At 43.9% G+C, this 122,809-nt stretch overlaps 2 protein-coding genes across 5 annotated transcripts; one reads left to right on the forward strand and one right to left on the reverse strand.

Moving 5' to 3' along the window:
- Positions 1–5,822: 5,822 nt before the first annotated feature.
- Positions 5,823–52,446, reverse strand: urod (uroporphyrinogen decarboxylase). Of its 2 annotated transcripts, none has more exons than XM_085983124.1 (10): positions 52,204–52,446; positions 47,567–47,679; positions 46,065–46,144; positions 42,084–42,146; positions 41,087–41,284; positions 40,353–40,514; positions 37,713–37,850; positions 17,395–17,495; positions 6,240–6,306; positions 5,823–6,148 (listed from the first exon to the last, which is right to left on the reverse strand). In XM_085983124.1, the coding sequence occupies exons 1-10, from the start codon at positions 52,224–52,226 to the stop codon at positions 5,984–5,986; spliced, it is 1,110 nt and encodes a 369-aa protein (XP_085839250.1). In that variant the 5' UTR covers positions 52,227–52,446; the 3' UTR covers positions 5,823–5,983. The 2 variants fall into 2 exon arrangements, with proteins under 2 accessions (XP_085839250.1, XP_085839249.1); XM_085983123.1 differs by lacking the exon at positions 52,204–52,446 and adding an exon at positions 51,962–52,088.
- Positions 52,447–52,526: 80 nt separating this feature from the next.
- On the forward strand, positions 52,527–110,163 carry hectd3 (HECT domain containing 3). Of its 3 annotated transcripts, none has more exons than XM_085983121.1 (22): positions 52,527–52,549; positions 55,123–55,446; positions 56,354–56,514; positions 58,919–59,011; positions 59,929–60,064; positions 60,956–61,071; positions 65,176–65,289; positions 66,369–66,451; positions 70,216–70,381; positions 72,859–72,940; positions 75,983–76,165; positions 77,751–77,803; positions 83,547–83,611; positions 84,649–84,752; positions 86,552–86,671; positions 90,524–90,613; positions 92,128–92,334; positions 92,803–92,932; positions 96,903–96,977; positions 100,278–100,359; positions 101,586–101,657; positions 107,808–110,163. In XM_085983121.1, the coding sequence occupies exons 2-22, from the start codon at positions 55,129–55,131 to the stop codon at positions 107,890–107,892; spliced, it is 2,535 nt and encodes an 844-aa protein (XP_085839247.1). In that variant the 5' UTR covers positions 52,527–52,549; positions 55,123–55,128; the 3' UTR covers positions 107,893–110,163. The 3 variants fall into 3 exon arrangements, 2 of the variants coding, with proteins under 2 accessions (XP_085839247.1, XP_085839246.1); XM_085983120.1 differs by having other exon boundaries at positions 52,543–52,657; XR_015077707.1 differs by lacking the exons at positions 101,586–101,657; positions 107,808–110,163 and adding an exon at positions 99,654–99,747 and having other exon boundaries at positions 52,543–52,657.
- Positions 110,164–122,809: the final 12,646 nt, after the last annotated feature.

Raw genomic sequence — 122,809 nt, forward strand, 5'->3', positions numbered from 1 at the left:
TGCTCTTACAAATCTTTCGAAAACACATCAGGTTCTACATGTACGCTGAAGACACCCAGCTCTACCTCATCATCGCCTTCCACAACCTGTACACTGCCTCTTGCTGCTTGTCCAACATCCTGTATTGAATGAGCAGAGATTTCCTCCAAATTACGTTAACTAGCTACCAATTCCATCCCTCTCCCTGGCCACTGTCGTAGGCTGAACCAGACTGTTCGTAACCTCGTCGTCCTATTAGGCAGAGCTTCCGACCCCATATTCTCTCCATCACTAAGACCACCTTTGTAATATCGCTCTTCCTCACCCCAGCTGCTGAAACCCTCATCCATGCTATTATTACCTCCAGACTCAACTATTCCAATGCTCTCCTGGTCGGCCTGCCATCTTCCACCCTAGATAAACTTGAGCTCATCCAAAACTCTGCTGTCATATACTAAATTGCACCAAGTCCCATTCAGCCATCACCGCTGTGCTCACTGACCTACATCGGCTCCTGATCCACCAACGCCTCAAATTTAAAATTCTCATCCTTGTTATCAAATCCCTCTATGGCTTCACCCCTCCCCTTACAACCTTCTGAGAATTTTGTGTTCCTCCAATTCTTGCCTCTTATGCATCCCCAACTTCAGCATGTAGATATTTGCACAGAGAACATTAGGGTCTAGAAATTCAGTTGGCTGCGCCAGCCGTTAGCGCCTTAGGAGGAGTAGATGTCGGGCGCTAGGCGGGTAGCGCCCAGGCGCAGCGCCTCGCCCCAACTTCACTAGAGATTTAGCGGCGGCGCAAAGTCTTTGCGCGCGCTCAGATCATGACGTCATTTCCTCGTGCAACGCCCTTTGTGCGCCCCCAACCGGAACTTCAGTGGCGACACCCCATTGTGCGCCTGGCGCCCCTAGTGACTGTTAAGTGGAACGGTGCTCAGCCGATGCGAGGCGCGGGGGGCGCAAATTAAAGGGCACTCATCCTGCAATATAAAAGGCTGCCATTTTGTAGCACACCTTCTTGCGAAACGGATCTTTGGAGAGAGACCAAGGTAGATAGCTTTCTGCTTTGGCCCAACACTCGGACAGGTACTTCTGGCTTCAGGCCACAGCTTTCCAATAGTTTTTGCCTTCATTGACATCTCATTGTTTGCCAGCATATAATGGGGGCTGCAATGGGTGTCAACGCTGGCTTTCTCAATTACATCCAAAGGGCTCACAGACGCCGTGAGAGAGTGGCAGCCCTGGCTAGACAGAGAGGGGGCAACAGGCGTCGGCAAAGGAGGCCTTACCCACCCAGGGTATACCGCCAGCAGTTCTCCTATTTCAACATGTCTGAGGAGCAGTGTGTTCGGAGGCTGCGATTCAGAAGGGACGTGGTCACAGAGATCTGCCAGCTGCTTGCCGGTGATCTGCAGCCACAGCTGAGGAGCAGGACGTCTCTGTCGGTGGCAGTGAAGGTGACAGTGGCTCTCAACTTTTATGCCACCGGCTCCTTCCAATCCGCTACTGGGGACATTGCCAACATCTCCCAGTTCGCCGTGCATTGCTGCATCCGCCAGGTGACCAATGCCCTTTTCAAAAGGAGACGTCAGTTCATCTCCTTCTCCATGGCCCTTGACAAGCAGCAACAGCGTGCAATGGGCTTTGCAGCATTCGCGGGCTTTCCCATGGTGCAGGGTGCCATTGACTGCACGCATGTGGCTTTGCGGGCACCTCTGGAGAATGCCGAGGATTACCGCAACCGGAAGGGCTACCATTCGCTGAACGTCCAGCTGGTGTGTGACCACAGGCAGCTCATCCTAGCTGTCAATGCCCGCTTTCCAGGCAGCAGCCACGATGCCTTCATCCTGCGACAGACTTCTGTGGCAGACATGTTCCAGGCACAGCCTCGCCCACGAGGTTGGCTTATCGGGGACAAAGGCTATCCTTTGTGTACCTGGCTGATGACCCCGCTCCGTGCGCCCAGCACCCCTGCTGAAGAGCGATACAACGAGAGCCATCAAGCGACCAGGAACATCATCGAACAAACAATCGGCGTCCTGAAGCAACGGTTCCGCTGTCTCGATCGTTCCGGTGGAGCCCTACAGTATTCGCCGGAGCGAGTCTCCCATTTCGTGGTCGTTTGCTGCATGCTGCACAACCTGGCTATCCGCAGGACTCAGCCACTGCCACCACAGATTGGAGGACCACCTGAGGAGGAGGAGCAGGAGGACCAGCACAGGAGGGAGGCAGAAAGTGCAAGGGCCGCCCGTCGCCGGCTTATTGAACGTCGGTTCTGGGCCCCCTCTCAGGGACTGGCTTGTGCCAATGTCAGCAAATGAATGTAACCGCTCCACAAGCCCTCAGCCGAGCAGGGCAACCAGGACTTAACCAAAAAACCATGCACACTGCAATTTAACAACAAAAATTTATTGAAAACCTCTGCCCTTCCCACATTACATGCTCATGTGGAGAAGCCCCCTCCAAAAACACAAAACTACCAGTCTCGGCCTTACAAAAAGAAAGACACCAGTCTCGGCCTTACACAAATAAAGAAAGACACCAGTCTCGGCCTTACACAAATAGAGACACCAGTCTCGGCCTTACACAAAAACTGCACCAGTGTCGGCCTTACAACAAGCACCAGGCATTTGTGCATACCTCTACTTTTTGCCCTGCGAGGGCGATGCCTTGCGCATCCTTGCCTGGCCCCTGCCCGCCCTGCTGCTCCTCCTCAATGGGAGCCCAGTGGCTGCAGCAAGGCTGGGGGGGAAGGCTGCTGAGGGGCAGATGGCGAGACGGCAGATGCCCTTGGGGGTCGGCCTGCACCAGCTCTGGCCTTGGAGGGGCCGGCTGCTGACTGCTCCAACTCTGGTTGGGCGGCAGCAGTCTGTCCAGCAGCTCGTGGCAGCTGCAATGGCGGAGTGGCAGTGTCGGCTGCAGGAATGGTGGCAACCTGGCAGATCGCAGGTGCTCGCTGGTCGCCTGACACATTGGCACTCGCACGGGCCAGCACTGCAGCATGCGCAGCAAACAGCTGAAGGACAGACTGCTGGGCGGCGAGTGCCCTGGCGATGCCTGGCTGATCCAGCGAGGGTGGCAGCAGTTAGTGCCCATGTGGCCCTGGTCCGTGTCCGCATGACACCAGCCAGTGAATGGACGGCACGACTGAGCACTTGGCTAGAAGCCGACTGTGCTGCCGCGAAGTCCTGCAGACTCCTGGCCTGTGCTGCCGCGATGTCCTGCAGACTCCTGGCCTGTGCTGCATTGAATTGTTCCAGACTCTTGGCCTGTGCTGCACTGAATTGTTGCAGACTCCTGGCCTGTGCTGCCCCGAATTCCTGCACACTCCTTGCCAGTGACTCTATGGAGTCAGGCATCCTTGCCACTGCAGCCATGAGCTCAGTGTGCCTGCGCTCAGCCTGGACGGCCATTTCCTCTAGGAGGCGCACCTCCTCTGCGCTCACTGTCGCAGGACTGGAGGCCGCACTCACCCTCTGGGGAGAAGTTCGCCGAGCTTCCCCACCCCTCCCGCGTTGCTGCAGGCCGCTGGGCCCCGGAGCTTCACTCTCCTCCGACCCTTCCCCCCGGCTCCCCTCCAGGGAAGACGTGTCCCCTACATCGCCATGGGCTGGCGCGGCTGAGGGTGGCACTGATGGGCCGGCTTCCTCTTCCTCCTCCTCGTCTTCCGAAGGGCTGACAGTGGCAGCTTGAGGGCCCGCCTCCTCACCTGGCGATTCACCATCTGAAAGCAGGAAGGCACAAGAGTAGCTTTAGAGTGAGGACAGGGCGGCAGCGAGGGAGGCATGAGTGGTGCCATTCACCGCATTGGTCGGACAGTGGCAAAGGATGCTGATCTGATGCGCAAGTGGAACGAGAGAGGTCCAAAAGGTGATGCCCTTACCATTGGTGCCCAGAACAGGGTTGGCATCTCCACTGGCGACGGGGCCAATCAGCCGGCCTCCCATAATGCGCTCCACACGCTGGTCGAGGTCGGAGAGCTCTTTGAGGTCAGGACGGCCTCCCCCGGTCTCAGTTCGGTTGCGCGCAACCTTGGCCTGCACAAGAAAGGACGGCCTCTAAGTACAGTGTGAAGCCCTGATCTTGTCTGCACTGCCTCCCATGGTCGAATAGCTTGGACAGTGTGTAGCCCTGATCTTGTCTGCACTGCCTCCCATGGTCGAATAGCTTGTACAGTGTGTAGCCCTGATCTTGTCTGCACTGCCTCCCATGGTCGAATAGCTTGGACAGTGTGTAGCCCTGATCTTGTCTGCACTGCCTCCCATGGTCGAATAGCTTGGACAGTGTGTAGCCCTGATCTTGTCTGCACTGCCTCCCATGGTCGAATAGCTTGGACAGTGTGTAACCCTGATCTTGTCTGCACTGCCTCCCATGGTCGAATAGCTTGGACAGTGTGTAAAGTGCTGAATGTGCAATTGATTTTCATGCCAGTCCCATAGCTGCTGGATGAGGGCTGGCCATTAGGGCTTTCTGGTCCCTTTGCCCATAATGTGAGGTGCATATGCAAGGATGAGGAGGACACTGGAAAGGGTACTCACCCTGACAACCCGAGTGAGGTCGTTGAACTTCTTCCAGCATTGCACAGGAGTCCTGGCAACCACGCTGTTGGAAGACACCCTGTTGGACACCTCCCTCCAGGCTTTCCGGTAGGTGCTGGGCAGCGGCCTCTTGCCACCACCTGGGAACAAAACATGGCGCCTCCGCTCCACTCCGCCAACCAGCACCCTAAGGTCACCGTCGCTGAAGCGCTGCGCTCTCTCCCTGGCCTTCTCCAGTCCTGGGCGTTGTACAGGTGAAGCTGAAGTGGTCAGGCCTAGGTTGAGGGCTTCAGTGTGCAGGGCGTGGCAGGCAAACAAATACACCCTCCCCCTTTAAGAGATGACCGGCGCCAGAGTGTCTGCCGTCAATCAAGAACTCGCCGCACCTGCGCTGTGCCCGGCCTCGGGGGTATCGCTCAGCACTGCCGGCTTAGCGCCTAAAGATAGTCGTGCATCGCCTGTTTTTGCACAGCAGCAACCTCTTGGGGCGATGCGACTGAATATCGGCGAAGGGGGGCACGACTTTGCGCCGGGCGCAAACTTTAGCAGCCGCCCGACTTTACCACCCCAAAAGTGGCTATACTGAATTTCTAGGCCTAGGTCTGTTCCTATACAGACGACTAATCCATTGTTAAAAGACTCACTAGGGGAAAGCTTATATATAAATATCAGTCGAGACAATGAGGATGTTGAGGGAACAGATGAGTTGGGATGGGATAACAAAACAGAAGCATGAGGGTGGAAGTTCCAAAATTGGTGGTTAAGATAGATCTTCTCATCTAGTGTGTCACAGCAGTAATTTTAGCATTGATTTGACGGCATCAGTCTGCACATTTTTTGGTAAGACTGAGATGAAGGACTGTGTAGAAAAAGGCACATTTGTCTCAAACTCTATCACCATGGTGAGAATGTAAGGATTAAGTCAGATGTTTACCCCTGCCACTGCTAGGTAGTTACAGAACAGCACTAATCGTAACTGTGAAAAAAAATCTTGTGGTACATATGTGATGGAAAGGGTGGAAGAGACAATAAATAAATCAAAAATAGAGTTACTGTGTCAACCTATCAATTCACTATGCAGGACCCTTCAGAATTTCCTATTTTAGGCTGTCTGGGAGAATACATGGAGAAGAGGGCGATGATAAATTTTCTTCTACAAAAAATTGATTTGTCACCTGTCCGTCACATAGCAACAGTGGTGTGACCTGCATGGAGGGTCTCCTCCGCGGTCTTGTCCATGGCCGGGTGGCCCTGGAGAGGAACTGCCTTCCTCCCTAACTAAGAAAGATGACACATTCAGTTGAAATAAAATGTTTATTTCATATGAAAGCTATTCCCTTCTGATGTGCCAGTGATTAATATTCTATTGATTATCAGTGCAACTCTTCCACTTCAACACATTATTCCTTTGGGATGTGTGCTTTTGTTGAATCCTTTCCACAGTATAGTATACTGAAAGTTTTATTCATTCTTGCGTATCTGTCGTGAGTGTGTATGTACGGATTCCACAAACGTGGCCACGTGTTCAGGATCCATATCGGGATACATGCCATGCCCCAGATTTGCGATGTAGCGCTGCGTACCAAAGTCTTCAATCATCTTCTTCACAGTTTCACATATTTTGTCCTAAATTTAAACATAAGGCACCGTAACTGGCGAGTTCAGAATTCATCCTCAATTGTAAATGCAGTAGTTTGCTTCTTCCACTGCTTCTTACCTTAGGTGCATAGAGTGCACAGGGATCCATGTTACCTTGAAGGGTTACTTTCTTTCCTGTTCTTTCACTGAAGGAGAAGCAACAAGTACAACCATTAGCAAACTTCCATCCATTTCTACTTCAGTCTACATATTTGGTGGAAGGCAGGCATCATTCCGAATGATTGGCTCAGTTAAAGTGCTATCTACAAGCATCAGTGATTTGGGGAGATGTTTCCTTCAGGAGAAATGGGATACAGCGAGGTGAAGTTGTGATTTGGGACTCTGGCTCTCAACAGGTAAAGAACCCTTAGGCTCTCAGCAACTCAGACACAATGGAAAATCATTTTTTCTAACTGGCTTTTGAAACCACTTCATAACATAATTCATTATAAAAACAAAGCAATGAAAATGGCTTCTTTTTTGGATTAACTCCTCAGATATGAAATGCAAATTAAGTTTCAATTTGTTTGCCTTTTGAATCGTCAATTGGCCACTTGGAGGTCGCTAGGATCTTGGCTGCAGGTTCAGACTAAATACGATGTTTGGCAAGTACTGACATGTAACCTTAGCTCTGAAAAACACAGTAATTACTTTTACATCCTGCATTTCATTACAGAATATTAGGGCCTGGCTTTTCAACTGCCATCTTATCCCAAATCGAGCAGGACAGCAGGAGAAACAATGATGAAAATCCCTACCTCTTTGCCTCAACTTTAACTATCCTCCCTTCAACCCCACTGGCAGCTGCTTCCCTGCCTGCTGTATGCAAATGACTGCAGGGAGGCAGGGATCAGATTTCCAGCCCATTTCCCTCCTGTCCACCCCGCTTACTGCCACTCCTTTGGAATGCCAGGTGAAGCCCAGTGGTAGTCCCTGAGGTAGCAGAGGTGAGGTCGCCGAAGTTGTGTGATGGAGGGAGAGGCTGTAGTAGCGGTCTCCTCTTCCTCCATTTCTGCCTAATCCCTTACCTCAATCTCAGCTGAGGCTATCAATAGAAGATTTACTACAATTTTTGGGGCTCTTGTGCCCCTTTAAGTGGTAGCCCACCTCTTCTGATGCTGCAGATTCTTCATATATGAACCTAAACAGTGAGTGCTGGCAGGCTATTAGACTGTGGGAGCATCACAACTCAGCTAAGCCTGATCCTGTCACCACATGCTTACTTTCCAGCAGGCTCAATGGATGCCAATTGTGAGCAGGAACTTTGGCCATTTTCTTCCCTTTCTTACTCTAGTGCCACTACTGCTGACCTGGTAGAGACCCGTTAACTTAGCACAGACAAGATTACATAGAATATACAGCACAGAAACAGGCCAATGATCTGCATTGTGTCGAATAGGACAGGTTGGATAGACCAGTCAGTCATGCCTCTTTTTTAATATGTTCTTAATGTAACTGTCCTGACTGTGGTTCTATGACCAACCTTTCACAACTTCTAGTGGAGTGGCTAATTTGTCAGTAACTGTTTCAAGTGACATTATGGAATCTTAATTTTCCATAGTTAAACTGAGTTGTTATATATTACCAGATTGATTAGACTGCCAATTAAAACAATTAAGCGAAAGATCTGATTAAATCTACTTGCAATTTTATGCACCAAATCTGTGTAATCAATTGCAATAGGTGTGATGAACACAGAATCTATCCTGCATCATGTTGTCACATACACCTATATTATACCTTTTCATCATATCAATAAAAGCATCAATGGAAGTGGTTTCTGAAGATTTATTGCTATGGTTGCTCAATCAGAAGCTGAAGACAGAGTTAGATCGCCTAGAGAGCAGATCATTTTGTGATCTCAAAGCATGGGAGGGGAGAAAGATATGACATAAATGAGAAGGAAGGTGGATGTCCCACACTAGAGGAGCATCAGGAAGACACATTAAATCACACACTCAGTATGTACTGTGAGAACCTGCATCAGTGCAACTAAGCAGATCAAAAGCAGTGAGACAAAGGAAATCACATTTTACAGATGCAATAAGGTGGACAAAGAACAATTGCTGGTCCAAGAGGGTCTCGGCCCAGGTGAAGAGACTGCAGTGAGGCATGAGATGGCTGGTCGGCTGGGAATTTGGCAACGTATTTATGCCCATTCATGGTGAACAAGTGACCAACAAAAGGTTTGTATAATAAAAGGTTAGTCTGATGGTGGTATACTACAGTCTTTTGTCCTGTATTAACAAAGTGTTTTCTACGTTATCTGTTTTTATATTTGACCATAGATATTGTAGGGGAAGTGCATTTTTGAAATAATTAGAGTTAAGATGGAAATTGTCCTTCCTTATTAAAATACAAGATGGAGACTGGAGCTCAGCTATCTGAGAACATAGGCAGGTCCTTTGATCTGTAGATGATGCAGAAGCTTTGGCCCATGTGCTAATCTAATTTTACTTGGTTAAAGTATTAATAGATAAGCGAAGCCTGGATGAGTTGTGAACAGCTACTTGTTAAGTAATTGCACAATTATGTATTTGAACTTGACTGACTGATCTCTCTATTCAGAGGCCTTTTAGGCTGGGTTATATAGTGCTGATTTTCTTCACTATCGCTAATTCAGTTTTCATCTAAGTTTCTGAAATTGGCACGGACTGTGTGTGGTAAGCAAGATTATCACCTCACCCACATACAAACATCATGTCGGGAAGTCAACAAAAACTGTTTCCTCAAAAAATCGCTCAGATTATTGGCCAGTATAAGAAATGTGTTATAGAATATATTTTAACTACTTGTAGTCTGAATTCAATCTTTGTTTTCTAAATATTTGTACCATCAGTTCTTGCTGTAGCTTTCTGCTTCTGAGTAATTATCTCAGTTGCAAACATATCTATTAGTTTCAGCTTGAATGTAATGGCCCAACAGTGTGGAATTTACCACACCACTCTCCTCCCTTCCCCCCCGCTCAAAAGTAGACAGGTGTACATGGTGGGTGTCCCATGTTGACTATTCCAATATTCTCCTGATCGGTCTCGCATCTTCCACCCTCTATAAACTGGAGCTCAACCAAAACTCTGCTGCCCGTGTCCTAACTCGCACCAAGTTCAGTTCACCCATCATTATTGTGCTCACTGACCTACATTGGCTCCCGATCCACCAACTCCTCAAATTTAAAATTCTCATCCTTTTGTTCAAATCCCTCCATGGCCTCAATCCTCCCTAGCTGTTTAACCTCCTCCAGCCCAACAACCCTTCAAGAAAACTCTGCATTCCTCCAATTTTGCACTCGTGTACCACCATTGGCAGCCAAGCTCTGGAATTCCCTCCCTGAACCTCAGCCTCTTTCCTCCTTTAAGACACTCTTTAAAAATCTACCTCTTTAATCAAGATTTTGGCTACTTGTCCTAATAACTCCATCTGTTACTCAATGTCAATTTTTATCTGATCCTTGGAACGTTTTAATATGTTACAGGCATTATATAAATGCAAGTTGTTGTTGATTATAGTGCTTTACGCTGTAATTAAAGGATAATAGTTAGTCTTGTGACACATCATCCAAAGTATGCACCAATGTGCAAGTTTCAATTCATAGGAGACTCCGTCTGCTTTTGAAAACTGTTACAAATTTTGGGTCTGCATTAGATATTCTCCTCAGGTTCAACACAAGTCTCTCCCATAAGCAGACCTTGTGTCCCTTATGATTAGAAGTTTACGGTTACTGCCCAATATCTAGCCTAATGATAGTGTAACCCATACCCTCAACACCCCCCCCCCTCCCTCGTCACTGTCTCAGTCTGAATCACGCGGTTCAAAACCCCGCAACCTGTGACCTCAAGCTAAGCTTCCACCTCCATAACATTCGCCCACCTCCATCCCTACATCAGCCCATCTGCTGCTGAATCCCTCATTCATACATCGATCATCTCCAGACTCAATTATTTCAATGACTGGTCTCCAATTACATAGGATATACGGCACAGAAACAGGCCATTCAGCCCAACCAGTCCATGCTGGCGTTTATGCTCCACTCGAGCCTCCTCCCGTCTCTCCTCATCTAAATCTATCAGCATAACGCTCTAATCCCTTCTCCCTCAGATGTTTGTCCAGACTCCCCTTAAATGCATCTATACTATTCGCTTCAACCACCCCCTGTGGTAGTGAGTTCCACATTCTCACCACTCTTTGGGTAAAGAGGTTTCTTCTGAATTTCCTATTGGATTTCTTGGTGACTATCTTGTATTGATGGCCTCTAGTTATGCTCTTCCCCACAAGTGGAAACTCTCTCTCTGTATCCACCCTGTTCCTGGGACTAGGGACAGGGTCACTGGCAAGGCTTGGAAGCTAAGCAGAGCCAGGCCTGGTTAGTACCTGGAGGGGTGACCATCAGGGTAAGACCAGGTACAGAAAGTCACGGAAGGAGCCCCGAGGAGGGGCGGTTGGTGAGAAGGTCACGGAAGGAGGAGCAGCTGGTGAGCAGGCCCGGGCGTTGGGCTGAAGGTCGGACAGGAGGAATGGTGGAAATGGAATGGCGGCGCGCACCGACGCAGCGGCTTTGCTTCTCCCAGTCATGGGAGCTTGAAAGATCACATTTCGTTGTTCATGTACTTGTGCAATGACAATAAAGTTGAATTATTATTATTAAAACCTTTCATAATTTTACAGACCTTTATTAGGTCACCCCTCGGCCTTCAAGAGAAAAGAGACCCAGCCTGCTCATCCTTTCCTGATATGTATGCCCTCGCATTTCTGGCATCATCCTTGTAAATCTTCTCTGCATCCTCTCCAGTGCCTCTAAATCCTTTTTATAATATGGCGACCAGAACTGCATACAGTACTCCAAGTGTGGCCTAACCAAGGTTGGATACAGGTTTAGCATAACTTCCCTACTTTTCAATTCTATCCCTCTAGAAATAAACCCTAGAGCTTGGTTTACATTTTTTATGGCCTTGTTAACCTATGGCGTAACTTTTAGAGAGTTGTGTATTTGTACTCCTAGACCCCTTTGTTCCTCTACCTCACCTAGACTCGCACCCTCCAAGTGATGTGACCTCCCTATTCTTCCTACCAAAATGTAATACCTCACATTTGTCTGTGTTGAATTTCATTTGCCAATTATTTGCCCATTCTGCAAGTTTATTAATGTCCTCCTGTAACTTGTTGCAGTCCTCCTCAGTATTGACTATCCCCACCAATTTGGTGTCATCCGCAAATTTAGAAATTGTGTTTTTGATTCCAAAGTCTAAATCGTTAATGTAAATTGTGAACAGCAGTGGTCCCAGCACTGATCCTTGTGGAACACCACTACCCACCTTCTGTCACTATGAATAGCTACCTTTTACTCCCACTCTCTGCTTTCTGTCTTGAAGCCAGTTAGCAATCCATTCTGCTACCTGTCCCCTGACCTTAATCATTAGTCTATTATGGGGTACGTTATCGAAGGCCTTTTGAAAATCTAGATAAATTACATCTACTACATTACCATTGTCTACTCTGTTACCTCTTCAAAAAATTCAGTAAGGTTGGTCAAGCAAAATTTTCCCTTTTGAAATCCATGCTGACTTCATTATTATACTTTTGGTTTCTAGATGTTCTTCTATTCTCTCCTTTAGTGGGGATTCTATTATTTTTCCTACCACCGATGTTAAGCTGACTGGTCTATAATTCCCTGGACATGTTCTATCCCCCTTCTTAAATATAGGTATTATGTTAGCTATCCGCCAGTCCTCTGGTATTACACCTTTTTCTAACGAATTATTAACTATGTGTAGTAATGCCTCTGCTATCTCTTCCCTAGATTTTTAAAATGCGTGAATGCAATCCATCCGGACCAGGGTTTTTATCCCGAGTTTGATTAGTTTATTTAATATATCCCTTTTTTTTTTATAAATGCACTTATCTCATTACTCATATCATCATCCAATGTCATGTCCACCTGCTCTATCTCCTAATTGTTTTTTGACTTCTCTCCTAATCCCTTCGTTTTCTCTTATCATGCACTCCTCTGCTGTCTATGTACTTAATGTATGCCTCTTTCCTTAATCTCAATTGTTTCCTTATGTCTTTATTAATCTCATTAGTGTTTAGTTTGTTCTTCCCTTTTAGCGGAATATATTTTTCCTGCACTCTGTTGAACACTGTTTTAAATGTTTCCCATTGTCGTTCTACATCGTTGTTTGTCAATATTGTTGCCCATTTTATCTTCCCAAGTTCTATTCTCAGCCCCTCAAAAATCAGTTTTTTTCCAATCTATTAACTTGCTTTTTGTCATTCTTATGTCCTTCTCTATTGTCATCTTAAAGTGTATTATATTATGGTCACTATTGCCTATATGTTCCCCTACTTTTACTTCTCTTATCTGCTCTGGCTCATTCCCCATAACTAGATCCAATAGCGAATCCTCCCTTGTTGGGCTTTTTACATATTGGGTGAGGAAAGAGTCCTGTAGACATTGTAGGAACTCCATTCCCTTATCCCCTACCTCTTCTGTCCAATTAATATCTGGGTAGTTGAAATCCTCCATGATTATTATTCTATGTTTTTGACTCATTTCTCTAATTTGTCTGCATAGTTCTTCCTCCACCTCCCTTCCACTATTAGGTGGTCTGTAGAATTCTCAACCATCCGTAAACTTCATCCTATCCAAACCTCTGCTGCCTATCCCATGCCAAGTCATTCTTGTCTATCACACCCATCCTTACTGATCTACACTGGCTCTTGGTTATCCAACAGCTCAAATTTAAAATTATCATCCACCTGTTAAAATACTTCCATGGTGTTGCACCACCCTGTATCTGTAACCTACTGCAGCTCTACAACCCCCCACAAACCTTCACCCCAACAGCTGCTTATGACAGACTCAAATTCTTTCCCTATTCTCCACCTTTCATTAAATCAATCTCTTTGACCAAACTTTTGATCACCCCTCCTAATCTCTTCTTCTCTGGCTTAGTAAGGTTTCATAAACAGCGATGAAATAAATGGCCAGATTATATGTTTTAGGTGCTGGCCAAGACACTGGGAGAACTCCTTGCTCTTCTTTGAATAGTGCCATGGGATTATTTACGTCCACCCGAGATGGTAGACAGAGCCTCGGTTTAACATTTCAGCCGAAAGATGGCCCCTCCGGCAGTGTAGAACTCCCTCAGTACTGCACGGGAATGTCAGCCTGGATATGTTCTCCAGTCTCTCGAATGAGGCTTGAACCCACAACCTTCTGACTTTGAGGTGAGGGTGTTAGCACTGAGCTAAGACTGACACCAATCATAAAGGGCCGTGATAAGGTAAATAGTGACAGATTGCTTCCTTTGATCAGTGAGATAGCAATGAATCCAAAAATTTAAAACAACAAAATTAGGTTAGGAAAAATGTCTTTGCACAAGGTAGAATGTCTACTGTCGAAGCAGAGTCCATAAATTAAAAATAGAATTAGTATGGGAGTGAGCAGGAATGTGAGATTAGATTGCATGGCTCATGTGGAGAAGAGCACTAGTGTAAACTTGATGGGCTGAATGGCCTGTTTCTGTGCTGTAATGTTCGAGGATTCCCAAACATTTCATCAAAACATCCTAATCTTCCAACCCACCCTGTAACGCTTCAGCTGAAGGAAAAGAAACACAGGAATTTAACATTCTAATGACCACCTGACTGATGTACTTGCTCAAGGATTAGTGAACAAAAACACAAGTATTTAAAGTAAATATTTTGGTCAGATTAACTGCTTTCCATGTATGCAGATGCATGTTAGCAAAGGCATGTCACAATCAGAAAGGTTGTAAGGGACCAACGTTCCCTTTAAGCTGCGCGGCCACTCTGCAGCTCCCGCGCAGCCGGCTCGCCGGCTTTTAAATAGGAAAAACCGCACACATGCGGTATTTTGAATGGGCCTTGCACCCAAAAAAACAAAAATTAACAGGAACATTGCATGGAACAAATCTCTTTTTACCCGTTCCCCCATCACCATAATGTCACAGTTCAGCGAGTAGGTGGGTAAACTACCCAATATGGAACTTAAAATGGCTGCTTAGTGCAAGCAGTGATTCATTTCTAAATTGGTTTCTTCTTTCAAATGCTTACAGTTAAAGATTAAACTTACTTTAAAAATCATACCAGGTAATAGAAGCTCACAGAGCAGCAAGCACAAGCTATTGATCACACACACGAACAGTGCTACAGGTCTTTCATAGTCTTGAAAGGTTCCCTACATTCACCTCTCCTTCCCGGCCCCATAAAGGAACTGAAACAGACTACAATGACTGCAGGAGCGATGGCATTAATAGCCGTACAGGATGGTCGTTGGACAGGTGCGTAGTTCCTTGGCAGCCACACCTTCACAATGCTGCACTTGGCTGCAGTTGTGTTTATTTACAAAACTTCTGAATTTGATTGGTAATGGCTCCCAAACGTGTTGAGAGGCCGTTAAGTTACCAAACAGTGACACATATTTACAGTTGTGCCTCACTGACTAATTATACAGCTGGGACCTGTCGATGATCACAATATAAATATGATCTTAAAAGGCAAGCCAGGAGGGCAGAGAACCACTCACGATTTTTAAAAAAGCAATCCGGGCGTGAAGTGAATCATGCAGGAGCTCGAACAATACAGATTGAGATAACTCCTTTAAATTCCCACTGCTCCTTACTTAGCAGGAATTTGTTGCTCTTTCTGAAGAGCAGTACTTTATTATAGCAACCTAATGAATTACAGAAGGAGGGGCCTAGTGGTATAGTTGGAACATTGCCCACTGCGGCTTGGATTCAAATCCAGCCCAGCATGAAAATGTCCTCTATCAGTTGTAAAATTCCAAAATGAAAGATTTGGGCAGGCTCAAGCCAGTTCCTGGTATGCACAAATCCACAACAACAAAAAACTATAATTCTGTATAAGCTGGCTTTTAGTCAGCTTGTCACAGACGGCCCACAAGAATGATTTGTTGGGAAATGGAAGTACAGTAGAGAGGGGTTCTTCGGAGGCTGTGGTTAAAGGGTAAAAGAAAGACAGACTTGCATTTTTATTGCCCGGTCAGGGCACCCCAAAATGCTTCACAGCCAATGAATTACTATTTGAGATGCAGTGCAAAAATCAACAACAGTAACAACTTGCACCTTTAACATAGAAAACTTGTCCCAAGGCACTGTTGTTTGGTAGGAAAACGTGTCAGTTTACATGCAACTAGGTCCCAGATAGCAATGAGAAGAATGACCAGTTAATCAGTTTAAGTGCTGTTGCATTAGGATGAATGTTGGCCAGGACACAGAACAGCTCCAACCAACCCCACCCCCTCTGTGAAATGCCTCAAGACTTCTACTTTAAAAGGTGTTAGACAAGTACAAGCTGCTGTTCTGTTACTACTGCTAATTGCTGCTATCATGACTGTTGAATTTCCTGTGGAGCTCTGCTTCATGTGTTAAGATGGGCGTTTTACAATTTCAGAGCACTAGACATGGGATATAATGGGATCAGCTAGCAGGAACTGCAGGGTTTAGCTTTGAAACAGGGGTAGGACAATCCTGCATGTATTCTAATGATTACTGGCAGTGATTAAATTATCTAATTGAGAGTTTCAGATAGCATTATATCCTGCTTGAACTAGCATTTGGCAATTTCATCCCTCTTCCCCAACCAAGATTAAATTAGGAATCTCACTCCATGGGTTTTCTTTTAAATAATATGTGGTTTCAATTTTACATTGAGGGAAAAGGTTATTTAGTTCTTGGTTAGCTTCTGTTTCATGGGGTGGTTGTCTTTGCACTGCCTTTCAGTGCACGCTTTGCTGCTGATGCTTGTACTAGTGGGTTCATGATTATTGCCAATAATGAAGGATTTAATCAAGTAATGAATCTGCAGTCGGTTAATGAGCATATTTTACCTCCCATGTTATTGTCGTCATGGTGGACGGCTGCTACCTGTTCTCAAAGTTCAGGTCCAGAACGGGTTAAATGTTGAATAAATATTTCTGTGTTTACTACACAGATGTCTTATCTCATCTTTGTTGTTTACTGAACACAAGCCACTTATCTAACAAAGCAGAAAGACTCTATTCTGCTGTAATTCAAGTTTTTTTTCCCCACAAAATATATACAAGGCCCATTACTCAAAGAATCCCTTGATGTTTAGTAGTCTGTATTCTTGTTGAACAGAGTAATTAAAATGTTTACAATGCTTCAACAACAGAGCTACTTCATTCCTCATTTTTGTTTTGTTTAATCTATTATTTTCTCCCCTACTTTTTTGGTTCCTCTTTACACATTTATTTTCCTGGCCCAGATTTGCATAGGATGTAGGATGGCGACCTGCACTCCAGGCCTCTGCCAATGCTAATCCGGCATGAAGTAGTTCAATGGAAATTCCCCCTCCCTCTTCCCTGATAAACAAATGAGATTGCAAACATACAAGGTAGAGAAAGTGCCCCAGTGTGGATGGGGGAGGAAAGGAGAGTTAGAAGCTTCCAAAATTAACTTTAGCCAAAAGGGGATTGATTAGGAGAACTTGGAATGGGATGGGGGATGTGGGTAGAGCAATGCAAGTGGTGAGGGAGACCATCTCTGACCATCTCCTCGAATCCCTATTCCACTACAACCCCACTTCATTCTGCGTCTGCCTCTGGAAAAGTTCTCCAAGTCATTTACAACTGCCCTTTCAAACTTCCAAATGCCTAGCCTTTGGCCTACCATTCACCACTATACTTCTGCAGCCGCTGATTTGCTCAACCACACCGTTGATGCCCGTGTTGCCAGCATAACCATTACTCTCCACCATCCTGGTCATTCACCCTCTTATGCCTCCAACATGGATTCCTCAAGTCCAAAGGGGCACAGATTTGAGCGTATCTGGTGCACAACTGGTTTACCCATCAGTCGCCACATCTGGCTGGGCAACATGAGGCTTATGAAGCTCCATCTTCTGGTAGAAGTGTGCCGCTACAGGTACGACTGTACGTCACAGAATGGTGATGCCCGAATAAGAAGTATGCAACATACATAGCAAATTTATATTATAGATTTCTGAAGATAAAATTTTTAATTTACATGGAGCTTTCCTCCTTGCATTTCCTTTTTATTTTTTTTTGGGGGGGGGGGGGGGGAGGAAAGAGAGAAAAAAAGTGCAAAAAAAATAGTATTGCTGTGCTCAACAGGTTGATTTTTAAATCTCCACTTTTTGAATGTTTTATGTTAAGTAGTTTTCCAGGCAAATTATATCTGTTTAAATGTTGGTTCAACTGCTGCTCTGCTTACCGTGCAACTTTAGGCTGAATAGTCCAGTCCAACCCCACCACCTCGTACCCAGACTCTGAAATATCTTCCAAGGCATAATGGGCATCCTTTGCAAACACAATCTGGAAAAAAAGCACACCGAGATGAGTTTTGTTAATTGCCAAATAACCTATGTTCCGACAACTATAAACATTGCCAACTTCTCTCAACCAAGTTGTACAGGAAGTAAACTAGTATAAGCCTCTGAGGTCCAGTGATGTAGAGCACAATTAGATTTCCATTTAAATCACAACAGGAATATCATCTCTGCCCATCCCTACCTGTGTTGCAGGCATCATGAATTCTACATGCCTATTTAGTCTCAGATTCAAGGCCCACCTCAGCATTTATATCGTATTGCTTACAAATTAGCCCCAATGTGAGCCCATGAGCTCAACAACTTGAGTTTTGTATGAAATGTTATTTTGGCGCAGTTACTGCAGTATTGGTTTCCAGTGGTATGTTTCTGTCCTGAGATTTGCTCCCAGCTGTCAGTTAAAAAAGATATCCTAGTTCTCCCCTGGGCTTCTGGGTCAAATGGTGAAGCATCTTGATTCGGGTGAGAACGGGGATGAATCAAACCAAGAAAAACTTGCACTTATCAGCTGTGTGGACTAATGGAATGTTGACCTTTATCATATAAGGGAGTTGGAATACAAGAATGAGGAACTGATGCTTCAGTTGTACATAGCCTTGTTCTGACCCCATCTGGAGTACTACATTCAATTTTAGGCACTGTACCTCAGGAAATATATATTGGCCTTGGAGAGGGTATAGCGTGATTCACCAGAATTAAACCGCAGTGTAAAATATTAAATTATGAGGACAGGTTGCCTAAACTTGATTTGTATTGCCGAGTGCAGAAGGTTGAGCAGTGATCTAATTGAGGTCTTTAAAATGATAAAAGGGATTTGATAAGGTAGATACAGAAAAACTATTCGCTCTGGTTGGGGAATCCACAAGGGTTAGGCCATTTAGGAGTGAATTTTTTCATGCAAAGCATAGTGGAAATCTGGAACTCTTCCCCCACAAAAAGCTATGGATACTGGCTGTGGTAAACCACTGTCGTTCACTCTTGTTTCACTGTTATACCCGACTATGCCTCAGCTGACTCCGCCCTTGGCTACCTGGTATAAGGACGGCTGCACGGCAGCTCTCTGCCATTCGGTCATCCACTAGAGGCATAGTCCTGATCTGTTTGTAGTTGCATTCAGTAGTTAATAAAAGCCTGTTGTTCTGAACTCTACTCAGCCTTTTATTAGAATCGATAGCGCATCACTGGCTTAATTGAAATTTTCAAGACAGATCAATAGATTTTTGTTAGGTAAGGATATTAAGCGATATGGAGCAAAGGCGGGTAAATGGAGTTGAGGTACAGGTTAGCCATGATCTAATAGAATGGCAGAACAAGTTCAAGGGGCCGATTGCCTTACTCCTGTTCTTTTCTTCCCCAGCTCATGGGTGAACATTCAACGGCAAGAAACTTCATGGGTGTTAATCTTATTTTATCCTTACAGCTAGCAGAGCAGTCTTTCAGCCCATCAGTCTGAGTTGAAGTTGAACCTTAGCCCCGGAGGGGAAAGCACAAAAAACAGTTCGAATATGACTTTCCCTCCCTGTATACTCTGATCAGTGCTTCCTTCTGACAGCAAGGCCAAGATTGGGATTCAGTGTGATAAAACTGATGTATACTTACCTTTTGAGAACACTCAATTTGTTAATTGTAAAAAGGGAACTAATGCAAAATCTCTGCAAAGCTTGCCTGGAGTTATATTGCTTTTATACATACTGAAAGAATGGTCCTTACAGTCTTCAGTGTACCAAGTATGAACAATCGGATAGCAGTTCCCAATTATGGTGGAACTTTGATTTTCTGCCATATTGTAGTGATACAATGGAAATTTGTGAATAATTGTGTTTCACTAGAACAAGGAGCACATTGAGCAGATCATCAGAGAGCAGAGGCGCAGGATACAAGATCCCAGTTAATCAGACATTTCACTGCCCCCCTCTCCTCCAATAAATTGGAGAATTCATTGGTCTCCCATCCCTCCAACAAAAAACAAACATTCCACCAAGTCTTGCCATAATAAACTGAATTCCCCTCTTCCGTCAAGTAAACCAAGTATTCACTGACCCCCACCCCAGCCCTCCCAATTGCATATATTCAGCTTCTACGGGAATTAGCAACAGCTGCGTTTCTATTCAGAATACAAATGAAAAAGACCATCATTTGACACTGTTCATTGTACAGTTTTAAACACACCCTTGGTACACACTCAAACCTTTAAATGCTATAAGCAGTATTTTATGTGCAATTAGCCATATTTAGCAGGATAGGGATTAAAGTATTATCAGTAACATTTGTTAGTTCATGAGTGGCATTGGCAGAGAGCAGGCAACAGATTGACTGCTTGCCACAGTATTGGCAAAACTTCAATAAGTAGAACTAATGCAGTGCCTTTAACATAGCTTTTCAAAAAGTGACCAGACACTGAACAGGAGTTTGGAAGAAATGCTAGGGGAAGTCATGGCTGCAAAGGTAGTGTTTGAAGGATGACATATTAGTAGCGGTGACCCAAAGACTGGTCAAAGAGATGGGTTTTAGGGAGATGAAGAGCCAGAGGGGTTGGGGGGGGGGGGGAAATTCCATAATGTGGAGCCTAGGCAACTGAAGACGTTGGTACCAATTGCGGGGCAAAGAGAGGCCAGAATCAGAGGAATGGGCTGGGGGGGGGGGGGGCGGAGGGGAAAGAGATAGACACCTTCCTTCTGACTTTATGGCACTGTTTTGCCATTTTCCAACATGTCAGACTACTTGCTTTGGTAATCATCGCTGATAACATGGCCTGTCCATCTCAGTAGTGCCTTGACCAGCACAAACTCAATACCATGAACCACTGCTCGAGTACCTCTATGTTTGGGAGTTTGTCCTGCCTTTTTATCTTCATGACGACAGTGTGTCATAGATGGAACTAATCCATTTCATGGATAAGATGCCTCAGCCAGTGAGCGGTACGGAGGGTCTGTACAGGCTGTATGCACAAGAGAGTAATTCTAACATTACAATTGAGGTACTGTACACACACGCGCACGCACCCCCCACACACACACAATGTGGGGGAGGTCAACATAGAGATCACAGAACAGATTACAGAGAACATGCAGATGTATTAAAATGTCTACTGGAATCAAAGCAGCCATACAGAATGTCTTGGAGAAGCATGTAAACTAATCCAGCATCAGGAATAGAAAAGCAATCCTCGCCACCCCCACCCCCGGACACATTCAATGAACTCAAAACTTGATAGAGATTTAAGGTCCTAAATAAGATTTAAAATTAAAAAAGGATTGATTTATTTGAATTTGTATAATTCAACATCTGCTGTGCAATTAAAAAAAATACTTTAAAAATAAAATCTGGGTTACACACTCACCTTTCACCTCTGGCTTGGGTTCAAATCCAGCCCAAACTGAAGGGATGAAATCTCTTCTGCCTGCTGGTGTAAGGGTCCCATGTGAAATGAGTTTGAACAGTTTCAATCCCGTTCTGGGTGAGCCCCTTAATTGGCAATCTCACTCAGAAGATGGTGTGGCAAATGGAAATATATCACAGTAGTTGGTGCTTTTCTGAGGTTCGAGCTGATGCACATTGTTGGGGCAAATCAAAGGGAACTTTATTCTGCATCTAACCATTCTATACTTGACCAGGGAGTGCTTGATCCTGACAAAGTGTGCCCAAATGGGAAAAAACTTATTTATTATCTCTTGGAATGTGGGTAACACTAGCAAGACAGTATTTATTGTCTGTCCCTAGTTGCACTGGGTTTCTTAAAAAGGAGATGGCAGCTTCTGTTGCTGGTGACTTTTTTCCAAAAAGTGTGAATTACATTTTCCTCCATGCATCATGCTGAGTAATCCATTTTTGAATGTATTTTTTTCTGCCAATTCTTTTTCATAATTCTTGGCTGCTGCTAGAATTCAAATTACACCAAAACAATGGGGAGTGGGTATTCCTCTGGGAGTTCTGAAGATGCTGCTTCTTTAAGATAAGGAGGAAGAGTTCACAAGGGTCCAACAACCAGAGACTGTTTGATACCCCAAGACCCATATTGATAGATCTTCACATGTACCTGGACTTCCTCCGCTTTGCAAGACCTACAGCACGATGACCTATGGAACAGGGGCAGCACTTTCCATAGAAGAGAAGTTTTACTACAGCATGAAGCTTTCATGCTATGAATCCATCCAAGTTACCCCAGAGGATATCTGATGCATCAGGAGGTCTGCAGTGCACACATGTATCAAGCAAATGACAAACTATGTTTGCAGGGGGCAACACCTTCATTACTTTGCATCCACTGGACAGCACACAGAGCTTTTACCAGCTGGCAGGGTTCTTGAGTGCAAGGTGTTGCAGATGCCACCCATGTGGACATCAGAGTTCCTCATATCAATCCCACAGCCTACATGTACATCAAGGGTTTGAATGGCAAGAGTTCACACTGTTAATATTCAAATGATGTCTGATCAATGAAACATGTTAGTGGCTGTTACCCAAGAACCATTCTCCACGTCTTCACTGTGCAACAGTCCACAGTGCCGGGATCAATTGAAGAAGATACACTGCGTGGATGGGCTGGTAGGAGAACAAGGCTCTCCTGTGCATCCATAGCTGCTAACCCCATTGAGAGAAACTCACCATGTCCGTGTAATGGAAGGAAACAAAAAAAAGTATCTTTTAAACAAAAAGTGGATGCACAGTATACAACTAAAGTTCTGATAACTGAGCAGCAGCAAGTTAGGAATTAATTATGGTCAGAGAAAGTGGGTAAAAGTTGTATTCCATTGTCCTTTATCTAAATCTCACCAAACCCCATGTTAAGGAAGTTTCACGAAGTCAGCAGTTGTGGTACAAGGAAATAATAGTTACCCCTTTATAAAATTTATAAACAAGTACAGAATTCTAATTAATGTTGACATCTTTGTTTGGTTCCATTCTTTTCAATGGATTTTATATCTTTCAGTCAAAGTTGCAACAGCGAGAGAGAACTGAATTAATATGAACAGAAATAGCCATCAACTAAAGTGCATCATCAACAGCATGTGTTACTTTAGCCCCCCTACAGTGCTAGATGCAGTAACCAACCCAGGCCAGTACCTCTGGTGATGACATCAACATGCACTAAGGAAACAAATATTAAATATTTGAATCAAACAACACAAAGGATGTTTGAGTTGAGCAGAATTATTTGTAACAATCTGATTCTTAACTGTCAGAATCCCTCATTAAGAAGCTGCCAAGGTGTGACCTGTTGTACAGTTCTGCATCCCCCCCCCCCCCACCCCAGAGATGCATTCTGCAAATAGGAAGTAGTGGACAAAAAAGAAACAGTTAATGGCTTCCTTTTGACAAAGTCCATTTGTTAAAAACATTATTGCATTGTTAATTATCTGGCTACTACAGTACAGGAGAAAAGACCTAGATTCTAATTAATCTGTCTTAAAGCTTCCTTTTAAAGCAAAAATAAAATCTATAAGCCTGGAGGCTTATTGGTTAACAAATTCAGTAGTAGCTCATTTGAAATAAGATTTCTGGGAGATCAGAGATGGCCAGGCTGCACGAAGGCATAAATCTGGCCATGAGCAGACTCTATAGATGTCTAGAAAGCCATTGTATATATGCAGATTATGGATTAGCCGTCTCTCTCTCTCTCGCCACATAGCTGGGGCGGTTTTGTGAATGTGAGTTACTGTCGAATCCAGTGAGGTTACAAACCTGCTTTTCCCCCTTTTAAGTACAGTTATTTTTGAAAAATAATAATAAAAAATTAAAAATGTGATAGTGAATATTTAAATATATTGTTAAGTATTACCTTTTTATTATTAAAATAATGAGAAGCCAAGATGAAGTGCCGAAGCCCATAAATGCAGGACACCAGCGAAGTTGTGAGATAAGGAAAATAATCAGCTGGAGAGTTAGGAGATTGAACTATTGACCCTTGCAGGGGAGGTGACGACACCAAGTGGTTATGTGAAGAAACACTCAAAATACAATCTGCATAAAACACCACAAGGCTCTTGGGGTGCTCAATTCTAACAGTACAAGAGAACAAACTCTGACATCCAAAATTGCCTGAAGTCATTCTAACACATTGTAATTTCTGTAACCCAAGGAGCAATAACTTACAAATCATAGGCCTCAATTGCTGAATAGAATGTTTTAAAAACTAAATATTTACTTGAGAAACAAGATTTTACGTCCGTGCTAAACTGCAGCAATGCTATCAGCACAGTTGAAAACTATTAATGAGCACTTTTGTTCAAATGGAACAAAATGTTTGTTTAATATAGCAACTGGACAAAGGGCTTGTGTTCACATTAAAAGGCCATTGTAACTGCGAGAAACATGTTTTGCAAGAAATTTTAAACCAGTTTTGTATACAGAATAGGTGGACGGGGGAAAAAAAACCCCTCCCCCCACAGCAGAAAACACATCAACCCAAGTACTTGCATGATTGAATTTTAAAAAAGCACATCCATGGGCGTCGCTGGCAAGGCCAGTACTTTTTTTTTCCCCCCCATCTCTAATTGCCCTTGAGAAGGTGGTGGTGAGCCGCCTCCTTGAACCGATGCAGTCCGTGTGGTGAAGGTACTCCCACAGTGCTGTTAGGGAGGGAGTTACAGGATTTTGACCCAACGACGATGAAGGAATGGTGATATATTTCCAAATCAGGATGGTGTGTGCCTTGGAGGGGAAGTTGGAGATGATGGTGTTCGCATGCGTCTGCTGCCCTCGTCTTTCTAGGCGGTAGAGGTTGCAGGTTTGGGAGGTGCTGTCACAGAAGCCTTGGTGAGTTGCTGCATTGTATCTTGCAGCCATGTTGTGCCGGTGGTAGAGGGAGTGAATGTTTTAAGGTGATTGATGGGGTGCCAATCAAGTGGGCTGTTTTGTCCTGGATGATGCCAAGCTCCTTGTGTTGTTAGAGCTGCACTTATCCAGGCAAGTGGAGAGTATTCCATTACACTCCTAACTTGTGCCTTGCAGATGATAGAAAGGCTTTGGGGAGTCAGGTGGTGAGTCACTCGCCACAGAACACCCAGTCTCTGATCTGCTCTTGTAGCCACAGTATTTATGTGGCTGGTCCAGTTAAGTTTCTGGTTAATGGTGACCCCAGGAAGTTGATGGTGGGGCATTTGGCGATGGTAATCCTGTTGAATGTCATGGGGAGGTAGTTTGACTTTCTCTTGTTGGAGATAGTCATTGCCTGGCACTTGTGTGGCATGAATGTTCCTTGCCACTTATCAGCCCAAACCTGAATGTTGTGCCCTTTAGGAGACTCTTTCTCCACTTATACTTCATGCTAGCAATAATCTCAGTAGTGAACAGGATCCAAAAGGAAATTACAGTACTGCTTTCTTCAGCTCCATCTAGTGGTACAAGCAGGCACAGCAATAATTCCAAGATGGAGCATTTGAGACTATTCTGCCTGTACCAGAAAATTAAGAATACTCATGGTTACTTATCTGCTAAAATTAGAAGACAGAGGAAAATATATCGCTACAATTATAAAGTTGCACTGACTGCAGGATTAACTATAAATATTGCCTTTAACACCTCCAAACTCAATGGGTGATTAAAGTCAGTGGATTAGAAGAAATAGTTTTGTAAGTAAATATGATTTAGTGGTTTGTACACTTGTCCAAGCCATCATTATTTTCTGGGGAAAGTGAAGGAGGAATCAGAAGGAAATGCCTCCCAGTCTAGTACTGGGTATGTGTCAGCGGCTCCAGCACTCTGGCAGTAATTAGCAGCCTGTACATTAGAATATGCTTGTACAGGTAGACTATCCTTTATCCGAACTTCTGAAAACCGAAAACCTCTACATAAAAAAAAACGAAAGTTTTTTTGTTCAGCGTAAGTCGTGCGCACGACTTACGCTGAGCAGGGCAGAGGGTCACAGAGTTCCCTCCTGGGTAGGAGATTGCAGGCCGAGTCGGGCAGTGTGAAGGAGGTACCGGGAGAGTGAACCCAACTATACAGCGGCCCGCCCGATATTGTTTTCTCCCCCCCCCCCCCACCCGACCTGTCCGATATTCTTTTCTCCCCCCCCACCCGACCCGATATTCTTTTCTCCACCCCCCCTCACCCGACCCCCGACCCGAACCGTCCGATATTCTTTTCTCTCCCCCCCCCCCACCTGACCCGACCCCCGACCTGATTTGTGGGCCAGCTTAGTAGGAGTCAGCCGATATCCGGCTTTCCAGAGAAGCAGGAAGGGGAATGAGACACGGAACAGTCGCAAGAGGTAGCCTGAACTTTTAAAATTTATATTAAATACAAATTTCCCAGTCTTATAATAATACCTTCTGAAATCCGAAAGATTCCGAAAACCGAAACTCAGCTGGTCCCAAGGCTTTCGGATAAGGGATAGTGTACCTGTATTAAAACTGCTTTTGGGGAAATAACAGTGGATCAATGTAAAGTGATTACAGGATAAAAATGGGAAGGAGGAACAACATTAGGCTATTCAGCCTATCTAACCCACACAATTCTTTCCTCCCTTGCCATCAAACATGAATTCTGATTCAACAGTGGGTAGAGGAAATCAGTGCATTTCCTTTTTGGATGCTTGAATCAAGCCTGCATTTGCTATGCTTGGCGACAGTCTAGCCCATAAGCTACCTACTCCAAGGGTGAAATAATTATTCAAGTTACATTTGGTTCCTAACCTTGTAATTACATCCCTGCCCCTAGTGATAAAAACTTCATGTCAAACCAACGGATTCTACCCCAACCCTCATCCCAATAAGCACCAATTAAGCTCCTTTGACCTCTGCTCACCATTACTGATAAGATCTGGCACCATTCTTCGAACCTTTTCCCAATGATATCTATGATTTTTCATGGAGTAAAGACCAGCATGTAAGCAAATATCTGCACAGTACCATAAAACACAAAGCAAAATAAAAAGTCAGGGAGCAAATAACTAAAAAAAGTCAACATTTTTGGCTACTGGATAAATTAGAAGCCATGAACAAGTCAAAAGTGGAAAAAATATAGACGCACAACAGGCAGGGAGAGGGAGATCGATCACCCGTGGAAATCTGTCTCCATTAGGCACAATGGGGGAAAAATTCGGTTGGTTGCGCCACCCATTAGCGCCTTAAGAGGGCGCTAAGTGGGGCGCAAGCCAACTAGCGCCCGGACGTGGCACTGCCCACGCCTCCCGCTAAATTCCACGGGACGTTAGTGGTGGCGCTAACCGCTAGCGCTGCCGAAGAAGTCATCGGTGTGCGCAGCGCCCCGTTGACACCCCGGCCGCGATATTCGGCAGCGCCCCCTGATTTACCGCCGGACGCCATGTCCGACGGGGTCAGGGGGGCCTACCTGCGGCTGGGGAGGCACAAATTAAAGGCGCGGTGCGGGGCGGCCATTTTTGTTGTTGGCCGCCTGCCAGCGGTCCTGTCCCCGGCCTCCTGAACACACCCCCCCCCGAGCGCTCCAAGAGCCCGGCACTTCTCTTCGGTGCTGGGCTCTTTTGCCTGCACTCCTGATCCTCGGGGGCCCAGCTGGGCCCCAGATCGCACTGCACAAGGCCCCTCCCCTTTAAGGAGGGAAGGAAGGCCTGCAATACCGCAGCGCGACGTGCCGCTCGCGCCACGATATTCACTCGCAGCGCCTCAAGAGGGATGCGGGGCGCCTCCAGTAGCACCGCGCTTCCCTTTGGGGCGCAAACGACCAATTTCCGGGGCGCTACTTTTAGCGCCCCAAACGGGGCTATACTCAATTTCTCCCCCAATGAGTCCGGTGCTGATCTTCGTTTCTCTGTCACATAGCCAGGAAGCACTGAAAGTGTGGTATGCACAGTTTTGTGCAGCAAGCACTGCTCAGTCCCTCAATCTCCTGTTTTTTTTCCCCCCACAACCTAAAATATGGGGGATGACTTTGCGCAGGGGCTGTCCTGCTCATTTGCTGTAACTATGGTGGAACAGCTGCAGAAACCCCAGAAAAATGGCATGTCATTTTCCCCTGGTTTCCACAATTCTGCTGAAGTTAAGGCAGACAGGCTGAAGAACCCCGTGGAAATTCACCTACATGGTATTTAGAAGGATAAAAGGGGAAGTTAATCCAAGCAAGGTTCAAACCCAATACCTTCTGGTCCCAAGTCCCTCAACTGACTGATCTACCCAACCTGACAGATGCTCTACACTAATCAACACCAAGTTTACGGAGTGTGATCATGCTCAGAACTTCCAAATTAGCAGCATATGCCCCTTCCCCATCCCTCAATCATTTTTTTCCCCAAAAAGTAAACTGTGGCAAATAAAACCAGATGGTGCAGTGCAATCTGGCTACCAGTGATTCTCATAGGTAGCAAGTGGCCACTCTTATTACCACATTTGAATCTTGCTTAAAAGAACAAGCTTCAACAGCTGCAAAAGTTTAAAAATATTACCTTTAACATCCTTCTTCCTCCATTCATTGAATTGTTTTTGAATATTTGCTACCTGTCCCACCCCCAACAGGATCCTATCATATATTAGAACACAAGGATGCTCGAGGAGGTTGAACAGAAAAGACAGAATCCATATATAGGTTTATAAGTAAGAAGGGAAATGGTATAATTGTTGGTATTAATTACAGGCCACCAGTGATGAGATAGAACAGGAAATGTGTAGACAGTTCAGAGCTGTGCAAGAATAATGGGGCAACAAGGTTGGGTGGTTTAGCAATCCCCAGACTAGAATAAACAATGTATTTTGTCGAAGTGGGGGACACTTTTTAGAATGCACCCAAGATTTATAAATGATGAAGTAAGAATGTAAGTGTACGAGAGAAGGAAATGGAAACATTGTTAGGAATAACTGTAGAAAAGGATTTAGAAACAGAGGCAGAGGTCATTGCATCTTTTAAGGGAAGGGTAGATATATATTTTAAGTGGAGTAAGATGCAGGATTATGGGGAGAGAGCAAGACAGTGGAATCAATTTTGGATTGCTCTAGCAAAAAGCCGTCAGACACGATGAGCCAAGTGCCCTGCTCCTGTTCTATACACTTCTATGCTTCCAACAGTTAAATGGCAACAACATTCTAGGTGGGGGAAAGCGAAGGATCTGGTAAGTGGTTTGGAGGAGTCACTGAGCCCACCAGTGTGAGGGAGGTGAATTAACATGCACAATTAAAATGAGAAATCATTAAAGCACTATGGGGTTTCAAACAGTGTCTCTGCACATTTTAATTTACCTGCTGCAAATATCACATTCAGTGACTGCTACAGATCAGGTGTCCTGATTATAGAAAATGGAAACTGAAGCAGGACCACTTTTAAACAGTAAAGTGATGCTGTATTAACATTCAGAGTGTATATTTTCAATATCATTCTACCTCCCAACACATTATTCTCTGACTGAAAATATGGGCAGTGATCTCTACCAATACCACTTTAAGCAAACACTGGGAGGTGTACAAGAACACTTGTTTGCCTCTCCCACAACCTGGATGTCCTTATAAGTCATTCATCTCTTTTCAACCCCTCCCAAAGAGAATGGGAATAACCTGCATGCTACCATCCTGCTATCCAACTCCACATGCTGTACCTCAATAACCAATCCCGCTCACTGGTTGTATCCTGCCTATAGCCACTTTATAGAACTTTTCCTGAAAGAATTGCAATGCTGAACAAGAAAGATTGGGACCAAATTTTACAAATCTTCAATTTTATTCACAGTATTAAAGTGAACTAAATACAGAATAGATACCTGGAAATGATTACAAGGCTGCAATCTAAATGGAGGGGGTTCAAATGACACTGCAAACTACAACATCAAAGCTCAATTGCTTTAAATTAACACCTGAACCCTGAAATTACATTACAGTTTTGAAATCACTCTGGGATATTACTTATAGATTAATGGTGTATACCATCGCAATGTTATGTGCATTTTTTTTTTACAAATTTGGTTTTAAATTTTGTGTGTGCTTGCAGCAGCTGTCAAGATGGATGCTGTCAATGCACTCTGTGTCCTTAACATGCAATGGCATTCATCCAAGAGGATTTAAAATGTCATTAGCGTTGGTTTAAAACTTAAGAAATAACCTTCAGTTGATTACTGAATATATACTAAGAGAATAACGAATATCTGAGAGTGAATTCAAGGCTATAATCTAATTAAGGGGTGCAGACAACGTCCAACTGCAAGAGGGAAGCTCGAGTGTTTAGAACTTTCTTTGAACCTCTGGCTATTAGCAGCATTTTTTTCCTTAATAATACTGTGAATGTATGAGGTGGTTTTATTCAGTTTTTGTGCTAATGGTCACTCTTCATCCCGATGCCAACAGCTAGTTTGCTGAGCTTCATTGATGCACAATCATACTGGAAGATTAACGATTTAGGAGGTCATTACAGGAAGTTGAAAACACTGAAAAGATTTTGTGGCTGGATTACTGGGAAATTCTACAGTGGGATATATCCTAAAGGTTTTTAAATCTTGTGCTTGGGTTTTATTTTTGGCTCAGATGTACAACAATGGTCCTCAGAGGAGTTTAAGTGAAAGGAGCAGCAAGACTAGTTGTTCTGCATGTATACTCGAAAAACATCACTGGGGAATGCCTGAAAAGCTCGCTCAGTAACTTTCTTCCACTTTAATTGATCTGCTCCTTTTGGCTGATTTTCCTTCTCTGGAGATGCCTGCTGTATTTACAGCTATATCTCGCAGGGATGGACCTGCTGTGCAAAGTATTTCTGTCAGCCACTTAAAGGTCAAGCAGGATGGCTAAGATTTCAGCAGGACAGAGAATAACAAAAATCAATTCATTATCTGGGGTCAAAAATTCCATCATTTCAAAAAAAGATCTGGACCTTTGTGGCGATTAAGGTTTATTCAGCTAATCAGGTACAAGATGAGCCAAATACAGTTTAAAGATCCCTTTATCCTGCCTAAACCCTAGAAGAGGTTCCCTACTGGCCCATCACATACCAGCCAACCATTCATATGCTGCTTTATGACAGAGACTGCAATTTACTGCTGGTAAAATAGCACTATTTTGGGAATGTACTAAGACTTGAGCCAAAACTGCTCCAAACTCATTCCACAACCATTTTACTAACAGCAAAAAAAGGAGACTTTTCACTTAGTTTGTGCTGAACTCAAGTTGTAGAGGTGACAGGACCAACTCACTGCACCAGCCACTCCCCGAATCTGAACCTAGTTAAATATCACATGCACTTGATAGGTAGATCAAATGGAGAGCAAGGGAAGGCAGCCAGAGTTTGATAGGGTGGGTAGATTGTCCTGAAAGGGAGAAAAACATGGACTCTAGAAATAAAACAGATAAAGCTGAAAATAAGTAACAGGTCCAACAGCATCTATAAAGAGAAACGACAGATTTGGGTATAATCTGGAAGATAAAATTAAGGATGAACAAAAGAGGGGAAGGAAACAACAGGTAAAGGTGAAGCATTAGGAAATAGAATCCCGTCACAAAGAGGAGTTAACATGTTAAATTACTAGCAAACCGGGTTGTTGGAAAGAGGTGAAAAATGGTGGATGATGTGCGATAATCATCTCAGGGAGGCAATGAAAAACCTTTAAAAGAATAGGGTGAAAAAGTAGTCAAATACAGCAGTGAAAACATATGGAAAGGACTAACATACAAAAAAAGTAACTGCAAGAAATTGAAATAAAACCAAAATGATGTACAAGGCCTATCAGCACCCTCAGAGAAACAATACCCTGCCCGCTTCAGACTGTGTCTGCCTCCCCTCCATGGTGTACTCTTCTCCGTGTACCAAACAGTGGCAGAGATGGGGCACGGTGCTTATCTGCCTGCTTAGCTGAGGATGGTGGAAGGGAAGTAGAGCGAGAAAGAATAAAAAACAAAAAGCAAGCATAAATAAACAGCTTTAAAATCTCACCGGCGCTTCATCCCCATATCTCTCAGCTGCTATTTGTTACCAGGTTCTATGCTTCTATTCACAGATATGAACAAAAAGAACTATTGGGCAAACTAAAATGGATCTAGATAGTTGTACATTGACAAAATAATGGCAAAGCTTTTTTTGCTTGCATTAGGAATCAGAGTTTAGTTTGAGAACAAATATAGACTGCAGGATGATTAGAGCAGAATTATAGATGCAGCAGTTTTAAAATTGAGGGTTCAACCTGCCCCTTGTCGTGAATAATAGTCAAATGAATTGCCTACACATCTCAAGATCTAAATTAAAGAGGCTCGTGGTAGAAAAAGCACCAAGACCAGATTTAATTTATGCTAGGGTACTGACAGAAATGGCTGAGGTGGTTGATGATGCCCTAGTAAATATTTTCAATAGTTCACTAAAAAGCAGGGAACTGATGGATGATTGGAGGAGGTCGAGTGTAGTTCCCTTATTTAAAATGCTAAACAGATTTGATAGCGTAGATATAGGGAAGCTATTTCCTCTGGTGGGGGAATCCAGAACAAGGAGTTACAATCTTAAAAATAGATCTAGGTTATTTAGGAGGACAAACAGGGGGCTAAAGGGGGGGGAGGAGCTAAACACGATCAAAATCACTAAGGAAGTGGTACTCGGTAAAATAATGGGACTCAAGGCGGATAAATCACCTGGACCTGATGGCTCACATCCTAGGGTCTTGAGGGAAGTGGCGGTAGGGATTGTGGATGCATTGGTAATAATTTTCCAAAACTCCCTGGACTCGGCAAAGGTCCCGGCAGACTGGAAAACTGCTAATGTAACACCCTTATTTAAAAAGGGCAGTAGACAGAAGGCTGGAAACTATAGACCGGTTAGCCTAACATCTGTGGTAGGTAAAATTTTGGAGTCCATTATTAAGGAGACAGTAACAGGACATTTGGATAATCATAATTTAATAGGACAAAGTCAGCATGGTTTTATGAAGGGGAAGTCATGTTTGACAAATTTGCTGGAGTTCTTTGAGGAAGTAACATATAGGGTGGATAAAGGGGAACCAGTGGACGTAGTGTATTTAGACTTCCAAAAGGCATTTGACAAGGTGCCACACAAAAGATTATTGCTTAAGATAAAAAATCACGGGATTGGGGGTAATATTCTGGCATGGATAGAGGATTGGCTATCTAACAGAAGGCAGAGAGTTGGGATAAATGGTTCATTCTCAGACTGGCAATCAGTAACTAGTGGTGTTCTGCAGGGGTCAGTGCTGGGTCCCCAACTCTTTACAATCTATATTAACGATTTGGAGGAGGGGACCGAGTGTAACATATCAAAGTTTGCAGATAATACTAAGATGGGAGGGAAAGTAGTGAGTGAGGAGGACATAAAAAACCTGCAAGGGGACATAGACAGGCTAAGTAAGTGGGCAGAGATTTGGCAGATGGAATACAATACTGGAAAGTGTGAGGTTATGCACTTTGGCAGGAAAAATCGTAGAGCAAGTTATTATCTTAATGGCAAGAAACTGGAAAGTACTGAAGTACAAAGGGATCTGGGGGTCCTGGTGCACGAAATTCAAAAGGTTAGTATGCAGGTGCAGCAAGTGATTAAGAAGGCCAATGGAATGTTGGCTTTCATTGCTAGGGGGATAGAATATAAAAATAGGGAGGTATTGCTTCAGTTGTACAAGGTATTGGTGAGACCGCACCTGGAATACTGCGTACAGTTTTGGTGTCCATACTTAAGAAAGGACATACTTGCTCTCAAGTCAGTACAAAGAAGGTTCACTCGGTTAATCCCGGGGATGAGGGGATGGACATATGAGGAGAGGTCGAGTAGATTGAGACTCTACTCATTGGAGTTCAGAAGAATGAGAGGCGATCTTATTGAAACATATAAGATTGTGAAGGGGTTGGATCAGGTGGATGCGGGGAGGATGTTCCCGATGATGGGTGAAACTAGAACTAGGGGGCATAGTCTTAGAATAAGGGGCTGCTCTTTCAAAACCGAGATGAGGAGGAACTACTTCACTCAGAGAGTGGTAGGTCCATGGAATATGCTGCCCCAAAAAGCTGTAGAAGCTACATCATTACATAAATTTAAAACAGAAATAGACAGTTTCCTAGAAGTAAAGGGAATTAAGGGTTACGGGGAGCGGGCAGGAATTTGGACATGAGTCTAGGTTCGGATCGGTCATGGCCCTGTGGGTAGCGGAGCGGGCCCAGGGGCCGTGTAGCCTGATCCTGCTCCTATTTCGTGTGTCTAATTCTGTTAGATTCAGGAGATGGTTCTGTGATAGTGGATTGGCGGTTAGGATCAGATCAGCCATGATCTTTTGAATGGCGGAGCAGGCTCGAGGGGCCGATTGGCCTACTCCTGCTCCATGTTCTTATGTTCTTATAATCAAGAAACATTTCCCCCCCCACCTCCCCAAAGTGTAGTGGAAATGTGGAATTCGCTCCGCCAAAAGGCTGTAGATACAGGGTCATTTGAAATTTTCAAGACAGAGATCGGCAGATTTTTTTTTATTAGGTAATGGTATCAAGGGATGTGGATCAAAGACGGGTAAAATGGAGTTGAGGTGCAGATCAGCCATGATCTAATGGAATGGCGGTTTAATAAAGAATTAAAATCATAACTTGGCAACTATACACTGGTGAGGAAATGAATGGAAAGCATTGTTAAGGATGCTATTCATGATTAGCATCTGATCTAGTTGTTTGACGTTACTAGAACGATAGATGTTATCTACTTGAGTTTCTAAAAGCTTTTGATAAAGTGCCACATTGGGGACTCGTGCTAAAATTAAGTCCCATGGTGTCAAGGGGGATATTGAGAGATAGATCACAAATTGGCTGAAGGACTGTAGGCGAATGGTGGTTTCAAATGGGGCTTCTTCCCAATGGGATCCAATCACTAGTGGGATGCCTCAGGGTTTGGTACGGAGTCTCTTCCTATTTATTTTGTTTATTAACTATTTGAAGCAGGGCAAAAATCAGTATAGTTATTAAATTCACGGATGATACTAAATTGTGCTGTAGAAAAAGGAAATCGATTACAACTGGATTTTGATAGAATGGAAGTAGACCTGAGATTGGCAAATGTCTTCAAGAGTGTAGTTACGCATGAAGGGGTTCAGAATTTAGGTATAGAGTACAACAGGAATCGGTATAGGAATCTAGGAACAGGAGCAGGCCACTCAGCCCCTTGACCCCTTGAGGCATCAGCTAAAGATGACAGGAAAAGGGAGAGACTTGGGAGTGGTCCCGTTCCTAAGTGCTCAGTATCAGGTGGTTGCAGCCAAAACAAACAGAGTATTCAGCATAACATCTGGGCTTTTATGCACCCTTGTTGGTCCCATCACCTCAAGCAGGATATGTTGGCTCTGGAGAAGGTAAAGAGGAGGGCAACAAAGATGATCTCTTTCCTAAGTGCGCGGAGCTACAGAAACAGACTGTGTGCCTTGGATTTGGATTCACTGGAGTGACAGTCTTGGAGGGAATCCGATTCATGTCTTTAAAATTATTAAGGGTTTCTTACACCATACAAGTGGATAGATTGTTTGAGGTGATGGGGCTGGGTACAAGTAGGGGCCATCCATTTAAATTGAGGAAGCAGGAAGTGAGGCTAGATGTGGATGAGACAGAATTCAGGAGTTGGTAATGAGGACAAACTCCTCGCCATTCTTCTAGGTGTTGACTGCATTTTTGGAAAACTACGACATCACAGCAGAAGGAAGGCAAGATTTCAGACCATAAGCAAGTTGTAGCCTCTTAGGGCTTATCTGATCTGATCACCTTTGAGCAATTGGAAAGCAATTTTTTTTGACAGGTTTCCCGAAATGGCTTTGGGTCTCTATTTTAGCCTTATCCAGGAGAATTCAGTAAGAAGTTGTCCCGAGTACATTTTGTGTAAGACTCCCCTTGCTGTGACATCGCAAATTTCCATTTCAATTACATCATGAACGAGGCCTGTGAATAATCCTTCCTCACTCAAGCCATCATAAAAGGAACCAGGTGCCATCAGTGGCAGCATTAAGCAAAATGATCTTTTATCCTCACTTGAATCACAACTCCAACCAATTGTTAAATGGAAGAATTTGACAGCAGTCTATGAACCAAAAGAACTCTGTGCTCTCCTCTAGTATGACCATGTTCTCTGCCAAAGTGTGACAATGAACACAATAGCAAAATACTGCAGATGCTGGAAATCTGAAATAACAGAAAATGCTGGAAACACTCAGCAGGTCAGGGATCTGATTCTCTCTCCACCGATGCTGCCTGACCTGCTGAGTGTTGCCAGCATTTTCTGTTGTGATTTGTGACAATGAACATCCTGTTAAACTTCCACGAACATGCTACCTAATGCTTTGGTAGGTTTCAACTTCACCCCTTCCGTGCAATTCCTCTCCCATCCCACACTAACACAAGATCCCAATCTCAACTGTGTCATTGGAGGTGATCGGCGCCACGGGCACGGAAGAGAAGATGCTTTCCCACAGATAGGAAGGAGAAATCAGAGTAAACTAACATTTTCAGCATTTAAAATTTTTTTTTTATAGCTTTAAGTATTGCACTAAAGAAATGGAAACAATGTGATAATGATAAGAAAAAGAAACCGGTGGACTCAGATTTCTTGCTGCTGTCTCAAGGCTGCATGTGATGCTGGTTTAAAAAAAAATCCTCTCCAGTCACGAAATCCTGCCGAGTCTGCAAGGCTTTCCTAGTGCTGCAGTAGCACGTCAATCCTGAGAATTTACAGCTCTGCAGATCTGTTCATTAAGTCTTTCAAATACAAGTCTAATGTTAAGATATGAATTTAATCCCATTTTCTATTACATGAGCGAGCTTATTCCCCTTACTCATTTAAAAAAACTTTTATTTTTAATTCCGTGAAGTGTTGTGTCAGCTGGTTTTCCTGTGACAGCACATCTGTGCAGATGAGATTTTGATATTGTTATCGGGTTTTATACTAGTGCTCACATTTAAATGAGGAGTTTCAAACTGGTTTAAGGGGTGCAGGGGTCACCTTATGTATATGTAAAGATCCGAGAGATGAAAAGGGAAAAAAAAGCCGATTGCTGAGGAATTTCAAATCAAGAAGATAGATTACTCGACATTGTCTCATGGGATTAAATAATAGTGTTTCATAAATTTAAATGAAATAGAAATCAGCTGTCTAGGCAAAAAGAGAACAGCAGACTCAAGCATTCAGAATTGGACTGTTCATTTTAATAGAGCACCCCTCTTAACTTGTTTAAAATTTAGGTTTCTCCATAGTGGCTGTTTCAGGCAAGACAGTGAGAAAGGGAAGATACTGCAAATGATAAACTCAGTTCCCCATCTTCATCCAACTGACCCTCATCTTTCATCCCAATAGACGTATTATATCAGATTTCATTCCCCACGACCAGTATTTGCATGTCCTCTTCTGATGGTCAATGCGTAAGTGTACCATTAAACGGCTGTTGAGATTAATAAGGTCCCAGATTTGATCCCTGGATGTGCTGAAACAGCTGACCGTAACCCGACAGAAGGTAGAGACACTGCAACCTAAGCACCTACAACCTCTGCATGTGTGTGGAATTTGACACTCTGCCTAGGTTAAAATGGGAGGAATGGCTGCTCGGGGAATTGCTGAAGTGCTACCAGTGTGCCTGTAGAAACATCGCCCAGTATCCCTTCAAGATAGGAAGGGAAAAAACAGAGGCTAAATAAAGACAACCCTATGAGTCCAGCAATTGAACAAGTGGGTAGGGCAAGATGCCTCAGTTCTTTATCTTTATTATGGAAGAGGGGGATGTCAAGCCCACTGGTGGGTCACACTTGAACGGATCGGAGTTGGTGTTGCTGTGGTGGGTTTGGTTGATTCAATGCCCATGATTTAGGTTGGCATAAAAACAGGTACATAGGGGATCAGGTTATGATCAAATTCTACATGGCAGTATAACCTTTGCATGTGGGACTCTGACGCTCAATCTACACTGTGCTAAAGATCAGATGCTAAAGCTAGGCTGAAAATGGCCAAACTATGGACAGTGAGCTTTCACCAACCCAGGTGCTATACCAGAATGACTAATAAGGGTCTTCCCAAGAAGTAAAGAGGCAGGGGAAGGAGACGTGACTGAGCAATGTTGGTTATGGATCCTCTGTGAAATCGTATTGAAGCTCTTAATAATTGGATTATTTTTGCCAAAGATATATATTTAAAATAGAATTTTTTTTTTATAAAGCAATGTACCAAGGAAGTTCAGTGACGTGTCAAAGACCAGAACGATCCTTTAATGGATGAGTCAGATAGAAATAAGAAAATGGGAGTTACTAAGGCAAAGGAGGAAATGCCAGACAAATGCCTCCCACAGATGGTACAAGAAAGATGAGAATCTTACCATTGGCACTTGATCCAGGCCCAAGGCCTTCAGTTTTTCCTTCACTCGGTGGGCGATCTCTCTGAGGTACAGCAGCGAAAACTCATTGAACTGCTCACTTCCCAGATGTCCAGCATGAGATTCAAACACCTGCAGTGCCTGTAAAAAGAGAGGTAAAGAGAACAAAAATTGATGTTTGTACATCAGAAACTCTCAGGACTATTCTGGTTACCTTTATTAAAGGTGTGGTAACACCAAGGTTTAGTCATTATCATGCAATATACAATCTCCCAACCTCCACTAAATGCATATTCAAATCTCATTTTAAATGCCACCCACAGATTTTGCATTTTGGTTTCACTGAGCAACAAATGGACAAAACTTTTGAATATGAAAGTTGTGCCACATCACATAAGGAAAGGACAGCGAGTGTCAGCAGGGTATTTGACTGTGGAAGACATCATAGTCAAGCCCGACCATGGTACTCTGACACACTATGCAGCAGTAGTCACTGGATATCAGTTGGATTGACTTTCTCTCCCTAGCCCAATCATAGCCACTTAACTGCTCTTCGTGAAATCAGCTAACTCAATAGAGACTAGGCCTTGAACCTTGGTCCTTTGCACCCTATGGCTCCAGTACCACACTAGGTAGTACGTGTTCATTCTTCATGCTCGAGGTTAGATGCTGTGTGTTGACAGGCTACTTACTTGTAGCATGCACCACAATCAAGCCCAATTTTGTTCTCGTCTGATCGTCACGTGCATGCACTTTCCTGCAGGGATCACTAGATGTGAATTAGGAGCACGAAACATGGCTAATTGTTTTCCCTTTTCTTAGTCTAGAGGCACAGGAGCAGCAATTGTAGCACCATTGCTTCTGCCCCATCTGACAGCACAGACCATGGTCCAAACCTAGAATTTTTTGGTCTATCAAGTCCAACGTTCTCTTTCATTTTTTTCCCCATGCACAGCCCCTTTAAATTTGCAGCCGCGCATGCACGGTGTACCTTCCAGCTCGTGAGCCGGCTGCGCAGGACCTCCCGATTGATGCGCGGCAGCACGCCCGTGCACCGGGGCGCATTGGTCAGGTCCTAAGCCAGCCAGTGCTACCCCTCTGCAGATCATCTCGGAATAGACATGCTTATGAACCGATTGCATTGGTTAGTGGGCTGGAGGCAGCTCGTTTGCTCATGTGCAGAACAACTACCTTGAGAGTAGATCAGTAATTTCTACTGTGCTTGTAAAGTATATATCTATGATTGCAGATCTCCAGATTGGATCAAGATATAGATAAATTCCTGGGTCTCCTCCGAATCGCAGCCTGGCTGTTCGGCTCACCAAGGAAATGGCAAGTCAATCCCTCATCCAGTCAATACTTCCCGAAGTTCTTCGGAAATAGCCCAATGCAAAAATATACAGTACTCGCTGACAATGAACCAGGAGAAATTCTCCTAAATTGGATTTCAATTTTGATCTATTGCCAGAAGCTAGCTAGTTGACTGACAATATCCCCATATAACTCAGGTAATACGAGAGACACATCCATCAATTCACCTGTCTTTGGAGACTCACGACACTGTAGCAATGCAGCTAAAAAGATCCATAAAACATCAAATCAGCCCCACAGATGGCCAAATAGTAAAAACCAATACCAGCTGATAAACCAACCCCCTTGGGCTGTCCATATGCAGCTATGCAAAGTTCACTTTCTTCCACATGGTATTTGTTTCATGTATTCAGCACAACATTTACTGTACAATACACTAGTGTATAAATCAACTACAAATCTAATACACCAACAATGTATAAATGCAAAGCACATTTTTAAAAATCTCCCGAGATTGTTGCTGACAGGATCACAGTATTAGTGATTCTACCACTTAACAACTATAGTTCCTTTAAGAGAACTTACAAAATGGGTGCCGCATTTTTCTCTATTAAGACTTCAATTCATGTACTAGTCTCACTTCAGAGCATAGTGCAAAAAAAAAATCAAACCCAGCATAGCAAGTGAGATCAAACATCTCAACCATCAGGTTTCTCAAGGAATATAGTTATTTGGACTAAGCATAATGTTCTTGCAAATGACCAGCATGTCAGTTTGTCATGTTTTTAAAACAAAAATGTATAATTATATTGTGTTAAATATTATATGCAATAAAAACATTTTTAAAAGCCATTTATTAAAGATTAGATACAGGAACTGCACTGCTATAGTTTGTGCTTCAACACAAACATACCTCCCAGGAACTAACATTGGGATTCTTAAGTAGAGTTTTCAGAGCTGACTGTTCTAGGAACCGAGGCTGTCTAAAATTTCTCAAAGTGCAGCAATGTTCCTTTAATTTAACTGTTAAAAGATTCCATGACCTTCATGAGCATGTGGAAGTGTTGCCATCCAGTGGTGCCTTTGTGGTATTGCTGGTCCTGCCCAGCTAAAGTTAAAAATGAGAAGCTAACTACAGTTAAGCATCATTGTTTCTGGCTTTTAGATTGGAGGCAAGAGAACATTGAATCTTTGATCAATTCCTGAACAAAAACAACAAATACTCCAGAGTCTCCTCATCCAGTATGAAGCAAGGATCATTGCGGGAGAAAATGTTGTAAAATGTCAACTGAGGTTTAGGGATTTTGTTAGAAAGTTAAAACCATTGGTTACCTGAGCACCTGCTGTCACTTGCTCCACCAGGTAGTCAATGATCACATTAGTTAGAATTTTCAGCAGCTTATGACTGGCCTCAGGATACTGGTACAGCCAGCGTTTTGCTTTAGCCATTGTATTCGAGCCGCATCCTTCGATCATGTAAGTCATCAAAGTCCACTGGGAGGAGGAAATAAACAGAGTCACCATCAATGAAAGGAAAATTTAAAACATTTAAATTACCCCCCCCCCCCTGCCGAGCTTAGAAAATGGTTACAGGGCTTCACAGACTAACGAACCGTAGTATGAACCTATTATACCAATCTGTGATTATTTATCATATATTTCAGTTGAGTTGAGTTTTCATAAGTAGCCAGTTGGACACCAACTCAGAAAAATCAAGATAAACTACTCAACGTTATTTTTAGCCTAAGTCATATGACACCTGTTAATCTCTTGACTTTAATTGGTTGGACCCACAGTAAAACATGACGTGCAAAAAGTGGAGACAATATTCCACAGAACAATGGGGAACTTTTAATTTATAAAGTTTAGCTGCTATATGATTCCTATAAAATTCCACCTTGGTTATAGGCTTTACTTTTTAAAATAGTTTTAAAACTCTGCCAGTGTACACCAGCAGGAACATCAGAACGGCTTTAGGCGGTTTAACTTAACATTCGTACTCTTCACTATGTCAGCTTGGTTTTAATTAAAATGCAAAATGGCATCAGAATCTTTCTCCAACATACCGGGGCTCCAGAGAAGCCGATAAGGGGGACTTTTCCCTTCAGTTTGTAGCGGGTCAACATTATAGCCTGGTACACGTATGCCAGTTCCTGGGTTACATCCACATTCTCCCGCAACTTAAGAAGATCCGCAGGCTTATTCAGCGGCTCTGGAAACATTGGGCCTTTCCCCGGAACCATGGTAACCTCCATCCCCAATGCCTTAAAATTATTTGAAAAAAGTGTTTCAGTATTTGAGGAAAATGGTTCAGATAAAGGAAAAGCTTTACTAACATCACAGACAGATGCACTCACATTTTAGCTTTGTGAAATCTTAGCACTCAGAAGCTGAACTCCAGATATTTCTCTCTATTAGCTTAGCCATTCAATCATTCAAAGACTCAAACAAGTCACTTGACAGTCACACACTTGACTCAAGTCATCATCATACCTGGACTCATGTTCACACAAAGTCTGATCTCTCACTTCAATGGTGGTGTATAAGTAGTTGTCACTCATGCTCCTCAGAGCAGGTGAAACGGCTGCTCTGTAAACCTGAAGCAGTGTTTATCATCTGCAGCAAGAACTGCGCAAATGGTGGTATTGTTTAACCATACTCCCTAGCATAGTGAAAACTGCTCTTTAATCCTTGAATCAGTCGCCCCGAGGAGCATGGGTGGCAACACAATTAACAAAAATAAAATCCCATTGTCAACTTGGAAAACATCTCATATATTCAATGTACTGGATTAGAGACGGTCAGGGGATAAACCACATATATATGGACTCCGTTTGACAGACATATTTTCTGTGAGGAAATCGCCCAGCATGCTTCAGTTATGGGCAGTCTAAACCGAGGCAGAATCAGATTATTCACACAGCACTGAAACATGAATAAAGCAGAAAGCTAGCTCATCCTCCAAAAACCTCAGCACATCATGGTCACTTTCAACAAATGTACATTTAGGTCATGGAAACAAATCATCCGTTTTACAAAGAGATAAGCACTTATGTGCCTTACCTGAGGTATCACCAGAATGTCAGAGAAAATGATAGCAGCATCTAACGGGAACCGTCTGAGGGGCTAAAAATAGTAAATAGGAAAGAAACTCTGATTATAGATAGCTTAAATGGTACACGCAACCTAAAATTAAATTATCACAGGGAATTAGTAGAATGAGATTTTATATTAAGAGCGAGATTTAAAAAAAAATCCTAACTCAAGTAGAGAGGTATTGCTCCAGTCTGTTTGTGATTGATATGGTCAGATTGTATACAATACTTACCTAGTGTTACCTGTTCCCACCAGGTCTAATGATTTCAAACTACCAACTGCAACGAGACCTGGGTGTCCTTGTGCACCAGTCGCTGAAGGTAAGCATGCAGGTGCAGCAGGCGGTGAAGAAGGCAAATGGTATGTTGGCCTTCGTAGCGAGAGGGTTTGAGTACAGGAGCAAGGATGTCTTGCTGCAGTTGTACAGGGCCTTGGTGAGACCACACCTTGAGTACTGTGTGCAGTTTTGGTTGCCTTATCTGAGGAAGGATGTTCTTGCCATGGAAGGAGTTCAGCGAAGATTCACAAGGCTGATCCCTGGGATGGCAGGAATGACGTATGAGGAGAGATTGGGTCGATTGGGCTTATACTCGCTGGAGTTTAGAAGAATGAGAGGGGATCTCATCGAAACTTATAAAATTCTGACAGGTCTGGACAAACTAGATGCAGGTAGAATGTTCCCGATGGTTGGAGAGTCCAGAACCAGGGGTCATAGTCTAAGGATAAGGGGTAAGCCATTTAGGACAGAGATGAGGAAGAATTTCTTCACCCAGAGAGTGGTGAACCTGTGGAATTCTCTACCACAGAAGGCAGTAGAGGCCAAGTCTTTAAATATATTCAAGAAGGAGTTAGATATATTTCTTAGAGCTAAAGGTATCAAGGGATATGGGGAGAAGGCAGGTACGGGGTACTGAGTTTGGATGATCAGCCATGATCACATCGAATGGCGGAGCAGGCTCGAGGGGCTGAATGGCCTGCTCCTATCTTCTGTGTATGTATCTATGTAACCAAGAAAGCACAAAGGACTAGGTGGCACAGTCATTTAGAATGATGACCTCAGACTTATCCTACTCTTACCCACAGTTTTTCACAACCCAAACTAATAAATAACACACAATCAGAAGGATGAGGGGATAACAATTTAAAATAAGAACTTGCATTTATATACCATCTTTCATGACCTCAGGTCATCCGGAAGCATATTACAGCCAATAAAGTACTTTTCTGAAGTGTAGTCACTGTTTTAATGTAGGAAAGGCAGCAGCCAATTTGCACACAACAAAGCAATGCAGACAGGAATGAGATAATGACCGAATCATCTGTTTTAGTGATGTTCGTGGAGAGATAATTGTTGGTCCAGACACAGAGTACTTTCCTGGTCGTCTTCGAATAGTTTTTTTTTTTTTTTTTTTAATTCGTTTATGGGATGTGGGCATTATTGCCCATCCCTAATCGCCCTCAAGAAGGTGGTGGTGAGCAGTCTTCTTGAACCGCTGCAGTCCATGTGGTGAAGGAACTCCCACAGTGCTGTTAGGCAGGGAGTTCCAGGATTTGACCCAGCGACGATGAAGGATCGGCGATATACTTCTAAGTCAAGATGGTGTGGGACTTGGAGGTGGTGGTGTTCCCATGTGTCTGCTGCCCGTGTCCTTCTAGGTGGAAGAGGTCGCAGGTTTGGGAGGTGCTGCCGAAGAAGCCTCGGCGAGTTGCTGCGGTGCATCTTGTAGATGGCACACACTGCAGCCACGGTACGCCGGTGGTGGAGGGAGTGAATGTTTAAGGTGGTGGATGGGGTGCCAATCAAGTGGGCTGCTTTGTCCTGGATGGTGTTGAGCTTCTTGAATGTTGTTGGAGCTGCACTCATCCAGGCAAGTGGAGAGTATTCCATCACACTCCTTACTTGTACCTTGTAGATGGTGGAAAGGCTTTGGGGAGTCAGGGGGCGAGACACTCGCTGCAGAATTCCCAGCCTTTGACCTGCTCGTTGCCACAGTATTTATGTGGCTGCTCCAGTTAAGTTTCTGGTCAATGGTGACCACCAGGATGTTGATGGTGGGGGAATTCGGCAATGGTAATGCCGTTGAATTTCAAGGGGCGGTGGTTAGACTCGCGCTTATTGGAGATAGTCATTGCCTGGCACTTGTGTGGCGCGAATGTTACCTGCCACTTACCAGCCCAAGCCTGAACATCGTCCAGGTCTTGTTGCATGCGGACATGGATTGCTTCATTATGAGGAGTTGTGAATGGCACTGAACACTGCAGTCATCAGCGAACATCCCCATTTCTGACCTTATGTTGGAGGGAAGGTCATTGATGAAGCAGCTGAAGATGGTTGGGCCGAGGACACTGCCCTGAAGAACTCCTGCAGCGATGTCCTGGGACTGTGATGATTGACCTTCAACCATCTTCCTTTGTGCTAGGTATGACTTCAGCCAGTGGAGAGTTCCCCCCCCCCCCCCGCCGATTCCCATTGACTTCAGTTTTTTTTTTTTTTTATAAACTTGGGCTCCTTGATGCCACACTTTGTCAAATGTTGCCTTGATGTCAAGGGCAGTCACTCTCAGCTCACCTCTGGAATTCAGCTCCTTTGTCCATGTTTGGACCAAGGCTGTAATGAGGTCGGGGGGGCGAGTGGTCTTGGCAGAACCCAAACAGTGCATGTGAGCAGGTTATTGTAAGTGCCGCTTGATAGCACTGTCGATGACACCGTCCATCACTTTGCTGATGATTGAGAGTAGACTGATGGGGCGCTAATTGACCAGATTGGATTTGTCCTGCTTTTTGTGGACAGGACATACCTGGGCAGTTTTCCACATTGTCGGATAGATGCCAGTGTTGTAGCTGTACTGGAACAGCTTGGCTAGAGGCACGGGTAGTTCTGGAGCACAAGTCTTCAGCATGATAGCTGGGATGTTGTCAGGGCCCATAGCTTTTGCTGTATCCAGTGCGTCAACCATTTCTTGATATCACATGGAGTGAATAGAATTGGCTGAAGACTGGCTTCTGTGGTAGTGGGGACCTCAGGAGGCGGCCAATATGGATCATCCACTCGGCACTTCTGGCTGAAGATAGTTGCAAATGCTTCAGCCTTGTCTTTTGCACTCACGTGCTGGGCTCCACCATCATTGAAGATGGGGATATTCATGGAGTCTCCTCCTCCTGTTAAGTTGTTTAATGGTCCACCACCATTCACGACTGGATGTGGCAGGACTGCAGAGCTTTGATCTGATCCGTTGATTGTGGGATCGCTTAGCCCTGTCTATGGCATGCTGCTTCCGCTTTTTAGCATGCATGTAGTCCTGTGTTGCAGCTTCCCCAGGTTGGCACTTCATTTTTAGGTATGCCTGGTGCTGCTCCTGGTATGCTCTTCCACACTCCTTATTGAACCAGGACTGGTTCCCTGGCTTGATGGTAATACTAGAGAGTGAGGGATGTGCCGGGCCATGAGGTCACAGTATGTGGTGGAATACAATTCTGCTGCTGGAATCTTTTATGTTCACTTGAAGGGCAGGCGCGGTCTCAGTTTAACATTGCATCTGAAAGACGGCACCTCTGACAGTGCAGCACTCCAACAGTACAGCACTGAAGTGTCAGCCTAGATTGTGTGCTCAAGTCTCTGGAGTGGGACTTGAACCCATGACCTCTGACTCAGAGGAGCGAGTGCGTCCACTGAGCCACGGCTGACACCTGGCCATCCTCCCAGAGTCAAGCATGACCGTAAAAAATATTTTAAAGATACTTAGTTAAATCCCTGGCTGAAATATTTGTTTTACAACTCATATCAACATTTTGTAATGCAAGGATGGGAAAAAGTGAGTTTTCCCTTTCTCTTCAATCCAATAGCTTATGCTTCCATCCTTTCCCATATAATTGGAGTTTAAACGCTCCAATTTCTTAATTCAACAGGCAGAATTTGTTTAAGGTTCACTAAATGTTTGACTAACTCACCTGCAACGTTAACTCACAGCAGATCGCCGGAGTGCGACAGGTTGTGAAGAAATCCTGAGTCGCTCGTGTCTCTCGGAATTCTGTAAGAAGGGACAGAAATGAGCTTATCTACCAAAGTAGGATCCACGCTAGTGGAAACCTTAGTAGTACAGGGACTCAGTCATCAGGAAGTAACTAAAATATCCAGGGTCATTGCTATCACAGCCCATCATTTCACTTCTCAATTTTTATAGCTATTTGAAGAGCTGTGGGGAGACAGAATGAGTAGAACAGTAGGACCTAGCTTTGTGTCTGCAATTCCTTAAATGGACAGCTCCTAATATCAGCTGTGTTGTGAGAGGGAGATGCTGACTGTTCCTGGACGCCACATAGTGGTCAATTAGTTAGAAAACAGCATTTTGTTGAGGTCTGGGAGCTGCGGCAAGGCAGCCAGAATGCTGATCAAACAAAGCACTGTGGATCAGGAGGCAGTTCAAGGGACTGAGGAGCAGAATAGAAATGTTGTAGTTATAAGGGATTTGATAATTAGGGGGATAGACAGCATCCTCGGCAGTGGTGACCGAGAGTCCCGAAGGGTGTGTTGCCTACCTGGTGCCATGGTAAGGGACATCACAAAGTGGCTGGCAACGAATGAGAAGAACCAATAATTGTGGTCCATGCCAGGACCAACGGCATATGAAATAACAGGGAGGATGTAAATTTAGCTAGGAGCTAAATTAATAACCGGGACCTCGAGGGTACTATTAGCCACGTGCCAATTGACATAGGGACAAACAAACTGAAAGAGAAAATAAAAAGAATGTTGTGTTTAAGACTCCCTTATTACGCCCTGCTGACAAAATAGCAAATTACTCCTCAGCAGAACACATTTTAATTCCCAGTATTTCATGTATTGGAACAAAAGCAAAATACCACAGGATGCTGGAAATCTGAAATAAAAACAGAAAATGCTGGAAACCTGCTGAGTATTTCCAGCATTTTCTGTTTCATGTATTGGAATCCACTTTCTCCCCCTCCCCCCTGCCTTCTCCTTGACGAATAGTGGGGGTAAGCATGCTGCTGCTCAAGGTCTGCCAAAGCCATAGAACATGTTACTAATTGATATACAAAATCAGCTCGGCTCAAAGGGTTGGCTCATCCTTCAATATTTTGTCGTTGCCTGTAGGAAGTCTTCACTTGGGACCTCTCCCAAGTGGCCCAGCTGAGTTCGGGACATCTTGAAAGTTGCCACATTTTTTATATGCCCCATCCTCATTACAAGGTTCCCAGTCATACACAATTGTTGTTAGAAGGTTACTGAGCCTTGGCTACAGACATTTTCAGACTGCACTTTACTCCAGGCTATGGTACTTCAAAAAACATCAAATCCAGTTGAACTAGTTAAGAATCTCATTTGTGACTTTTAGGTCAGGCATAACAGCACTGATCATAATACTGCACATGTACATTGAGAAGCTCTCACCTGCACTGTTCTGACTTAGATTCATGGATCTGTTCCTTACCTGGGAGATACCTTCCTGCCTGCCTCATACACCAGACAGGGACATAATCGGTCACCTCGCCCCATGCTGCTTTGAGGAATGTGTCATTTTTCAGTGGAGGAAAATCTTTGGAGCTGAAATCAATCAAGGATCACTTTATGAAATAAATGTTAACAAAGCAAGGACATGATCAGATGAGTTGCTAATAATGAATAATTAATTTAGTAGATATAAGTTTTCATCAGTGTTAGTAACAAGGTAGATTTTCCATTAAAACTCATTCTCAATCACATTTGCTCTTGGGGTCTCAAACTCTTCATTGTAAAATATTGTGTATTAAATTGCATTTACTATAGTTGGAGGAAATATTATGACATTCAGGTCAGTTTAGTTAGGAAAACCATAGAAATTAGCAGAGAAACATATTCATATGACATTCTTCCATCCACTATTTTAACAGAGGTGCTATCTCATTTAAAAGAAACAGGTAATGCCTCCATTAAAGCATCAGATAGAGCAATGTCATACAAATACATGAAGTGTTCCCGTGCTAATAGCATCAACGGTAATTTCCAGGCTAAAATGTTCTTTCTAGTTATTTATAAACCTGGTGTGTTCAACCTAGGAGACAAACTATCAGAGTAGGAACGAGTATAGTTGGGAGTCTCAAGACTAAAATTAGCATGGATCTGACCTTTAAATTGTACAATGAATTATTAACAAAATCTGATTCTTGCTTTAAGAATTTCCTGGATTAAACCCACAGAGGTAGATTTTCCACAGATTGAGTATGACGATAAACTATAACATCCATTTTTCTTTCACCATTATAACATGCAGCCCCTCCCCAAGGTTCGTATTATCCAAAACAACTTTTCATATAAAAAATATAAACAGTAAGTAGCTCAATGTACGTTGAGTTGCTGTTCCATATTTTAAAAGCCCACTTATAGATACACTAACAATTTTGAGAGATTTGCTGGCAAGTGGAAACAAGCTGGTCGATACTAACCTTCAGTTATAACAAGCTTACTGGGGTTAATGAGATCACAGGATGTCATTATAGGAAATCATTCTACATTGCTAAGCCAAATTGACAATTCTTACATTTCAAAAAGTGGTCACTATAATAATAATTATATATTCATTGTAGATACTCAAAAACTTACCATTTCCTCTCCTCTAGTCTTGTTTTATGCTTCATCCTGATTGGACAGGAGAGGCTTCCTAGCTGCTAATCATGTCACCCTTGGCAGCCATTGCCCCCTCCAACCCCCCAACAGTAGAGCAGTCACCATGTGTTGAATTGTGATTATGAATCAACACCCTACTACTCTGAGGAGAGATTGAGTAGACTAGGCCTATATTCTCTATAGAGTTCAGAAGAATGAGGGGTAATCTCATTGAAACATATAAAATTCTTAAGGGGCTTGACAGGGTAGATGCAGGGAGGTTGTTTCCCCTTGCTGGGGAGTCTAGCACTAGGGGTCACAATCTCAGAATAAGGGGTTGGCCATTTAGGACTGAGATGAGAAATTTATTCACTCAAAGGGTTGTGAATCTTTGGAATTTTCTACCCCAGAGGGCTGTGGAGGCTCAGTCGTTGAGCATATTCAAGACAGAGATCGCTAGATTTTTGGATATTAAGGGAATCAAGGGACATGGGGATAGTGGTGGGAAAGTGGAGATGAGGTAGATCAACCATGACCTTATTGAATGGCGAAGCTGGCTCGAAGGGCCGAATGGCCTATTCCTGCTCCTATTTCTCATGTTCTTATGCTCCACAGAATAGCCTGTTGAAGTTACAGTGTACTACATCTCCCTGTTGCCCACATTTAGTTGAACTTTTAGGACACCATCATCTGTGCAAAATATACACTGACAATTTTCATGTTTCAAAACCAAGGCAATGAAACAATTATATTCAAGGACCCAAATAAATTATGCAGGATTTTAAATAAATCCTAATGTTCTGACTTCGTACTCGCCCATATGCTAGCCATATTATTAAAGCACTTACATATAATTATATAGACAGCAAAGCGAGAATTCATCTGTTGGAAGGGATACACACTAAATATTATTTTAGTCAACTGGTACAGAAATAATGTTTTGAGAGAGTCACAGTTCTCCATTTTGCATTTCTCACAATTACCTTAAGGATTTAGGTGTCAATCTCTGATATTATACAAATTTCCTGATGCTGTTAACTAAATGGTATATACATTTGCAAATGAGGATTTTGAGCCTTTTTAGTTAGGTAATATTAGATTGCTTTATTTAAAAATGTCACAAGTATTAAAGTCAAAAACATCCCAACATAAAATAAATAACTCTCAGTGCAGTAATGTCTTTTCAAAGCTCATTTAGCATTCTTAATTAAAGCATACTTTTAATTTGTTTATGGCATTTCTCCTTTTCCCCCCCTCTATCACTTTCAGGACACCTTCTTTAAATAGAAAATTACATTGTAATTGGTAAACTGTCCTGAAGCTAGGATAAGCAGCAATTTTTTTTATTGCATTAATGTGGATTTTTGTCATGGAGATACAGATTCCATTTCGAGTAGCACCAAGAATATGTTTTGTGCACTTGAAGTGCATCTGAACATTTCTAAGAAGCATCCAGCCTGCAACAAACTGATCTTATCTACCAAGACAGTTAACTGGCATGATGATGATAGAAAAGGAGAACACCCTTTGTTCTAGATAAAAGAGGGTGTTGCAAGTCAACTAAATGCAGAGTCATGATCCTGGGAAGTGGACTGTGGTGGGCAATGACTGGAACGACACCCACCAATGGCTTAAGTTAAGAGTAGAACATGTATAGGCCACAGAACTCCACAGTAATCATCTACAAATTACTTCTAAATAAACTTCCACTAAGACATCATGTGGAAATGTCACCCATCAACAATGCAGCATTTTGCCAGCTGGCTATCAGTAATGCCGCCTCCGACTGCCACAAAAGGTGCAAAACTGAATCAAACCTTCACATAAAATGAAAAGAGATTATAAAAAATAGCTAGGAATGGTTTTGAACATATAATCTGATCCCTGAGTGCAGGTGGCAATGATAAAATAGTTCGACTTTTATTCTTGTATTTTATGATATGAAATGATCTGAACCTCTATTAGGTCAATTCTCTAATCACTCCTTGATATCCATTATCCTTATACTGGAAGATAGTTTGAAATGCATGTCGAATGTTCCTTCAAATGAGAACAGCATGTTTATTGTCTCTGAAAGGCCAGAATATTAACAGTATACTCAAGATCATAACTGGTTGGCAAAATCTGCACTCAAGTTGCATCTTCATGCAAACGCTATGGCCTTTCAATACAGCAACATTATGTATAACACAAAACAATCTGTAAGGATTTTGCCAATACAAGAAATATAAAGTAGGAAGGACTTATGAAACACTGTAAAAGAAACACTGTATTTAAAATCATTGACTAAAATATCTATCAAGGAGGCTTTGAGGGTGTCCTTGAAGCGTTTCCTCTGCCAACCTGGGGCTCTCTTGCCGTGCCGGAGCTCCGAGTTGAGCGCTTGTTTTGGGAGTCTTGTATCGGGCATGCGGACGATGTGACCCGTCCATCGGAGCTGATCGAGCGTGGTCAAAACTTCGATGCTGGGGATATTGGCCTAAGCGAGAACACGGACGTTGGTGCACCTATCCTGCCAATGGATTTGCAGGATAGGCGCACCTTGAAAAAGTGCAACATCCCCACTGACACCTGGGAATCCCTGGCCCAAGACCGCACAAAGTGGAGGAGAAGCATCCGGGAAGGCGCCAGGAGCAAGTGGAAGCCAAGCGCAAACAGCACACGTCAACCCAAGCACCCCACCCACCCGCCCCTTCAACCACCATCTGCCCAACCTGTGACAGACTGTAGGTTCCGCATTGGACTCATCAGTCACCCGAGAACTCATTTTTAATATGGAAACAAGTCATTCTCGGTTCCGAGGGACTGCCTAAGAGGAGAATACATCTATAAAAAAAATTGTGACATTTCCTAGTTTATAAACATTGCCCTACAGATTATAAACATTTATACTGGTAAATCGATTTAAGGCCGCATTTACATAATGCCAGTGTCAAGATAAGGAGTGGGGTCTCATGGTGTCTCAGTTAGGAGCCTGGTTGGGCCACAACTCTGCAATTACGCAACATCTTAGCATCAGTGTGAAGTAAATGTTTCACAGATGCTGGTGTAGTGTAAACACAACCTAAATCTGATTAATTGGGAACAATATTGCCTATATGGTAATCATTACTGTAAAAGAGTTATTTTATTGATGGGAAGTTTATAATATATTGGTTATCGAGTTTATGTTAAATTCGCTGATGTAGGGTTGAGCGAATCGTCACATTTCGATCACGAAAGTAAAGTTAACTAACTAACTAACTCAGGTCTCTCTGGCAGATGCTGCCGAGCGTTTCCAGCACTGTCTGTTGGCATTCCACATTTCCAGCATCCGCAGAATTCTGCTTTTTGCGCAAAATGACTCGTCGTTATTTGAATTAAAACTTTGAAATGAGGATCGTGGCGGTTGATGAGCCCGAGGTTTGCAGCCTGCGTCACTCGCCCTGTGACCCGGGGGCGGCTCCGGCTGGCTCACGGGACCGCTCTCCTAAAGGCTGTACTTACACGGAGCAGTCGCCGTGCGCCATGTCCACGCGTCGCTGTGGCCGTGCGGCTCTCCGCTCCTACTCGGCCTGGGCCGCTCCTCCTCCCCGCTCCGCATACGACACTGCCATGGTAACAGGGCCCGCAGCCCACTTCGAGGGCGGGAGGGGGCGAGCAGGTGACTCCGCCTAGCCAATCAGCGCCGCCCGGCGGTGGGGATCACGTGGCCACTCCCGGCCCGGTGGTACACGTGACCTACCCAGCCGATCAGCGTTGCCCACCGGAGGGGTCACGTGGTCACTCTCCCCCCTCTCTCTCTCTCCCGGAAGGACCCTTCAAGAGGAAGAGGGTGGGCCGCGGCGCGCCTGTGAGTAAGAAACACAGGAAGAAGGGAAGGAGCTAGGGGGGCAAAACAGCTCAAGTGGAAGAGAGACGGATCGTATACGCACACAAAGGGGGAGGGGATTTAAGGCAGGTGGGTGAATATAAATAATGACAATAAGGAAGCAGGGTAGAGAACTGGAGCAGTATTCTGCAAAAGAAATGGGAAAAATGCTGAACAATGTTTGTTTTGCAGAAATGCCAAACTGTGTCAACAGCTGAGGATGTTGATTATTTTGGAGCCTTCTGTGAACACCAAATGTTTTGGAAAGTAATCCTTGTGTTAAATCATACGATCCCTGTTGAGATGAGCTTGAAATTTGGAATGTAAATATTGTAAATTACAGTCTGAAGTGTTTAATGTGGAGCCCTGACCTTTCTTGACTTAAACTGTATACTGTTGTTCGGGTTGCCAGATCTGGTTGGATGTATTCCCGAAGGTTTTATCGCATAACCACCTCCCTCCAACCAGCCCACCCAGTCAGTCTTTTTATCCCATCTCCAGTATTTATTAACTAATAAATTAAAGTAAAACAAAAACTCACTTTTTTAATGTCCCTATGATTTTTCTCCTGGGTTTCTCACAGCAGTGTCCAATAGATTAATCTTTATAACTCCTGGCGATTTCTTGACAATCCTGAAGGGTTGCCAACCCTATGCTGAGTTGTTTCACTGTCTAGTTTGTGTATTATCCAAGGACAACAGTATGTTACAAGGCAGCAACACAGTGAGGGGTTTGATGGCATAAATTGCTGAGTGTGAAACACAAGACTTTTTTTATATTGTCTGAATCCCTCCTTTTCCCATCTCCCAAGATGTGTGATGTCCCTAAAACATGCTGCAGCTCATGTTATGTTGTGAGATATGTTGTAGTTTATGATATATGTTGTAGTTTGTGTGGTGCAATTTGATTTATTTGCAGTGGCACAGCTGAGAATATATTCTGTCTTCAGCAGACCTTTAAAGTTATTTGCGTGTATATACGTACCCTTCTGTGAGAGCATGAACTCTCTTCTGGCACCATTTTCTGCTGTTCACTCCTGCAGCTGGCCTACTGTGTCAGCTGTGGCTCAGCGGGTAGCACACACTCCTCTGAGTCAGAAGGTTGTGGGTTCAAGTCCCACTCCAGGAACTTGAGCTCATTTAAAAAAAGCTAGGCTAACACTCCAGTGCAGTGCTGAGGGAGTGCTGCACTGTCGGAGGTGCCGTCTTTCAGATGAGACGTTAAACCGAAGTCCCGTCTGCTCTCTCAGGTGGACATAAAAGATCCCCTGGCACTATTTCGAAGAGAAGCGGGAGTTATCCCCGGTGTCCTGGCCAATATTTATCCCTCAATCGACATAACCAAACAGATTATCTGGTCATTATCACATTCCTGTTTCTGGGACCTTGCTGTGTGCAAATTGGCTGCCGTGTTTCCCACATTACAACAGCAATTCCACAAAAAAGTACTTAATTGACTGTAAAGTGCTTTGAGATGTCTGGTGGTCATGAATGAAAGTTGCTATATAAATGTAAGTCTTTCTTTTACTAAAAGGCCATTGCCAGTGTTACTTTTGGCTATGAGCTAAGTGTAGGCTCCTTATCTGATTTCATAAATAACTTTTCATACTATCTATGCATGTTTTAAACAGAGTAAGTTATGAAGATTTGTGATATGCCATAGTGGAGTTCTGTAAGACAAGGATGGGGGATGGGGGGGGGGAAGGTAATTAAACCAGAGAGTTGGTGTGCATGTACATAGATCCCTGAAGGCAGCAGGACAGGTAGATGAGGTGGTTAAGAAGGCATATGGGATACTTGCCTTCATTAGCCGAGGCATAGAATATAAGAGCAGGGAGGTTATGATGGAGCTGTACAAAACGCTAGTTAGGCCACAGCTGGAATAATGTGCAGTTCTGGTCGCCACACTATAGGAAGGATGTGATTGCATTGGAGAGGGTGCAGAGAAGATTCACCAGGATGTTACCTGGGTTGGAGCGTTTCAGCTATGAAGAGAGACTGGACAGGCTGGGGTTGTTTTCCTTAGAGCAGAGAAGGCTGAGGGGGGACCTGATTGAGGTGTCCAAAATTATGAGGGGCATAGATAGGGTAGATAGAAAGGAACTTTTCCCCATAGTAGAGGGGTCAATAACCAGGGGGCATAGTTTCAAGGTGAGGGGCAGGAGGTTTAGAGGGGATTTGAGGAAAAACTTTCACCCAGAGGGTGGTTGGAATCTGGAACTCACTGCCTGAAAGGGTGGTAGAGGCAGGAACCCTCACAACATTCAAGAAGCATTTAGATGAGCACTTGAAACGCCATAGCATGCAAGGCTACGGACCAAGTGCTGGAAAATGGGATTAGAATAGATAGGGCTTGATGGCCGGCGTGGACACGATGGACCGAAGGGCCTCTTTCTGTGCTGTATAACTCTGTGACTCTGAGTTGCTCTGAGTGTTAGTAAAAGCAATTTTGCAGGGAGATACTATCCCTAATGCAATTGAAACTAAATTTGTGGTAAGACTACTGTTCACATTAACGATGATGAGTCAACATTTGAAGTGTTTTGTTAATTTTAGACTGCGATGAATCCTGAAAATCCGCACCACATTCTGGGAAGGATCAGGTTTCTGATCGAGTGCATTGATTGCTTCAGGAACAGCAAACCTTTGCCAGAAGCCCTGTGTTATGTCCCGAAAGAGGTCTTGTATAAGTTTTGGAAAGATTCCACCTTCTCCAGTGCACCATTGGGGCGATCTCAGTACATTGTTGCAGTCTGGCAGTTAGCCTCCCAGCCTCAGCGCAAAAAACTCTTTGATATTGAGTTAAAGAGAGGGATCTGCATCAAAGCCACGGGAGAGGAATACTGCAACGGCCATGGTCTCTGGGTGAAGCTGAATCAGGTGAATTTCCTGCCAGCCATTTACTGATTTTTTTTTGTTTTTAAACTGTTATTTCTAATCATTTTAATAGAGGAATCTTGAAGTCATTTTAGGGACTTTTTTTTCTAATATTGTGCATTTCATAGATTAGTTTTACTCAGTTTTGAGATTGTTTCATTGCCAAAGGGCTTTAGGTTAATAGCAGTGCGCTAGACTTCATTTGATACATTGAGCAATAGACCAGTGAGTGAGGACAAAATAGTTCTATTGTCTCTTGCCTCACTAAGCTGTCTCAGACACGGCAGGATTTTGGGGAAGCATAATGGTGGTAGCACCATCTTTCGCTGAGAACGTTTTCCGTAGCACTACAAGTCATTTCAAAAATGAATTGTATACAATATAAGCAATATGTAATATAATCATTGTACTTCTAGTATTAAAATTACAGCACAGTTATGTACTTCTGTAAAGAACCACATGATGGCAACAAGTCTTTTAACCAGTGTATTTGTGGAATAGACTAAGATGTTATACAGTCAAGTACCAAGGTTATAGAACTGTAGGTACAGCACATTTTAAGTGCATGGTAAAGATTTGCTTATTTTGTATCCTTATTTGACCAAATTGGCTTTTGTCAACTGTCCCTGTAGTCTCTTACAGATGGCCAGTTAGTAGTGAATTATGTTCAGTTTTGTGCTATGGGCTGGCACAAATTTACTTCAGACCATTAGAGTTGGCAGAGAGATTTTTTTTACCAGTTATAGTGGGTGCATTTGAACCCGGATGCCAAAAGTAAAAAAAAAAGTTAGTGTTGTAACTACTTACGCTACCCAATCTCACATAATCAGAATTTTGCTTTGCTTTTGCTTTGAGATGAGGGGTGAATTATCTGTTTGAATGATAACTGACTGTCTCAGTGATGCTTTAGGAACAAGTACAAGAGTACAACAGCAATTGTCAGAGTACAGAAGGCTGGATTCTTCTGTGTAAGCAGCCTGAAGGTGGTGAGCGACTTGTGCCGGTGGAAACGCCTGAAAGGCTTCAGAAGCAGCAGCAGCTTTTTGGCTATGACTACAGACCATGTACCAGGTAGATTAAAATGTTATCCTGCGATATTAGATTAATGTAACTAACCACAAATACTGTGTCTGTGTAGTTTATATGTTCTATAGATATGTAGCAACAACAACTTGCATTTATAAAGCACCTTTACCATAGAGAATGCTAAATCGCTTAATTCTATGACACCCATTTAGAGAGCATTTCACAATTTGTCTTATAGACAGTTAAATATTATACTCTAATAATTCCTTTCTCCTTCCCCGCCTAGTTTTCCTACATCTTACAACATCTCCTGATTTATATATAAAATAAGTTTTCAGTATGTTTAGGGATGGGAGATCAGCAAAAGGCCATTCTCGTCTTGCAAAAACTGACGATGATTGATTGATCCTTGGATAACCAGTGCATTAATGACCTCCAGTGGCAGAAAATGGTTACTACAGCTGCCTGGCCTTGCATCCATAAGCATAGCTCAAAATCTCAGGGTACTGTCCCTCTCCCTTTTCAAAACCGCCATCATCACCCCTACAGAAGTAAACCACCCTCACTCCCTCTTCTTGCAAAGTACAAGTATACAGTATACAAGGACAGAGGGCTTAAGGGTGGTTTTTTTGGGGGGGAGGGGTTGCGGTGATGATGGCAGGTTTAAAAGGGGGCAGGACAGTACCAGAGACGAGCGAACAGTTTACAATATCAGCCAGCAAGCATGGGGGCCAGGAACCGAAGTTGGGTGGTCAGCAGTTTAGTGGGAATAGGGTTGAGAGAACAGGAAGTCTCATGGACATGATGAGCTTGGAGAGGTCATGAGGGGAGATAGGAGAGAAACTAGAGCAAGATGCGAGTTGAGGGAACGGGCGGGGGGGGATCCTTGGGTGAAGTTTGACTCGGAGGGCTCGGGGAAAGGAGCAATGCGGCAGAGTCCGCCAAATGGATGGTCTCAATCTTCGTGACAAAGAAGTTAATGAGCTCCTCGCACTTGTTGGAGGTGAGGGTGGAAGGGCCAGTTTACATACTCGATGTTTAAGTATTGCTAATCATCATTTTGAAGTTAATTATTGGTGCATGACTTATCTTCTCCTTTGATAATTTGGCAAGAGAGTTACTTTATTCATTCAGTAGCTTGTGGGTATCCTATTTGGAAGTTGGTATGGTAAATTCAAATTCAATCCATCATTCACTCGTAGACATAAGCTGGGCAGTAAACCCCTAATGGTTCCTTAGCGGAGAGCTAAGGTGAAGGGGTTAAAGATTCATCTGGTCCCTTGACATATATTTGTTGGGATAACAAAACCCCAGCATTCTTCCAAGTTGTACTTCTGATTTTTAGAGGCATCCTTCTACATATACCAGACCAGGAACTCCTACACCTTTTACAAGAACTACTACTAAACTAAGGACTCAGGTCTTTAGTGTCAAGAACGCCAGCTTATACATCCTTAATTTTAAAAGAAACCTCCTCAGATTCTATTAACTAACCTGAGTGACGCATGTTAGAGGAGTTCAGCCTTTTTGGTGTCAATCACTTACAGACCATGTTAGTACCCCTGATGACCTCTAATCAATAAAACCCTGGCACCTAGACATGCAAGGTCGCTCGTTTACTCCTTAGCTTCTCCGGTCTTTGCTCCAAAAGGGTGTCTTGAGTCCTGATAAGGCAGGACATTTTTATATTCCCCCATACGGAGCTGTCACCAGGTCTGTAGTCTCGATGGCTTACCTTCTATCCGAGTAAGAAATGTTTTGTTTGTTTATAAGATTTCATGGTTTAATTAGCCTTAGCGCTTTCCTTTTCCAGCCTTCAGTCTGACTACTGACTCCATTTTGAGGACACATTTAAGGCATTAGGCTATTTCTTCTATGAATACAAGCTAATATTGTGAAATTCTGAAAGAAAATCATCTTACAATTCTAATGCAAAATGAGTGGAGATTTAAAAGCTAAATAAGCGCCTTGGGGCATTTTAATACATTAAAGGCACTATATAAATGCAAGTTGTTGTTTGAATGTATGCTGTTGAAATTGGCTGATGTAGCACTGTAATCTGCTTCTCTTTCTTCCCCACCCCACCCCCTCTACATCCAGTGTACTTCACAATAATGTACTGGACTCTCCAGTTGTGCTGTATTAAAATTGCTGATGATGTGCTGAGGGGACTAAAGGCCAGTGTTTATGAATGTCCATGAAGGAAGTTCAAGACTTTCAATTTGCATAAATAATTGTTTTTACCAATTTAATAACAAAATTGGATCTAATGGCAACAATGAATGTGAAAGCTTGTACTTTTTTTAAACGAAGCTCCACCTAAAATGATTGCTCATGTAGTTTTAAACCTGTCTAACCCATGGTGCAATGACTACTTCTTCATTATCACCTGCACTAAATGTTTTAAGACAGCTATCCTGAATAGAGATTTTTGTTTTCTCCTTTTTAGATGGGAGCAGGTGGTTGATGCACAATATTCGTTATATCTGGGTGCAAAACCCAAGGTGGCTGACAGGGATGATGCTGCAGTGCAAAAGCTCAGGTGGGAATGTAGTTTGTGTTTGTTTGTGTCATACTGAGTAGCATTTTTTTGGGAATGTTACTGTGACGTAATGTGGTGGAATGAAGATTTGAACCATGAGACCCATGTGCTAAATTTCAATATCACCGACAGGGAAGGCGGGAAGTCGGAGTATTCTGACCACTTGGTGCACCTGTTAATGGCTGTGGGGACCTAATGATAGCGAGGACAAAATATCACTTTAGGAAAAAAAAGAGCCTCATTTAATAATGCAAATTTACAAAGCGCAAACTTAGCCACCTCCAGTGCAGTTGAATATGACTGCATACAGGATTGCTTGTGACCTAACACCATGCCGTAGCCACAGAGCTCATCTGATGGTCATCATTTAGCACTGCTAGACATCACACACCTTTCTCAAATGAGGCAGGCTGGAGGAGATAGTCCAAAAACTCCTCCAAGTGTTGCAGTTTTGCCAGACTCATTGGAGGCCAAATGGTTGATGACCATAGAAAAAGGAGGATTTGGTTCTACGACCAGAAGCCATCTAATAAAATAGTTCTTTAGTTTGTTTGAAAGTTACCTCATAATCTTTTCTCCCCCCCCCCCCCCCCCCCTTTCCCTCATTTCTCTTATAATGCCACACACCATCTCAGACTAAAAGGGTGGGCCGACTTCCATGTCTCTGCCAGTCTCACTAGAAGGCTCATGAGAGCAGCTCAGGGTGTTTCATCCTTTGATTTCATTCTTCCCCTTCCTGCAAGTGGCTGGCATCTTGCTGCCTGTCTACAACTGCACTGATGAGATTGGGTGTGCACCGTGTGGAGCACCCCTGTATAGAAGCTCCTCTACACGGATATTGTGCTTTGTTTGTGTAGAAAGGTCTTGTAGTAAAAGAATAGATCACCCTGAAGTTTAAATTGTATTATTGGTTGCAGGTATGTTCCTCCCACCTGGACATTTGAGTGTGATGAAGACTTGGTGCATTACTTCTATGACCGCATAGGGAAGGAGGATGAGAACTTGGGTAGTGTCAAACACCTAGTAGACAGCATAGATGCTTCTTCTTTCTCGGTAAGTTAATCTCCGAGTAGCATAGTCTGGCACCAATAGAAATGAGCTTTTCCTGCACTGCTTTACTCGAGAGGACTTTTTAAAAAGACTGCTCTGCCTTATTGTTTCCCCAATAAATTATTTATCTTGATAAACCTGGATCATTCATTTTTCCAGACACTTAAAATCAACTTAAGTATTCCAATGCAGGAAATTTTACGGCTATAATCTATTCTCAAGGTTCAGATGCCTATGCAAATCCTTTAACTTAGAATACTGCCTAGTGATTGCGCACATATATTTTTTTCTGTATGCAATTTTCTTTGCCATAAAAAATGTTGTTTACTTACCCAGAAATAGCCATAAACGATGAACAGTATAAACAGTAGTGCCTATCTGCTGTCAGTCCTTTTAGATGGAGGGGTGAGAAGGTGTAAATACCCAAAATAGCAGCATGGTGCAAGAGTGATTCCACTTTTTAGTTAAACAATGAGCGTGTGTAATGTATAAGGGAATTGTGGTTAGGCTGGACAATCCGAGGACCAGGCAGAGGGGTAGACTATCGCATACAGTTTGGTAAACTGACCTGCTATTTTATCAAACCTTCAAAGTTGTTCCTTTGAAGAAACTGTTGTTTTTATGCTTAGAAAGTGCTTTGTGAAGCACAGTGTAGCCTGTCTCTGACAGCATCCATCACAAAATGTGAAAAGATGATCAAGTCACAATATAGAAATGTCTGAAATATGAATTAAGTTTAAAACACAGCATATTTCATGAATTGAAGGCAGTGATTTTGAGCGAGTAGACAACTAGTAACTTAAAGTTTGAATATGTTTTGACTAGATGAAAGCACCTCATCCATGTTAGCTAATTATTAATAGTTTTTTCATCCAACAATTTTATACCTAACAGGATGAAGCCAATGTGTGGTGTTTGACTGATGGAGACAATGACACATTCTGGGAGAGTGAGGGCAATCAGGGCCATCACTGGATTCGATTGTACATGAAGAAAGGCACCATTATAAAGTAAGAACATTCAAATGATAAATTGAACTCTTGACACTATATATTGAAATGTTTCATATTACCCATTTCAGGACTAATGTGGTCTGATGTGCAACAGGTCAGGTAAGTAAACATGCATCATTTCTAATAGAAGAGTGTTTAAATCTTGGGTTCATTACAATTCTATAGATTAAAACAATGAATAAATGTAATTAAAACAATGAATAAATGTAACTAACTACTAGAAGATTTGCAAGTAACTTTCTTTCTGATGTTTTTATTCTTTTTCTCTTTTTCCCTCTTTCTCTCTCCTCTCTTTTCTCTTTTTCTGTAATCTCTCTTTACTCTCCTCTTTTTATGTAGGATTACATAGAATACACAGCATGGAAACAGGCCATTTAGCCCAACCAGTCTGACGTAATAAAACTCACTACGCACTTGGTTCGAGTATAAAGCAAGGCTTTAATCAACTTGTTTCAAAACATGGAGGTCTAGTTATTTTTCACTAGTTCCTGTTTACAAAATGTCCTGGGCAAGCTGGGCCCACGCCCGAGTATTTATACTCCTTGGACGGTGCCACCAGCTGGCTGTCCAGTGTTATTTCATGAGTCTTTCTTCACAGATCATAAGATTCATAACACAGTCCATACCAGGATTTATGCTCCATTCGAGCCTCCTATCCTTCCTCATCTGACAATCAGTATAACCCTCTATTTCCTTCTCCCTCATATGCTTATCTAGTTTCCCCTTAAATGCATCGATACTATTCGTCGCAACCACTCCCTGTGGTAGCGAGTTCCACATTCACACCACTCTCTGGGTAAAGAAGTTTCTTCTGAATTCCCTATTTGATTTCTTGGTGACTATCTTATATTGATGGCCTCTAGTTTTGCACTTCCCCACAAATGGAAACACTTTCTATGTGTCTACCCTATCAAACCCTTTCATAATTTTAAAGACCTCTATTAGGTTACCCCTCAGCCATCTTTTTTCGAGATGCAGGCTGTTAATCTTTTCCTGACAGACTTAACCTCGCAGGTCTGGTGCCATCCTTGTACAGGAAACTCTCGATTTACCGGCACCTAAATAACCGGAAATCTCTGTTAACCGGCAAAATTCAGGAGTAAGTTCAGATAAGTTTTACTTCATATTAGTGGCCGTTCCTGGATCTGTGGCTGTGTAATCGGGGTTCCTGCACTTGTTGCTATGGACGCTTGGTCTGTGGCTGGGCTTCTTGCACCTGTTGCTAAGCAACAGGGAAGCCTGGATTTGTTGCTGTGTATGGCGCTCTCGTACCTTTTAACTATACCTCTCTGTAATCCGGACTTTTTGATAAACCGGCACCACGCCGGTCCCGTCGGTGCCGGATAAAAAAGAGTTTCCTGTAAATCTTTTTCGTACCCTCTCCAGTGCCTCAATATCCTTTTTATAATATGGCGACCAGAATTGTACACAGTACTCCAAGTGTGGTCTAACCGAGGTTCGATACAAGTTTAGCATAATTCTACTTTTCAATTCTATCCCTCTAGAAATAAATCCTAGACCTTGCTTTGCTTTTGTTACGGCCTTAATCACCTGCGTCGCATATTTTAGTGATTTGTCTATTTGTGCTCTCAGATCCTTTTGCTCCTCTACCCCATTTAGATTCTTTTCCAAATAATATGTGACCTCCTTACCAAAATGTACTACCTCACCCATATCTATGTTGAAAATCATTTGGCAATTATATGCCCATTCTGCAAGTTTATTAATGGCCTGGATTTTGCGGTGGTAATGACGGTGAAACTGTCAGTGTTTGTCGTCATTACCCATCTGAAACTGACACACAAATCCTGAAGTAGCAGTCAGTCATTCCCGGCTCCGCCACCAGCTGCGCTGTGGAGCTCCCTATAGCCGGCAATCAGTTGAACTGATGAAAACTTAAGCTTTTCCGATTTAATATCGCTGTTAAGCACCCCATAAAAAGTTAAGCCTTGTTGGAGTAGGTGTAACTGGGGTTTTAACGCCGTTTCAACTGCTGAACAACAGTTCTGGCCCTGAAAAACAAATTTTATATTTGTGGAATGTCAAGTTTCTCCATTATGATAAAGATTACTATGATTTTTAAAATAACTTTTTTTTAAGTTTGTTTAATATTCAGCTTCTACCTTAACCCCATGTGTATGTTCCAATCTTTTGCTCTGTTTATTAAAAAAAAAAAAAAAAAAATTTAAGAAGTGAAATGATAATCAGTGCTTGTTATTTCCTGGTTTGCTGCCTGAGAATTCTTCAATGTTATTGGCTGCTTAGACAGCTTGAGGACATCACTGCTGCTCTATGCTTAGGATCCCCTTTTAACAGTGCTGCAATCAAATTAACGTCGAGAAAGCTAAAGTTTTCGCCACAGAGATCATGAGATCTTTGTGGGGCGCTTTCTCTGAGGTCAGTGGCAACCGCTGTCGCTTCACCACTGACCGCAAATTCCAGGCCATTGTCTACTTGTAATTTGTTGCAGTCCTCCTCAATGTTGACTATCCCTCCCAATTTAATGTGTTTTTGATTCTAAAGTCTAAATCGTTAATATAAATCCTGAACAACAGTGGTCCCAGCACTGATCCTTGTGGGACGCCACGTCTCACCTTCTGGCACGGTGAATAGCTACCCTTTACCCCTACTCTCTGCTTTCTGCCTTGAAGCCAGCTAGCTATCCATTCTGCTACTTGTCCCCTGACTCCACATGCTCTGACCTTATTCATTAGTCTATTATATGGTACCTTCACTCTCCCTTTTCCTTCGATCTTTTTTTTCTTTGCTTTTTCTCGCTTTTTTACTTTTCCTTCGCTCTTTTTTCTCTCATTGCTCTTTTTTCCTTTTTCTCTTTTTTTACCCTCTTTGAATGTATTGGCATCTTGCTGAAATACATTTCCATGAGCATCAAGTAGATGCCTATCCAAGTGGTCTTTATTGATTTCTGAATCTTGACTCTGAATTTCAGCAGGCTGTTGAACAATGAATGAGATCACGGCCAAAACTACTTCTCACCACTCGCTGATTTGCAGCAGTGGTTGCTGTATTGTGATCAGGAGTTTGGACCCTGGCTGGGTTTTCCCCCCTCCCCCCTCCAAACTCAGACACTGGAACCAATTCTAGTACTCCTACCATCTGAGTTTAACTACCTTAGCACGGTTTCCAATTTTTCTTCTCCTATGGGGAAAATACCCAACTCTATGAGCACAGATATCTGTAGGAGAGGAGGTACAAGTTTAGAGATCTTGCTCTATGTGGCCTATACCTTTATACGATGTCAGCACTGACGGATAGAAGTAGAAATGTCACATAGGTAGCATAAACTTTCCCACACTTGTACTAATAACTGAAGCATGACTATGACTTGTGGAATTTGAAGAATGTTACGAGCCTATTACATTTACACTAACTTTCCAGGCTCAATAGCTTTATTAGAAAAGAGTTTTAAAAACGAGTAGTTTTATAAAACTTGAAGGGGTTTTTGTACTAATAGAGAGAATGTAGGGCAACACGGTGTATTCCAGCTCGAACGCTTTTCACTACCGAGTGATAGGAAATGGGCTTGCATCTGTGACTCATCATTTCGTGTTCATAATCTTAGCCTTGCCTTGGACTCATTTATCCCAGAGGGCTGTGAATGCTCAGTCTTTGAGTATATTCAAGGCTGAGATCGATAGACTTTTGGACTCTAGGGGAATCAAGGGATATGGAGATCGGGCGGGAAAGTGGAGTTGAGGTCGATGATCAGCCGTGATCTTATTGAATGGCGGAGCAGGCTCGAGGGGCCATATGGCCTACTCCTGCTCTTATTTCTTATGTTCTTATGTAGGCAGATTGAAAGACTGCCACCCTAGCTGTTCTCATCTTTCTGAGCTGGAGAAAATGTGTATCTTGGAAAGACTTTAGGAGGAAAAGGAAAGAAGAGAAATCAAATTACTTAATCAGGATCATATTGCTAATGTAAGCAAATTAGGCTGTATTTGAATATGCAGATTAGGTTAATTACAAAATAGACACTTTTGTGTAACTCCATTATCCTAAACAGCTGTTACATGAGTAAAGTACCAAGGGATTGCTTTGTGTAATTAATGAAATATATCTGCTGTCTTTTTTTGGTAGAAAGCTGTTTCTCTCGGTAGATGCAACAGACGATAACTACATGCCAAAAAAAATTCACGTGTATGGTGGCGATCGTGATAATTTAAAAAAGTTGAATGATCTCACAGTTGATGAGTAAGTATAGAAGACTACGGTGTCGGATGATATTCGCCCATCAAATTTAAAATTAAAAAAAACTTAATACCATTATAGTAAACACAGTTGCAATACCACTCAGAATCCCTGCTATAACACTCAAATCTTCTGTTTGCTTATGTGTTTATCTCTGTTAGAAAGTCTGTTGCAGTTATGTTTGCAATAGTGTTTTGAGTGTTATATTATCACAACCAGTGCATTTATCATGCAGTTGCTGTTCTTTTGATCTCGTCTCCTCCAGATGAGTATTTTCTTTATTTTTCCATTTTCCCGCTCCCCTTACTTCCCCATATCTCTTATTGTAGGATATTCCAGTCATGAAAGAACCTGAACTCCATCAAAGACCTTCATTCTTCATCTCTTCGCTTCCCATCTTTCGCCCCCTACCCCTAGGGATGTGCTTGAGGGAATTGACCAATGTGGGGCTTTTAAAACATTACTTTGCAAACTGAGTCAGCCTCTCCATCAATTTGATGCTATCTTTTTTCTGAATTAAAATGGATTTTAAAAGAAGAGATTGGAGTAGGCACTTGCTACCTCAGTGACGGTCTCTGCAGAATAAAATCTAGTGGCCAACTTTTCAATTTTAGTAACCTGACTTCCATTTTAGAACCCTTAAGCTTCTGGCAGTTTCAACTTTCTGGCTCACTCTCACTAGATGGTGGAAGTCAACTGGAGGCATAGAAGATAGGAGCAGGAGTAGGCCATTCGGCCCCTCGAGCCTGCTCCGCCATTCAATGAGATCATGACTGATCATCCAAATTCAGTACCCTGTTCCTGCCTTCTCCCCATATCCCTTGATCCCTTTAGCCTTAAGAAATATATCCAACTCCCTTGGGGACTATCTTATATTGATAGACTCTAGTTATGCTCTTTCCCACAAGTGGAAACACTACTTTATCAAAACCTTTCATAATTTTAAAGACCTCTATTAGGTCACCCCTCAGCCTTTTTTCAAGTGAAAAGAGACCCAGCCTGTTCATCCTTTCCAGGTGTATCCTCGTATTTACAATACTGAAACCCTGTTAACAGCTGGAGTGCTTTTTTTTTTTCCCCAGAACTTTAGTTGGTGACTTGTGTGTTCTGGAGGACATGATGGTTCACCTTCCTATAATTGAAGTCCGGATTATGGAATGCGTAGGTAAGTCATCCAGTTTAGTGAAGAGAGGAGAGTGATATTGACAGTGGCTAAGCACCTTCTCAAACGGGTGCAGTGGGTGATGAAGGGCTCTTGAACAGGGGAATAGGGACACGGTAATAAAATACTGTAAGTGCAACAACCTTCTAGCCTCCCTCACCCTGACTGGCCTTGGAGTGCAGAGAAGATTAAATGGTCAGTGTGATCCCGTGCAGATATGACATAATTCAGGGCTCTGACTTGGTGAATTTGTATGTGGCTCTCCATAGAATCCTTAGTGTGTCAGGCCTGGCTGTAGGATTCAGCTTAAATGGCACATCTGGGATCTGTGAGATCCAGTAGTGATCATTTGTGTCAATTCTTTTAGACCCATGTAACCCTGGGGGTAGGGGAAGAGAGTGAATTTTTAAAAAAGTTATGAACACAGTGCTCCCTGAATGTGTGGCAGAATGATTGGAGAAGAGACCGGTGGAGTAAAGGAAATTCAAGGGCTACTCGTGATAGGACCAGGTAATGTATACTGTGACACTAGTTACACAATTTGCTGCATTTAAGAGGCTAAAAAAAGAAAGTGCTCAAAAGCAGGAATAAACATTTTTTATATATATAAATCTGATTAGGAGTGGTAAAATGTGGATTTGTTCCCATACTAAATTCATGAGATATGTGTTGACTTAATAACATCACCTCCCCTTAGGTACCAGAGAGAGGGAGACTATGGCCTAGAAATTGGGTATAGCCCCGCTTGAGGCGTTAGAACTGGCGATGCGCAAAGTTTATAGCCAGACGAAACTTATCGCTGCCTGGCGTGATATTGGGTTGCATCGCCCCCAAAGGGGATTGAGGCGCTAAATCAGCCGTTGCACGGTGCTCTTAAGGCGCAAAAGGTCAGGCACTACTCAATATCGACGCGGACGGGCGCAGCGCAGGTGAACTCAATTACGGGAAAGCACGAGACCTACAGGTGCCGGCCAGCTCTTAAAGGGGCGGGTCAGTCAGACTGAGCGTAAACACCCAACGCCCTGTAGGCCTTAGATTCGGCGCTCGCCCTTGTCTGGCGTTAGAAACTTGTGCATTATGGAGAAGGTTAGGCAGAGAGCAGAGCACTTCAGCACTGAGGCTCTGGACCACTTGGTGGCTGCAGTTGAACACCGTCGAGAGGTCCTGTATCCGGATAATGGCAAGAGGCCAAATCAGAAGGCTTATCGACGATCTTGGAGGGAGGTTGCTGTGAGGGTGAATTCCAGCAGCATGGCGACCAGGACCCCTGTTCAGTGCAGGAAGAAATTCAACGACCTCACGCGGATCGCTAGGGTGAGTGATGGTTTACCAAACTTGTGCTTCCCTCCATCTGCAGCTGACTTCGGGCACCCTGCTGCAATGATGCGCCAATGGCCATCTTGTCAGTATGCACCCATGGCCCTTTCTGGCCACACACATGGACAGATGTCTCAAGGCCTCATGTAAGGGCTCTTGCACCATGGGGGGCATGCGATGAGGTCTCAAGGCCTCATGTAACAGAACCTCCCCTTCTTTCCCCTGTAGTCCAAGATGGCACAGATTAGAAAGGAGCAGCGTCGAACCGGTGGCGGACCTGCACAAGTGGCCACACTCACGGATCTGGAGGAGAGAGTGCACCAGATACTTGGAGGACGTCTGTCTGCTCCAGTGACCACTGCATCTGCCGACCCCATTACTGACAGCGAGGGTAAGACTCTCACCTTTCCACCTGTTGCCTTCCACTTGGTCCCCCCGCCAGCATGCATCCTCAGTGTGCAGCCATGTCAGAGCCTTGCCGCAATCTGGCATGCCTTTCAGCAAACCTGTCCTTTTGCTAAAGTCACTCTTCCACCTCCCACTTTCGGATGAAGCAGCACCAACTCGGGCTCAACGCGCTGAAGCTGCCAGTGCCAGTGCCACCGGAGGCGAGGACCAGGAGGAATCCGGACCAGCCGTTGCAGAATCCGGGGAGCGGAGACATCTGCAGACTGGGGATAGTAGTCCCCTGGAGGGGAGGGGGGGTGGCTCTGAGGATGAACCAGTTGCCGGACCAAGCGGCATGGAGCAACGCAGGGGGGATAGGCAAGTTCGGTCACCGTCTCCCCGCAGGGCAAGGCAGGTCGTCATGACTGCTGCACAGAGTGCAGATGAGGTCCGTCGCCCTCCAAACAAGCTCCCATTCCGATGCCAGTTGGTCAAAAGGCTTTTAGGTGTAGTGGTGCAAGTGCTTCAGACAGGGTTGAAGGTACCAAGTACTGTAAAGCTCAAATCCCAGAACTCCGCTCCACATTAGCTCGCCAACTCTCTCTAGCAGCGAGCGCAATGAGCAGGCCAAGTGGCAGAAGATTCTGCAGTAGAGCTGTCCCCTTTAAATAGCGCCCCCCTACTCCGAGAAGGGCCTGTTAGCCCTCCCTCGAACTGTCACTAATAGCGCTGGGCGCTAAGGCTCCGGGCGCCACCCAATATGCGCTCAGGCGCTCCTAAAAGGCGTTGCACACTGAAATGACGTCATGAGCTGCTTGCGCTCGCGGGCGCGCGCAAACACTTAGCGCAGGCGCTAAATGTATAGTCAATATCTGAGTTGGCGCTATCTTCATAGCGTCCGCCCCAACATAGCACTTCGCCCCAATTCTAGGTCTCTTTAGGCGCTCAGCGCCGGCGCTACCAACCCAATTTCTAGGCCTATATAACATGTAAACTAAAAGGCAAGACACACTCCTGTTCTTTCTAGCAGCTAGTTCAGAAGTGGCATTGACCGAGGCCTTGGAATAGATCACTTTGCTGCTCTGGATAGATTCGTGATTGGCGAGTTGAAAAACACAAGGGTGTTGTTCGCTCATGTAGGTTTGTGAGATCCATGAGATTCTCTCCCTTTCCCTTTCACAACCTGCACAAGTAGTACCGCTGCACAATAGTTCTCATCTAGTTGACAGGTTCTCCATAGCAGCAACAATGTGCGTTTATATAGCAATCATCGCACGGAGGAATGTCTCACTTGATGATGGGGAGATAGGGAGAAGGATTTTAACTTGGGGGCGTGTTGGATTACAGTCGAGGGGTTGGCAGGCTGGGATCGGAGGGGGACGGAGAGTTGGGGTGTGGGGGGGGGGGGGGTGGGTGGCGAAAGACTGGAGGAGGTTTCGGAGGCCAGGATGGGGGGTCGGGGCTGGGGATTGAAGGTGGATTGGGGTTGGGATTCAGATTTCTAACACTTTAGCCTCCCACCCAACCCAAATCCGCCTGTTTTTGGGGATAAAATTCCCTCCATGGTCACTGAGAAGGCATGGCAAAAGAGACAGGGTTTTAGATGTTTTTGAAGATGATGAATTTAAGTGACCTGGACAACCCATAGAATTAAATGGGTTGAGCAAATACTTCATTATCTGAATTAATAGAATACTCATGAAAGAGCTTGTATATCGAACTTATTAATACCAAGAACTGTACCAGTCAGCAAAACACTTCCCACCCCACCATCATCCTTCACCAGGAGGGGAAAAAGAAAAAGGTATTTCTCAGTTCCGATCAAGTGAGGTTCTCTTTCCTCAATTTGGACTTTAAGCCGCATGCATAAAGACTAGTTTCTTAGGCCCCAAAGATTGCCGCAATCCCACGCTAAATATGATTAAGTAGTTTCAGCTACTCCCTGCACCTAAAGAGTCACTGAAAAATAACTGTCCGACAATGTATTCTTCCACTGTGAAGCAGATGTCAGTGAACTGTACCTCCATGAGCGGGTGAAGTCTTTCTTTAATATTTTCCAACAGATGGAGGCATAGATGTCCGACTACATGGCCTCAAGATCAGATCTTCAAGGGAGAGAGACCTGGGATTAAACATTGATATGTTTCAAGCAACAAACCTAGTTCGTTATCCGCGTCTCGAGGGACATAATCCTGACATGCTGTATAGAAGAGCTGTGGTAATCCACAGGTATATATCTGCACTTTGGCTTCCTTCAAATCGGAATGTCGCTGGTGTGCAGTTTTTCTTGTGGTTAATATATTTTTACAGGTTATATTTTTTGTTAATAGTAGTAAATTTAGAAAAAGGCAGTAGTCCTGTTGGTGTAGATTTTGAAGCGATAGTGTTTGACCATACCTGCTTTGGAATGTAAGAAAGGCTTCACATTTCCCACTGTTAACTGGCTGGAAGGCATTTGAGGGACTATGCAAGGGCAGCATTAGAAGAGACCCAAGAGCAGGTTACCTCCTCACCTTGATCAGGGAATAAGGTGAGAATCTAATGAAGTAGGACAAAATAATGTATGTAATAGGGGTAGGTGAGTACTTTTTTTTTTTTTTTAAAGCCTATCTTTTGTATGGAGTAACTTGATTGGAGAGCTGACTGAGGTGGAGATATGTTGACATGTTGGTGGGTGCTCATCATTTAACAGATAAATGTGGTTTCCCCTCTTTTCCCTCAACCTTACTCCACTTTATCCAGTAGCTAGTTAAAAAGTGGCATTAACCCTGACGGACCCTTATTTACTGTGACTAATATTCTCTTTTTTTGGTCATAAATTTCATAATACACCTGTCTATATAATTAAAAGTCTTGTGTGTAGTATGCTTCCACAGGGCATCACACCTCAAATGTGTACGTCATACTTTTCTGATTGGTTCAAATAGCTACTATCTGTCCAACAGCAACTTTCATGAATATAGCATGTTTAATGTAGAAAAACATTCCAAGATGCTGCACAAAGGAGAAAGGTATTTGCTGCCTAACCTTTAAAGGAGGATTAGGAGAGGTGATCGATAAACTTGGTTGAAGAGATGTTCTTTGAGAAGGCTTTTAAAGGTGGAGAAGGAGGCTAAGAGGCAGATGGGATTGCAAGGCAGTTCCAAAGTGTAGGGATGAGGTAGCTGAAGGTCTGCCACTGAAAAGTGGAGCAGAGAAGGAAGGAGGCGCAGGAGGCCAGAGTCAGAAAACCAGAGAGCATGGGAGAAAAGAAAAGAAAGACTTGCATTGATATAGCATCGTTCACGACCGCTGGACATCTCAAAGCGCTTTACAGCCAATGAAGTACTTTTGAAGTGGAATCACTGTTGTAATGTGGGAGGTGATGAAAGGGTGATAAAAGTTGCAAAGGTTGGGTGGGGTAAGGCCACAGAGATTTGCACATAAGGGCAAGAATTTAAAATTTGATCTAGTAGGTGGGAGACATTGGAGGTCAGAGAAGGTGGGGGAGATGGCGAGTGTGGGACAGGATGCAAGCAGCTGGGTTTTGGATGATTTGGAGGTTTTAGATGGTGGAGGTCAGGAAGCTAGCAAGGGTGTTGGAGAAGCCGTGTCTAGAGGTGACAAACTTGGGGATAAGGGTATAACAGTTTTAGCGTCAGTTGGCGTGGGGTAAGAGCAAAGCTGAGCAATGTTGTCATGGTAGAAGTAAGGAATCTTGATCTTTTATAGGATTTGGGGTTTGAGCTCAGTATATATTGAGTTAGGTCACAGATCAGCCATGATCTCATTGAATGGTGGAACAGGCTCGAGGGGCTAAATGGCCTACTCCTGTTCCTATGAGCAAATCAGTATGATTAACTTGACACCCTCCCAGCTCGCTCACCAATTCATTCGCTTAACTCCTTCCTCTAGGTCTCCTTGAGTCATGACACCACTGTTGACCTGCTTAACCGCTCTATCACTTCTCCCATTTGACACCTCGTCCCCACCAAGTTTTCATTAGACATTCCCCCATTGACATTTATTGTTGAATAATTTCGAAGGATCACGCCACTGTGAGCTACATATTTTTTATACACATTAATTTCAAATTATTTACATTTTTCACCTTCATACGGCATAACTACTGACCAAATTCCTCATGTAGTTTACCTGTAATCTAGGCTGATACTTCAGCATGATACTGAGGGAGTGCTGCATTGTTGGATGTGCTGTCTTTTAAATAAGACATTAAACGGAAGCCCTGAATGTCAGTTCAGGTAGATGTTAAAAATCATTATAATTATTTCAAAAACAGCAGGCCAACTGTACAGGCCAGCATTTATCCTACAACCAACACCAATGTAATGCAAATCTCTGTCTTTGAAGATCAACTTTCAAATTAAGAGGCTATAGAGAATTAAATTAGGAAGAATGCTGGCCATTAAAAGAGGTCATTATGAAGAAAAGATTTAAATACGATTTAGCAAGAATGGATCATTCTTGCTGTTGGCTGAGAGTATATGGACATGCCCAGGTAAGGGTTTCAGTAAGAATTGAAATAGCAGCTCAAGACTGAATAGGAATTAAATTGATGTACATAGATTGGATAGAATGATAATGAAGACTATGCTCTGTAACTTTGATTATGCTTGAGCTTTTAATTAAAAAAAAAAAAAAAACCTCAAGTATAATAACATAACAATCTGTTATTTCCATGTTAATTGCATTCTTTTGTTACCCAGATTCCTTAAGCTCCTGGACAGTCTTATTCACTATCTAGTGCCAGCCTGGGACCACACAGTTGGGTCATTTGGCCACTTGAAGGTGAGTCATCCAGTCAAGGGAATGCAAGCCAAGTGTATGCAACCTGTCTTCGTAATTTAACCCTTTAAGTTCTGGTATAGTTTTGGTGAATCTGCGCTGTACCCCCTTCCAAGGCCATTATGTCTTTCCTGAGGTTCGCTGCCCAAAACTGAACGCAGTGCTCCAGATGGGATCTGACCAAACCGTTAACTTGTCGATATCTTGTCTGGAATGCAGTACTCTGCATTGCAGCACGAGGCGTTGGCAAGTCAACAGTTTGAAGCGTGTTAAGAGCAGTCGCCTTCTCCAATACCATATGTAAAGGTTACATGAGCGTTCCAGTTACTTTGCACATATCACATGTTGCTGGCACGAGCAGAGCTTTGTGGTTTATCTTAGGATTTATCCACCACTGAGGTAGTGATTGCCAAGAACAGCCCTTTTCAAACCTCCAGGCCCACAAAATTCAAACAGGACAAACTAGCAAATAAGGAATATAAGTACAAATAGGACACAGTTGTCAGGGCTGGATTACCAGGCTCAGAGGTTGTATGTGGTCCGAAGGTTGTAGGTTGGACTTGCTATGCAACACCAACCTTAGTTACAGTAAAGAAAGAGTTTGCATTTATAAAGTGCCTTATCACATCCTCAGGACATCCAAATGTACTTTGCAAGCAATGAGTTAATTTTGAAGTGTAATTACTGTTATGTAGGCAAACGTGGCAACCCATTTGCCTACACCAAGGTCCCAGAAACAGCAAATGAGAGAAAGACCAGATAATGGGCCGTATCTTGCGACCCCTACGGGTGCGTACGAGGTGTATACGTGCCCGTAGGTGCCGTGCAAATTCCAGGTTTAGGCATGCGAAGCGGAGCGCTAAAACCCGGAACTTGAGATCTGTCAAAAATCATCTTGACAGATCGCAAGTTCCGGGTTTTAGCGCATTGCCTTCTGTGCAGATCCTCCGCATCCCCGGGAGTAGGGCCTCTGCGGGTAGAATTGTGCTATTTGCCCAACTTCCGCCTGCTGAATGCCTGTGAAATTCTTAGTCTGGTAAAAGCAGGCGTAAGGCCTGCTTTTACCAGCATAAGAGTTTTAAAAAATAGAAAAATAAAATGTTATCACTCATTTATACATTAAAGACCCTGTCCAATAAGGTAAGTTTATTTTTTAGCCCTGTTTTAAAACATATACAGTTTTTTGTTTTTTTAATTAAATTTTTGTTTAAAATATTTAATTAAATGGCATTTTAAATGTAATTAAAAAATGTTTATTTCATGTGTTCGTGTATTTTTTAAGTGATCCCCATTCATACTTATGGGAGTTCCGTACGTACGGAACTCCCATAAGTATGAATGGGAATTCCATTCTTTTATTGGTTGGGCCGACGCACGTGACCCCAGGGGCGCTTGCGAACCGCCTGTGCCCCTGGGATATGTGGGCTTCTGCCTGCGCGGACCCAGAGAGGCCCAGGATCGCAAGTCTCCATACCTCCCGGGCCACCAGGTAAATGCGTCTCCAATCGCAAATTTTGGGCCAATATGTTTTTGATGGAGGAGGAATGTTGATCAGTATACCAGGAGAGTTTCTGCTCTTTGAATAGCAACATTGGATCATTTACTCCAGTGTGTCTACTTAATTCACTGTTGCAGCATGTGGTTACATACAGGTTTTATGTGACCATTTGTTGCAACACTGAGTGAAATAGACACACTGGAGTAACATAGTTGAGGAGATTTTTTTGCAGTACGTCAGCTTAGTATCTGTCTGCTTTTGTTCCCTTTTTTAGAATGATTGATTATGAACACACTTCTTTTTAAGCCTTTACCCTCATCCCATTTTCCCTGAACAATGTTAATTGCCTTTCAAGGTTGTCTGTTCCACTTGATGTTGGCTGAAATAACTGTACCCATAGTGCTTACAGAGCACTGGATAAATACTCTCTCCAGTCTGCTGTCACTGCAGCCCTCCCTCCCTCATTTCAAAATGATATGTTTCACTTCTACTCCTTTCCTGTACAGACTCCACACAAGCCATCGGATGCAGTCCTTTTTTCCTGGGCTCTGGCAGCCACCTTTTGTAACCGACTTTTAAATAGAGTGTGTCATGGGTTGATTTGCTTTGGGAGAAAGGGAATTCAATTTCTTTAGTCCCTTCTCTACCTGTGGGGAAGGATTTTCTCACTGCTTAGTGCTATGTCAGCAAATCCTGTGCCATTTTAAACAAAAAGCAGCCAAACCAAACGCAGGAAGTGCCCTACCATCTTGCTAAAGATAACGGCCTGGATTTTGTGTTCATAATAACGGCGAGGCGAACGGCGCTCGCTGTTATCACGGAGTAAATTGGACAGCAACTTCTGGCATCTGCACAGGCGCACTTAAACACGGAAATCCGGAAGTTGCTGTCGGAGAGACCCTGCTCCTCCACGTGGTGCGCTGTACCAGTCCTCGCCGATAAGACTCAGCACCGAAAGACATGCAGTGGCGTGAACTTGTTCCACACTAAAGATGTCATAAAAAGTTAAGAGCAGGTGCATTCCTCTTGGTGAATTTTTAACTGCGTGATAATTGATCATTACTGCCAAACAACCGCTCTGGCCCGGAAGATTTAATTTTACCATTGTGGAGTCTCGTTCCTTCAGAGGTTAATTAATGTTGGAGATTTTTTTTTTAATGTATATTTTTTTACTCTTTCTGTCTCTGTCTCTTTTATCTCTCCCTCTCTCTTACTCCCATCTGTCTTTCCCAATTTTTATTCCGCTTTCTGTAGATTATTTAAATCTAATTTATACTTCTTGCTTTATATTCCCTGGATTAGTGTTTTAGTGAGGATTCTTCAATCTGATTGGTTGAAGAGCCTCGTGGTTCCTTGTCCTGCTCACAGATGCCCTGTAGAGGGCGCCGCACTGGCTCAGACACCGGACTAGAGCAAGTCTCCACTCTGAAGCCCGCAAAAGCTTGTGGGCTGCTGTCAGCGAGGTGAACAGCGAGTGCCTTTCCTTTGCCGCTGACCGCAAAATCCGGGCCAAGAGATTGATGCCAGTGCTTTTTTTTGTGTTCCAGCACATCAAACAGTTCCTTCTGCTGTCAAAACGGCGTACAGCTCTCATTACACAATGCCTCAAGGATTCAGAAACCAACAAACCCAACTTCATGCCAAAACTCTACATCAATCGGCGAGTAGCCATGGAGCATCGGAATAACCCCTCCCCTGATCCCTCTTGTAAGAATGCTGTGTTTACACAGGTATGTCTGTTCAAAGTAATCCAGAACATTTCACTTGAGTACAAGGATTTTGACAATCTAGAATCTTGTTAGCTGTTGGCCAATTGTGGCAGTCAGCTTGATGGTTTATCTTTAAGGTCTTTTCTGAGTTTCCACCCAGTAACTCATTGAGTAAAGGCACCAGCTGATGTGGTACTGAAACATAGATCAGGAAGGTCCCAAGTTCAGTCCCTGGAATGGTCTGAGTTAGTTGATCTTGGATGGGGGGTGGTACAATTGGGCTTAACGCCCAATCAGTGGGTAGGCTGCTCCTCCATTGCATTAACCCCATCTTGCTTGCATGGAGGACACATTAATATTAGTATGTGGCCATAGAATAGTGATCACCACTGAATCAGCAAGAGTAACATAAAATAGCATTAGATTAACTAAAGGGAAAAATTCCCTTTTAAATTCTCAGAATTTCTAATGCAGTGGAGGTGTCTTGTACCACTGGCCAACCAAGACATTGAGTGCCTGTTCCTCTTGGGAGGGCCATCTCTCGAATATTAGCCATGCTTCCCCTGTGGACTGTCTCTCCCCAACATTATGCATCATTCTTCCTGCAATACTGATGCGGATAAGTATAAATGTTGGTTCCTTTCTGCTCATGGGGTTGGGGGGAGTGGGGAGGGATTCAAAGGGGAACCGAGTTGATGCTATGCAAACTGGGAGACTCGTGTTCATAAGAGTACTGACCCTGAAAGTTTCAATTAGTAGCATGCGGGTTGTTGGTGATTAGGCAGACTCTACAAGGGTGTTGATGGACAGTGGGATTTGGGAGTGAGCATGGGTACTTCATATGTCGGAACTCACAGCACGGACAACACAGAGACATTGTTTGTGCCAAAAAGGCAACAGACAAGTGAGTCATTTAAATTGTATGGGTTGCACACTTCTCTTGCTCATTAAATATGTTTCTGCTTTGTATTGCTGACCTGGTGGTTGTGGAGGTGGCACTCACTGTTCCAGCTACCTCCCTCCACTGTGTCCTCGATATGACATGAGATGGTCTCTTCAGGTGCCAAACAATACTGCCCACCCGGCTTTCATCTCCATCCATCTCGGCGTCAAAAGAAGTTGGAGGCTCCTCTTCCTGAAGATCTCCATCAGTTTCAGTTCATCTCTGCTGAATGTGCCTTTAAGCTGCTGCAAGACTTAAAATCCTGTAGCAGCAAGTCAGTTTACATCCCCACAGTCGACCACCCAAACAGACAGGTCACCAGCTAGAGCCTGTGCAAAATATGCAACTGGGGTTAACGGCATGGCCCTCGGGTAAGTGGAAGTGCATGTCTGCTGCACTTCCACAAAGGGTTGGGAGCAGTGGGAGATCAAGGTTGTAATCTTGTGCAATCTCTTTCTATTAAATAAAATATAATTCAGGCGGCAGTATGGTTCTTTATGGAAATCTACTGATTCAAACAGCATGAAATATGTTAACAATTGAATTGATTTTGATTTCATATTTTTTAATCTATTTTAAATCCACTCATGAAATCCAGGTGAAATTGAGTACAAGCTATTCAGACTACATTAAATGTCAATGTTTTACATTTTTGTTTTACAGATGTTTGAAGGTCTGAAGCCTTCGGACAAATGCGAGAAACCCTTGGATTACAGGTAGTGTTTAGAAAACGATAAATGATGTGGGTGATGTCTTGTATGGGAGATTACAAAATTTAAATGTGGGCTTGGGGGTTTTCTGATGGTCAGCATAGAAACAGTACTTAATCACTCCAGGGCACCTCTGGCTTATTTGTTGTAATACGCACTAGAATCACAAACCATATAAATATTTTTGGGGTACTTTAAGGTCAAGCTTTGTCTCGTAATTCAAAATTGCAGCTGTTTACATGAACTTTTGTTTAATTTATTAAAGTAATATGGCCCATCCCTCCCTTTCATTTTATTTCTCTTGATTGTGCCCACACCAACTTGGATACACTACAAGTCCTGAGGTAGCTTTGTCAGTTCTGCTCTAACGGGGGGTGACTTACTTTTGCTTACTGCTTTGAAACCCATTTTTTTTATTGAAAGATGCTAAAGGCTTGCAACCAAATGAATTGTCCATTACTGTATCAGCAGGCTGTGGAATGGAGTATTAGGATATGGGCTCCCCTTGCTCTTTCTTCCCTCCTTGCCCCCCTCTCTTTCACTGGGTTTCCATATTGGTCTACTGTTAAATGGAAGCAAGAACAGGAGGGTAATAAAACTGGAATTGCAGCCACTTTGGGCTATTGCACATCTCTGAGCAACCAGCTGAAGAGCAGCTTTGTCAAATAACTTAGCTGTAAAAGGAGAGAGACTGAAATAACCCACAAAACAACAGTGGGAGGAAAAAAACTGGGCTGAAATGCCTATTTTACTTTTAGGGAGAAAAATTGAATCGCTAACTTCGCCGGGGTGCTACTTTTAGCGCCCCAAAAAAATGAGCACCCCCGCGGCTGAAATTCACTGGTAGCGCCCCAAGAGGGAAGCGGGGTGCTACTGGAAGCGCGCTGAGAGTAAATATCGCGGCGCTATGTGCCGCTGCGGCACGTCGCGCCACGGTACTGCAGGCCTTCCACCCCTTCTTAAAGGGGGGGGCCTAGCGCAGCGCGACCCAGGGCCCAGCTGGGCCACCAGGGATCAGAGTGCCGGCAAAGAGCCCGGCACTCGAGAAGTGCCGGGCTCACGGAGTGCAGCCGGCACTCCGCGGGGGGGCTGCAGAGGAGGCCGGGGACGGCAGAGGGGGCAGGTGCTGGCAGGCGGCCAACAACAAAAATAGCCTCCCAGCACCTCCCCTTTAATTTGCGCCGCCCCTGCCACAGATAGACCCCCTGACCCCTTCGGACATGGCGTCCGGCGGTAAGTCAGAGGGAGCTACCGAAGATAGCGGGCGGGGCGCTGCGCACGGCAATGAAGTCATTGCTGGCGGCGCAGCGCCGTGGGGTGCCAACAGTTACTGCCGCTGAATTTCGCAGGAAGTGTTGACGGCGCCGCACCCAGGTGCTAGTTGCTGTGCGCCCTGTGGCGCTGCAAAGCTGGCAATGACGTAATCGCCGTGCGCAGGGTCCCGGCTGCGCTCTTCAGCAGCTCTTAGGGCACTAACGGGAGGCGCAAAGCAACCGAATTTTTAGGGCTTGGGGAAAATTCGGTTGGTTGCGCCACCCATTAGCGCCTAAAGAGGTCGAGAAGTGGGGTGCTAACTAACTCTTCCCAAATTGAGCGGACATTTAGCGCCGGCGCTAAACCGTAGCGCCCGCTCACCGGCGCACGCAGATCATGACGTAATTTCAGTGTGCTACGCCCTTGGGGCACCTTGGACCGGAAATTCAGTGGCGCCCCCCTCCGTTCCGCCTGTCGCTACCAACGACAGGTTACCTGGAACGTTTCCCAGGTTCTGGGGGGCGCTATTTAAAGGGGACTCTTCCTGGATTATCAGTGGTAGCCATTTTTGGACCGCACGTATGTGTGTGTGTGTGTGTGTGAGACAGACGGCATAACTTGCAGTGCGCACTTACTATGGGGGCTGCATTGGATGGGAACGTCGTCCTTCTCAATCATATTGACAGGGCATAGAGATGCAGGAATAGAGTGGCAGGCATGGCCAGACGGAGGAGGGCCAACAGACGTCGGCACGAGACCTTACGCTGCCAGGGTTTCCCGCCAACAGTTTTCAAATATCAACATGTCGGAGGAGCAGTGTTTCCGAAGGCTGCGCTTCAGTAAGGAGGTGGTCACTGAGCTCTGCAACCTGCTTCAGCCAGATCTGCGGCCTCAACTAAGGTGCAGGACATCTCTGTCGGTGGCTGTGAAGTTCACTGTGGCTCTAAACTTCTATGCCAGCGGCTCCTTTCAGGCCGCTGCTGGGGACATTGCCAACATCTCACAGTTCGCGGTGCATTGCTGCATCCGTCAAGTGACTAATGCCCTCTTTAAAAGGAGACGGCAGTACATCTCCTTCCCAATGACCCCGGACAAGCAGCAAGAGCGCGCAGAGGGCTTTGCAAGGATAGCGGGCTTCCCCATGGTGCAGGCCGCCATTGACTGCACGCATGTGGCTTTGCGGGCGCCTCCAGAGAATACGGAGGATTTCCGCAACCGAAAGGGGTTCCATTCTTTGAATGTGCAGCTGGTCTGTGACCACCGACAGCTGATACTCGCTGTCAATGCCCACTTTCCAGGTAGCAGCCACGATGCCTTCATCCTGCGCCAGACTTCTGTGGCAGACCTTTTCGAAGCCCCGGCTCACCCAGGAGGCTGGCTTCTCGGGGACAAGGGCTATCCTCTGTGCCCCTGGCTGCTGACCCCGCTCCGTTCGCCCAGCACCCCTGCTGAAGAACGATACGACGAGAGCCATCAAGCGACCAGGAACATCATTGAGCACACAATCGGTGTGCTGAAGCAACGGTTCCGCTGTCTGGACCATTCCGGAGGAGCCCTTCAGTACTCACCTGAGCGAGTCTCCCACTTCGTGGTTGTGTGTTGCATGCTGCATAACCTGGCAATCCTCAGGACCCAGCCAATGCCACCAGACACTGAAGCACCAGCAGAGGAGGAGGGAGGAGCACAAACTGCAAGGGCCGTTCTAGGCCCCTCTGAGGGAATACTTTCCGCCATTCCAAGAACATGAATGCAACCGTTCTGCTACCCCTAAGCCGGTCAAGGCAACAATTTGTGCAAAGAACAGACATGGACATTGTGAATTAATAAACTTCTTTATTTAGCAAACTGTGTATCCTTCCCGCATGACAAAGCAATGGAAACAAACACCAAAACAAACAGACTGCCACATAACTGGCTCTCTCACCCTGGAACAATGCCCAAAACATAACTGGCTCTCACACCCTGGAGACAATGTCCAAAACATAACCAACATTCAGACCAGCATCCTCGGCCTTGAATGAAAGAAATAACATAATTTAGCAACAACACCTACTTTTTGCCCCTCGATGGTGATCTGCTTCCCTTGCGGAATTGCCCCCTTCCCACCCTGCAGCTCCTCCGTAATGGGACCCCAGTGGCTACAGCAAAGCTGGGGGAGGCCTGCTGACTGTCCGAAACTGAGACCGCAGATGCCCTTGAGGGACGGCCTGGACCAGCTCTGGGCCTGGAGGGCCCGGCTGCTGACTGCTCCAACTCTGCATGGGCGGCAGCAGTCTGTCCTACAGGTGGTGGCAGCTGCAGTGGAGAAGTGCCAGTGGTGGCATCAGGAATGCTGTCATCCTGAGAGCGGACAGCAGCTCCCTGGTCGGCCGACACACTGGCACTCTGACGGGGCAGCACCGCAGCATGCGCAGCAATCGGCTGGTGCACAGATTGTTGGCCTGCTGTGGCGCGGCGAGGGCCCCGGGGAGTCCTGCCCAATCCAGCGAGGGTGGCAGCAGTCAGTGCTCGCGTGGCCTCGATCTGCGTCTGCATGAGACCAGCCACTGACTGCGTGGCAGCACTCAGCACTTGCGTGGCAGGTGCCAGTGCTGCGCCGAAGTCCTGGACAATCCTTGCCAATGCTGCGCCGAAGTCCTGCACGCACCTTGCCTGTGCTGCGCCGAAGTCCTGGACACTCCTTGCCAGTGTCTCAATGGAATCAGGCATGAGCTCAGTGTGCCTCTGCCCAGCCTGGGCACTTATTTCTGCGAGGGCACGCACCTCTTCTGCGTTCTGTGCAGCAGCACTCGCGGCCCGACTCGCCCTCCGGGGAGACGGCCCCTGAGCCCTCTCGCGTTGCTGCAGGCCGCTGGGTCCTGGAGCTGCATCCTCCTCAGACCATTCCCCTCCAGGGAAGGCGTCTCCCCAGTCTGGACATGGGCTGGCTCGCCTGAGGGTGGCACGGATGGTCCGGCTTCCTCCTCCTCGGCGCCTCCAGAGTCACTCGCACTGGCAGCTTGAGGGCCCGCCTCCTGAGCTGGTGATGCAGCATCTGAAAGCAGGGAGGTTCAAGAGTGGCTTTAGCGAAAGGACAGGGTGGCAGCAAGGGATGCATGAGTGCTGCAATGCTCTGAGTTGACTTCGAGAGTGAAAAAGCATGCTGGTGTGGGGAACAAGTGGAAGGAGAGAGGTCAAAAAGGTGATAAACTTACCATTGCTGTCCACAATGGGGTCGGCATCTCCAGAGGCGACGGGGCCAATCATCCGGCTTGCCACAATCCGATGGATTCGCTCCTCCAGGTCTGTGAGGGTCTGCAGGTGAGGCCGGCCTCCTCCGGTCCGATGCTGTTGCCTTCTATTATGGGCCCGCTTGGCCTGCAAGAGAGAGGACGGGATGTGAGGAAACCTGCAGCCCTGATCTGGGATGACATGCCTCCCATGGTCCAGGAGCCCTTACATTATGCACAGAGCTGAATGTGCGTGTGTGTTTCCAGAAAGGGCCATGGGTGCTGGATGACAGCTGGCCATTGGGGCTTTGCACACCCTCTGGCCATAAAGTGAGGTCCAGATGGAGGGATGAAGATGATTCTGAAAAAGGCACTCACCCTGATGACCCGAGTGAGGTCGTTGAACTTCTTCCTGCATTGCACAGGAGTCCTGGGAACCATGCTGCTGGAGGTGACTCTGTTGGAAACCTCCCTCCAAGCCCTGCGATAGTCGCTGTGCTGAGGCCTCCTGCCATTCTCTGGGTAGAGTACAGATCACCTGCGCTCCACCGCGCCAACCAGAGCATCCAATGCCCCCTCGCTGAAGCGCTGCGCTCTCTCCCTGGCCCTCTCCATGTTCAGGCAGTTGTCGACGCCACAGGTAGGTTACCGCCGAGTTTGAGTCCTCCGATGCACAGGGTGCGGCTGGAGATGATGATCGATCCGCCCCTTTTAAGAGCTGTCCGGCGCCAGCGTGTCTGGCCACTCGATAATTGACAGCACCTGCGCTGCGCCCGCCCGCGGAGATATTGCATCGCGCCGCCGGGTTAGCGCCTTAAGACTGTCGTGCAGCGCCTGATTTAGCGCCGCAATCACTTCAGGGGCGCAGGTACCCAATATCGCTGGAGGTGGCGATAATTTGCACCTAGCGCCAAACTTTGCGCAACGCCAATACTAGCGCCCCAAACGGGGTGATACCAAATTTCTCTCCCTATGGGTCTGGTTTGCGATTTCCGGTTTCATCCATTGTAAATGGATCTCTGCATCCAATATAATTGGACTACATTTTATTGCATTGATGATTATTTAACAGTTTGATTTTTGAATACGGCTACTAATAATGTTGAGTTTAACTGATTAGGCTTATGTGCTATTGGGCAAAGTAGCTCATCTTTTTAGCCCTAATAACAAACTAATAGAGACAGTGCCTCTTTCCCTTTGCTGACTTTTCCAGTCCTGATTCTGAAATCGGAACTCTACTCAAGAATAACCGTGTACCATTGTAATGTAATGTTTTTTACCTGAAGGTGGCCAGCACGCTATGACCAGTGGTGGGAATGTAAATTTATCTCTGAAGGAATTATCGACCAAGGTAAGGTTTGTTCAGCTTGAAAAGTTAACTTGTCTGTTCTCTCCACAGATGCTGACTCACCTACAGAAGAACACAAGAATTAGGAGCAGGAGTAGGCCATACGGCCCCTTGAGCCTGCTCCGCCATTCAGTAAGCTCATGGCTGATCTTCGACCTCGGCTCCACTTTCTTGCCCGATCTCCATATCCCTTGATCTCCCCTGAGTCCAAAAATCTATCTATCTCCGCATCCACAGCCCTCTGGGGCAGAGAATTCCATATATTCCCAACCCTCTGAGTGAAGAAATTCCTCCTCATCTCAGTCTTAAATGGCCGACCCCTTATCCTGAGACTATGCCCCCTAGTTCTAGACACTCCAGCCCGGGGAAACAACCTCTCAGCATCCACCCTGTCAATCCCCCTCAGAATGTTACTGTGTATGTTTCAATGAGATCACCTCTCATTCTTCTAAACTCCAGAGAGTATAGGCTGAGATTTTCCAGTCATTTCTGTTTTTTTATTTCAGATTTGCAGCACCTGCTGTTTTATTTTTTAACTTTATAAATGTTATTCTAAAGATTTTATATCCTTATTTATATACTGTATACGAGATAAGAGATGAGTCACAGTGAGCTGCATAGAAATTAAAGGATACCCAATAATGATTACAAGGCAGTAATCTTACTGAGCAGTTTGGATGATAACATAAGCTATGAATGAACTGCAGAACAATGCGTCGTGTGTCTCCCTGTGTATTTTTTCTTTAATGATTTATACGCTGCTGTAAGCATAGCTTTATTTCATGTTTGGTCCCTTTGTAACTGTGTCATAGCGGACATTAGTGAGCAGTTCTCTATAGCTAATGCATTATTATGTCCTCACGGAATGATTAACAATTGTGATCCAATCCCTAAGTAGCGATCTGCAGTTGATACTGGAAAATAGGAGTGTCATTATATAAACTGTATTATAACTAATTCTGATTGATGTTGTAATCTATGAGGGTAATTATTTAACATTCGGAAGACTTTTTAAACAGCCCAACTTTTTAAACCAACAGGTGGTGGATTCCGAGACAGCCTCTCTGACATCTCTGAAGAGCTTTGCCCAAGTTCTGCGGACAGTCCTGTGTCTTTGCCCTTTTTTGTAAGGACATCCAATCAGGTATGTTAAAAATGTGACTGGAGAAAGTGATTGGAGTCTTTTTTTCTTCAGGTTTTTCTTCCCTTGAAGGCATTGACTTGTATTGGAGTGTGGTTCAGCAACCCTCTAATATCTCTATCATATGGTACAAAATTGGCAATTTCACTTGAGATTGCAGAATATGATGGGGTAGAAAATGCGGGGGGGGAAATATCTCAAATGGTGCAGTACATGGTGGTCTTCTCATGTTGGGGCTGAGGGACTTTGCTGGAGTAGAATACTGAGGGCTTTACTCTGCATGCTATACCTGACCTGGAAATGTTTTATTCTGAGACCTGGGGCAGGATTTTCTTTGGGCCGTGGAGACGGGTTGGCGGCATGTGGGGGGGGGGGTTAAAATCCCAAAATCGGGGGGCACGAACCCATCCCGCACCCAACCCGCCTCCATGCCAGTTTCAAAGGAGGTGGGTACCCGCCCAGCACTGGGACCCACCTCCCCGAGGTGGGAAGGGGATTAGTGCCAATTAACTGCCAGTTAACAGGCAGTTTTTAGCCTAATCCCTATTTTTAATGTTGAAGTGTGGGATTCCCGACGGCTCCAAACCACGCCAAGTTAGAGGAGGTGGTCCGTTGAGATGTCCGGTGTTCAGGTGAGGGATGGGTGCATGAGTGCAAAGGTAACTGTGTTTGGTGTGTGTAAAGTGTTTAAAGAAGTTTTACATACCTTTACTTACCTTTACAGCCTTCCTTCCTTCAGGTCTCGGGAGTCCCTCATCTCACTGGCACAGAAAGCAGAATGGCTGCGAGCTGTCAAAAATTGCAGCATTCAGCTTTCTGTTCTGGGGAGATCTCTAAATCAGCCTGAGAGGAAGGAATTAACCTGGAGTACAGATTGTCAGTGTTCGACAGCTTCAAAAGGTCTTGACAGATGAAATATCAATCTGTGATGTCACCTGTTGCCGGGTGGCCCTTAATTGGCCTGCTGAGCCCACTGGGCGGGCTCAACAAGGTCAATCAAGTCAAAATCACGTGGGTTGGCTAGAACTCGATGGAGGCGGGACTACAACCCCGTAAGTTGTAGTCCCGCCTTCTACCCGACTCCTCAATGACAATCCAGCCCCTGATGTTCAAAATGGGTGTTTCATTCCCCACCATTAAGTGTCACTTTGCCTCTTTGGTAGCACAGTCACCTCTAAGTTAGGGGTTATGGATTAAAACCCCACTCCAGGACTTCAGGGTAAAATCCAGGCTGATTCTTTAGTGCAATGCTGAGGGGGTGCTGCATTGTCAGAGGTGCTGTCGTTTAGATGAGATGTAAAAGATCCTACTGCAGTTTTTTGAAGAAGAATAAGGAATACTTAGTGTCCTGGTCAACATTTATCTCTGTCAACACTGCCAAAATAGATTAACTGGTTGTTAATTTCCTTGCTGTTTATGGGACCTTGCTGTACACAAATTGTCTGCTGAATTTTCCCACTTCAAAAATTAATTGGCTGTGAAGTACTTTGTTTGGTCCGGAGGTTGGGAAAGGCACTCTGCAACTGAAAGTTCTTTCTTCAGCATACTTTGGCTTGAGTACAAAATTCACACAAAAAAAAAATCACAAAATATGAAAAAAATTGAGCTGTAACAGTGATGCCCCCTTGAGCCCTACTGTGTGCATTGATAGGGGCTTTGCTGCGTAAAATCAAAGTAGCTGGAAAAGTTCACTTTAGAGATCGCCCACACAATTGCATCTCAGGAATTGCCTGATGTGGTGACCAGAACTGCATGCAATTCTCTATCTGTGGCCTAACGACTGTTTCTTCTCCTTGCCGCAGGGTAACAGCACCGGGGAAGCACGAGACATGTACGTTCCTAGCCCATCCGGCAAAGAATTTGGGAAGTACGAGTGGATAGGCCAGCTGATGGGGGCTGCGTTGCGAGGACGAGAGCTTTTGGTAATCATTTCCCTTTTTGTATTTTGTATGTTAACCCTTTGGCATTTTATCAGATGATTTTGAGACATACTGTAGCCATTGCCATGTGTTTGGAGTAGTAAAACATGAGTTTTTAAGTGTGCCATTCTGCAGACATTGCAGAGGGGACGAGGAGCGGGGAGCAAAGAGAACAAAGAAATTCAAGGATAGTAAAAAGCCATTAAACCCAATGCCTGTCCCATTTTAATTGATCACAAGCCCATGTATCCATTTTCACCATGCCTCTCAATTTTTTCTTCTCTAGATATGTATTTAGTTGACTACAGTATTTAGCCCATTTATATCATTCTTTTCTGCAGCCTTCTCTGGCAATTTATTCCAGAAATGGTGTTTCCCTTTCTTGCTCCTAATTTTTAACTTGTCTCTTAGTATTTGAACTCTTGGCTATAGTGAATAACTTTCTCCGATCAATATCCCCGTCCTCTTTATAACCTCAAACTTCAATGATGCCAACTTAGCATCTCCGCATAGACCGAGAGGAGACCAGGCACTTCCACACCTACTGAAAGGCAAAAATTCAAGGGTCACTCTTTACATTTCCTTGAGGCTAACATAACAACATTCATAGAATCATAGAAATTTACAGCATGGAAGGAGGCCATTTCGGCCCATCGTGTCCACGCCGGCCGACAAAGAGCTATCCAGCCTAATCCCACTTTCCAGCACTTGGTCCGTAGCCTTGTAGGTAACGGCACTTCAAGTGCACCCAAGTACTTTTTAAATGTGATGAGGGTTTCTGCCTCTACCACCCTTTCAGACAGTGAGTTCCAGACCCCCACCACCCTCTGGGTGAAGAAATTTCCCCTCTAAACCCCCTACCAATTACTTTAAATCTATGCCCCCTGGTTGTTGACCCCTCTGCTAAGGGAAATAGGTCCCTCCTATCCACTCTATCTAGGCCCCTCATAATTTTATACACCTCAATAAGGTCTCCCCTCAGCCTCCTCTGTTCCAAAAAAACCCAATCTTTCCTCGTATCTAAAATTCTTCAGTCCAGGCAACATCCTCGTAAATCTCTGTACCCTCTCTAGTGCAATCACATCTTTCCTGTAATGTGGTGACCAGAACTGCATGCAGTGCTCTAGCTGTGGCCTAACTAGTGTTTTATACAGTTCAACCAGCTCTTGCCTTTATTAGCCGAGGCATAGAATACAAGTATTCCATATGCCGCCTTAACCACCTTATCTACTTGGCCTGCTACCTTCAGGGATCTGTGGACTTGCACTCCAAGGTCCCTTTGTTCCTCTACACTTCTCAGTGTCCTACCATTTAATGTGTATTCCCTTGCCTTGTTAGCCCTCCCCAAATGCAATACCTCACACTTCTCTGGATTGAATTCTATTTGCCACTGTTCTATGATTCTATGATTTTACCATTCAGCTTCCTAGATTCTGCTTTGCAGCAAAGGCACATTATGGCAATTGATGTAAGATTTTAAGAAACTGGCATTTTAATTATAAAGCTATGCTTATCTTTCCTATTTACTACTTTTCCTTTTACTCATTTCAGCTTTGTTGGTGTCCTGTATCATGGGTTTTAGCCGTTCACCTTAGTTTGTGAACTTCAAAAACAATGTATGTTACCTAGGTGTACTTGCATTGCCCCCTCTTGATTACCCCCATCCCAAATTATTCAGCTCAAAAGGCTTCTTTAAAATCTTGTAAATTTAGAGAGTCTACAATTTTTGCTTAAGTAAGAATAATTGTGTTACATTTCCAAGAGCAGGACACGAAAGGTAGTCCAGTAGTTTAGTGGAAATGCGTGTTCAGATATGGGTTGTCCTACGCTTTCATAATTCTTCCACATTGGGTGTTTCCATTTTCTTGTTAGCTTTCTGAATGGGAAGAATTGAGGTACCCATGATCCCTTCCTGCTCCCACCTCCTCCCTGAACAAAGAAAAATGGGGAAGCAGTATCAATAAGTTGTCAGCTCAAAGCTACACTGGTAGAAGGCTAACATTGGGTCACCTGACTGCCCTCTTAACTGGGAGTTAAATATACCAAAGTGGGATAAGATATAATAGATAATCAAGGGGCTATAGGGAGCGGGGGGGAACTTAAAACAATCACTATTACTAGAGAAAAAGTACTCGGCAAACTTGCGGGACTAAAGGTGAACAAGTCCCCTGGACCTGATGGCCTGCTTCCTAGGGTCTTAAAAGAAGTGGCTACAGAGATAGTGGATGCATTGGTTGTAATCTACCAAAATTCCCTGGATTCTGGAGAGGTCTCAGCGGATTGGAAAACCGCAAATGTAACACCTATTCAAGAAAGGAGGGAGACAGAAAGCCTAACATCTGTCATTAGGAAAATGCTAGAGTCCATTATTAAGGAAGTAGTAGCAGGACATTTAGAAAATCATAATACAGTCAAGCAGAGTCCGCATGGTTTTATGAAAGGGAAATCATGTTTGACAACTTTGCTAGAGTTCTTTGAGGATGTAACGAGCAAGGTGGATAAAGGGGAACCAGTAGGTGTAGTGTATTTGGATTTCTAGAAGGCATTCGATAAGATGCCACATAAAAGGTTACTGCACAAGAGAAGAGCTCATGGGGTTGGGGATAATATATTAGCATGGACAGGGGATTGGTTAACTAACAGAAAACAGAGAGTCGGGATAAATGGGTCATTTTCAGGTTGGCAAACTGTAACTAGTGGGGTGCCACAGGGATCAGTGCTGGGGCCTCCGTTGTTTACAATCTATATTAATGACTTGGATGAAGGGACCGAGTGTAATGTAGCCAGATTTGCTGCTGATACAAAGATATTTGGGAAAGCAAGTTGTGAAGAGGACACAAAGAATCTGCATATCTGAGATATAGATAGGTTAAGTGAGTGGGCAAATATTTGGCAGATAGAGTATAATGTGGGAAAATGTGAGGTTATCCACTTTGGTAGGAAGAAAAGCAAAATATTATTTAAATGGAGAGAGACTACAGAATGCTGCGGTAAAGAGGGATCTGGGGATCCTCATACATGAAACACAAAAAGTTAGCATGCAGGTACAGCAAGTAATTAGGAAGGCAAATGGAATGTTGGCCTTTATTGCAAAGGGAATGGAGTATAAAAGTAGGGAAGTCTTCCTACAACTGTACAGGGCGTTGGTGAGACCACACCTGGAGTACTGCGTACAGATTTGGTCTCTCTTTATTTAAGGAGGGCTATACTTGCATTGGAGGCAGTTCAGAGAAGGTTCACTAGGTTGATTCTTGCGACGAAGAGGTTGTCTCATGAAGAAAGGTTGAGCAGGTTGGACCTATACTCATTGGAGTTTAGAAGAATGAGAGATGATCTTATTGAAACATATAAGATTCTGAGGGGGCTTGACAGGGTAGATACAGGGACGATGTTTCCCCTCGTGGGGGAATCTAGAACTAGGGGGCATAGTTTCAGAATAAGGGGGCACCCTTTTAAAACCGAGATGAGGAGGAATTTCTTCTGAGGGTCATGAATCTTTGGAATTCTCTTCTCCAGAGAGCTGTGGCGGCTGGGTCATTGAATATATTTAAGGTGGGGATAGACAGATTTTTGAACGATAAGGGAGTCGAGGGTTATGGGGAGCGGGCAGGAAAGTGGAGACCAGATCAGCCATGATCTTAGTGAATGGTGGAGCAGGCTTGAGGGGCCAAATGGCCTACTCCTGCTCTTATTTCTTATGTTCTTTTAAAATGCTCCTGCTGATGCTGCTGCTGATGCAGCTGGAGTGTGTTCCTGCTGTTTTGACTTGGTCTTGAGAAAATAAATATGCACAAATCCATCTTTATCTTAAGTAGCATATGCTAGGCTAATGAAAACTATGTGTATGTTTGCCAGGTGCTGGCTCTTCCTGGAATTGTATGGAAACAACTAGCAGGGGAGGAGGTGAAATGGTCCAAGGACTTTCCTGCAGTGGACTCTGTCCTGGTGAGTTGTACCCTGTATATATTTTGTAAGTAGACCTACACACACTCTTAACCACTGTGCAGACAATATACTGAGTGCAGTCTGTTAGAAGCTTGCTTGTTTGAAGATAATTGTTATTGCTACAAGATTCTGCTGCAGTCCACAACATCCACTGCAGTTCAGTGGTTCTAAATATGTGTGGATTAGATGCAATGGATACACTGCACTTTATCTCTGACAAATGTTATAAAGGTCTTGGGTCTCCTGACTGTGATAACCTATGTGAAAGGAGTTTAGGTGAGTTTCAACAAGATTTATACAGTACCTTTAACATAATAAACCATCCTAAGGTGCTTCACAGGAGTGTTATCAGACAAAATTTGACACCAAACCACATGGAGATATTAGGACAGGTGACCAAAAGCTTGGTCAAACAGGTAGGTTTTAAGGATCATTTTAAAGGGGGAGAGGTCGAGAGCTGGTATCATTCTGGTGAATCTGTGCTATACCCGCTCCAAGGCCAATATTTGTTCAGTAGTTTTTTATGCCCAGGTAATAGATCCTTAACCGTACCAGATTATTGCGTCTGCTAACAATTATACATTCTTGCTGCAGCCTCTTCAGGTTGAGCACTTTGCTCTTTCCAGTGCTGCCTTATTTAAAAAAAATTTTTTTTTTTGACAGTTCTTCATTATTTGCTACCTGTGCTGCCCAAGAAAGGAGAAAAAGTAAGCAATAGGCTTCTCTCAGTGGGGGAGGCAGGGGGTAAGGAGAAGACAAAGATAAATGGAATGTAAAAGCTGTACTGAGAATCTGGGAAATCAAGGAAGAGGATAGAGAGAGACACACACACACAGATAGAAAGCAACAAGGACTGTCTGTGCTATGTGCTCTTAATCAAAATCTACCTGGCTTGCTTGGTTAATGGCGTAAAATCCTCCATCTCTTACTCCCCTTTCCTTCCCCCCCCCCCCCCCCCCCCTCAGCTCTCTGTATCTCTGACCTTTAATACCATAACATTTGTCCTTTTGAGAATTGCAGGAATAAGACAATTAACTGACATACTCATCAGTACTTTTTCTGCCACTCTTAGAGATATTTTAGAGGTTAGTGGAAGGAATGCTTGCGCTTTGAGAGTTTAAATTTAAAATGTCCAGTGGTCATTTTGAAACTCGTGTCTCATACAAGTTTAGCATGGTGCAGTCTTGTGTTTCTTATATACGTGTGGGAGTTTGCACCGTCAATGTGCCGTATACTACCTGAGAGAGAGAGAGTCAGGCTGCTATCTGGTGGGAACATGCATCATCAGTCTGCTCAGCCTGTTTAAACGTGATATGGCTGCAGGTTAGCTGGAGCACTACTCTACTGCAAGTTTACAAAATATAGTAAACTGCAAATTGTGATAAGGATTCTGTGAGGTGGCCTATTCCTTTTTAAAATATCTGTATACTGTATTTTAAATGGAGTAAAGCCAAGTAAGTTGCTTACAAGCTATAGTTCGGAACACCGAGGTCAATCCCATTCCTTCTGTGCAGGTGAAGCTGCTGGAAGCAATGGAAACAATGGACAAGGAGACGTATGAATTTAAGTTTGGGAACGAGCTAACGTATACCACTGTACTTAGCGATCACTCTGTAGTGGACCTGAAGCCTGATGGCAGCAACACCGTTGTCCAATATGAGGATCGGAAGGAGTTCATTCAACTGGTACAGAAAGCAAAACTGGAAGAGAACAAAGATCAGGTAATTAGAAAGTCCAAAGTGGCGGGGAAAAGGAAAGAGCTGGAGTAGGGGGTGGGGGGCGGGGGAGAGGGAGGTGAGATGGAGCAATGCTGGAAAATGCTTGATAAGACTTATTTGTACTTTCATTAACAAATGTCTCGAGCACCATATTCTAGCCCAAAGAGCAGGCACATGGCCTGATTCCAGTCCATTGCAAGCAGTCTGTAACTGGGGGAGGAAAGTTTTGCTGAAGGCTATACAAAACTCTCCCTAGCTTGATTCACGGTTTCATTTTAAATGTCCCCCTTGCATAAGAAAGCCTGTTGCCCTTTTGCCCCCTTCCCTGGATGACAAACATACTGCAGCTTTAACTAAATGGATCTGTGCTTTCAAAATATTTGGCCTCATTGTCGGTATCCAGATGTGCAAAGCTTATTTAAAATCTCTAGTGACCAGTGCCTGTGCTTACATTTCTTTTGTCTGCCTCAGATTCAATCAATGAGGGCTGGCCTACTGAAGGTGGTTCCCCAAGCGGTGCTTGACCTGCTGACCTGGCAGGAGCTGGAGAAGAAAGTCTGTGGTGATCCTGAAATCACAGTGGAAGCTCTCAAACGTTTAAGTAAGTACAAAATGTCTATGTTTCAGACGCTAGTTTTTTTTGGTGTTTTATTCCCTTCCATGATCACCTAGTCCACATTTACAGTATCATTCAATGTGAGGGATAGATGGCCCAGGCTGCAGATAACTCCGTATATACCCTCTGTGCCATTCAGGAGATAATTGAGAGATCGCTTCCCTCTTTTCCCAGTCCAGTTTTCCTTTGTACCCAACAAGCAAGTAAAGCATGGCACCCAGAGAAGTCCAAATATGAATGTCACCGAGAATAGAACATACCTAGAGACCCCTGGTTAGGATGGAGTAGGGGTCCATTGTAGTTTTTGGGCAACTCGCATCTCAGCGATGTATACAATTTGCCTTTGTGTTTTTCTTGTATGCTAAGTGATGTAACACGAAGTGACTGTATCAAGGATGATGCCTCATAATTGTGTGAGCTAGAAGCACAGAAAGACTCGGAGAAGTTGCTCTGAAGTACCAATGAGGAACAGGTTTCCCACAATCCTGTGCACAGCTGAACAATCCATTTCAGCCAGTGATGGTTATCGATGCTTAAACTCCACATACAAGAGCTACTGCTCCAGTTGGCTGTACTTTTTTGGAGGGAGTTTCACAGGCAGGGGAAATCTTGTGTGAAGCTTCACTGCTGGTACTTTGTGCCGACATTTTAAATTGATACAGAATGTAAAGATGTAGCGGCAGTGGCTCTTGTGTCTGTAGTATACACATGGGGTTCCAGATTAAACATTGCCAATTCTGCTCCAGTGGCCCAGTTGATAAAAGCATCACTTAGTGTGGAACAGAATCATTCAAATGAAGAAAAGTCTCGGGTTTGATCCATAGTTTTTGCTGAGTTAGCTAATCTGAGGTGTGGTAAGAGGGGCACTATAATTGACCTCAGTGCCTGAGTAAGGGAGAGGGGGGGGGAAATAACAACACCCCTATAAACATTGTGGAAGGATGGATTTGGTCTTGTCTGTGATACCTATCCCATGATTGAATGACCAGCTGATGCCTGCTGTCTAGATTCATACATGAAGAATGAATACTTGACTGAAATACTGGAGGTTGGCCACACCTGTGGAACTGTATCCCAGCATTAGTTGGCACCTTACCAGATAAAAGGGGAGAAAATTGAGTAGGCGGGGGGGGGGGGGGGGGGAAGCTTTTGTGACTGTTATGATGCTTCTCCAGTCTTCAATTAGTAACCTGGCCATGTCATCCCCTTCAGTCTTGAAGAGGACTCTGGCATGGTGCAGGCTTTCCTTGTTGAGTCCATTTTCCTGCATGGCTTTGGACTGTAGCGAGCCCCGGAGTAAGAAATAGTAAGGCTGCAATGTTCCACCACTGGATAAATCTAGGCTTTGTAGAACAAGTTGCTGATGACAAAACTGATGTAACTTGCTGAATGTGCAATAAAATGTTTGTACATAGATGGAACCTGAAGACTGGCATTGCTGAATGAGGGTTTTAGCAGCCCATCGGTAGCTGAAACTTTCACCCACGCTTTTGTTATCTCCAGACTTGACTATTCCAACGCTCTCCTGGCCGGCCTTTCATCTTCCACCCTCCATAAACTTGAGCTCATCCAAAACTCCGCTGTCCGTATCCTAACTCACTCCCAGTCCACCAACGCCTCGAATTTAAAATTCGCATACTCGTGTTCAAATCCCTCCATGGCCTCACCCCTCCCTATCTCTGTAACCTCCTCCAGCCCTACAACCCTCTCCGAACTCTGCATTCCACCAACTCTGACCTCTTGCGCATCCACCCATTCCCTTCGCAAAAATGCATTCTTTGGCACTAATCGAAGGAGAGCAGGGAGTTCTCCCAGTGTCCTGGCAGGCATTCCTCCCTCAACCATCGTCACACAAAACAATTAACTGGTCATTCATCTTGTCTGCTGTTTGTGGGACCTTGCTGTGTGCAGAACAGCTGCCTTTTTTGCCTACAAAGCCACAGTGATTGCCTTTCAAAAGTAATGTTTTGGATGTGATGCGTTTTGAGACATTCTGAGGACGATATGGTCGTATATAAATTAGTTATTTCTTACCAGTACTAAACAAGACACCTAAATAATAGGAGTAGCATGTATTTATTAATCTATTAAGAGTTTTTTTTTAATCCAGATATGAAATCATATATACTGGATAAATACTTAAAGGGAAAAAAATTACAGGGCTATGAGGAAAGAGATGGGGAGTGGGACTAATTGGATAGCTCTTTCAAAGAGCTGGCACAGTCGCGATGGGCTGAATGGCTGCCTCCTGTGCTGTATCATTCTATGACACTATGATACCATTTTGGCCTTCAGCTGTCTCGGCCCTAAGCTCTGGAATCCCTCCATAAACATCAATGCCTCTCTACCCCTCCTCCATTTAAGATCCTCCTTAAAACCTATCTCTTTGACCAAGCTTTTAGTCACCCAACCTAATATCTCCTCCTCTGACTTGGTGTCAATTTTTGTCTGATTATGCTCCTGTGAAGCAGCTTGGAACATTTGCCCACGATGAAGGCACTATATAAATGCAAGTTGTTGTGAATGAATTCACTTCACAGTTTTGTTTTAAAACGTAATAAAATGTTGTATTTGTTTTTGCCACCACTGCACTTCTCAGTGGCAAGTGAACAGGGCTATTAAAACCTGGCCTGTAACCACAAAGGCAAATTAGTGGTGGATATTCTGTGGTAAGAGTTTGCTAAATTGGCAATCACGCGCTTTTTGTGCATCATTTAAACAGCACTGAAATGCCATCTACTGGCAATAAACCGTACTACAATTGTTAAATGGCAAGAAATGGCTGTACAAGAAACTTTAGGGGTAGGAAAAGTATATAAAAATGTACTTAACTCGATATAAATGATACAGTACATTATTTGCTCCATTTTCTTTTCAAATTGTATTTGCTTGATTCTATGGGCAACCTTTATGTATACTTATTTTAGTGGAGTGAGTACATTGGAATTTTTTATTCATTCGTGGGTTGTGGGCGTCGCTGGCAAGGCCAGCATTTATTGCCCATCCCTAATGGCCCTTGAGAAGGTGGTGGTGAGCCGCCGCCTTGAATCGCTGCAGTCCGTGTGGTGAAGGGACTCCCACAGTGCTGTTAGGGAGGGAGTTCCAGGATTTTGACCCAGTGACGACGAAGGAATGGCGATATTATGTATGATTCTTTTGCACTGTTATGTATTCCAGCATTGATACTGAAACTTGTAAAACCTATTGCCTGTGCGTTCTGTTTTACGTATCCCTATGCAACACAGGGTGTGTGAGTGACCTGGTCCTAGTTCTCTGGCCTTGCTGCTCTTTAAGTAGCTACTAGGAAATGTGCAAGAGCTGCCTGGAGTTTCTTATCCTCTGATATTTATTCTTTATTACCTGAATTGAGGTGCCCAACTTCCACTTGACACTTACTCTGATGGCACAGGTGAGAGCAGGAACTCCTGGCGTGGAGATATATTTCTTAAGGCTAAAGGGATCAAGGGATATGGGGAGAAGGCAGGGACAGGGTACTGAATTTGGATGATCAGCCATGATCTCATTGAATGGTGGAGCAGGGCCGAATGGCCTACTCCTGCTCCTATCTTCTATGTTTCTATGTGAGAACCTGCAACCTCCCTCTCTGTGGCACACCACAGCCTAATGCTCTTCAGTCTCCCTTCACTTCAGGAAATGCCATTGTATGACAACCAAGCCTGTTTGGAGCAGACCTATTAATTTAGCAGGGCATAAGTAAATATACTGACTGGCCTAACGGTGGTTATGGCTTCAGTTGAAATAATCCTTAATGCCCATATAGCTTCTAGTCCTGTTGTGATATCTATATAGGCCCTTCAACTTTTATATTAAATAATACTGCTGTAGAATCAGTTGTCGAATAAATGAAGCAGTCCAGAGTTTGTATGTCAATTTTATTAGTCCAGAGTTTGTATGTCAGTTTTATCTAACCTGAGTATATTTGTTTTTTTTTAAGCTCGCTTTGAAGATTTGGAGCAGTCTGACACCAGAGTCAAATATTTTTGGGAAGCACTGACAAATTTCACGAATGGTGAGTGGCCTTCTCCAGTCACCGGTGGACTCATTTAAAAAAAAAAAGACTTTCATTTATATAGCGCCTTTCACAACCTCTCTGTCCCAAAGTGCTTTACAGCCAATGAAGTACTTTTTGAAGTGTAGTCACTGTTGTAATGTAGAAAACGCAACAACTAATTTGCACCCAGCAATGTGATAATGACCAGATAATCTACATAAGAACATAAGAAATAGGAGCAGGAGTAGGCCAATCGGCCCCTCGAGCCTGCTCCGCCATTCAATAAGATCATGGCTGATCTGATCCTAACCGCCAATCCACTATCACAGAACCATCTCCTGAATCTAACAGAATTAGACACACGAAATCGGAGCAGGATCAGGCTGCTTTAGTGATCTACTAATCTGCTTTAGTGATGTTGGTTGAGGGGGTAAATATTGGCCAGAACACCGGGGAAACTCACTTGCTCTTCTTCAAAATAGTGCCATAGGATCTTTTACGTCCACCTGAGAGAGCAGACAGTCTGGAGTGGGACTTGAACCCACAACCTTCTGACCTAGAGGTGAGAGTGCTACCCACTGAGCCACAGCTGACAAAAAATAAAAATAAAAGCAGAAAATGCTGGAAACACTCAGCAGGTCCAGCAGCATCTGTGGAGAGAGAAACAGAGTTAACGTTCCAGGTTGATGACCTTTTGTCAGAACCGGAAAACGTTAGAGATGTAACAGATTTTAAGCAAGTACAAGGACAGGGAATGGGGGGGGAGGAGAGGAAAGAACAAAAGGAAAGGTCTGTGATCGGCTGGAAGGCAGGATAGATTAAATGACAAAAGGTATGATTGTACAAAGCAAAAGAAGATGGTAATGGGACAAGAAACAAAAGATGAGTCTAGAAGAGGTGTAAATGGATATAGCCGAATCATCAACAGCTGCCATCTGAAAAAATGGGGGTAGAGGTTATGGTCTGAAATTGTTGAACTCAATGTTGAGTCCAGAAGGCTGGAAAGTGCCTAATAAAACGATGAGGTGCTGTTCCTCGAGCTTACGTTGAGCTTCATTGGACAATGTAAGAGGCCAAGGTCAGAGTGGGAGTGGAGCGGAGAATTAAAGTGACAGGTGACCAGAAGCTCAGGGTCACTCTTACGGACTGAAAAAAACCAGCTGGTTCCAGTGCCCGTAATGTGAGTGATGCCTACATGATTCCTAAATTGAAGATTATTTTATGATGGCCTATTCCCTACTATTTAGTGGATATAATTGGCCATTCTGTTTCTAACCTAATGTTGACTGAGCATCTACCACTGTGTGTGACAGCCAAAGGGCACTAGAGCACTTTTTCTACCTGTAAATGACTGTCTTTTCTTTAACTAGTACAATAAGAGCAGATTATTAGATGATGAAATTATGATGATTCTTGTCCTGTGTGCAGTCTGAAAATGTAATTGATAATTGCAAGGCATTAATAGTTAACTTGGCCATTCTACCTCTGGGATTTGAGTTCCCATTCCAGAGCCTTGAGCACATTATCCTGGCTGACATTTCAGTGCCGTACTGAGGGAGTGTTGCACTGTCGGAGGTGCCGTCTTTTCGGATGAGACATTAAACCGATGCTCCATCTGCCCCCTCAGGTGGATGTAAAATATCCCATGGAACTATTGGGGCAGTAATTCCTCCCCAAACGCGCGAGTACGGAAGGGGTACTCACGCGTCTGGCCGGAGGAAATGCCGGTTTTCAGCATGCACAGCGCATGCGCTGAAAACCAGCATTTCCTCTCCTCTAACCCAAGAGGTGAAGGCTAGCGCGTGCGCTGTAGGGGGCAGCGCGTACGTCTTGGATTTCCTCTGTTTTGGGGGATTTGCGCATGTCTAAAGGCCTCCGGTCTTTACGCTTGTAAAAAGCACACGTAAGTATTTATTTTTACAGGTAAGTGGCGTTTTAGTGCAATTTAGAATTTTTTTTTCCACAGGTTTATTATTTTAAAGAATCTACAATAAGGTAAGTTTAGTTTTAGACCCTTTTTATTAAAAATTTATTTTTTTCAAAAAAAAAAATTGTTTAAATTTTTTTAAACTTATTTATACTTAATTTAATGATTGGGATGTTTTTTAAAATTTTATTTAAAGTTTAAGTAGTGTTTTGGGGTGCAGTACTTTTCATGAGTTTGACAGTTCTTACTCTCAAACTTATGAATGAAGTTTCCCCTCCCCTGATTGGCTGAACAGTGCTCACCTGATCCCAGCCGGCACATCGCACTAACTACGCCGCTGGGCCAGGTTAGTACAGCGCGCCGACATCAGAACCTGGCCACTGAAAGGAAATCCACTGCGGGCCAGGTTTCAGATGTCGGCGCGCCGGGTAAGTGCACATCGGGGGCTTGCACGCGCGGCAAGCCCCCGACACCAAGTTCTGGGCCATTGTGAAGAAGAGCAGGAGATTTGTCCCCGGTATCCTGGCCAATATTTATTCCTTGATCAACATCACTTTTTTAAAAAAAAAAAAAAAAATTAATTAAAATTATCTGGTCATTATCTCGTTGTTGTTTGTGGGACCTTGCCGTGACTACACTTCAAAAATACCCCATTGGCTGTAAAGCACTTTGTGACGTCCAGAGGGTATGAAAGACGCTATTGGAATGCGATTTCTTTCATTAATACAGCCAATGCGGATTAATCCAATAAAAGTTCCTTCCTTCAGCTAGCTGTAAGAATCTGAAGTGAAATAGGTTTGAGACAGTCTCAGTCAGTTCTTAGTCTGTGTGAGACCTCAACAATAAACAGCCAATGATAAGGTACTGTTACTTTTTTCCAGTACATTTAGCTGTTTGATGCAAATGAGCTGAACTGCTATTCTGCACGGAGAGAGACTCTTGGTTGACCTAACTCATCACTAATGAAATCTCGGACTAATTACTTGCAGAATGGCTGTTCCCAGCATGTCAGCATAGGAGGGATTGCATGCGAGGATATAAAAAAATTAAAAAATTCTGGTTGGAACATTGGTGGACTTCGTCTTCCCCTCCCCAACTAACAAGTAGAATCAACCGTTACATCCAGACCCACTTAAATCAGCCCTTAGAAGATCACGTTTATTCTTGGTTTTAGCACAAGCCTGTTGTATAAGATTGTGATTTGTGATGGTAGCAACCAATGTCGATTTTTGTAGTGCACAAATAGTCTGTTGCACATAACTGCTAATTGCTACTTGCTTTTAGTGTTTCAGTCTAAAGGTTAAAGATTGTTTTGGTGTGGGTGGGGGCGGGGGGGGAAGGTAAGAGATGCTTCTTTGTATTTTCTTTCTAATTTCTTATTTATTTTTCAGAGGATCGTAGTCGATTCTTGAGGTTTGTTACGGGTAGAAGCCGTCTGCCTGCCCCTATTTTCATCTACCCTGACAAGTCTGGGTAAGTGGCTTAGATTTTGGGTGGTGATTGCCCTGGGTAGTGACAAGTGTGCTGAAAAATTAATTTGAGTGCCACCGCTGTCCCATATTCAAATGGGAAACAAAATAAAAATAGATGCTGAAAAAATGAAAAGCATGTCTGAGGTGTGCCAGAGTGATTTACACCGGCAGTTTGCCACAGTACAAATTCCTGATCTCCACACTGTCACTGGGAGGCAGTCAGGTGACGCCAGATGTTTCCTCACGGGAGGATACACGAGAGGAAGTCATCGCTGGAGGATGCTCTTATTCACTGTCGTGCTTGGCTATGGAGCACTAGGGAGCAGGTCCTCGGTCTTCTTTCTCCAGAAATGATGAATGTCACAAGATGACTCTGGAGAGGATGAAAGTGGTGGGGTAGCAAGATGTAGGTTCAAGCCTTTGATTTTTTTTTTAAGTTACTTTCTAATCTCAACTAGGAATATAGGAACATGAGTAGACCACTGAGCCCCTCGAGCCTGTTCCACCATTTATTGCGATCATGGCTGATCTGTGACCTAACTCCATATACCGCCTTTGGCCCATATCCCTTAATACCTTTGGTTAACAGAAAGCTATCAATCTCCGATTTAAAATGAACAATTGATCTAGCATCAATTGCCGTTTGCGGAAGAGAGTTCCAAACTTCTACCACCCTTTGTGTGTAGAAGTGTTTCTTAATTTCACTCCTGAAAGGCCTGGCTCTAATTTTTAGACTCTGCCTCCTAGTCCTCGACTCCCCAACCAGCGGAAATAGTTTCTCTCTGTCTACTCTATATCTGTTCCCCTTAATATCCTGAAAACTTTGATCAGATCACCCCTTAACCTTCTAAATTCTAGGGAATACAACCCTAATTTAACCTCATAATTTAACCCTTGGAGTCTGGGTATTTCTGCAGTTGTGTTGAGGTGCAGAGTGGGTTGTGGGAGGAGAGAGGAGAGGAACCAGCTTTTCTTGGTACTGTATTCCAAGTGGTTATATAACACACATGCCACAGTCATTCCCAGACTAATTTTGTCCTTAGATGGGATATTAACAGCCTCCTGTGTTTTTTGTTGGGTATTTTATCTAGATTATATAGATGTTACTACAAAGAGAAATGAAATAAGTTGCATACGTTTTTTTGTTTTATATAGAAAATATTCTTTTAAAATCCTACAAGATACGGTATTTACTACAGAAATTCAGTCATCTTATTTCCTTGACAGATCCGAGAAAACAGATGCTCTCCCAGAATCCTCCACGTGTTCCAGTACACTTTTTCTACCAAACTATTCCAGGTCAGTTGTTTTTTTTTTTAGGAGTTTCTTTTTCTGATTTTTCTCCCCTCCTTTCCTAGAGGTGTTGACTCTTGTATTTTGATGGGCACTGCCAGTCCTCTTGTGCATTGCTTAACTGTTCACATGTTTGTAGATCTGCAGTGTCAGCAAGCATTTGGCATATCCCAGCCAAGCCCAAACAATTTGCCTCTGAGGTCCACACACTCCCACACATGCATTCTCCAGAGTCACTGGATAGTGTTCAGGAGCCCTGGCTGTTTTCTTTCTCTCCCTGGTTGGAAGGTACTGCGGTCAATTGTAGCCCCTCAGCTGAGATGAGGTACCTTAGCGTAACATCGCTTCTAGTAGTGCCTTTTGACCATAGTCATTGGGGGAGTGATTCTAATTTTTCAAATTTCTTTTCTTGTGAATATCATGATTCATGCATAGGCTATGATTCCATAGCTGTTGACAGTCTTCTACTGTCTACCCAAGTGGTCCGTCCTCCTGTATGAGCATAGACAGCTTGTTCGATGACTGCTACAACAAAAACTTGCATTTATATAGTGCCTTTAATATAGAAAAATGTCCTAATGCGCTTCGCAGAGGTGCAATCACATGGGGCTGATATAGCCGTATCAGTATGGGCTGATATAGCCGTATCAGTATGGGCTGATATAGCCGTATCAGTATGGGCTGATATAGCCGTATCAGTATGGGCTGATATAGCCGTATCCGTATGGGCTGATATAGCCGTATCCGTATGGGCTGATCTTGTCATCCCCTGATGTCCACATGTGCAATTTCCAATATTAATTAATAAAGATGATTTGTGAGTGCAGATGAAAATTTTGTTTCCAGTTACTGTTGGGTCTGAAAACTGTCAGCAGATTATTCTATATCCGGGCAGGGGACAGCAGTACCTTGGTGGTAAAACGCTCAATCTTTTGATCGCCTCACTGCTGTAGAGCACCTGTGTGAAGTTGAAAAGCGTTAAATAATATGACGCGAGAATCCTTCAGTAGTTGCGTAAAAACAGCAATTTCCATCAGTGATTGTAGTTCACACCATCCTTGTGCAGCAAAAGACTACAACAGAGAACATTTAATTCTCAAAGGAGCCATTGCTTGCCAAAAAACTGAGAAGTCACTCCTGAAAAAGGGATCTTAACCCATTGTGGATTTATTCTGAATCTTATTGAATAGTGTATTGAATAGTATCTTGCTGTTGTTTTTGCTTCTTTGTAGTTTATAGAGGTAACTAGTTTTGACCTGCATACACTGGTGTGCCATATTTTTCCACCTTGGGCGACTGAGGAGGGAAGAAGTGTTGGAATCCTATGTAAAGAAAGAAAGACTTGCATTTATATAGTGCCTTCCACAACTTCAGGATGCCCCAAAGCACTTTACAGCCAATGAAGTACTTTTGAAGTGTAGCCACTGTTGTAATGTAGAAAAAAGCAGCAGCCAATTTGCACACAGCAAGGTCCTACAAACAACAATGAGATAATGACCGGGTAATCTGTTTTAGTGATGTTGATTGAGGGATAAATATTGGCCAGGACACCGGGGATAACTCCCCTGCTCTTCTTCGAAGTAGTGCCACGGGATCTTTTACATCCACCTGAGAGAGCAGACAGGTCCTCGGTTTAACATCTCATCCGAAAGACGGCACCTTAGACAGTACAGAATTCCCTCAGTACTGCACTGGAGTGTCAGCCTAGATTTTGTGCTCAAGTCCCTGGAGTGAGACTTGAACCCACAACCAATGGTCCCTATAAGCTGTGTGGCCACGCACCTCTCTGCCGGTCCCGTGCAGCCCAGGACTGGATTTTTCTTTGTAAAGTTCAGCACATGTGCGAAACTTTGGGCTGTGCAGCTCCTTAAAGGGGCTGCACACCCAAAACAAAATAAGAGGGAACATTGCCCACAACCCTTCTGTATTCTCCAGTAAGCAATTTACTGCGATTTTTGGGGTTGACTGAGATCTGGACTGCGTTGACCCTCATCATGGCCAAGAATAAAAAAACAGATTTCAGCTCAAAAGAGACTCCGTCTTGTATGGAAACCTTATTTTAGTCAGAGGATACTTGAGTGGGGGTGGGTGGCAGAGGAAGCCCAACTATGATGGAGTCTGCTGGAAACTTGTCTAAGACAGTTTTGTTCTGTAGACTGCTTGTCGATGGCAGATGCTGAGAAGTTCATTGCACAGACCATATCGACTTTCTGGGTAATTGAGTAGTTCTGCAGATGGCATTCTATAATTGGCCACTAGGTGGTATAGGAGAACACCTCCTCTGATTCCAACCATTCCCTGCTGAAGCACTGGAGGCAAAGGATTATTAAACATTGCATTATTGGAATTGCATTTCAAGTTTTTCATTATTTTCAGACTGCAAACATGTCTATATTGAAAGCAACAGGAAACTAAATGTAGTCAGACTCCAAGCAACCTCGGTTAAATACAAGAAGCATTCTTCTAAATTACATTTTCAGCAATAATTCAGTTTTATCACTTGATGTGTAAAATCCAGATGCATTTCAGTGTGAATATTTTCTATTCAATTTGATCGCAGCTATTAACTGCCCTGGATAAATGTGACTATGGGGTTTTAGTTAAAGGAATACTCTGTTGGCACAGTGTATTGTAGCACCAATGCCTCTGAGTGATGAAACTAAAAATGTCTCTTAACCACCATTCTTTGTGTGAGAAGTTCTCAGTCTTGGCAATGCTGCAAGGTGCATTCCCTACAGAGAATGTTGGAGGAACAGTCACTTTGGGTCACTTTCTCACAGCTCCTGATGGGCCAGTTAGTAAGTAGCATCAACGCAGGCCTGTGTGTTCTCCCAGTTCATGGATACATTACTAAGATAGGCGAGGTAAACCACAGTCCCCAAAAAAGGAGCATCCTGTTCCCTTTTCACACAGTGTAGCCTAGCTCTTATCTCTGAAACTAATATACTCCAAAAAATTGCATATGTGAAGTTAGTTCTACCCTCTACATTATTGCAGCCTAATTAACATCATCTATAAACCTTACATTATACATGTGCTTAGTCTGATTTAAATCATAGAACTAATTAACAAAATGGAATATATCTTAATTCTTCCAACTTCTCTCTCATCTAGCTACAATATATTGGGGTCATCTATGATTTTCATAATTTTCAGCAGAAGGTAAACTAGTTTGAGGGAAGGGGGTTTGGGTAAACTTAGAATCATAGAAACGTACAGCACAGAAGGAGGCCATTGGGCCCATCGGGTCTGTGCCGGCTCTTTCGATGAGCAATCCAGTTAGTCCCACTCCTCCGCTCTTTCCCCATATCCCTGCAATGTTTTCTCCTTCAAGTATTTATCCAATTCCCTTTTGAAGGCTACTATTGAATCTGTATCCACCACCCTATCGGGCAGTGCATTCCAAATCCTAACCACTTGTTGTATAAAAAAGTTTTTCCTCATGTCGCCTCTGGTTCTTTTGCCAATCACCTTAAATCTGTGCCCTCTCATTATCGACCCTCCAGCCATTGGAAACAGTTTCTCTTTAAAATCATGAAGGATTTAGATAGAGTAAATAAACACCTCTTATCAAATCTCCTCTTGGCCTTCTCTGCTCCAAGAAGAACAATCCCAGCTTCCCTTGTCTATCCACATAACTGCATTCCGAACATAGGAACAGGAGCAGGCCATTCAGCCCCTTGCGCCTGCTCTGCCATTCTATTAGATCACGACTGATGTCTACTGCAACACCATTTACCCACCTTTGCTTCATATCCTTTGACACTGACCTAACAAAAACTTATCACTATCAGTCTTGAAAATTTCAGTTGACAAAGCAGCCACAGCCTTTTGTGAATGAATTCCCCTTGTTGAACTATGTATTCAAAATTGTGTTTCATTCTATTTTGCAGTTTAAAACAATGCTCATTTTTCGGGAGTGGTTGAATGTTGAATTCAGTAAGTGAAGGAAAAAGTACTGCTGTAGTGATCTGCCTTCTGGGATGCATTTATGCTACAACCGTAGTTCAGCACTAGTTGGTGCAAAGGGGTTTGGCTTCACACTGACGCTATAGTTTACATTATAAATGAGCCTAAATTCAGCATCTAGGCCTGGCTGGGGGAAGTATTCTCACTTGGCATTATTTTGGCAGTCAATTTGAGCCTTGGCACCTGACTTACACTCCAAGTTTAGTGTCTGCGAAAGGTGGTTTCAGCTCTGCACCATTGCTAAACTTGTTAAGTATGAATGCACCCTTGGTGTGCTTTGTGAGTAGGGTTGTGTTTTTTTTAATTCATTCCTGGGATGTGGGCGTCGCTGGCAAGGCCAGCATTTATTGCCCATCCCTAGTTGCCCTTGAGAAGGTGGTGGAGAGCCGCCGCCTTAAACTGCTGCAGTCCGTGTGGTGAAGGTGCTCCCACAGTGCTGTTAGGGAGGGAGTTCCAGGATTTTAACCCAGCGACGATGAAGGTACGGCGATGTACTTCCAAGTCAGGATGGCGTGTGACTTGGAGGGGAACTTGCAGGTGGTGGTGTTCCCATGCACCTGCTGCCCTTGTCATTCTAGGTGGAAGAGGTCACGGGTTTGGGAGGTGCTGCCAAAGGAGCCTCGGCAAGTTGCTGCAGTGCATCTTGTAGATGGTACACACTGCAGCCACGGTGCGCCGGTGGTGGAGGGAGTGAATGTTTAAGGCGGTGGATGGGGTGCCAATCAAGCGTTGTGTTAATTATGAAATTGTTAGCGACAGAATATCGCTACTTTTTCAACCTTTGTTTTTATGTTGATAGGGTGTCCAGTGTGGATACATTGGATTCTTTCTGTGACTCCCTGTTCGCACATCACCAACCAAACAAATAATGGTGTGGGGCATCAATGTACTAATGTGTGTTCAAATGAAATTCTTCTATCTGTTATTTTAATGGCCATGTTAAACAATTCCATACGGATGCATTAAGCCTCTGTATATACTAATATCTCACAATGTCATTTTACGGTCTCTTGGATTAGTGGATGGACCCAGCACGCTCTCGAATTGAAAATCTCTTGTTTACCCTCTTCTATTGCTGTCACATTTTTGGGGGGAAAGCAAGCTAGAAATGAAAGAACTAAGAATCCATTGGATTACCCCTCGTTGCTTGGATACATAAACTGATAGTAAAATCAACTGCACTGAGAGTCATGTGATTGCATTCAGCTGATTAAACAAGCTGTCCTGGTTGGAGCTTGGCACAGGCGTGGCGGAAATGTGAAAAACTGAGCCACATCCAGTTCAAATTTTAAGGAAACTGGCCTGTGCACTGGGTTTGCTGGCGGTCATTCATCGCTGTTTAAATTGCAGCTGAAGCTAAGACTGATGGTGTGACAGTCTCCTCATGCTGCTGGCTGAAAAGGAATCTTACATAAAATATATTGACTGGTCTCAGTCCAGATGCAGAGGATCGTGGACCTGCAGGATGAAACTATCCGTAGCTCAGCATCTTCCTCACAGGCAGCAGGACTGGCTGGTGTGGGAAATGGAAAAACATCGCATGGTTGCAGTTGGGGCTGCTCTGCTGCTGATGGCACCGAGGCACATTTATTGAAGAAACTTTCCTCAACATCTGCTGACTGCGTTGTACCCACTTGATGCTGACGTTGAGTGGCCAATAGCGAAAGGGTTCCATTCCCCGGTCTCTGGTGAATACAAATTCAGACCAAAAGGTCATTTGAAAGAAAATGCAAATTTAAAACTATATTGGCAATTTCAGCACAAAGAGGCAATCTGGCTCATCGTGAATGTTTCAATGAGTTAATTTGGTTTCCTGTATGTCGACTAAAATGGTCCTTTTGGACTTTTTCTATATTAAAGGGCACTATATAAGTACAAATTGTTGTTCTGTGCAGTTGATCTAAGGAGACCTTCCCATTTGGCCTTCCTCAAACACTGCCTCATTTCTTCTCTCTCTTTCCCCCCAACCCACCCACTTCTGCTTTGCTGATTGCTCGTCTTCCTTCCTGAACTAAGTGCAGTTATTATGTGGTCAACAGCAGCTATTTGTGAGCCACTGAAGCTTCCATGTTGACTACTTTAAGGTTCCTCACTAATAACAATAATTAAAGAACATACATATGTGTACAGTCGCATACATGTATAAGTAACTTCTAAATTTTTTTTTAATCTATGCTTTATTTGTAGTGCGAAGTTTTGTGAAGAGAGGTTACGATATGCAGCATACAACTGCGTGGCTATAGACACGGATATGGTACCCTGGGAAGAGTGACATCAGTTATCTACTGTGGAATAGAACAGGATGTGGTTGCTGAAAGTGGTTGTGGCCTACTTACAGCTGCCTTAAAGTTTTGTGTCGCCTATATGAATGCTAATTCCTCGAGATTCAGAGATTTATCTTTTATTTCCCCTTTTTTTTCCTCCATTGGATTTCCAAGTCCTGGTGATTCACTTTATCCAATTAGAACTAAAAATTCCCATGTTTAGTCCACAAGTCCTGAATAAGTGGTGAGTCACAACGTGACCCATGAAGCCCTCCTACCTTGCAATGGTTTTCATTTAGAGCTACATGGTTGTATCTGTGAGATCACCACTTTGGTTTGGACAGAGAAAAAATATTTTCTGAAGCATGGAGGGTAGGCAATCCTCTGCAAACAGGTAAAATTGAACACCATGTTCTTGGCTAATCCTATAGAAAGAAAACTCCCATTTATAAGGTGCTTCACAACCAATGAATTATATTTGAGGTACAGTCACTGTACACAAATGTGGTAATCAATTTGCAGACAAGGTTCCACAAACAGCAAACTGGATGAATGACCAGATAAAATCTCTTTTCTGGTGTTGGTTGAGGGAAGTATTTTAATATCCACTTGAATCATGGGAATGGGCAGACTTCCTCCGTACTGCACTGGAGTATCCATCTCGGTTATAGGGCTGATTCTGAGGCCAGCCACTTGCTGTGCACTAATTGCTGGCCAGGAAATTGTGAGCCCGTATTGCCTGATTTTTCCATCCGTTAACTTAAATGACTGGAATAATATGAATTGTAGGCCTGATATCCTGGCCATTGCTCGCTGCAAGTGCTGCTCCTTTTATGTGCTCAAGTTCAAAGAGTGAGGCTTGAACCGTCAACCTTCTGAATTAGAAGCAAGAGTACTACCTAATGTGCTGCTCCTAACCGCCTATTCCGGAATAGCATTGGTAAAGGCTAATTAACTAATTGTGTGTACCAACAAGGCATAATTAAAATAAAATTAGCGCAGAACAATGCTTCATTGGTTACTAACGAATAAACAGCAACAGATGCTGTGCCCCACTGGGACAGGAAAGTCTATTATATAACTCAGATCAATAATCACGCATTGCACTGCGAATGATGTACTATATACGAGGGGACTTGATTTCAGAATGCACAACTGATGAATTGGCAAGATTGCTATGACAGCTGGTCGATAGTTTGAATAGATAGATCCCATTAGCCATACACCTGTATACTCTTGGGCTGTACAGTTGACGAAATGAAACGGCTGAAAAATGTTGGAGTTTTTCTTGTATTCAAGAGTTTTTCCATAGCCAGAGATTTAAATTTGAATGTGGATGTTTGTTTCTGTCACAGTATAGCAATGCAGTTTGAAGCACACTGCTATCACAGGCAGTAGCTCAAAATATGACCTAGTCTTGTGCTGAAATGTTGGGTCATTTTTGTTTCTAAATATTAATCCCAGCTCACGCAGCAATGAAAAGCATGAATGCTTTGTGTCCAAAGTCTAGAAATGTTATGTATTAAAATGTTTTGAAAACAATTTTGAATAATCATCCAATTTGTCGTTTGGGTGGCTTGCTAACTGATTTTGCCAAAATCATTCAGAAACTATATTTTGAATCACATTGTGTCCAAAGTAAAGTTACTGATCCTGTTCCCCCAGCAGGGACCCATGTTCAAAAGGAGCACAGGTTGGAGAATCCGTACTGCAGTACCCTTTGCACTATCTCTGACTCCCACTCCCTTCAAGTGTAGCTATCTACTGGGAGCACAGAATTGAGGAATGTTCCCACTCAGTGAGTTTTGTCATCTCCCAGACAGGCCAGTAGATGGAGTACTGCAATGGCGGTCTCTGCTAGGAACAAAATCCAGCAGGACCAGTCTTGTTCACTGAAGAGCAGAATGGACAGAATTCGCGGAAGTGACGACAGTCCTGTCCTACCCTTTCTGCTGAAGTAGTTATTGCCACAATAGGTAACGCCAGTGGGAATCTAATGGAAGGAAATATGGGGTTAAAGTGACGATTTAAATCTGAGGTGCATATAACCAACTTCTTCCTACCTAGTTGAATCTGATTTCCTAGTTTGTGCTCTTCATCTTTACAGTGAGGTAAGGCTACTCTGGTAGACTTAAGTAAAATGTGTAATTTAGGCTGGCTAACTTAATATTGTATTAAAGTGTTAAAATTGAGTTGAGATATGAAATAATATTTTGTCAATATTATTATAATATACACCAACAGTTTCCACAATAAAACTGCATTTCAAAAACCCTAAAGTTGAGTGTTCAGAATTCTATAATCATGGTAAGTGTTTTTGGTAAAATGAGTTGGGCAGTCTCAACCCAGTTCCACAGCACAGACTGCTCATGGTGTGTAATTTACTCTCTAAATTGATGGATCATTTTGAGAGACTGCAAGGATGCCTAGTCTCGTGAGCAGTGCACTGTTGCATCAGGGAGTTTACCTTGCATCTGGTCCATGTTGTGTCTGACTTTGGATTGTTCAGTGCTGATAATGGCTGCAAAATGGAAGAAAAAATCTATCCCCTTGGACAATATTCCTTACCTTGGCTCATTTGGTATTAACTGTTTGCTTTTATATCCAGGCTTCCAAATGATGGTCTGTTTTGTGCTGTGGACTTGTGCGCAATAGGAATTGGGCTAAAACTCGGGTAGCAGAGTCTGATAGCAAGTGAACACATACAGCAGCAATTATGATCGTACTCAACTCGATCAAAACAACTTATCTTTGCATAATGCTACATAGTAAACACGTGACACTTCCTCATAGCAGTGGATCATCTTGCTTCACTTAAACAAAATAACTTCTAAACATCCTCCTTTGCTTTAACCTTCTGAACATGGTGAAAGTTTGCCCCCACAGATTTCTATTTAAAAAATAATCTGACAGTGAGCAAGTGTTTCTGTCTCCATTTTTTATTCCCCTGTGTTCACAACCTGAGCAGAGGACCTATGCCAAACAACTCCTGTCGAGAGCCTGGGACTGTGGTCCTCCAAAACACCAGCGAGTTTCTTGATTACTGAGACGGGTTAACAAATTTCTTCTTGTTTTGGAAACCAATTCAATGTCTAGCCCCTTCGTGTTTTAGCCACCTTTGGTCTCGGTGCTTTTTAAAAAATGTTTGTGAATACACTTTGCTTTAAAAACCCAACATTTAAATGTAACTCTCTTCCCAATCCTTTCTGTTCAAAAATAGTTTTTAAAAATTCCTGAAACATGATGGTTAATAGTCATAGCTGGTGAGGACAAACTTGATCTGAGTGAGGAGCCATCCAATCATTTCCCTTTTTTTACATTGAAGTGCTGGTATGGTGAACTGCCTTAAAATGAATGCATGGCAGAACCCATGGAAGTGAGTATTTACTTGCACAATGGTGCGCATTGAAAGGTCCCCTTTCCTGTTGACATACTTCTAGGCATTAATTAAGAGATGGTAACATGGGTACAATCTGTGACTCTAACCACTCAAACTTTGTACTGCTCTGTTTTGGTGCCTGTCGTTCATTGGGAAGAAGGTGAAATTGCTACCTCATGCATCTTTGCATGCCTATTTGGTATACATTCCAGATATTGCCAATGGCAACCTAAAATGAACCCCATTGCATAGAAGTAAAGAGCAGTAGTAGCCTTAACAGCCACTGGCAGAGCAGTGCCTGTAGTGGAGATGAGTTGCAGATTTGTTTGAAACAAATGACATAACTCTGAAATGCAATATTCCACTGACACCGCCCCTCAAACACATGCAGGTAGGCTTGCCTCTGGATGTATGTTGTGGTATGGGCTATCAATGGATGGTGGGCACCATATGCTCTTCATGTAGTCACACCAGTCTGGCCTCCCTCTATTGCTGCTCCTCCTCTTCCAAGAAGCAAAAATAAAATGGAATTCCCACTGGGCATACCATTGTGCCCTGTCCAGAAATGGGATGGGGTTGGGGGGGGTAAATGGTAGCAGCTCTGCAAATGGCACAGAGAGAGGATGGCCATTTTCACAGCCTGAGGGCACAATAGTGGGCATGCATCTGTTGTAATGTATCCCTGCCCCCCACTCCACTCCACCCCCAGTTACTGGATTAACACCACAAAAGTGGATACTGAGTGGAAGGGAAAGGGGGGAAAGGAGAAAGGGAAAATTTGAGTGGGGAAGGGCAAATGCATGGTCAAAGGGAGGGAGTTTTGAGGTGCCTTTTGAAGGCAGGAAGGGAGGTAAGATGGGAGGGCCTAGGGTGGGAGTTCCAGGGGTAGGGGCATAGTGTATGGATTCCAGGGAGTAGGTGTGTAGCTCTAGATGTTCTGTGTTTTTAAAAATGGTGTAACCTCGATGATATACATACTAGATGCCTGTTGGTGAATTATAGGCAATAACCTAATCTTGAAGTTAAGCTCACAAAGAAACCAAACTACCATGGTTTATAAAAGCAACTTACTAATAATGCTGTGGTACAGAGTGCTCTTTTCAACATTCTTGTTTATCTGCTGAAAGGGATGCTTCACATGAACCGCTCCTTCCATACAGAGTGATCTCTGAAAGTACTATACAATGGTGAGTCAAAATCAAGGGATGCTGCGTGGAAGGAGGGGAAAAAGGAGTGAGTGTGGAAAAAATTTGGGGGTAGGCAAAGGCATGGTGAAAGAAAACTGGTTTTGAGGAGCCTTTTGAAGGCAGGGAGGGAGTTAGCAAGATGGAGTGACCTAGGGTGGGAGTTCCAGGGAGTAGGAGAGGAGTGTGTAAAAGAGTAGCCACCAATGATGGAGCGGTTTAAGTGAGGTAATGCACAAACAATTTTTTTTTCCCCCGAGAGAAGCCATGAAGCTGCAGAATGTGGACGAAAACCTTTAGATAATTTATCCATATTTTATTTAAAAAGCTTGTATCTACACTCACTTCCTAGCTACAAAACTTAACTTCCTATTGTCAAATCCTTTTATCACACTTTACTGTCGTCAACTTTTTCCATTATAATTTCCTACGTCTACATTTCTAATGGCAATCATCTATGAAAATGTGTTACCATGTAATTGCACAATATGGCCACCTGGTGGCCCTATGTTACACCCCCCACCACCTCACAAATCACTCCAGATGCTTTCTGAAAAGTTTTAATCTTGCATTCTTTCTCTTTAACTGAAATTTCTAATGTTCAAAAAGGGTTTAAACAAGATTTTTTAAAAGTGCATATTTCCACAATAACATGATTTAAATCTACCCAATAAAAGTCTTTATGTATTTTAATCCCTTCATTTCGAGTTTTTACTTGAAAGGCTCAATCTCTCCAAAAGCCTACACTTTGACTTGATACTTTTGCCAGAGCTGTGAGGTGAATTTGAGTCTAAGCAGTTTCCCAGAATGCATTCAGTCAGCTTACAGCTTGGATATTTTTCTTTAGTTTTCAGCAATTCCTGATCAGTTGTTCCTCAAAATTATTTGATGAAAGCTAGAGGCTAAATTGCAAAAAGCTTTATTTGGGTGAAGTTTCGTGTGAAGACGTTCCCTGTAATTATTTTGGGGGGGGGGGTGCGTGGCCCCTTTAAGGGGCTGCCCTGCCCATTCAAGGGGCTGCCCTGCCCATTCACAGTTGAACTTTAACATTGCAAAAGCCGGTCCCGGGGAGCCAGGCAGTGAGGTGCCATTTTTGCGAAGCTAACGGCCGAGTGGCGCATCTCCGACAGCAACTTCTCACTGTCCCCTGTTTAATCGCACATCTGCCCTCGCCTGAAGTTGCTGTGGCATTTGCAGCATTTTTGGGCATAAGAAAGAAACAGCAACATGAAGACAACAGAGATCGATAAGAGAGCTGATTTTCTTTGACTTAGTGTGTGCAATGCCATGGGACATCAACTGTATAAAATATATAATGTCAGTAGAAGTGAAAATAAAAACCCTGGACTGATCATACAAACAAAACATTAATGAATTGAGTATAGATGGAGCTTAAGATTGTTACAAACTGTCACACACAATCATAGTAATAGTGCCTTCCCAATCTTTACTAATGAAAATCATTTTTTATTTGGAAAAACACTGCGAGGACCAACATCATCTTGCTTCCCATTTCATATGTTGTCTAATTCCAATAAAAAGTTAACTGGTTTGCCAAGAAATTGCACACTTTTTGCTTCAAGAATTCTGTAAACCTGGGACAGAAAAGAACAATTGGCAAATCTTTCTACTCCAGCGTATTTAATCATCAGTTCAACAAGTCAATAAAAAGCCAATAGAAAATGCTGAACAAAACCAGATTTTGTACAAAGTGATTAAAATCACCAGATGTCATTTGGCAGTGGATTGGTGGTACTTTCTGACCGCTTGGTTACAAACAACACAGGATAATGCTCGGATTGGGATTTTGCATTGAAGTATTCTATTTGATCTTGTTCTTTCTTGTCACCTCCAAATGCACTGTTCCTGTGTGCTCTTCCTACCCCTTGTGTCCTCATTGTGTTGAAATTAAGACTTGTTGCACTGTCTCTGCTTCGTAACTTATTTCTTTGCGCCCCCCCAGGATCTCAAACTCTTTTTTTGCTTTTCTCAGTCCTTTCTCCAACAATCTACATGTTCGTACCCAACCTTGACATTACCTCGGCAGAACTTGTAATTTATCCCATCCTCGTTTTTCAACCTTGGCGGTGTTCTGTACTTTGGTCCAGGTGTCTCAATTTTTTTTTAAACCTGGAGTTGAAGCTCTACATGAAATAAATTAGATGGGGATTTGTACCAATGAAATATTATGTTATTTGATGTACATATGTTCTGGATTGCAGATATACATTCCTATTTTTATCCTCACTTGGGAAAACCGTGCCTGAAGCTGTGGTGGGAATCTACAGGCATAAGCAGCCTTCCAGTACCTGTCATTCTTTAAATGTGTGCCAAGGCAGTAGGTGTTGCCGGGCTATTTAACTGAGTGGTGGGGGGAGAGATCATGGCAGCATAGCGGAGTCTGATCCTGTCCTTCCCTAATCTGGCCCAACATTGCAATGGTCACCCATTCTCATTTTCTGGCAGGCCCACTGGAAGCACATGAACAACAACTTGCATTTATATAGCACCTTTAATAAAACAAAACATCCCAAAGCACTTCACAGGAGCGTAATCAGGCAAAACAATGACACCGAGCCAAAGAAGGAGAATATTAAGACAGGTGATTAAAAGCTTGGTCAAAGAGGTAGGTTTTAAGGAGCATCTTAAAGGAAATGGGGAGGTTTAGGGAGGGAATTCCAGCCAATACAGTATACTAAATTGCAAGAAGTACAAGTAAATTGCTGTTTCACCTGGAAGGAGTGTTTCAGGCCCTGGACAGTGGGAAGGGATTCGCTGCTCACGATGCGGTCTCCTCTACATTGGGGAGACTAAACGTAGATTGGGTGACTGCTTTGCGGAACACCTCTATTCAGTCCGTAAGCGTGACCCCGAGCTTCCGGTCGCTTGTCACTTTAATTCTCCGCTCCACTCCCATACTGATCTCTGTCCTCGGCCCCTTACATTGTTCCAATGAAGCTCAATGTAAGCTCGAGGAACAGCACCTCCTCTTTCTATTAGGCACTTTACAGCCTTCTGGACTCAACATGGAGTCCAACAATTTCAGACCATAACCTCGGCCCCTATTTTTTCAGGCAGCAGCTATTGATGATTCTGCCGTCCCCATGGCAACATTTAACCACTCCTGCCTTCCACCCTATCACAGACCGTCCCTTTTGTTCTTTCCTCCCCTCCCCCTTTCCCTGCCTCGGCACCTGCTTAAAACCTGCTACATCTCTAACTTTTTCCAGTTCTGACGAATGGTCCCAGACCTGAAACGTTAACTCTGTTTCTCTCTCCACGGATGCTGCCTGACCTGCTGAGTGTTTCCAGCATTTTCTGTTGTTATTTAGGAAAGACTGTTCATTTATTACGTAACTATATTTAGATCTGTTGGCTTCCTCTAATTGCCAAATATGGTATTAGCCATGCATATATTCTATAACTCACTATATAACAAAGGCAAAAGAAACAAAAATGAGAATCCTATGCTTGAACCAGAATTGCATGGATCAAATAAGTGTTCACAAGGTTTTAATTGCATGTCTTTTAAGTTTCATTGCTGTGACATTACTCACGGTGTTCTTGTTTTTAAAGCTAGTGTTGTCCATGTGTGCACAAAGCAGTGATGTGCATGCCAACATTTCAGATTCAGCAAGGGTAAGGAGAGGAAGTCAAGACCAAAGTGGGGGAACTTGGGAAATGGAACCTAAGACCCAAGCAGAGAAAAAGAGCAACTAGAGGCCTGCTTGGGATGGGAAATGAACCATCAACTCCAATGAGCAAGGATAATTAAAATAAACCTGAGCAGGATGAGGAAGTGGTTTGTGGGTGGAAAGATCAGAAGAGGAAACAAAACCTAAGGCAGGAGAGAATAAGGAATTATTACTCTGATTGAGAGAGGATGGGGTGGGGGGGAAGAGGAAGTACAAACCCATGCAGAATAACCAAGTAATGAGAGACCTGAGCAGAATGTGCATGGAGAAAAAATTACAATCTAAAGAAGAAAAGAGAGAGTAACAAAAGACATCTGTGAGAAAAGACAGGGAGATAGAAGAACTAAATGTTCAAACAGGATGAAGGGAAAAGTGAGAAACTAGTCCTGAGCAGGAAAGAGAATAGAAACTAGAGGAACAGGAAATAGATGAGGTAGAAGAATTTGAGCTCCAAAATTAGGAATCCAAGAGGAGGGGACAGAGCAATGAGCAAGCGACCTGAGGAGGATCGGTACATGGGGAGGAATAATTTGAGAGTATTTAGGGACCTGGGCAATATAAGGGAAAGGGAGGAAGGGACAAGTGATCCGAGTGGGTTGGAGTGGCCTTGTTACTGTGTTCTTGTCCTACCTTTTCAAAAGAACATTTTAGTACCAGCAACAACCATGTTACATTAATTTAACTCCGAGTTTTGTTTCTTGCACTCCAAGACACACATTCCTGGAAATACCTAGTTATCAGCACATGGACTGCAGCAGTTCAAGAAGAAGGTCCAACACCATCTTCGCACGAGCAACTTGGGAGGGCAATAAATGCTGGCCTTGCTAGCGATGCCCATATCCCGAGAATAAATAAAATAAAGACTGCAGAGTTGTAATAGCCTATAAATAAAATTAGGTGAGGAAGTAGCAAGTTACACACAAATATAGTAAGAATTAGAGACATGGTGGGAGAAGCATACTAGTAACATCATCAAATGGCTTATTCAAAAATGTATTTGTTTCTATCAAATTAATAACATTCTACAATGTAATATTCACAACTTAATTAATAACACACGCTTTACATGATAGTACCCCATTTAATTTAAACCATTGGCCTGTGTAATTGGGTGGTCCAATTAATATAAAGCCCTTTAGGCTTTTTGGAGGGGTGAAGTGCATCTTTCCAATAATATAATTTACTTGTAGTTTTATAAGCAAATGTTGTCACATATAGATACTTTTATTTACATTTTAAAATGTTACATTTTCTAGGTAGAAGCCTTTAATATCAGAGTGGATTAGAATTTTATCTCCCCTCCCCCTCCCTGAAAGATAGAAATAAAACAGATGCCAGAATCAGCCGTAAGAACTGATCTCAGCGTGGGGCCTACTGCAACTGTTTCCTGTGAGTACAGCCTAGGCCTCAATCTCTGTGTGTGGTATTACCTGCTTCACAGACTTTCCTTTCCCTCCCCTTTTTTTCCTCCTTCATTATCTCCTCCTCGTCCTCCTCCCTCAGGCCAGCTCATCAAGCTCGATTACAAACGAGACAGCCAAACGATTGCTAGTCTTTAATTCTGGATTCGAAATAGCACCTTCAGCCTGATGACTGAATGTCATCTTCACATGTTGCCAGCAGCACCATGTGTTACACATTAACTCTGTTTTTTCCCCCCTTGCCCCTCACAGATATTGCAATTAGCACCCTATCTGTCACTTCCTCATGCAGAATGTAAGAATGGTATGTAATGATGTAAGAGTAAAGTGAAAGCCAGAGGCCAAATAGTGCAACAAAAAAATTAAGTATTGCCAATATTTAGAACCTTTTTGTCAGGGAGATCAAATCTGTCTCCAATTCTCCTTCTCCCCAGGAGACAGAGAGAGAGAGGAGTAAGGCTACGTTAATATTGAGACATTTTCTGGGCTCTGTACTTGAATCTGCTATAATGTACATGCTTAATTCTGGAATATAATCCATGCCTTCCCTTAACCAGTGTAACACATTGTGGTATGTAATAGAAACAGAAAATGCTGGGAATACTCAGCAGGCGAGGCAGCATCTGTGGAGAGAGAAACAGAGTTAATGTTTCAGGTCGATGACCCTTCGTCAGAACTCCAATATTGCAATTAGTTCACTTCTTCCTGCAGAATGATGAAAGGTCATCGACCTGAAATGTTCACTCTGGTTTCTCGCTCCACAGATGCTGCCTCACCTGCTGAGTGTTTCCAGCATTTTCGGTTTCTATCTCAGATTTCTAGCACCCGCAGTGTTTTGCTTTTGACATTGTGGTATGTATCTGCATTAGAGGGAAGATGGACACTACCACTCCCACTGGTGAAAAACATGACAGCAATGGAACAGAGAAGCAAGCGGAGTGTAAAACTGGCTGCTGATTTGCGATCGCCATTTTGTGCCACTGCCGAAAACAAATGTCACCACCGTGATGCCAGAGCTGTTCCTCCGGCCCCAAATTTCCCTAAGACTATAATCAAAGCATGCTTGTGCATATATATGGAATATTTTCCATTTGAGGTCGGCTTGAACCAGAGGCCAGTCTGTTTCCACATGTGGACCCACTGTGTTTTGTGCTATGGTGTGGCTCAATCAGAGAAAGAAATAGACCACTTTATGATGAAGGGCAGCTGGGAAAATTCAGAGCTGGGAATTGGGTGAGCAGCGGCGGCAGGCAGCGAGAGGTGGGACCTGTGGGAGACTCGGCGGCGAGGTAATAAAAGCGGCAGCGGGGCCAGGAGAGGCCTCAGAGCAGCGGCGGCAGGCAGCGAGAGGCGGGACCTGTGGGAGACTCGGCGGCGAGGTAATAAAAGCGGCAGCGGGGCCAGGAGAGGCATACCAAACTCCAGTCTGCGAGCTCAGAAGTTGCAGAGAGGTAAAAAGTAATCGGGGTGTGACGTCACCAGGGAGCAGGTAAGTGATTGGTTGGTGAGTATTTCTCTCTTTTCATTACAAGCTTGATTTCTGTGGTGTTAAATTTCTAGGGGCTCTGTGTTGTAGTGAGGACAGTTGGTAAATAAAGCGCCCTAGAGTATACCTGTAACTGGGGTATTGAATAAATTTTTAGATTAATTAAAGGAGTAAGTCATGGCAGGAGAGCTCCGACCCGTGTTCTGCTCCTCTTGCTCTATGTGGGAAGTCAGGGACGCTGCCAGTGTCCCTGGCGACCATGTGTGCGGGAAATGCATACAGCTGCAGCTACTTGTAGACCGCATTGTGGCGCTCGAGCTGCGGGTGGATGAGTTTTGGAGCATGCGCGATGCTGAGAGGGTCGTGGATAGCACGTTTAGCGAGTTGTTCACGCCTCAGGGTAGGGCTGCACAGGGGGTGACCATCAGGCGGAGCAACAGAGGCAGGCAGGAAGTGCATCCCCCTTTCAAACAGGTATACCAAGTTGGATACTGTTGAGGGGGATGACTCACCAGGGGAAGGCAGCAGCAGCCAGCTTCCTGGCACCAGGGACGCTTCTGCTGCTCAGAAAAGGAGGAAAAAGAGTGGGAGAGCAATAGTGGTAGGGGATTCTATCGTAAGGGGAACAGATAGGCGTTTCTGTGGCCGCAAACGTGACTCCAGGATGGTTTGTTGCCTCCCTGGGGCCAGGGTCATGGATGTCACTGTGCGGCTACAGGGCATTCTTAAGGGGGAGGGTGAGCAGGCAGAGGTCGTGGTCCACATTGGGACCAACAACATAGGTAGGAAGGGGGATGAGGTCCTGCATCAAGAATTTAGGGAGCTAGGTAACAGATTAAAGAGCAGGACCTCAAAGGTTGTAATCTCTGGATTACTCCCAGTGCCACGTGCTAGTGAGTATAGGAATGGGAGGATAGAGCAGATGAATGCGTGGCTAAAGAGTTGGTGTAGGGGGGAGGGTTTTACTTTCCTGGATCACTGGGCCTGCTTCTGGGGAAGGTGGGACTTGTACAAGTCGGACGGGTTGCACATGAACCAGAGCGGGACAAATATCCTTGCGGGGAGGTTTGCTAGCACTGTTGGGGGGGGTTTAAACTAACTTAGCAGGGGGATGGGATACAGAGGGGAGCTGAAATAGGGGATGATGTGCTGCCAATTATAGAGAAAAAAACAAGTCAGCTTGGTAGACAGGGCAAATATACAAGGGCAAGGCTGGATGGCATCTATTTTAATGCAAGGAGTCTTGAAAATAAGGTGGATGAACTGAAGGTGTTGATAAACACATGGGAGTATGATATTGTTGCTATCACGGAGACATGGTTGAGGGAGGGGCAAGACTGGCAGCTCAATATTCCGGGGTACAGAATCTTGAGGCGAGACAGAGGACGGGGTATAAGGGGAGGAGGTGTAGCAATATTAATTAAGGAGTCAATTACTGCAGTAAGGAGGGATGACATATTAGCAGGTTCCTCTAATGAGGCCATATGGGTGGAGCTTAAAAACAAGAAGGGGGCAAGCACTTTGCTGGGAGTGTACTATAGGCCTCCAAACAGTCAGGGGGAGATAGAGGAACAGATATGTAGGCAAATCTCAGAGAAATGTGCAAATAATAGGGTAATAATAATGGGGGATTTCAACTTCCCCAATATTAACTGGGATAGTCAGAGTGTGAAAGGCACAGAGGGTGTAGAATTCTTAAAGTGCATCCAGGAGAGCTTTTTGAGCCAGCATGTAGAAGGTCCTACAAGAGAGGGGGCGGTACTGGACCTAATTCTAGGGAATGTGGCCGGCCAAGTGGAAGAAGTGCTAGTAGGTGAGCACTTTGGTGACAATGACCATAATATGGTGAGATTTAAGGTGGTCATGGAAAAGGACAGGGATGGGCCGGAAATAAAGGTTCTAAATTGGGGGAAGGCCGATTTTAATAGGATAAGGCAGGATCTGGCCAAAATGGACTGGGATCAGCTACTTGTAGGAAAATCCGCATCGGAGCAATGGGAGGCTTTCAGAAGGGAGATTGAGATCATACAATGGCAACATGTTCCCGTAAAGGTCAAGGGTGGTTCCAAAAACCACAGGGAACCTTGGATGTCAGGGGATATACGAGAATGGATTAGAAAAAAAAGGAGGGCTTTTGGCAGATACAAAAGGCTAAAGACGGAGGAAGCCCTAGAGGAGTACAAAAAGTGCAGGGGGATACTTAAAAAAGAAATTAGGAGATCAAGGAGGGGCCATGAAATAACACTGGCGAGCAAAATAAAGGAAAATCCTAAGATGTTTTATAAGTATATTAAGGGTAAGAGGTTAACTAGGGAAAAAATAGGGCCCATTAGGGACAAAAGTGGCAATCTGTGTGTGGAGCCGGAAGGTGTAGGAGGGGTTCTAAATGAATTTTTTGCATCTCTTTTCACTATGGAGAGGGACGATGTAGACATAGAAATAGGGCGGGGGGACTGTGATATGCTCGAACACATTAACATCGAGAGGGAGGAGGTATTGGCGGTTTTAGCAGGCCTAAAAATGGATAAATCCCCAGGCCCGGACGAAATGTATCCCAGGTTGCTGTGTGAGGCAAAGGAAGAGATTGCGGGGGCTCTAACACACATATTCAGAACCTCTCTGGCCACAGGGGATGTGCCAGAGGACTGGAGAACCGCTAATGTAGTTCCATTATTCAAGAAGGGGAGTAGGGAAAAACCGGGGAACTACAGGCCAGTGAGCCTAACATTAGTGGTGGGAAAATTATTGGAAAAAATTCTGAGGGACAAAATCAGTCTCCACTTGGAGAGGCAAGGATTAATCAGGGATAGTCAACATGGCTTTGTCAAGGGAAGATCATGTCTGACTAATTTGATTGAATTTTTTGAGGGGGTGACTAGGTGTGTGGATGAGGGCAACGCAGTGGATGTGGTATACATGGATTTCAGTAAGGCCTTCGATAAAGTCCCGCACAGGAGACTGGTCAAGAAGGTAAGAGCCCATGGAATCCAGGGTGCCTTGGCACGTTGGATAAAAAACTGGCTTAGTGGCAGAAGGCAGAGGGTGATGGTCGAAGGTTGTTTTTGTGACTGGAAGCCTGTGGCCAGTGGGGTACCACAGGGATCGGTGCTGGGTCCCTTGCTGTTTGTGGTCTATATTAATGACTTGGATATGAATGTAAAAGGTATGATCAGTAAGTTCGCGGATGATACAAAAATTGGTAGGGTGGTAAATAGCGAGGAGGGTAGTCTCAGTCTGCAGGACGATATCGATGGGTTGGTCAGATGGGCGGAACAGTGGCAAATGGAATTTAACCCGGAAAAGTGCGAGGTGATGCACTTTGGGGGGACTAACAAGGCAAGGGAATACACAATGAATGGTAAGACCCTAGGCAAGACGGAGGGTCAGAGGGATCTGGGTGTGCATGTACACAGATCCCTGAAGGCGGCGGAACAGGTGGATAAGGTGGTAAAAAAGGCATATGGGATACTTGCCTTCATTAGCCGAGGCATAGAATATAAGAGCAAGGAGGTTATGATGGAGCTGTATAAAACACTGGTTAGGCCACAGCTGGAATACTGTGTGCAGTTCTGGTCGCCACACTACAGGAAGGATGTGATAGCTTTGGAGAGGGTGCAGAGGAGATTCACCAGGATGCTACCAGGGCTGGAACGCTTCAGCTATGAAGAGAGACTGGGCAGATTGGGTTTGTTTTCCTTGGAGCAGAGGAGGCTGAGGGGGGACATGATTGAGGTCTACAAAATTATGAGGGGCATAGATA

The sequence above is a fragment of the Somniosus microcephalus genome, chromosome 3 (genome assembly GCF_052327205.1).
Source record: "Somniosus microcephalus isolate GS21.2 chromosome 3, FLI_Smic_1.0, whole genome shotgun sequence".
NCBI classification, from domain to species: Eukaryota; Metazoa; Chordata; class Chondrichthyes; order Squaliformes; family Somniosidae; genus Somniosus; species Somniosus microcephalus.

What these genes read in the sequence shown, in the direction of transcription:
- hectd3 (XM_085983121.1), top strand. Translation starts at nt 55,129, where the DNA reads ATGAATCCTGAAAATCCGCACCACATTCTGGGAAGGATCAGGTTTCTG. An exon ending in AAGAAAGGCACCATTATAAA is followed by an intron (nt 61,072 to 65,175) that starts GTAAGAACATTC and finishes TTTTTTTGGTAG; the next exon opens with AAAGCTGTTTCTCTCGGTAG. An exon ending in TGAAGGAATTATCGACCAAG is followed by an intron (nt 83,612 to 84,648) that starts GTAAGGTTTGTT and finishes TTAAACCAACAG; the next exon opens with GTGGTGGATTCCGAGACAGC.
- urod (XM_085983123.1), bottom strand. Translation starts at nt 52,014, where the DNA reads ATGCCAACAGACAGTGCTGGAAACGCTCGGCAGCATCTGCCAGAGAGA. An exon ending in AAGTGACAGCAGGTGCTCAG is followed by an intron (nt 37,851 to 40,352) that starts GTAACCAATGGT and finishes CTCTTTTTACAG; the next exon opens with GCACTGCAGGTGTTTGAATC. An exon ending in GTGCACTCTATGCACCTAAG is followed by an intron (nt 6,149 to 6,239) that starts GTAAGAAGCAGT and finishes GTTTAAATTTAG; the next exon opens with GACAAAATATGTGAAACTGT.